Raw genomic sequence first — 122,505 nt, forward strand, 5'->3', positions numbered from 1 at the left:
GGTGTGATTATTGGTCACTATAAGTCTAGTGACCAGGTAGGGACCTTGTATATTTTGTCCATCTCTTATATTATTCCCATCACCTGGTATTTATCAGCTGTACAATAAATGATTGATACATAAGTAAATATATTGGACTTATTAAATTGGAATATGGTTTGCTGACCGTGATGGAACTGAAAGTAATGTAATGCAATATCACCATCCTTCCCAATAAAATCAAGAAGAAAGATAAACTGCAATAGATACCACATATGGAATTGTTCCTAAGTCTGTGATCATGTTTTCCTAACTTTAATATTCGCTCATTCCTGATGCTTCATTCAGTTATCCATCAAACATTAATTCAACATACTTTAAGTCAGGCAGTAGAGAGAGAGGCAAAACAAACTAGATGACAAGAATCATAAGGAAATACTATGAAAATAACAAAAGGAATAACTAATAGTGACTGTCTAAAAGGATCTTATTGCATTTTTTTCACCAGCCAATGAATGGAAAGTCTTTTAGCCATTTGCTGGAATTTACCAAGTGAAACGCAAATAGTAAAAATACTTCAATGACCTTTTTCATTTCAGTTCTCAAATTTATTTATTTCTCCACTAGAGGGCAGTAAACCCTTAAATAATGACAATTTAACCTTTCTTCCTTTAAAAATAACAGCAGTTAGTGCTTGCACAATTAATTTAGAAATTAATTCGCAAATATTTCTGCTTATATATGTTTTTCATTTATAGGTGACATGATAGACCAGGTCTCCATCTTCATGAAACTTTAAGATTAATGGGGGTAGAACCAACAAAAACAAGTAAGCATGTATCATCTGATATATAATTTTCACGATTGCATATATCACAAGCACGATTAGTACCATGAAGGAGTAAACTGTGTGATATCATAGAAACTAAGAGGAAGGAAGTATTTACCTGAGATGAAATGGGGCTCTCTAAGGGGTAACATTAAAGATTGAAGGATGAGAATGAGCCAGCTATTTGAAGTACTGAGGGAAGAGCATTTTAGACAAAGAGAAAGGTAAGCACAGAAGCCTAAGAAAGATTATTTGGTGTGTTTGAGGAGCAGAAAGAAAGCTAGCATGGCTTGAAGTGCAGTGATTAAGGGGGTGAGTGGTACAAGGTGAGGTCAAGGAGGTGGGGCTAGATGAGCTAGGGCCTGACAGGCATTGTGAGGAATTGAGGCTTCATTCTAAACTGCAAGATTTTAATCAGATAAAAGACGACATTTTCAGGAGGGAGTTTTGCCCTGTTTTATCTCTCCTAGCTCATAGGCAGGTGTACCACCTTGTTACACCCTACCCCAAACTGGATTTTAGAGGAAGTGTAGAGGGAGGATGCCTTTGCTGACATACATTCCATCATTTGTTGCATTGGTAAAAGGAACTTGAGGTAAGTAGCACTAAAAATAGCAGTGTTCTCTGGCCTTTTCTTTCTGCCTTTTCCTTGTATCCTGTATCACCTCCTCTACCTTGTCCTTAGAGATTGCCATGTAGCCTAAAGTGACAGCCAAATCTAGGAAGACATATCTGCTTTTGGTAGAACCTTATTAGTCATGTATACCTAAGGGTTCAAAAACAAGGATAACAACAAGAATTAAGCAGAGTTAGATTTTTTTTTCTATGCCCGCTTTAATAACATAGATCGGTGATTTATGTAAATCCATTTATCTATAATCTTTGTACGTTTCCATCTTACTGCCTTAGGTGGCAAGATTTTATTTTCACAGGAATATTTTGATTGGTAGACAGGATTAGAAACATTTTAAGATACCCATTCCATAATCACATTTCTAAATTCGTGATCATCCTCAGGAGGAGCTATACCTAAAAGATTCTTTTATGATTTTGAAACTGATGACTTACACTTTGTCAAAATTTGCTGATGCCAGTCTCAGAAACAGTTTCACCCATTTGCAGAAATTGAAAGCTTTTGCCATGTGTTTACAAATGAAAATTTATTGGTATAGCTTTATCTTGAACATGTACAGAGATTTTTATTTCAGAGCATTTATATTATGCTATAAATAAGCTAATCAATTTTAAAAATTTTGATAAACCAACATTTGAGTTTTTAAAAGGAAAGTATAAAAGAGGCGAACTGCTATTTTATTGTTTTACTTCTCTGACGTGTTTTATACAAGGCTCATAAAGCACTTTGAACTCTCATTTGACCATGCAACATTTTTATTTTTCTATCTGTACACTCTAAATTGTCTTTTTTTCCCTCTTCAAGCTGTGTAGAAATGTACATACTGAAATCTAATGAAGTGATTTTTTTTTCCAGCTGAAAAGAACTATTTCCCACCAATTTCGTTTCTTTTAAACATTCCTGTAAGTTCATTTAAGTTCCTTTCTATTAATAGTGGAAGCAAGTTCTATATAGCTCTTCTTATAAAGATGTTGAAAGAAATTAAATGATACCTTTCTTGAATTACTGGGGTGGAGCATTTATTCAAAAACAGAATATTTGCTTGAACTACTCTGTTTTAAATCTTATTTTCTTAATTAAACAGAAAAAGAAAATTAGTTTTCCAATACACTAAGATTTACTACAAAAAAAAACATCTATTGACTTTGCAGTGAAGTTTAAGTGATTTTCCTAAGAAATGAATTACACACATGCAATTAAAGATTTGCCATTCATCCCATGGTTATTTTGTTTTGCAGACCACTGTGAGGACACATGAATAGAAGAAGAAAATTTCTTCTTGCCTCAGTTCTTGCTCTCCAGAATTCTAGTTTTATATATCCTTCATGTCAAAAGTGCTTCTCTCGAATACTCCTGGTCTCCAAAAGGTAAAAATAAAGCCTGAAAGTGTGAGAAAGAAAATGCAAGTGTACACTGTAGATTTCCTATGGCTCAAAGGCAAGTAAGGATTAAATTTGTATCAGGACGTAAGATTCTCTTAGATTGGTTCTTCTGTAAATCCTGGAATAGAATTGGCTGGTAATCCTCTATTACTAGAGGGATGTTTCACATTATCTCCAAGTCTTTACTAAGTACCTGCTTCAGAGAAGAAAACTAATTTCTCAGAGAGGAAGTCACGAGCCTGATGCAAAAACTTAATACACTTCTGGGATATCCCTGGAAATAGTGTAGGGGTTTTTTGTTTGTTCATTGTTTGCTTATTTTTGCATAATCTCCAGATTATTTTTTAATAAATGAATAAACTCCCTGAGAACAGGGACTTTGTTATTGTAACCTCTGTATCCTTCAGCACCTAGAACTGTGCTTGGCACATAATACTTTATTATGGTGCCCAGATTCAGGCCAACTAGACCTGAGAGCCTAGGATTCTTCTCTGATCTTTATAGAGTACAGGTGAGAGGTTAGGGTTGGAGTTCCTTAAGAATACATTCTCTCTTCCTAGGGGTGAGAATAAGAATATCTAGTAAGTACCTAGTAGTATGTAAGTAGAGTAGTAGGCCAGCAATATGCTTAACTAGTCTTTTTTGTCTAGTTAGCATTGTATGGGGAGGAATTGACAGTTCCAACCCACACCTGGACTCTTAAGTCATCCTTCCAGTAGTTTTCACTATTTCTTTATTAAGCTATTCTTTCAAGTACTCATTTGTAAATTGAGAGAAAGAACCTATTTGTGTTATTCATCATTAAATCCTCAGCATTCAGCCTATGGTTTAGTTCATAGAAAATACACAATAAATGTTAAATGAATGAATAAATGACAATGTGATAGTGTCTAGGTTGTCTTCGATCTAGACTTAGCTTCACTCATTTTCAGGTTCCTACCTATTTTCTGAAAAAACTAAAACACAGGGACTGTTTTCCTTTGATCAGGACCTATTCTTAGAAGCAGTGTGGTAAAATGGAACGATTTCAAGCTTCGGAAAACACAACAGGGTTGTAGATAGGCTCTGGCACTTGATAGTTGTATGATCTTGGGCAAGTATACTTTACCTATTGCATTATATCCTGGTGATTAAAAAGCACAGTTCTCTGGAGCCAGACTGCCTGGGTTCAACTCTCAACCCTGCCACTTAAAGCTTTGTAGCCTTGGGCAAGTCACTTAAATTATCTGGATCTCAAAATGGGGAAACTAATAATATCTGCTTCATAGGATTGTTGTGAATTAATAAATGCTTCAAACATTGTGTGATACATAATTAGTAATATATAAATGTGAAACATTTTTAAAACTGAGTTTTTTTCCCCCAAGTCATTTCTTTTAAAGATAATCTATAACAACCATTTAGGTTGAACAATACTGCCATTTTTACCTCTTTAGACTGGTAATAACAATAGATAACATTAATGAATGTTTACTATATGCTACACATGGTACTAGGAACTTTGTAAGCATTATATCTTTTAATACAACAGCCCTGTGAGGTGATGCTACTGTTAATGCCAACTTTCAAAGGAGAAAATTAAAGCTTAGAAAAGTAAAATAAATTGCCCCAAATCACAAAGCCAGATAGTTAGTGGTAGAAACATATTCAAGCCTAAACAGTCTGACTGCTATCTGGATCCATAATTACTATATTACCTCTAAATTAGCAGTGAAATTTGTATCCAGAATGATACCTCCCGCTCTCTTTCCCAGAGTTTAAGATGCCCTCAGAAAACTGAGCTCTAATTGGACCATTTAGTCACATAAAATCCACAGCACTTTGTCCTTGCCTGTGGAAATGTAGTCCACAAAAATATAGCCTCTCCTCTACAGATATTACATTAACAGTGCTACACAAAGTCTATTCCCATAATTTCCAGTGCTTATCTTTTCTACTGTTATCTCTGCTTTCCTTTTTTCTTACCTGGAGTCAGTTGTAAGCCAGCACAGGAAACAGAAATTCCTCACTGCTGCAGCACAGCAAGTTTATGACAGAGGAATTCCACACTGTAGCCTTTGCAGAAGATTTTAGAGACAGTGAAGAACAAAAAGACTGCTCCCTAAAAGTTTTTCATTGAACCCCAAATCCTTAGTGACAACCACCATAATACGTTTTGTGTTTTATGGGATTAACTTTTTTCTCTTAACCTCCAAGATTAGAGCAGTGGTGGTTTTCAAATTACTGTTCTGCAGAGCCTTAGGGTTCTATGCTTCTAGAAGGAGATAGGATTAGAGAAGTAATAGTGGATTGTGCTGACTAGTAGGTAGGGCTTTAGGGCCCCCACTTTAGTTTCAACAACAGCTCCATTCTCAGCCTTGAATTAGGGTTCCAAATTAGATTTCTTTTCAAAAAAGATTCCATGACATAAAGATACAGATAAAGAAATAAAAATGTAAAAACTATATGTACAGTTGACCCTTGAACAACACGGGGCGCCAACCCTCTACACAGTATAACTTATAGTTGGCCCTCCATATGTGCAGTTCCTCCATTTATGCAGGTCCTCCATACCTGTGGTTCCTCCATATGCACAGTTCCACATCCAAGAATTCAACCAACCACAGAATATATAGTACTATATAGTATTTACTCTTGAAAAGATCCATGTATAAGTGAACCTGTTACAGTTCAGACCTGTGTTGTTCAAGGGTCAGCTGTATAAAAGTTAGTTTGGTCCTTCATTATCATATTCATATATATGTGAATATGTATATATATATATGTACACATTTGTATATGTGAATATGGTAATCTCATATGAAGGAACAAACATATATATATGGTTTTATATATGTATGGGGGAGGTGTATGTACTCCCAAAAATTATGAGCAAGAAAGGGGACTCATTTGTCCATATAAGCAATCTGGCCAGGCCAAACATGTAAATTGCCCTTCTGATTCACTTAAAGGAACCCATTATCCCTTTGGTCTAGAAATCTGTCTCTGCACTAAGAACTTTCTTTTCCTGTTATTTTTTAATATTTTTCATTACCTTTACCTGTGAAATATGTAAAATATTGTGTGTTATGGTTATGTGTGCAGTTTTCTGGGAGAGAAGAGAGTCCATTGCTTTCATCAGATTTTCAAAGAGTTACTAATCTCATCAATTTTTCTACTTTGGGGCTAAATATAAGTACACTAACCTAGAAAAATAAATGAATGAAAGAATGTTTTAACTGGTATCAAACAAAAAAGGTAGCAAATATAAGTATTATTTTAGATAGATCCTTTCAGAGGCTTCTTGGGGTCAAAACTTTTCATAATAATTCTAAGGCATAATTTGCCTTTTCACTCTCATTCTCGTAAAAGTGCATAGTGGAATTTTCCAGAGCCTCCATGACATGTGATATCACAGCAGAGTGAGCAGAGAAGGAGGTATGAGAATCCAGCTGTCTATTAAGACAGACATTAAATAGGTTTGCAAAATATAAAGCAATGCCACTCTCTTCTCACTGATTTATTTTGGAACACATAGTTATTTTTTGTAAAAATATGTTCTTTTTGTTAACTATGCAATGGATCTATTTTTTAAGGTATTAATAAGTATTTTTTAGAATTCTCACTTTCATTTAACTTCTCATTTTCAATTGGAAATATAGATAGATATTACCCACATAAGCAAAAGCTCTTTGGTATTCTCAATAATTTTTAGGAGTATAAAGGGTCCCTGAGACCAAATATGTTTGAAAACTGCTATTCCATAACAAATGACATTTTGGAAATAGGGGTGCCTCTAGAAGTTAAATCAGAGGACTGTGATTTCAATGTGTTGTCTCTACCCTTGCTTCTCAAAATGTGGTCTGAGGAGCAGCTGCATCGGCATCACCTGGGAGCTTGTTAGAAATGCAGAATCTTGGGCCTTGTCCCAGACTTAGTGAATCAGTATCTTCATTTTAAGAAGATCCCTAGGTGATTGGTATACATACTGAAGTTTGAAAAGCTGTGATCTGTATTACTCCATACTAACATTTATTTCAATTCAGACTTATTCCCAAAAGGATTAAAGGAAACTACATAAATATCTTCATTTTATATATAACATAAAAGTATAAATAATTTAGTGTATATATGCATTAATGCTAATAATGCATTAATACTAGTCTTTCTTAGGCTATCATTGATACTCTGTATTTGTAAGGTAGTTCATTATTAACCATACTGTTCTTACAGTTATACAAGAAAGAACTCCAGGCAAGGAATCCAAAGCCTTGGATTTGGTCATAAAAATCACTAACTTTGTCACATTGGGCAAAAATTCACCCCAATTTCCCAGTTTGTGAATGGGAGTAAATGCCTTGTTTATGTATCAGAAGGAAATAATGTATGTTGAAAACATTTGTAAACTGTAAAACACTGATGCACATTAATTGTAAGATTTGCTAAGAATTTTACATTAGATCTGAATGCGTTATTAGTACATAATTTTTAAAGAAGTTCTAATATATATTTAAAACACTTAATTCATTTCACTAGAGCTTGGTACTAATGAGGTTTTATGCCCCAGTAAGTCGATTACCTTCACTTCCTTCTATGGCCAGACTACAACACAAACTCCAGCCAATTTGGTTAAGATTCTATGAATGGACTGGCACAGATCCATCATCAGTGTGGAAAAAAAAATTAATAATTAGCACAGATGTAATGATGATGAATCAGTAACTTCTTTTTTTAATTTATTTATTGTTTTTATTTATTTATTTTTTTGGCTGCGTTGGGTCTTCATTGCTGCGCGCGGGCTTTCTCTAGTTGCAGCGAGCGGGGGCTACACGGGCTTCTCACTGCGGTGGCTTCTCGTTGCGGAGCACAGACTCTAGATGCATGGGCTTCAGTAGTTGTGGCATGCGGGCTCAGTGGTTGTGGTTTGCAGGCTCTAGAGTGCAGGCTCAGCAGTCGTGGCACATGGGCTTAGTTTCTCCACGGCATGTGGGATCTTGCCGGACCAGGGCTCGAACCCGTGTCCCCTGCATTGGCAGGCGGATTCTTAACCACTGTACCACCAGGGAAGCCCCAGTAACTTCTGATATGAAGGATTAACCTTTGTTCAAGAGTCACCTTGTGAGCCATGGAATTCAGGCTCCCCCTAGTGGCTGTCTGGGAGCAATCAAATTTATACAACTGTCTCTAACATTTTCTATGCACATTTTTAAGCCAGATCATTAGCGACATGAAGAAAAAACAGTTCTAGGATTAACCATTACCATAAGATGTTTTAAGGGGTCAATTTGTTAAATTAAGAATGTGAAAAATGGATAGCAGAGTTCTAAGATATTGCAAACAACTAGAAAAGAGGGGAAGCATAAGTAGAAGTGACGGTAACCATCACAATACTTAATATAATTATGAGGGAGAAGCAGACTAAACACATTAATTTGACAAGATCTGTACTAGATTCTTTCTTTACTTTCTTTTCTTATACTTTGTCTCATTTTATCCTTCTTCAATCCTGGATTTCACAGATGAGGAAATCTAAATTTAAGGGATTTAGTATCTATCCTAAGACCAGACTGCTAGTACATAACAGTAGTGTTATACTTGACACACAGTAGTTTTGTTTTTTTATAAATTTATTTATTTATTTTTATTTTTGGCTGTGTTGGGTCTTCATTGCTGTGCGTGGGCTTTTCTCTAGTTGTGGCGAGCGGGGGCTACTCTTCATTGCAGTGCACGGGCTTCTCATTGCCGTGGCTTCTCTTGTTGCAGAGCACAGCCTCTAGGCCTGCGGGCTTCAGTAGCTGTGGCTCGCGGGCTCTAGAGCACAGGCTCAGTAGTTGTGGCACACAGGCTTATTTGCTCCGCGGTAGAGGGATCTTCCCAGACCAGGTCTCGAACCTGTGTCCCCTGCATTTGCAGGCAGATTCTCAACCACCGTGCCACCAGGGAAGCCCATACACAGTAATTTTTGATAAGAAAGAATTTGGCCCAAAAAAAAAAAAAAAGTGTTTGATAGAATTCAAACTTGAAAAAAAGAAAACCAACTAATGTCTAAACATGACCTAGGCCATCTTCACTATTAAACATGAACCACCACCACCACCCCCCAAAAAAAAGAATGCCTTTGGCCATAATTGCCTTACAAACAAGTTAAACAAGATGTTTTGTACCTATTTTTTGTAATCTAATAAATTCTCAGCATATTTCAATGAACTAAATTAAAGAAAGTAAAGTTATTCTTATAATAGTGAGAAAAATATGACTAGGTACTTTGTGTATAAATATTTATTAAATGTTTTGAGATTATTCATTGTCCTTTTAACAGAAGATAGACTCAGGTCTTCTGTTGGTGTGGTGCTTGCTTCTTTATATCTAGTTTGCCCCCACCCCCAACCACAGACTATAATATGCCTCATTTGTTAATGATGACTTAGCTACCCAGTAACAACCAACCAGCCACCCTCCCTCCCCACACCCCTCTCTCTCCCCACATACACACACACAGTTTTCCTTCAATTTCTATCAATTTGGTGCTACTTAATTTAAATCAGTAAAGTAACTGTTATGAATAGAGAAAATTCAAAAGAGCTTGATCTGAAATCGTTTAAGAAGGATGTAACTTGTACATTTTGTACATAAAATATTATTTTTAATCTTTACTTTTCCAGATTTGTTTTACATCATATTAAAAAAAAGTAAGTGAACGTCTCTATGCTTTTTTTCCTCCACTTTTCCAGGTCTAATTGTCCAAAATGTGGCTCTACTGGTGAAGCTGAAAATGCCAGTTACAGATATAAGCTTGCCTTAAAAGTTGCAGAATCAAACAAATTATTTGGTATTACTGTATTTGGAAGCTGCTTAGATGCATTTTTTGGTCTTACAGCCACTGGTTTGCACAGGTAAGAATATTTAAACATTCTTTTTCCTAGCTACTACTTTAGTACATCAATAGAATTTGAAGACGTGGGGTTTTTTTGTTTTTTTTTGTTTTATTTATTTTTGGCTGTGTGGGGTCTTTGTTGCTGCTTGTGGACTTTCTCTAGTTGTGGTGAGTGGGGGCTACTCTTCGTGGCAGCATGCGGGCTTCTCACTGTGGTGGCTTCTCTCTTGTTACGGAGCACAGGCTCTAGGCACACGGGATTCAGTAGTTGTGGCGCGCAGGCTTCAGTAGTTGTGGCGCGCAGGCTTCAGTAGTTGTGGCGCGCAGGCTTCAGTAGTTGTGGCTCACGGGCTCTAGAGCGCAGGCTCAATAGTTGTGGCGCACGGGCTTAGTTGCTCCGCGGTAGAGGGATCTTCCCGGACCAGGTCTCGAACCCGTGTCCCCTGCATTGGCAGGCGGATTCTTAACCACTGCGCTACCAGGGAAGCCCCCAAAGATATGTGTTTTTAAGGTAATATGCATTTAGTAAAAACAGATGATCACTCGACCTCAGATCATCAGTTCATTTAAAAGATAATCAAGTGAGAAATAGAAAGATGTTTATTTACTGAATACCTATTGTGATGATGTTAAACCATGCTCCAACCAAACTGTAATTAGACTATTAAATTACAAAACTCTAATCCAAGTTAGAGAAATATATAATAAGAAAGTAGGGCTTCCCTGGTGGCGCAGTGGTTGGGAGTCCGCCTGCCGATGCGGGGGGCGCGGGTTCGTGCCCCGGTCCGGAAGGATCCCACGTGCCGCGGAGCGGCTGGGCCTGTGCGTCCGGAGCCTGTGCTCCGCGACGGGAGAGACCACAGTGGTGAGAGGCCCTCATACCGCAAAAAAGAAAAAAGAAAGTAAAATTGTTTCAAACTGAAGGATTTTTCAAATCAAGTGGCTAAGGTCTTTTGAGGTGGAAGAAGCTATTTGAAGGAATATTTGCATATCAGAAATTGAATTTTGTCATTTATTTCATTTGCATTGCAAGTTCATCTGCATAGTTTGACCTGTTAAGATGTTCTGAGAATGTAAGGAGATATGTAAGCAACTGAAGCTTTTTCTCCCCTTCAATCTTCTGCCCTCCTCCCCTAATACTTAATAGAGGAAATCTCTGTTCATCTCCTTATAGTTGAGAGCAAAGCGATTTGAAGAAAGGGAGGGCCAAGGGACCACAGCGAGGATTGCCAGCGACAAGGAAAGACTTCCCCCTCTGCTTTGAGGAGAAGGGTTAAAGATCCCAGCACTACTCCCACTGACACTTTTAGAATAATTGCTGGGCCTGATTACTAGGCAGGCATCTACTTTATTCACATTTGATCAGTTGTTTTTGTCTTTCTAGGCTATAAGAACCTAGAGGGAACAAAATGCTTAGCTCTTAAAGTCACTTTTTTTTTCCCCCTATATGTAACTCAAAAGTTTCATGCTGTATTTTCAAACTAATTGTGTCGTCTTTGTGGAAAGTTAAAATTTCAAAGCTTATCTCTTCCCATTTTTTATTTTCTTTCCAATCAAGGTACATTCAAGATCGTAATGAAATTCCAGAAACACTGGACAGTGATGCAGCTCAGACCCTATTAACTAAAGCAGTTGAAACTTGCTTTGTTGGACAAAGCTTTATTTTTGGAGTGACGGTAATTGAGACTAGCTTTCTTTTTATTATTATGCTAACATTTCCATTGTAATGAAATGATTTTAATTTTCTAAATAGTTTTTAGGAGTCATAAGTGTGAGAGCCTGTGGAAGCACTTTAAGCTTTGTAAAAATAGGCTATAGGTGATCTGTTAAAATACCATGTATGACAACTTCCTCTTTCAAAAGTTAGAAGAGCCCCATTCAAATGCATTCAGAACTTTAAAAATCTAAATTTATTATAAATTCACAAGTGTTAGATATTTTGTTTTGATATTTGGTATTTACTGTACCCTCTAAATTCAGTTCAGGTTCTGTAGTAAAACTTTCGTCAACTCTAGCTTTTTAATCTTATCTATAAAAAGAGAAAGAGGGAACTAACCTTGAAGGCAAAGTAACTGAGTGTTGATAACTGTAAGAATAGGTTAGGAAGGATCATCTTAAATAATTATAAAAGTGACTATAGAAAAAGTCCAGAGAATGTGCTGACTGAAGGAGTAATCGTTTTCTGTCTCTTGTATGCTAAAGGGAACAAAATCAGTATTTTGCCTACACTGCAGTCAGTGTTTTAAAAAGCGGAATACAGCACTTCACAGCTGAACAGTGAGAAAACCCAAAGGGAAGATGAAATCAGAAGCTACAGAGGTTTTCTTTCTTAAAATCTCAGATGGCTCTTTTTCTTCTTTTTTTTTTTTAAAGTGAGAACATTCCTTTAAACACTGAAAGCTTATGGAAGCTAATGAGAAATATAATAGTAGTTACCATTTATTGAGCAACTACTATTTGCTAAGCAGTATAGTTTTTTGTGTGTTATTGCTAATACAGTAATCCTGCATTTTTATCCTTATTTTATAAATGAGAAAACTAAGGCTCCTAATAACTTGTCCAAAGTCCCAACACTCGGAAATTTTAGAACCAAAATTTAAAGACAAGTCTCTTTACTCCAAGGTTTACTTCCCCATAATTTCAATTCCTCTAGCGTTAAACCCTATAACTCTAGAGGAATTGAAATTACAGGGGTGGGGGTTATAGTTGCATCTGTTTTTAACCTTTTAAAACCCTGTTTCACATTTGAGTCAAAGGAAGAAAATATTATTCTGATTTAAATTCATTTACTTCTTTCACAGAATTTTGAAAGCCAACATCGACAAGGTTCAGGTTCCAGTAACCTCTTAGAGCAGTGCTCAGACCACAAGAGAGAAGTTAAAGCGCTAGTAGCTTGCCAGATTGTTCTACCAGACCCAGGTGTCATAGGCTTCACTGTCATTGACTATTTCCATCGGCTTTTGCAGCTTTCTGATATCAGGAAACTTCGCTGTGGCTCCCAGGCACCTAATAGCCACCTACTTGCTTTAGAAAATTCAAATAGCGATGTCAGCGGCATATGTGGCCCTGACAGCAGTTCTTGTTGTTTTGAGTCCCATGGCAGCGATGATTTTTCAGGATTCTGGCAGCTATCACTTGAACTGACTTCCGTTGTTTCACAACTAACAGATGATGATGATTTTTCAGCTTCAGAACAAAGCGAGGCCATTGATACTCTTCACCAGAACAGAATGTGCATCTCCTCTGCAGAGGCCACTGGTTCCAATAGCTGCCATGATACCATTCAGGGTTTATGGAGCCCTGTTTCTTATATGGATCAAAATAGTGCAGCACAAAAGCTGGGTGAAGAACTTGGCTTACAAGCTGATCAGCCAAGTGCGGTTCATAGCAATCATCATGAAATTGGAGTTCCTGGTTCTAATTTATTCCCTTTGAAAGTGCAAGAGCCCCTTGAGCCAAGTAATACAAAATCCTTCCACAGTGCAGTGGAAGTTAAAAATATATATTCCCAGCGTGAGCTAACATGTCACCAGTATCATGATGTAGATACCCCCGCTAGCTTTCAGGAGAGATCTGTGTGTTGTCCACCTTCATCACTCAGACTTGAAGAGATAGCTGGGGGTTCTCAGGACTGTGACCCTGAGATCTGGGCTGACCTTCCACTCTCTGAAAGCCTAAACAAATTTCTGGCAGCTATCGAAAGTGAGATTGCTATAACCCAGACAGATGGCAGTAGCAGGAAATGTCATCTAGATAATGACATCAGTAAATTACATGCAGACCACAGCAGGATATCCGTGACTCCGCAGAGAACTACTAGATCCTTGCATGCACCACCTGTAGGCTTAAGATCACCACAAGCAACAGTCAAAGCAAACTCCAGCAAAAATAACTTCCTTTCCAACTGTGAAGCAAATCCAAGTCCTAGCGTTCATAAGGAGTCACAACCAGAGAACACAGCAGAGACTATCTCTATAAGTAGTAGTGAAAGAGGCATTTCTGAAAATCTTCTACCAAATGTTTATCTGTCAGTTCTGTTTCCATCTTCAAAAGGCTCAGGCACAACAGTTACTCTTAAGTCTACCAGAATTCCACCACATGAGGCTGAAATTTCAATTAAGCACGATACTTCAGAGACTGACCATTCTTGTCTCAATAGCAAATATTTTAATGGATGTGGAGAAAAATCACTATCCGAAATGAGTGAAAAGTTGACAACTTTGAGTTCTAGGAGATATAATGATGTTTCCAACCTTCACAACTTAGAAAATAAACAATACTGTAGGCGGCCAAAGAACCAGGGTGACAGTTTGACAATTTGCAGGAAACTCACATATCCTTTAGAAGCTCTTTGCAGTATGCCAAATAGAAGTACGAACGCATTGAAAGAAATGTCTTATGAGCACACTGGTAATAACCTAACAGCAAACTGTTCTGCTGGTCATGAAGGTGGCTACAATGCTTCTGCTGATCTCTTTGATGATAGTCCTAAAGAAATGGACATGGCAACGGAAATGACCCAAAAGTCACAGGATATTTTGTTACAGTGGGGAAAGTCTTTGGCAGAAAGTCATCATACAGAATCTGATTTTTCATTGAGATCATTCTCTGAAAACTCCAGCCAGTCTTCACAAAAATTATCCTTGCAAAACACATCTGCCTCTCTGTATCTAAAAACATGTCCCTCTCCACCTCATTTTCAGTCAGATTCAGAATATGATTTTGAAGATAGCCAAGACTTTGTTCCATGTTCACAGTCAACTCCAGTTATAGGATTCCACCAAACTAGAATTCATGGAATGACAGGAGCTTTCAAAAAATTACCTGCCTTTTATTTGGACCTTGATGCTAACTATAAAAAGACAAGGATTTCCACTGTAAATGATGCACAGCAAACCACCCCAAGCTGTCCAAAAAATATAAAGACAACCAGCCAGAAATCCAGAAGCCCTACTATATCTCGTATTACACAACCAGAGATCTCCAACAACTGTCCTGTTGCTAAGTACCTTGAAACTGATTTTGATGAATGGGTCCCTCCTACCACACAAAAAGTATTTCCTTCAGAAATGCTTGGATTCCAGGCCATGGGTCTAAGGAAATGCCCAGCTTCTTATAATTCTCCTGATCAAAAAGAGTTACCAAGAAAAAAACTGAAATATGTCAAACAAAGAACTGATAAATGCTTAATTAAGAAAAAGTTAAATTTGAAGAATATGCTTACAGCAGCAGAACAGAAATCTCCTGACTATAACAGTACAGGGTTAGGCTGGATTTTCAAGGAGTCGGTTTTGGGACTTGCTTCGCATTCAGAAGTCAAATGTTGCCTTCCATTTTCAGAAGGTTGGTCACCTTCAGTGCCTGAAACTAAGAGTGCTTGGTCTCCTGAATTGTTCTCATAAAATGTCACCTGAACCCAATTTCTGAGCTTTTAAAGGTAAGTCTGTTTGGAAACTCTTGCCTCCAGTGTCATGGAAAGCATTCTTACCATTTTGAACACTTGAAGAGAAGCAAATAGAAAAGAGGTGCTGTTGTGCCTTTTTATATGGGGGGAAGCCATTGTTCTTCCCAGTGTTTTATCCAGAATACTTTGATTTCAGATAATTTGGCACTTTATCTTATATTATTGATTGTACTTATGTAATATTGTCAGTTTTGCTTATTGAAAGTATTTGTTAAAATCACACATACATTCAGAAATAAAACCTTTGCAAACCAAAACTTAAAGTCTTTCTTAATTGTTCAGCTTAGATCAGAAAATGTCTACCATGTATTAAGCCAACTACTGTTCTGAGTTTGTGATACAAAGCTACAACGCCACTGATCTTAAAAGATTTTAGTCTACTGGGTAAGACAGAAATACAATGGACAATTTCAATACAATGCAGTAAATGCGATGATAGAAGTTTTTAACGGATATTAAATTTATGTTGCTCTGGGAGCATGGCAGAGAATCAGTTAACCCAGCAGCATCTATGGGCTGGGGATAAGAAGAAAGGTCAATAAAAACTTACAATTTAGAGGTAAATGTGAAACTGTCACTATTTTATCCAGTAATTATTTGTTGAATGCTTACTACATGCCAGGCACTATGCTAGATGCTGGGAATTCAAAAATGAAAGTCAAGCTCTTACCTCAGAAACTCATGGTCTAGAAGAGTAAACAGGTCTCTGATAGGGAGATAAGCTCAAAGGGCTAATAAGGAGCAAAAATGAAGAATAGTTTCTAGACATTCACGTCCTTAGCAGCACCTCAGCTGCACCCTGTAAAATATTTGTGCGTCTCTGGTCAGCTCCCTTTGCCATTCCCCACAGCAACTATTCCAGATACTCACCATTCTTCGTGCCACTGACCTACCTACTCTTGCCTCGTACTTCACGGAGATCACCTGTATTCCCTTACCTTCCCACACCCATACTTACCCACTTGTCTGTATCGACTCACCCACAACTCTTCTTCCTCTAACCTCAAAAATAATGCACACCTCCTATTTAGTGCTAATCTTTCTTTTTGGGCTGTTGATCCATTATACCCATCTTTATCGTCTTGCTCTACTGGCTCTCTCCCCTTCCCCCACTTTTAATTTTGAAAACTTGCAAAAAAGTTGAAAGAATGATACAATGTTACAGCATCTATACATACGACCTAGATTCAATCATTTAACATTTTGCCTTTTGTGTATGGGTGTATTTTTTCCATTGTGTCTATAGATATATATAGTTGTTTCTGCTGAACCTTTTTTAATTAGCTTATTTATTTTTGGCTGCATTCGGTCTTCGTTGCTGCGCACGAGCTTTCTCTAGTTGCGGTGAGTGGGGGCTTCTCTCCATTGTGGTGCACGGGCTTCTCATTGTGGTGGCTTCTCTTGTTGCAGAGCATGGGCTTTAGGCACGTGGGCTTCAGTAGTTGTGGCACGCGGGCTCAGTAGTTGTGGCTCACGGGCTCTAGAGCTCAGGCTCAGTAGTTGTGGCATGTGGCTTAGTTGCTCCGTGGCATGTGGGATCTTCCTGGACCAGGGCTCAAACCCGTGACCCCTGCATTGGCAGGAAGATTCTTAACCACTGCGCCACCAGGGAAGTCCCTTTGCTGAACCTTTTTAAGGTAAGCTGCAGATATGACATTTTACATTGAAATACTTCAACATGAGTTTTCTTAAAATAAGGACTTTCTTCTACATAATTATTGGTACAATATCATTATCACACTAAAAACTATAACAGTAGTTCTACAACATTGTCTAATGTTTAGCCCATATTTAAGTTTTTCTACTTGTCCCTAAGTTGTAATTGTTGTCGATGTTGTTTAACCAGGATTTCATTAAGGTGACTCCATGGGGTTTGGTTACGTCTCCTATGTCTTTTTCTAGAAGTTCACCTCTTTTTTTCCACAACATTGGGTTTATGAAAATATCAGACCATTGTTTTGTAGAATGTCCCACATACAGATTTTTGTATTTGCTTCTTTGTAGTATCACTACCTTGTCTCTCTGTCTCCAGTATTTCCTGTAAATAAGGTCTAAAGACTTGATTAGATTTAGGGTTTGGGCAGAGATATTTCATGGATTTATGTTGTGCACTTCATATTGTATCAGTGGAGACACAGTATCAAGTTATCCCACTATTAATGATGCTAAGTGAGATTGCTTGCTTAAGATGTTGCCCACCAGATCTCTCTAGTCTACAGGTACTTTTTTTCTTTTTTTTCCTTTTTTTAAGAGTAAAGAGTCAGTATTATAGTTGCCTACCAGTGGTGTTAATGAGTTTCCATTTCCTGCTCTCTATCACTATGTGCTCAAGAATTTTTACTTACTCAGTGATGTACAGTCGGTTTCACTCATTCTTTTTGATACTCCATGTAATACTTGCTCCCTCACTTCCAGCTACTGTTGTTTATAGCCAGTCTCCATCAAAAAATAGTCACTGTCAGCTTTCACATCACTCACTATTCAACCTGCTGCAATCTATTCTCTCTCCCCCACCTCCAGTGGCTACGGTGTTGGTAGTTTTCTAACCCTCAAATCCAATGGATTTGTCATTCCTTATTTTATTTGATCTCTTTGCACTCTATATACAGGTAACATTTTCATGGTTTCTGGTTTCTCCTAGTCTCTGATCAAGTATGCCTGCAGGGCAATTTTTTTTTTTTTTTTGCTGGGCCCTATATAAACAATTTGATTTTAAGATGTATTACAAAATTCATGGTCCCATGTAAGGTAGAGTTCATCAATGAAGATTTAGAATAATGGATAAGAAAAAGATGTGCATTGATTGACCAGTCAGTGCATGTGAAGATTCTTTATAGTATACAGGCAGCACCCCTTTCTCAGGCCAAGGATATAGTCTCTTCATGTTCTTTATTGTCAAATGTGCCATTCCTGGCTAATTTCATATCTCTCACTGTGATTAAAGAGTAGTAATGTAGTTACTATTGTATTGAACTATGTAGATCTTACCTCTACAGTTCCCTAATGTCATTTATTTAATGCTGGTTACATCTTTACTCATGATGCTGCATCCATTGTGCCACCGTGAGCACTGGCTTCCAGTAACTCTCTCAAATGTTGTTACTCTGCTTCACTGGTGATTACCAAAAATGCAGATCTTACACAGAGTATGCAGGAAAATGTGAATAATAATTCATTTTCTGGTTATATTTAGCATTTGGACTTTTCTAGCATAAACGTAGAGCACATATTCTAACCGTGTCTTCTCTTGAACTTTTTAGGCTGTAATTACTGCATTCCCAAACTGTGATCTCTTAGCCACACCCAGGAAGAATAGTCAAGAGGCCCACGGATGGAGCAAGAATAGTTTCATTTGTGCAAGGAATGCCCATTCCTCCATCAGCATGGCTTAAGCCCATACCTAGAGGGCACAAGGTCGCTGTCAATTGGAAATGAGAGGACGTTGATTGGAAGAGCCAGTTGGCATAGCAGAGCAGCAGTCTTAAAAGGCCTCAGATTAGATGGGCCTGTCCTGACACACAGTGCAGAACCTGCAGAGAGGGTAAGGGGACCTCCCTGGTGCCAGTGGTGGGAGGTGGACAGAATTTAAGAACAATGTCACCATCCTCACAAACTTGGTGGTCTACAGACCAAAGACAGTCCCATAGTTGGAACACAGACCAGTGGGAGCCAATGCACAGACCCACACATACAACTCAATCTCAAGGGTCAGTAGTTTGGTAACCCAAAACCCTGAATTCATTCTGTGTCTAATATGAGAGTCACCTAAAAGCACCATTCTGGCAGCTCAGTTTCCTACTATTGTGTGAAGGAAATATTGCTTCGGCCAGTAGAAATGGTCCACTCTTCAGATCCAGGGAAATTCCATAGGCACAAGACCCAGAGCTCCTTAGAGCATTTGTTCCACATGAAGAGTAGGTGAGTGGGTTAGAAGGTCAGAGAGTACCTCAGATGGGAGAAATGGCACGTGTCCCAGCACCAAAGTGGGACTTGAAAATCTCAAGAGAGGCATTCTGGCGACCAAGTCTACATGGGGACCAGATCCAGGCTCAGGGTGCCTTCCTTAGTCCCAGGAACTGGAGGTGAATTCAGAAAATCTTGAGGAAGACACTCCAAAGCATCAGTCTCCCTGAAGCATGGGGCTGGGCAGGGTCCTTTCTTACTCAGCTCTTAGAGGTACTGTCTGATCATCCCCTCTTATTATCCTTGACTGCTTCATTTGCCTGCCTTTTAAAAGATGGTGCCTCTTAGTGTTCTGTTATTGGCCCTTCTGTTGTAAACCCGAATGAACTTTTTGGCCAACCCAATACATGTACTCTTTGGTTGAATTTATCCACTCATCTGTAGTTACCACCCATAAGCTGTTTAATTCAAAGTCTGTCTTTTATCTAGACTCTCCTGAGACCAAACTTGTATGTTAGTGTTTTATTATTCAGCTCAAAATGTTTTATAATTTCCATGTGGGTTCTTTGACCCCTGAATTTTTTTACAAATGTATTTCTTCATTTCCAAACAGAAAGGATTCTTTCCCTAGCTATCTCTTTATGAATGATTTCTACCTGAATTACACTGTGGTCAGAAAAATTATTCTATATTATTTCAGTCTTTTGAAATTTGTTGAGACATTTTCTGGCCCAACCTATAGCCAGATTGTAAATGTTCTAGGTGTGCTTGAAAAGAACATATATTCTGCAGTTACTGGGCACAGAATTTTATATGTGTATATTAAATATATTAATCATGTTCAAATTATCTATATCTGTACCAACTTTTCCCTTGTTTTATTAATTATTGAAAGAGGGATTTTTAAATCTCCCTCTATGATTATGAATATGTATATTTCTCCTTTTAGTTCTGTCAATTTTTATTTCATTTTGAGGCTATGTTATTAGACACAAATTCAATCTTGTGTCTTCCTGATGGACATGGGGAAAGTCCCGTTTCATTGCTATTAATGCTTTTTGTCCTAAAATCTAATTGTTATTACTGTACTACATTAGTTTTGTCTTGGTTAGTGGGTTTTGTTTTTCATTTCTCTTTTATTTGTTTGTTTATTTATTGGCTGCATTAGGTCTTAGTTGTTGTGCACAGGCTTTTCTCTAGTTGTGGCAAGCAGGGCTACTCTTCATTGTGGTGCGCAGGCTTCTCATTGCAGTGGCTTCTCTTGTTGCGGAGCGTGGCCTCTAGGGCGTGCAGGTTTCAGTAGTTGTGGCTCGTGGGCTCTAGAGAGCAGGCTCAGTAGTTGTGGCCCACAGGCTTAGTTGCTCCGTGGCATATGGGATCCTCCTGGACAAGGGATCGAACCCATGTCCCCTGCATTGGCAGGCGGATTCTTAACCACTGTGCTACCAGGGAAGTCCCTCATTTCTCTTTTAAATCTTTCTGTAGCTTTACATCATAGAAATGTTTCCTGTAAACCTCATATAGTTTGGTTTTGTTTTATTGTCCAGTTTGACAATCTTTGTCCTCTAGCTGGAATATTTCATCCATTAACAATTAATGTAATAATTTAAATATATTTGAGTTTATCATATTTCATGCTTCCTGTTTATCCTGTCTATTCAATGTTTTGTGACTTCTTCTTTTTCTTATAATCCTTTCCCAAAGACCTTAAATCTTTTTAATCCATTTACTATTTCTTTTAATTGTTTGTCATGTTTTAATTCTATATTTTTAACTCCACAAGATATAGTTTCTATAGTCAGTTTTTTATATTTTTTTTTGTTTTTGTTTTAGATTTACCCACATATTTACCATTCTCTTTGCTCTTCAATTTATGTTTTATCCTAGATCTTATATCACTTTCCTTTGGTCTGAAATAAAACCTTCAGAATTTTTTTTTTTAACTTTTATCTATGTAGTTTTTTCTTTTAATCCAGAGTTGTTTTTTGAGTTTCGAGTGTCCTAGCTTTGGCAGTTTACTGTTTATTTATTTATTTGGTTGCACCAGGTCTTTAGTTGGGGCAGGAGGGCTCCTTAGTTGTGTGCGGTATGCATGTGGGATCACCAGCAATCAAACCCAGGCCCCCTGCGTCAGGAGCATAGAGTGTTAATGACTGTGCCACCAGGGAAGTCCCCAAAATTATTTCTTCTGTTGAGATTTTCTTGATGGAAAACTCAGGTTTTTTGATTTTGCATATTTATTTATTTGTTTGAAGATGTCTTTATTTTCACTCTCAATCTTTTTCTTTTTTTGGCCACTCCACACAGCTTGCAGGATCTTAGTTTCCCAACCAGGGACTGAACCTAGGCCACAGCAGTGAAAGCACCAAGTCCTCACCACTGGATCACCAGGGAATTCCCAATTTTTCACTCTCAATCTTGAAAGATATTTTCTCTGAGTGTAGAATTCTAGGGTAGGAGTTATTCTCTTTCCACTCACAATGCCATTCAACTGTCCCTGGCTCTCATTGCTGTTGAGAAATCAGCTAACTGCCTTTTTTTTTTTTTAAGTAATCTGATATTTTTCTTTCTGGATATTTTTATTCTGCCTTTAGTGTTCCTCAGTTCTATTAATGATGTGTTGAGATATGGATTTCTTCTTTTTTTTTTTTTTTTTTTTTTGCGGTACGCGGGCCTCTCACTGTTGTGGCCTCTCCCGTTGCGGAGCACAGGCTCCGGACGCGCAGGCTCAGCAGCCGTGGCTCACGGGCCCAGCCGCTCCGCAGCACGTGGGATCTTCCCGGACCGGGGCACGAACCCGCGTCCCCTGCATCGGCAGGCGGACTCTCAACCACTGTGCCACCAGGGAAGCCTCGGATTTCTTCTTTTAATTCTTCCTGAGATTCATTAAGTTTACTGAATCTGTGCATTAGTGCCTTTCAACGGTTCTAAAGATTTCTCAGCCATAATCTTAAAATATTGCCTCTACTCCATTCACTCTCATTTGAGAATTCCAATTAAACATGTTATGCATTCTCACTCTATCTTTCATTTCTCTTAACCTTTCCTTGATTGTTTTCCTCTTTATATCTGTTTGTGCTGCATTCTATACAATTTCTTCTGACCTCTTCATCTGTGTCTAATCTACTTTTCTACCTACCCATTGAGTTTTTCTTTCAAAAATTATATATTTTCTGAAAGCTGGATTTTTTTTTTTCGAATTTGCTAGATCACATTTTAAAGTCTTCTTTTTCCTCTAGACATTTTCAGGTTTGTCTGTTACCACTTTAGACACAGTAAGCATAGTTGTTTTATATTCTGTGTTTGACAGTTTCAGTAACCAAAGTCTTGATAGGTCCCTATTGTCATATTTTTTTTCTGCTGGTTCTCACTCATAGTGCCATGTTTCCTTGAGGCCTAGTTTAGCTGGAGCTACTTGTTTTCTTTGGAAAATTATTTATAAGAATTCTGAGGCCTAAGAAAATGTTTTCTGGGGAAGGATTTCCATTTGCTTCTGCCAAGTGCCTGGAATCACTACCAGTGTAAAACAACTTAAACTAAATTCATATTTGAGGGCTTTTTATTTTTTTAATTTATTTTATGAAGTATAATTGATTTATAATGTTGTGTTAATTTCTACTGTGAGAGTTTTTTAGATCCACCAAATGAGTTGAATTTGGGTTGCTAAATCATACAGGGGTCAGATTATGACTATAACTTCTTAGGGACTGTTTCTTTCCTCCACTGCTGAGGGTTTATATCTGATTCCCCCTACACTGAAGACCTTCTGAGGTCCTGCCTTAATGGGCAATTCCTAATCCTATTAGATTCCTTACCATGAGCAAGTTATCTTCTGTTCCCCATACCTCACACAACAATGAAAACTGAGTTAAGATTGTCCCCAAAGCATTTTGTCCATCTTTTATGGCTGAATTATTTGTGACTGTATTACAGTATTTGACCTGCCATGAATTATCATTTAATAATAAACGTCCCAGGATTTTTACTCCTTTTAGATGATTAAAAAAAAACTACCCTCAAAGTTGCAGCTACCTTATTAGACTGTTAAACAGTTATTAAATTTCTAAATATTGGATCTCATCAGTTCTTAGCATTTTAGACCTGGAGGGGATCTTGGAAAACATCTGAATCAGTGGTTCTCATCCATAGGCTGCTCATTTAAATCACTTGGCGCCTTTTAAAACCATATTGATGCCTAGATCTCATCCCAGACCAGATTTATCAGAATTTGTGAGGGTAAATCTCACATATCAGTAGTTTTTTTTAAACTCTCCAGGTGATTCTAATGTGAATCCAGGGTTACAAAGCACTGGTCTAAACCTCATAGATGTGGAAACTGAGACCCAAAGATGCTAAAAGTCTTCCCAAAATTCACATTTACATAAGGTGGAGGTTAGAACGTGAAGTACCCTAACTCTTACTCCAGGACTCTATTGCCCCATTCTGCCTCCTTTATTATTGAATACTAAATAAAGATTGGCAACAACATTTCTTTTAATTCAAGAATTCAAACATCATGTGTTTTCTGGGTACTTGGCACTAATGATAGGATTATTAAATAGAAAAACACTCTGGAAACTTAAGGTTAGAGAAAAGCTGATGGAAAACTAGAAGGATTATCTAGTTAGCATTTGTTCTTTAAAGTCACTGCCTAGTCTGGATCTTCTACCTAAAGTGCAACGAAATGTTTTGGTTATAATTTAATACCAGGGGCAAAAGAACCTGTCTTCCCATTAAAACTGATACGTTTAATTATTTTCTAATAATGAGAACTGCATCCTTGACTGTTTTTCCTTTTTCTTGTAAAGAATTCCAAACCAAACATGATGCTCAGTTATAGCCACTGTACTGGGTCTTATGGTTTGCTCCCTCCTTTTAAGTGATCTGAATTTTATTTCCATTTTTATTAACATTATGGCATAAGTGCCCTTTATTATAAAAATGCCTTTATTAGTTTTGAAAGGAAGTGGTGAAGTAAATTTTTAAATTTAAAAACCAACCTCAATTCATTAATAGATTGTTACCATTTAATGAGTAAAATATATGTAAACTGCTGTTTTTTATTTCCCTAGAGTGTTTACCAAGGAAAACATAAAATATAGACTCCTAAATTTATCTAAGAGAGAAATTTTAGATACATGGTTTTCTCAATCAGCATTATTCATTTTATAGATTTCTTTGATAATTATCAGTTGTGAAAGTCATATCTATACCTATTAGATGACTGATTATGTATGCATACGTACCAGAATCTAATGTGATACCACGGCCAGCCAGACTTTTCTTTTAGCTGCTGGTCTTTAAAGAGTCGATAACCATTTCTTGATAACCATAACTTATGTGGCAGACCTTTGTTAGGTTCTATCATTCATTAAAAGTATTCAGCAAATTGTTTGTTGTGTTCCAGAATGTACCTGGCACTGTGCTAGGCTTAAGATAACTGCTATCAAGAAGCTCACACTCTAATACATGATGTCACATACATTATATCATTTAGCTTTCATTCAATCCTATAAAATATTGTTATCCCCATAGCCTCTACTATCTTATCTGTAAAACAGAAATAATACCTCTTAAAGCTACTGTGAGAGTTAAATAAGACAATAAGTGTGGAACATGGTTCCTGCCATCAAGTTCAGTGTTCTTTCTACACCACCACACCTTCCAATACCAGAATTTTCTGTTTGCTTTCACCTACCCCTTTATTCTTCAGATACCATTTTGAATTAGCATCTGCTCTATGGTTGTAATACCTTTAACCAATTCCAATTCCTCACCTCCACCATGGCTTCTTCCCATCTTTCTCCCTTTATTAAAATCCAATCCTTTTCTGACCCCTTGCTTCCCCCTTGCAACTCAAAGTATTTTTGGAAATGATCCCTTATCACTGATTCATTGTTGATGGCAATGTAATTGGTATGAATTCTGTGTAAGATAATTTGGCATTATCTATGAAAATTATAAAAGCATTTCCACTTGTAAAAAGTTATCCCACAATTATATTCATATATAAAGAAGTATTAAAGAAAGATATTCCATATCGCATTGTTTTTAATAGCAAAATAGTGAAACAAATAATCATCAACATTTATAAATGGTTTTATATGTGTAGAATATTACTGGAAGGATACAAAAAAACCAGTGAAAATTTTTTTAAAAAGTGAAAATCAGAGTGTATGGCATTATATGTATACACGTACACATATATACACATATAGACATATATATGTATATATATATCTTTCATGAGTATAATGATACTTTAAACACTAGGTGCCTTCAAATGATGATAGAGAACCAGTTCATTGTCTTGAAAACTTATAAAAACAAAGGGAAAGAATTAAACATTTATCTTAATTTTCTTATATAAACTGTACCATTGGATAACCAAATAGCTGTAGGGAATTCTGCTTATAAAGACTCCAACTAATACATTTCATAAATGATAGAAATGGAATATGACCATTTTGCAATCCCCAGTGAATAATGGATGTGCTCATTGAGCATCAATGGCTGCTAATATTCCAAAAAGAGACAAGGAGCATCTGTCTATTTACTAGATGACTTGCTGCCTGATTCATGAATCATTCAATAAAGTCAATTAGATCTTCAAAAAAACCAAAAAGACAAGATATTATATGCTTCCAGATGAAAGAATATATCACTTCCTTTAATCTTGCCAAAAGTATTGAACCTGAGTCTAATCTCACCTCTGTATCTAGCTGTCAATTTGCAAAATACACAACTGACAAAAGAACATGCAGACCTACACCAATAAAAATGAAATCAGCAAAATCCAGACTAGGAAACTGCATATCAGACAATGCATGTTCTTCAACAGATGATTTTAAGGAAACGAAAAAGATGGTGGAGGAGCCTGTAAATCATTTAAAAGGCGCATGAAATTTTTTTTAATGGGCAAGACTAAACTCCAGTGCCTTGAGATGCACACTTGTGTATGTCAATTCCTTGATCACTATGAAGTCAAGATAGTTTCTTTGAGAAGGAGAGGAGATTCAGGAATGGTTGGCAAAGTTCTATTTCTTGACTCAAATACAAGTGTGTTTACCTTATAATAGTTTACTAAATGATACACTTGTTTTCCTGCATTTATGTTTTAGTTTATATTTTTTAATGTTTTAAAAATAATTGAAAAGAATGTAAGTAGGTGCATTGTAACGAGGGAAACAAAAGGCACAGACAGGTGGAGCATCTCTCTTTGGGCCAGTCCTCCTAGTTATTTTACATACTTTGTCATTTACAGAAGTCAGATAACTCACTCAAGGCCAAGGCCACATCACTAAGTGGCAGAGCCAAAGCTCTGATTTTTCCAGTGCACTGCACCGCCTCTCAGGCCTTAAGGGGAATGCTGCAAGATCCCTCACCTCTTAGGCCAGGCATTTCTCTGTGAGACAACTTCTGCCTTCTTGTTGACCAGTGGCTGCAGCCACTTGAATAATTTAAGGTTGAAGGCAGGTGAAGTATTCTGCACTGTTTTTATCTGATCCATCACTTGCACTTTCAGCCTAAATTAATTTGTTATGTGATAAGAGAAAATTATCTCCATGGGAGAGAAATGAACTCACCTATAAAAATATTGCCTTTTCCCTAATAGGATTCAATCTGTTTCCTGCAGTTCCCTTTAGGTGCCAAGCTGAAGTGTATGACCACTTGGCCTATCTCCCTTCATCACAATTCCTTCACCGGCTGAAGAATTTTCTGCTAACTCGAGCTACCAGCTCTGCCAAGAGCCAAGTGTTTGTCCATCCCTTGCCTGCCTTGGGTGGGAAATGATAACTCATGACATTGCAAAACCCAGGGCTGACCAGCAGCTTTCTCATTTTGTATACAGCAAATACAGGGGCTCAGGGCCTGGGTTGATGGACACAATAGCACCTATAATTAGATCCAGGTGCTGTATACACTGGCCATTGACTATGACTCCAATAATTACAAAGTCAACCAACCAAAATAGATGTTATCAAAGATGGCTAAAACAGAGACCTAAAAATCAGCAGGAGCTGGAGAAGCATTTTCCCACTCTTTGAAGATCTAAGCTTAAGATACATGTGTTTGGTAAAACAGGCATTTTTTCAGCAGGCCTTAACCAGATTACTTGTCTCAGGGCTTGCAGCTTGGCTGGTATCAGATAAAGGGATTCATTGAAAGCATAAGCTTAAGGGACATGATTAAGTTAACTGGAGTCAATAAATGCCATTGACAGTATGTTACAACTCTCCTAGATCTTGGGGTATTTCTTATGTAACAAAGGGGAAGTGGATATGGTAACTCTCATATTGAACCTGTGACTAAGCAGCCAGTCAGCCCAATTAACTAATACAATCTGCTGTAGATTGAATGTTTGTGTCCCCCCCATCCCCGAAATTCCTATGTTGAAACCTAATCCCCAAAGTGATGATGTTTGGAGGTAGAGTCTTTGGGAGGTGATTAGGTCATGAGGGAAAAGCCCTTATTAAAGAGGTCACAGAGAGCTCCCTCACCCCTTGTACCATGTGAGAACACAGTGAAAAGATGGCCATCTATGAACCAGGAAACATACCCTCACCAGATACCAAATCTGCAGGCACCTCGATCTTGGACTTCCCAGCTTCCAGAACTGTGAGAAGTAAATTTCTGATGTTTATAAGCCATCCAATCTATGGAATTTTGGTATAGCAGCCTGAAGAGACTAAGACACCATCTCTCAATGGCCTGCTAGATGACTAATTTTTATTTCATATATGTAGTGTTATTTATTATGTGCCTATTATATGCCAGACACAATGGCACTTTACTTGTATTATTTCATTTAATCCTCAGAGTAGCACTAGTATTCTGAGCACTAGTATTAGCTCAATTTTAAAGAAGAGAAAATTGAGGCACAGAGATAAAATAACTTGTTCAAGGCCATAACCAGTATATGGTAGAGCTAGGGTTCAAACATAGGTCTTTTGTCCATGCTCTTCCCACAAATACTAAGGCAAAGATTGCTAACAGCCTACCCTAATATCCATTCTCTGCTTCTTCCTTTGTAATAAAACCCCTATTTTATTCAGGAGAGAAATATGCCCTATTGAAAGACTGTATTTCCCTGCCTCCCTGGCAAGTCAAGTTCTGGTCAGAAAGATATAAATGGAAATGTGTGGAACTTCCAAGAAGTTTCCTTAGAATGAAGGGATCAAGCCCTTCTTCCTCCTTCCTTTCTCTTTCTTCCTTCCTGCTGTGGAGACTGGGACGTGATGGCTAGGCCTCTAGCAGCTATCCTGGACAGGAAGGTGGTCTTGAAAATAGAGGCCAGAATGAGAGAGAGCCCAAGTCACTGATAACACCATGAAACCACAGTATTACCCATTCCAGGCTTCCAACCTCTACACTTCTTTCACATGAGAAAAAGAAACCCTGCCTTGTTTTCTCGGGTTTATTATTATATGTAACCAAATATGCTACATATATCTGTATTTCACCCACATTTTGCCTTGCACAATTATCTAAAGCTAAATAATTCTGCTCTCGATGCCCACTAATTAGTAAAATAGCTGTCTGTGGCTCCAGCTTGTTTAACTCTTTATTAAAAAGGCCCGAAGAGAAAAGAACTAACATTTGTATGCCTTCTATGTGTTAGGTACCCATATATATTATTTAACATTCTCACTGTCTCATTCCATGATCATTCCCATCAGTGCTAATATATCCTGCTTTAAAAACAAAACTTTTTTTTTTTTTTTTTTTTGGCGGTACGCGGGCCTCTCACTGCTGTGGCCTCTCCTGTTGCGGAGCACAGGCTCCGGACGCGCAGGCTCAGCGGCCGTGGCTCACGGGCCCAGCCGCTCCGCGGCATGTGGAATCTTCCTGGACCGGGGCACGAACCCGTGTCCCCTGCATCAGCAGATGGACTCTCAACCACTGTGCCACCAGGGAAGCCCCCAAAACTCTTTTTTGACTTCATATTCCTCTCAACACCCCTTATCAGCAAAAACTCCTTAAAAGATTTATATTATAGCCACTGTTCATCTCTCTTCTGATTCTCCTGAACCCAAGCAAGGCATTCTCTCATCCCCGTCACTCTGATAAAATAACTCTTTCAGCATCATCCATGACCTTCACCCTTGCTAACTCCACGGTCATCTCTTAGTCCTTGCCTCTCTTAATATATTAGCAGCATTTGACACAGGTGATTGCATCCTCCTTGAAATACTTTCTTCACTAGGCTTTCAGAATACCACTCTGTTTTCTTCCTGTTTCACTGGTCATGTGTTCTATCCCTTGCTGGTTCTTTCTTGTCCCTGACTAAGTGTTGGGAGTGCTCCAGGGTTCAATCCTCAGTCCTCTTTTCCACTTACATTCACTTCTTTGGTGACATCAAACAGTTTTATGACTTTCAGTACCATCATTGTGGTATCAGCTCCCAAATTTCTACCTCCAGCCTGATCTTCCCAAATTTCAGAAACATATATATAGCTGCCAACTCAATATCTCTATTTGGATATCGAATAGACATCTCAAACTGGACAGGTCCTAAACCAAACTCCTGGTTCACCCTGCCCGCCATAACTACTCCTCCAACAGTGTTTTCCTTATAAATGTCAGTAAAACACTACCAGTTGCTCAAGCCAAAAACTTCAGTGTCATCCTTGGCTCCTCTTTCTCTACATCTAAACCATGAGCAATGGGAATTCCCTGGTGGTCCAGCAGTTAGGACTCAGTGTTTTCACTGCCGAGGGCCCGGGTTCAATCCCTGGTCAGGGAACTAAGATCCCACAAACTGCTGTGCAGGGCAGCCAAAAAAATAAATAAACCATGAGCAAGACCTGTAGGCTCTATCTTTAAAATATATACAGAATCCATGTTTGAGGGCATTAAAAATTATTTAAAACTTTTTAGATATGATTATAATATTGTTGTCTTTTAAATTCTTTTAGTGATACATTCTGAAGTATTTTTAGATGAAATTACATGATACGTGGGCCTTGCTGCAAAACTACAGAATGGAGAAAATGGGAATATAGAGGAAACAAGATTGATCATGAGTTGGTAATTGTTGAAGGTGAGTGATGTGTACATGGAGGTTAATTATATCAATACTAGTCTACTATGTTTTACCTATGTTTGACATTTTCTATAATAAAAAGTTAAATAGTTCTCAACACACAAAAAATTGTTTCTGTGTGCGGTGATGGATGTTAACTAGCATTATTGTGGCAATCATTTTGCAATATATACATATGTCAAATCATGTTGCACACCTGAAACTAATACAATGTTATATGTCAATTATAGCTCAATTTTTTAAAAATATGAGTAGCTCTATTTTTTAGTATTTTATTTTTAATTTTTTAAAAAAATTTATTTTTTTTAATTTATTTTACTTTTGGCTGTGTTGGGTCTTCAGTGCTGCGCACGGGCGTTGCAGTGAGCAGGGGATGCTCTTCGTTGAGTGCACGGGGCTTCTCATTGCAGTGGCTTCTCTTGTTGCGGAGCACGGGCTCTAGGCATACAGGCTTTAGCAGTTGTGGCATGTGGGCTCGGTAGTTGTGGTTTGCAGGCTCTAGAGCACAGGCTCAGTAGTTGTGGTGCACTGGCTTAGTTGCTCCGCGGCGTGTGGGATCTTCCCGGACCAGGGCTCGAACCCATTTCCCCTGCATTGGCAGGTGGATTCTTAACCACTGCGCCACCAGGGAAGCCCCAGCTCAATTTAAAAAAATTAAAAAAATTTAAAAAGGTAAATAAAATAGAGCCAGAATAGGAGCACTTCCCACAATCTCCACACCTACTCCCATGTCCCAAGTCACTTTCTTTCACCTGGATTATAGCAGTGATCTCCTTAAATAGTCTCCCTGGTACTGCCTTTGCCTGTTTATAATCTACCCTCAACAGGGCATCAGGGTGATCTTGTTAAAATGTAAGTAAAGTCACTCCTCTACTCAAAACCCTCCAAAGGCTCCAGCTCACTCTAAGTCTAAAAACCAAAGTCTTTGCAGTGGACTCCAAGGTGCAATGATCCATGCCACCACTCCCCTCAAACCTTTGCCCCTCACTTTTTCATTTTGTTTTAGCCTTGTTGGCATCCCTTTGCCTTGAGGCCTTTGTACATTCTGTTCCCTCTGCCTAGAACACTTTTCACCAAAATGCATACACCATTCACTCTGTCACTTCTTTCAGGTCTACTATTAAATGACATATTATCAATGAGGGCCTCCCTTAACCACCTTATATGACATATCAATACTCTACCATCACTGCTTCTCTCCTTGCCCAGGTTCATATTTTCTACCCCTCCCATGCTAAATCAATTCCATGAAATTAAGTTGTGTTTGTTTTGTTTTTTTAAACTTTGTTCACTGCTATAGTTTCTGTGACTAGAACACTACTTGGGACATACTAGGTGCTTGATAAATAAATGAATACCAATGTTGAGACCCTCATTTTATAATGAGGAAACTGAGGTAAGAAGAGGTTAAATAACTTGCCTAGAATGCTTTCCATGTTCAAAGCAGGGTCTTAATCTTTGTCTTCTATACCAGTGTTTTTTGGGCACACAGCATTCAGGGTCTTAGTTCCCTGACCAGGGATCGAACCCGTGCCCCCTGCAGTGGAAGCACAGAGTCTTAACCACTGGACCACCAGGGAAGTCCCTACCTGTGCACTTTCTACTCCAAAAGTGCTGAAAGTATTTCACAAGTTTACAATCAGGATTAAATGTAAATATGAGCATCAGTAAACTTTATAGAATTTTAGGCCACATGCAAGTTGTTAGTTCTTGTGGTTTCATCTTTAAGATCAAAGTCAGAAAGACTAGCCTGTTTCCTCAAGCTTATTTTTATCTAGATGTGAAAATACAACTATTCTCTGGGAAGCCTGAATAAATTCCAAGTATTAAAATTTAGATAGTCTGTCTTATGTTACTAATATGTGGTTTCCTGCAAGTAATGGAAATAAGATATTTTGATTCTTGAAATCTTCAGAGGTGAGCACCTGGCCAAAAGCACAGCCACATGATTGTGGTTTAAAAATAGCTCCAGGTTTCATCTCTCAGCTGCAGATGTGTTTGGGAGTATATAGATAGCATATAGCAGGTATATTCTGCCAGTCAGAAGATGTGAAATAATTGAGTAAATTAATGACAGTGATCCTCAAGTTTTTTCAAAACACTGATTTCCAATTTGCCAAAGAATTATGTATCTGAATCATTACATTGCCCAAATGAGAAACACAGTGACCTAAACATTTAGATATTTGGGGAATAAACCACATTTATAATTTTCTTCCAGTGATCTGTACTGATTTGTATATGAATAAACATTTAAAAATTCTATTCGAGTTTGCAATTTGTTCCATTTAACTAATGGAAAAAACCAATGCACAAGTTGAAATAAACTTGTCAAAATTCCCTTAATGGCAAAAAACCCCCCACAACAACAGAATGAAAACACTTAAGAGTCAAAGTTTCTCCTCCAACTGGTGGTATTTGCCTCCCAGTCTTTGCTGCTTACGACTAACTAGGTCATATTAGAATCATATGAAATTGCCAATATCTGACTGATTTTGACCTAAAAAACACAATTTCACATGGTTCAAATTAATATTAATAATAGAACACTTAAAAGCACAGGATATGTAAATTCAGAAGAGAAATTCCTGCAAATACATCTTTTTAATAAATGTGTTAAAAGAGCAAAATTGAGTCTCATACCAACTGCTGAGAAGCTATCATTGGACAAAAACAAAATTATAGTAAGTGATTTTGCAAAGCCCAATATTTATGAATGTTAAAATGTTAATGTCAAATAAGGTTACAGATTGCCTATGCTCAGTTAACTGAAGAACACCATGCCAGGGAGCCCAAAGTCATAGTGCGATTCCTTTTTATCCTGTTAACTCTACCATGCTCCATGACCCACTGTACTCAGTCTTAATCCAGGACATTTGTCTCTCAAATGCATATCGCAAGGCAGAGTGAGAGGCAAGAGGTGAAGTGGGGATGAGTTTCAAGAAAAGGTGCAAATCCGTGACTCCTGCAGTGGAGGTGAGAGACATCTAAAAGCAGATTCCTGCACCTACCCTATAGTATATGGTCAATAAATGGCGAATGAATGAATGGGTGAATGAGTGCCTTATTAGTAATGCATAAGTAGTCTTATTCCTAATTATGAAGGATAATATTTTAAATGATATCTCTAAAAAAATAGAACCATATAATGTGTTTTAGCTGGAAGGTATCTTAAAGATATCCAATCTAGTGCCCATATTTTACAGTTGGGAAAATAAAGGCTTGAAATTAAATGATTACCCTGAAGTCACACAGCTTCTCAGTATCAGCTGGGACTAGAATTTGACTCATGCTTCTCAGTGTAATACTCCTTCCAATATATGATAGGATAAAACATTTTTCTCACCATTAGAAATAACTAGCATATAATTTTCACATCCTGAATATAGCAGCGGAATCTTATTTACTGTCATAATTGGAGGAGGCCTTACTCAATGTAGCCCCGTATTTTATAAGAAAGAAATCCATGGTGCAAAATGTTAAACAATTTGTCTAAGGTTAGCCATTTAGAGAATCGACATTCAAACTCAAGCCTCCAGATCCCCAAATCCAGAGCACATTTCATGCTGAAGGACATTAGTGTACTTAAAGCTTGTATGCTTTTTACATAGTTTGATGGCATATGATTGTCCAAATGTGGGCAACAGGAAATGTTTATTTATTTACAAGTACATGGGAAAGCAATTTCTATTCACCTTTTTAAAAAATTCTGTTACAAATAAAAAGTTGTTAATACATTCATCCTTTGCACACAAAATACATTCTTTTTACTTTTACTCTCAGTATGAATTATTTCTTAATAACAACCGAAGCTACAATGGACAGTCAAGTGGTTTGGCAATTTGACAATGTTTTTTCAAGAAGGAAAACCCAAACTTTAAAAGACAGTCGATATATGTAAAGGAAATTGTATATTAAAAGTGCTCCTAGGGCTTCCCTGGTGGCGCAGTGGTTGAGAGTCCACCTGCCGATGCAGGGGACACGGGTTCGTGCCCCGGTCCGGGAAGATCCCACATGCCACGGAGCGGCTGGGCCCGTGAGCCATGGCCGCTGAGCCTGCGCGTCCGGAGCCTGTGCTCCGCAATGGGAGAGGCCACGGCAGTGAGAGGCCCGCGTACCGCCAAAAAAAAAAAAAAAAAAAAAGTGCTCCTTCATTGAATCCTAGAAGATTGAGTGCTGCTCTCCAGCATGATTTGTAGCCGCCCTTTCAAAAAATGTGGAGGACTTGGAAATTCTCTAGTGATAACAATTCAATTTCTACAAGACTGAAGCAGTCTTCATGAAATTGACTATCTAAATGATAGGCTCATAGAAAAATTCTTATAGCCATATTAGGGTGTTAGCCATTATTCAAGAATCTCCTAATTGACCAGTTGATCTAAGATTATAAGTTGCATTCTCTAAGTAGGATTTTAAGAGGCCCTGCTTAAATGAACCCAAGTGACTTTGATTTGCTAGACTAATTAAAAGATGTGAAAACATATGCCCACACAGAAAACTTGTACACAGATATTTATAGCAGCATTATTTATAATAGCCAAAAAGTGAAAATAACCCAAATGTCCATCAACTGATGAATGGACAGGTAACATCTGGTACATATATACATACAATGGAATATTATTTAGCCATAAAAAGAATGTATTGATTCATGCTATAACATGAAACATGGTATAACATGAAACTTGAAAACATTATGCAAAGTGAAAGAAGCCAGACACAAAAGAGCACATATTATATGATTCTTTTTATATGAAATGTCCAGGATAGGCAAATCTATAATGAGAAAATAGATTAGTGGTTGCTAGATGATGGTGGGGAAGCAGGGAGAGTGATTGCCAATGGGTACAGAATTTCATTGGGAGATGATGAAAATGTTCTGGAGTTAGATAATGGTGATGGTTGCACAACTTTGTAAAAATACTAAAAAAACCACTGAATTATACACTTTAAAGGGGTGAATTGAATGGTGTATGAATTATATCTTAATTTTAAAAAGAGAAATGCAACTTCATTTTAAAATATTTTGCTCAGATTCCTGCTCCCTCATCCCCCTTTTTAATGTTGAGTGACGTTTTCACACAATCACCTTTCTATACAATGTTTTCAGCTAATTGCACTCAGGTCATCATCAGCTTATATTTCTAACAGGCATTTTATTAAAAAAATACATGAACACATAAGACATGATACAGCATCCTGTTAATATCTGCATATTAACATTTAAAATCAAGTATTTTGCTTGTGTTGAAATAGATTTTATATTCAGATATATTCAGATATTACTGAGAGCCTATGCTTGAAACCAACAACCAATTAAGAGTTGAGTTCATATGATTCCATGATGAACATGTTTGTGAAAACTATGTTTACATTTTGATCGAAAGAGATAGGAAAAGGGAAATCAGGGATTCTCTAAGTCTTCATAAAACAGCTTCTCTAAATATTTTAACTAGCTGCTGAGAAGACCTCCAGAATTATATATTTTGTATTTTATTTCATCCCTATACTAAAAGTCATGCATTAAAATGTATGCAACAATATATATGGGCACACTTTTTCCCTTTAGATGATCTAAAAAAAACTCAACCCTTTATTATCTGAAATTTTTTTTATCTGAAATTTTAAGCAAAGGTTTTTGTTTTTTTTTTTTTTTGCTGAAAATAGCAATTTTACTCACACACTTACATTTATGTAAGTGTATTTAAGTAGCTCCCTTACATATCAACAAAGAAGCCCCAACCTTCTGGTATGTCTAGAGGACACTTCAGTGAGCAGAAATTAGGAGTCAGCATTCCAGTCATTTGAAATTTTCTACAACAGGAACATGAAAGCCCCAACATACCTTAAAGGGATAAAAGGGTTCACACACAAAAAATTTTTTTAATAAATCAATTGACATTCATTGTCAGGGAGCCTACAAGAAAGTTCTACTAACATTCTGCAACTGTATAGGACAAGAGAATATATATTCTTAATGATTACTTTCCAGAAAGCAGTATGTTTAGCAGCTGTTTTTCAGAGGGCTTATCAAGTTTTGCTGTTGTTATTTAATCCAGGCATGACTGTGTAACCTTAAATAAAAGCTCTGTACCATTCAACCAACTAGTGACAAATTATCCTAGCAGACCGGATTCGTATCTTTTGATATTCTGTGCAGGAATTTTTGCTTTATTAGGCATTTGGTATTCCAATTTTTATTTCAGAACTTAGTGCACATGTAGAAAGGGAAAGAAACCCTGCTAAATTTAGGTGTTGGTAATTACGTCCATCAAATAATGTCATGTATGAAATTACATCCTAAAAGCAGTTGACAAAACTGGGATTCATGACTCCATTTTTACCAAGAGGAGAAAACAAGAGCCACATAACCAGAATAATTCTTCAGAAGCATACTTGGTTATCAATTATATGTTAACTAAAGAAGAAAATACATGGATAACTGAAGAGTTAATCAACAGTAAGATTGTGATCTAAATCTGATATCAATAAGAAGCTAAGAATTTATAAATACCTATCCTGACATTCCCCAAGGGAATAATAATTATCACCTTAATGAGATTTTTCTGTCAATTAAAAAAAAATTGAGGCAGAAAGGCTATAATAAATGGCAAACATGGCCCTTTAAAAAGAAAACAGGATGAACGCATTTATCTTCTAATGGAGAATGGGATCAAGAAGAGAGAGGTTCAAATTGCACTGTGAGGTATCTCGGTAATAAGGTTAAGTTTCCTGATAATGAGTTTACGACCCTGGAATTGCCCACTGGGTAGAGAGAGAGAATACCTTTCTTGAAGTAGGTAAAGAAGTGGAGTCTCTTGGGTAACAGTTATGCCCTAAGGCAGAAGAATGGACCAAATGAGTGATTTTCTTTTAAGGCCCTTTCAGAAATGGAGTTTTTTTTTTTAAGTCAGGAGGATTCCTTGTTTTGTTCTAAGGATCTATAGTTGTATCAGACCATCCAAAGTCTGCTCTTAATCAAGGAGAAAACTAATATTTGAGTGTTTACTGTTTACCAAGCATTTTCAATTTATCTAATTTTTACAATAATTCTGACAGGTATTATTACTATTAGTCTATCTTGTGGAGGAGGAAACTGCAAGAGATTGTGCTTTGCATAATGTTATAGCTAATTCATGGGAATATTAGGACCCCTAACACCTAGCCTAGTGTTCCCCCCTTCTAAATACCTCCCTACATCACTCCCGGAAGTGTCAAAGTCACAACCCGCCAAGGGAACTAGAACACAATACCTCTGAAAATTCTGCTTTAACTCAGTGGGAAAGTAAAATTTTGACTCTTGCATGTCACAAAGTCAGTTAAAGAAGAGGGTAGCTTTTGTGCTCTGACTTCTTATCCAAAGGAGTCAAAGAAATTCTCACCCAAACTGAAGTGTTTCTCACCATACTGATGCAAGACCAATGACTTTTTTAGAAAGACCAATGAAGAGCCATCTACCAGCCTTCCAAGGTTGCAAGTTACCTTGCAGGTGGAGGAATCACTTGGGTAATGGGCTTTATTAGCAAGTGTTGCTTATAGTTATCTCTGATTTTCAAATCAAAGACCTATATTTTGTTACTTTCTACATAGAGCAATTTGGCCTCCGTTCTTTTAAAATTATTTTCAGATCATGCTTTTTCAAGAGAATCAAATCGACTAACCAAATGTCATTTGAGACTTTTCCAAAATAGATTTTGGGGCCTGCTTTTTGCCAGTGACCATCAGCCCATCTGTGACAGGAGCTGCAAAACTTTACATTGGTAATTTACGGGATTTTAACTGATGATTCCACTCTGCTAAAGAGGCCTATCCTGAAATCCTGAAGAAATACCAACTACTCACTAACACTGAGCTTGGCCTATGTTTGGCAAGTGACAAATACATAATTTCCATGATTTCATGTAGATTTCAACTTCTACTAAAACAATACCTTTTTAATCTTTAACTCAAGAATCAGTTTGTGATTTCAACAGGATATCAATGAATGGACTTGGAAAGCAATCCCAGCCTAGGGCATAACAGCAAGCCAGTCTCAACCTAATGACATGTAACCACCCTCCTTCCTGGAGAGTAGGATGCACTTTGGGCAGAAGCACAAAGCCTTAAAAAAAAAAAAAAAAAAAAAGCTGTGGGTCAGCAGATATTTAACTGAACGTGTTACGAGAAGCAAAGTACTACAACATAGAATTTTAATAGGTCATCTGGGCCACCTCAACAAATGCTGGGATCTTCTCCACATCATCTTTGCCAAGTTCTTATCTAGCCTTTGCTTGACAGAGGCAGCCCCTTCCATGGTGAACCAACTTTTTGAGAAAGTTCTCCCTTACGTGAAGTTCAAATCTGTGGCCCTATGACCTCTATTCAGTGGGCCTCGTTCCACCCCTTTGAACAACAGAGTCTTGCTCTAATGTACTGTGTTCCTCTCTCTTTCCCAAGCTATATTTCCCTAAATCCTTCAAATATTCTTCAGATGTCTTAAATTTTAAACTCCTTCACCATCTTTGTTATGCCTCAGTTTGTTTTTAAACTATGGCTCCCCAGAATGATTGCAATGTTCCCATGGGTTTAGGAAAGGAGATGAAGTATCATCTCCCTTGCTCTAACATTATTAATGAGCTGTTGGAAGGGATGATAATTTCTTAATTCAGTATGCTTTCTCCCCAGTGTGAGACTGTCAGGGAAGCCAGTTTTCCCTCCAAACACAAGTAGGCTCATGTCACAGATATGAAATCCAAAAAGAAGAAAAACAAAAAACAAAAAAACACATCCCTCTCTTATCCCCAAATTAGTGTTCAGCCACACACTGCTTACATGGAGTACATTTTGTCAGAAGGATGAGATAACACATGTTTTTTCACTGCTTTTCATTTTCAAGTTAAGTCTCAAGAGGATTATAGTTGCACTGAAACACATCTGTCGGGGCCATGGTTGAGGAGAATAAGTAACCAGTTGAAGTTAAAAAAAAAACTCTAGAAAAAAAGGGTAAACCCTAGAAGAGCTCTTCTACAGGCTAATAGGGCAGTAGTCCCTAAAGTACTTATGGTTATGAAATACAGAGTTCTGCAGGATTAAGAAATAGAAAATGTCTATCTTTAAAGCTATTGGTTTGATACATGGGGCAAAAAATTAAATAGTTTTTTCCTTATTATAATATGATCTCATTCACGTAGCTTAGTTTATTATTAAAAAAAAGAAGTTTCCATTTTAGTCAGAGGACCAATTCAAAATCACTTGCAACTGGTGTTTTTTCAGAAAGATGCATTAACTGAAACTTGATGCTGGATCTGGAAGAATTATGGGATAGCTTAAAGGGCAAACGAGGCAAATCATGATCTAACACTGGATGTCACCAGTGTCCTCCAAAGACATAAATTCATAAACAGAAGAAGAAAGAAGAATCCAGCCTTTGGTTAAATTCTGCCTCCCCTCTCCAGCAAGTCTAAATTGTTTACAGGAAACAGCCCTAATCCAAGTGTCTTATTTTGGCCAGTGGTTTTTACCTTTCTTACCAAACTCTAACTCAGAAATTGACACATTGTCAAATCAATCCATTTCACTTTCATTTTTAGTTATTTTCTTTCCTCTTTACTCAGGTAGAGGTGCTAACATGAAATGACTAAAAAAAAAACAGAAGGAAAAAATGGCCAGGAAAAACTAATGGCCTATCTAAGTAATCCACAGAAAGGATAACTGGCCCCATATAATCAAATTTAAATGTTAATATAATTCAATAGATCTAACACAAGCACATAAAGGACTAAAAAGCCTTGCATAGGTAAAGGACAAAGCATAAAATCCTTTGAGGATACAGTCTGGACAAAGCCATAATATCATTAATATAAGCAAACTACATGATTTCACAGATTCCCCAAATCTGACTATATGACATGAATACGACGTGTTGTAAATTGAAGAAAAGTTCGCCATATATTTAGTAACATTATTAAAAAAAAGAAAAAGATCACACCAAAATGGAGGCAGACATGGACTCTGGTAGTCTTATGAGTCAGATCAAGCCATACTGAATTATGAGAAAGCAACTCTCTTTTTCATCCACCATTAAATGAGAATTCATTTTTATTTAAGAAGGTTCATCTTAGCAAATATTGCCAAGACAATAAGGACTAGTAGGCAAACCAGTAAGTTTAGGTCCTGGCCTGTGTTAAGATGGCCACATTTAATTAGTGTCCTTTCTCAAGTTCTATTTGATAAATTTCTGTTTAACTGAAAAAGCTCCTCTTGGCACTAAGTCGTTTATTCAACTAATATTTATTGAGCACCTACAATATTGTCAGGGCTTGTTCTCAAACTTGAGATACATCAGTGAACAAGTGTCCATAAGGCCTAATCTAGAATTCATACAACTAAGAGAAAAAAAGAAACAAAGCCCTGCATTCTCATGTGTCCTTGCTGATGTGCCATAGATGGGTGACTGTAAGTACAGAAAGGCTGGGAAGGGTAACAGGGAAGAAAGGGGCCAAGAGCAGAGCTTTCTAATACCCTTCTGAGTTTGGCCAAGAGTAGATAAAGGAGACTGAGCCCTAGGAAATAATCTCAGAATGCAAGAGTGGCCCTACAACCTGTTATTTTACAACTAAATTTGTCCAATCTAACAATGTTCTATTCTCTGAGTTCATAAAGCAACTTTATTTTCAACACACTTATGCTGTGAGACAAAGTTGAGTCATGATATGCTGGGGACTTTGGATTTTTGCCCTAAATGACAGATAGTAAACCTAAACTTAGGGACATTTCCTCAACATTTAAAAAGAGTTCTTCTGCCCACTTTGATGAACTTTTCTGAACACCTTTACTTGCTGGCTTGGTGGGGAAAATGGGGAGGGAAAGGCAACCATGATAAATTATTTTGTTTGGTGTTTATTAAAATGATTTTTCTTTCCTATAGAGATAGGTTCTAAAATAAAAGCATTTCAAACTTCTGGGATCTCTTTCTCTTACCCATAGGATCAGGACAAGCGTGGTGAGGCCAACCATAAGTATCAGTCCCTTAAACAATATGTACAGGCCCCATGTGCAGATAGGTCGCTCTGAAACCTACTAAGGAAATGCTAGAAAGGCTTCACCAATATTGTGTCTCCACATGACTCATTGCTTTAAAACTCAGTAGCTTTCACACATCAATATATCAGGACCAGGACTGCCACCATCTACAGCAACAGTGGAATTATGTATCATATCCTTATCCCATTACTCATCCCTCAATTATACTAAGCAGCAAGCTACAGAAACATCTGACAGCATCAACAGCAAATAGGTTTAATTATTTTCCCAATTTGCATTTATATCAGTGAACAAATTGGAAGGTATCAAAGTATGGCACTGAAGAAACAGTAACACATATTCAGCAGCATGGCTTCCATTTTGAGTTCTGTTTTTAAATTGGCTAAGTAAAGGCATATATACCTCCATTTGAATTGGAGATTTGCAGTAACACATGTATATAAGGAAGGGAGGGAAGGAGGGGGATAAGGAGGAGAGGAGGTAAAAAGGGAAGACCAGGAAAGAGAGAGAGGAAAAGAAAAAGAAACAGGAAAGAATGAATGGTCATGAGTCAGAGAGTAATATTACTACAAGGAGATGACAAATGACTACTCAATCTGCTTCTAGAAGCAGAATTTTTCTAAGGTTATCATTGCAGATACAAAAATTGTGAGACTTTTCATCTGTTGCTATTCTCACTTACCGTACTAAAAACTTCTACAAAATCCTAAGCCTTGGTCTGTCCAAGATGGATAGTACCAGGAAGTAAAAGATGTGACCTGCTATCAAGGACTGTGCTCTGCTTGGAACTCTGCACGGCAGTCCATTAATCCACAGTATTTTGGTCAGATCGGGTCTGTTTTCTCACACTACTCATAATGTTTTAGAGCTAATCTTTTATATTAGGGTATCTACCATTCTCTCTTTTTTTTTTTCCATTTTTCAAACTTTTTCATTTACTTAAAGGGCAGGAAAGATGGGAGAATTGAAGAAGAAAGTGGTAGAGATTTAGAGGGGAACAGGAAAGGAAAGTATTCTCTTTCCCAACAAATCTACCCTAGAAAAGGTGATAATGAGACTTTGAGAAAGACAGCTGATTAATGGACTTCCCTTTTTTCTTTTTTTTGTTTTGTTTTGTTTCGTTTTTATTTCTATGAAATGTATTTAAGGACATCAATGTACTAAAATGTTTGGTCTGTGAAAGAGTGGAATCATTAGCACCAAAAGGAGTCATGGAGCTTGTATACATTAATAAAACAATGATTGCTACTGTTGTCACGGGTAAAGGTTTCGTTTCATTTTTACATCCCAAAGTTCTTGAAAGTGCCCATGGAAAAGAGAAATAACACTTTTCAAAATCTCCATGGAGCTATCAACACGCACCAGAGACAGGACTTGGCGTTCCCAGTTTTGGTTTACCTGGTAGACAAGAAAACCAGGGCCCCCAGAAGCCCTAAAGAGCAGCCCCCACATGCACCCACTGACGTGCAGGAGGGATCCCTACAGTACGTCTCCCCCTGGACTGTGTTCAGGAATGCGTTTTACTTGCTTTTTTAAAAAAAACAAAAGCAACATGCTCTGCAGATCATGGAGCGCCTAGTGCAATTTTCTCCTTGATCCGACTCCAGACTGCAAAAGGGTGAAACCATTATATGTTCTGCTAATGCTGGCCTGTGGACGAGGCCCTTGGCCTGCCATGCTTTGTAAGCTCAGGAGCCCACAGGAGTCAGAAGGTCCTAGAGCGGGACCCATAGTCATCGCCAGATCTCCCCAGCAATTGGTGGCCCATCAGGGCAACTGCTGATTCCTCTTGCTTCTCCTTGCCTCAGCCTTTAGTTGAAATTACAACAAGTCAAATAGCTGATACTTTTCCCTTCTCCAGGTAAGGGTGAGGATACATTGTTCACAAGTGTGTTCTGCCTGGCTTCACTGATGAGGCGGCACGCCAAGTCAAGAAAGAGTTTCTCCACGTTATCGGATTCCTTGGCTGAGGTCTCCAGGTAATACATGTCCTGAGCTTCTGAGAATTCTTCAGCTCTCTGCTGGGAGACCTCTCTCCTTTCAGCCAGATCAATCTTGTTGCCTAAAATAGTGGTAAAATCAAAGAGGAAATCGTCATTTGACTTTTTTGCAAGTTTGGAAACATCAAAATTCAACTTCGTATCTGAAGTCAAACCAGAGAGATGGGCAAGTAAAGCAAAACAAATGTGACTGTGATTCCTGGATTGTTTATTTTAAAATACCAGTGCCATTTGTAATGGCAAAGAACTGGAAACAACCCAAAAGCCCATCAGTTGGGCACTGGCTGAATAAACTATGTCACATCCATAGTTATTTGGAGCTACTTAGCACCATAAAAAGCAATGAGGAATATCTCTGTAGGCTGCCATGGAATGAGACATTAGGATATATTGTTAAGCAAATAAAGCAAAGTTGAAAAAAGTGTATATAATATACAATTCTCTAAGAAAAATGGATGAAAAAATACACTTTATTCTTATTTTTTTAATGGGAGACTAAAACAAAATTTTAATTTTAAAGATAATGGTTACCTATGAAAGGAACAAGCTTGAGGGATGAAAACCAGCCCTTTCTAAATATACTTCATTTTATAGATTTGACTTCAGAATCTTATCAATGTTTTACACGATTACACAATTAATATGAAATTAAATTTAAAAAGCAATTCCTAAAGTTGAAAGCAAAATTAAACAAATGAACCTGTTTATCATGAAGTGGCATAACCACACAAAGAGGAACTATTTCAGGTGAGTTGAAGATAATTTAACCAGTAATTTAACCATGTATCCCCAGTGGCACATACCCTAAGGACAAAAAGAATTGAAGGAAAAAATCTTGAACTGTCCAGTAATTATCTTGTCGGTGGTAGTGTTGGCATCATTTATCTGGGGCTACTATACCTGTTTTAAGGGATAAAGCAAATGAGTAATTATGCCAGTGGCATTAGGACAGGGATTTTTAGCATGGGAGAAAGGAAATACGGATATAAGATTAATGAGGTTAAGTAAAATTTCTGTAGTCCTGAATTACAAATGGAAGTATCAGTGTGAATAATTCATGGTGTTATTTTATCTTTAAAAAATTTTCAACTTCTGTTTTGGAAATCTGACAAAGGTGATATGCCAACTGTGTTACTTCCCAACATTGCTCATGGTAAAAGTGACCCTTGATTGATAAATTCCATCTGGCCTGGGAATTCTATGTATGAATTATAAATACCTAATGGAAAGCCTTAACTTTAGGCTTCCCTGAGTGTGATGATTCTTCATCTGAAGAGACCCTGAAAGTTAGGCCTGTCGGGTTGTTACAAGAGAGATGGGCTCCTATGGGGCATTGAGGCTTCTAGCCAGGGCAGATCCTGCACTTGCCTGAAGTGAGCCTTTTCCCTTCACATCTGAACTGTCCCGGGAGGTCCTGGACAGCTCTGTGGACTGCTATGAGGGCTGCTTCCACTGAAGAGGAATGCTTGATGCTGGCTTACTACTAAGCTGTGTTTCCTGTCCTGTATCCTTCTAAGTGACTGTGATACCATGTGGTCTATGGTAGTCTCGTCAATCAAAACGTTTCACAGAGCCTAATGAGACAACCCCCTGTGGATGCCACAGAATTCACCATATACGCACACACACACCAGCTCTGTCCACTGAAAAGCCTAAAAGCCATCACCTAGTAAAGACGATTCCTATCACCTTGGTTGTAGCCTCTAAATACAACTTCCCATTGAAAAGAAACAGCGCTTCCTGAAGAAATGCCTAATTCCAGGTCTGGGGTAGGAAATGCACTGGATGTGCCTCGAACACTTGTCATCCCAGAAATAAAGAAAATTATCAAAGATTCCTGAGTCATGTCAAAAGGACTCAGGAGCCCAGTTGAAGAAGCTCCCACTGTCAAAATTGGAACAACTGAAGCATCAATAATAATAATTGCAAGGGGCTAGAATACATCAAATATATTTAAATCTATAGCAATATTCAAAATATAAACAAACTTCAACAGTTGCTTTTGGAAGACTAGGGAACCAACTCATTACTTTGGAAAGTAATAAATGGAAAAGAAAGAATCAAGCATTTTTCTTGACTGTCCTATGAGAACAGTACCTTGGAATACCAACTATAAAGTATATCTGCTAAAACGAAAAACAAAACCTAAATCTGACCAGGCTCTAGATTTACCTACATATCTGCCACAAATTTAGGTGATAGAGGAACATATCAAATGATACCACCAGGGTGAAATAACAAAATTCAGACTTGAAAACTCCACAGGACAAACAAATGCTTTAACAAATAAATTCCCAGGGAGCAAAAATGGAGGGATAAGCTATAGCTAAAAGGAGAATCAAAAGACATAAAAATTAATTACAACATACAGACCTTATTTGGATCTTGATTTGAATAAATTTCTGATGGATGAGTCAATCAAGGACTCATTAATATTTTTTAGGTGTGAAAATGGCATTGTGGTTAGGTTCTCTTTTTTAAAAAATTTTATATCTTTTATAGAGATACACACTGAATAATATAAATTGAATTAATATGACATCTGGGATTTGCTTCAAAATAATCTGAAGGGGAAGGCAGATAGAAGAGATGGGGAAAAGATAAAATAAGATGGGCTATGAGTTGTTAATTGTCAAATCTGAGAAATGGGTATATGGGTGTTCATTATACTGTTTTCTCTATTTTGCTTATATTTAAAATTTTCCATAATAAAAAAAATTTTTAAAGCCAGTGCTGGAGCCGCATAGCACAGGGAGATCACCCCTCTTTGTGACCACCTAGAGGGGTGGGATAGGGAGGGTGGGAGGGAGACACAAGAGCGAGGAGATATGGGGATATATGTATATGTATAGCTGATTCACTTTGTTATAAAGCAGAAACTAACACACCATTGTAAACCAATTGTACTCCAATAAAGATGTTAAAAAAAAAAAAAAGGCCAGTGCTGGGACTTTCCTGGTGGTCCAGTGGTTAAGAATCTGCCTTCCAATGCAGGGGAAGCAGGTTCAATCCCTGGTTGGGGAACTAAGATCCCACATGCCACGGGGCAACTAAGCCCTTGTGTTGCAACTACTGAGCCCATGTACCATAACTACAGAGCCCACGTGCTCTGGAGTCCACACACAGCTAGAGAGAAGCCCACACACCGAAACGAAAGATCCTGCATGCTAAGATCCGATGCAGCCATAAATAAATAAATAAACTTTTTTTAAAATAAAAAATAAATAAAAAGGTAGTGCCGGGCGTCCCTGGTGGCGCAGTGCTTGAGAGTCCGCCTGCCGATGCGGGGGACACGGGTTCGTGTCCTGGTCCGGGAAGATCCCACATGCCGCGGAGCGTCTGGGCCCGTGAGCCATGGCCGCTGAGCCTGCGCGTCTGGAGCCTGTGCTCCACAACAGAACAGGCCACAGCAGTGAGAAGCCCGTGTACCGCGGAAAAAAAAATAAAAAAAAAAAAGGTAGTGCCTCTTTCATACTGAGCTGACTGATCATGTCCCCTCATACATTCATTTAACTTCCTTTATATAGAATCCCAAGTAGTAATGCTTTGACTCATGTTCTCAAGGACTTTATGTCCAAAGTGGAGGTCTTTCAAGCTCTTCACAGCAAAGGTTCTCCATTGTGCAGGAGGGTTTTCAGGACCGAGCATGGAGCATTAGCTCATAGAGAGGCAGATACTTAACCCAGCAGCCTGAAGGAAAAGTCCAGCAATCTGTTACAAGGCAGCACGTTACAGCTGGATAAACACAGGCTTTGAAGTCAGTCTTACATGCTGAGTGACCTTGGGGAAAGAACTTCACCTGTCTGAGCCTTGCTTTCCTCATCTGTAAATTTGGGATCATGACACATAATATTCCTAATATGATTCCTGGCACATATACACTAGCTATAACGCTTTCTATAAAGTGTTTAACTTACTGTTAACCATGATTTTTAACTTAATGTTTCTGAGGTTCTCTACTGGATTTCCAAAATTCAGGTCTTTCTAGAATATACAACAATGTTCCTTCTTAGGAAGAAAACTTTTTCTTTTTTTTTTTTTTGGCCACACAGCACAGCATGCAGGATCTTAGTTCCCTGACCAGGGATCAAAACTGTGCCCCCTGCAGTGGAAGCTCGGAGTCCCAACCACTGGACTGACAGGGAATTCTCAGGAAGAAAACATTTTAACAACCAAATATTATTAACATTTTTCCATCACCAGTAGAGGATTTTTAACAATCTAATCTGTTTCGCCGCAATTTCATTTTTAATGGGTGCATTTGTCACCACAAAAAAAAACCATGGGTTATTTTCTGCTTTCCCCCCATACTAAATAGAGGTTCTACCCTCCTACAAGAGGAAACAAACTGCAGAATTTCCCTTATTATTTCTGAAAATTAGAATTTTTCAAATCAGTATAAATGTAAGAAGGGAAAAAATTAACCAAAGTCCATTTTTTTAGGCAAAAAATAATTGCTTCAATAATGAATTCCTTATCAACGTAGATATATTTTACTTCTAGACTAGCAGTTTCCATGGCCTAGATTTTTTTGTAATGTTTAGCAGCCCACATAACTTTCATGGCAATCCACCTTCTTCCCTAGAGCCTGCACTGATAGGAAAATCAATCAGCAACATTTTCTACTTTACTTTTCTAAACCATCACCATGGGATAGGATCTATTTCATTTTCTCTTCAATTTCATTTAGAAGAACTGAATGTTGACCACATGAATTATACAGCTGTAGACTATACTCTCGGAAGGTACCAAGGCATGTGGCCTTATGTGATTCTAAATTCTCTGATGCTCACAAATCAATGTCCCTCCTCATTAGTCCTTACTTACCCACTAGCACAGTGATGACCTTGTTGCTAGCATATTGTTCTATCTCCCGCAGCCACTCAGGAAGGCAACGGAAGGATTCCTCACAGGTTATGTCATAGGTGAGGATCAAGGCATTGGCGCTTCGGTAATAACTCTGGGTGATGGACCGAAATCTCTCTTGGCCTGCTGTGTCCCAGATCTGGAGCTGTAAAGGCATAAGAGAAGGATCAGGTTGGTGAAGCAAAAAAGAAAGACAGCACTGCCTTGCTTTAGTTTAGAAACAGAAGCACCTTCACCCAGATAATTTCATGGTTATTTTTTGCCCCAAGAAAAAGGCACCTACAATTTTTTTAAAGATTTGTTGGGTGAGCCTGGTTAAAGATAGGGATTCACTTTGATTTTTGTTTTTTAGTTTGTTAAATTATTTTGAGTTTCCCCTTTATTCTTTTTTTTTAAGGCATTTAGATTATTTTTGTATAACTTCATTTAAAAGGTAAAATTAGGGTATTTATAATCTACTTAATTTTTATTATAAGCCTATTTCCCATAAGAATTGCTTTTTTTATCTGTAGACTCTTCATTGCTCATATCTTTAATTTTCCATTTTGTTTATTTCCTAAATCAGAAAGTATATTCCTATGTCTTATTAAAGCTTTGCATTCATATAACATATTTCAAACGTTCTCCTTTTGGTCATAAGCAATCCCTTCTATTCTTTATAAAAAATCTTAAAAAAGACAACCAAACTATTGAGCACTTACTTGCCAAGCTCTATTCTAAACACTTTACATAGAATAACTCACTTAACCCTCACAACAACTCTATGAGGTAAGTACTATTCCTATATCCATTTCTTACATGAGGAAACTGAGGCACAGAGAGATTAATTAACTTGCTCAGTGTCTCACAGCCAATATGTCCTAGAGCTGATTCAACCAGGCAGTGTGGTCCCAGAGTCCCTGCTCTTAATCATAATGCATGCCCAATTACAAAAGTCGGGATCCAGGGCAAGCTGTCACTGTGACTGTTGGCATTTCAGTCAGCAACTGGAGAGGGAAAAAAAAAATCCATTCAAATGAATATATTAAGGTATTATCTTTGTTAATGAAAACAGGAACAATGCCATGGCAGGCAAAGAAAATAATTTCTCTCCACCACTTGTAAGCTCTGTGACCTTGGGCAAGTCATTTAATCTCTTTGGGCTTCGGTGGCTTCTTTATAAAAAGAGGTTAATAATATGCAAACTTGCTGAAGTCATTTACCTGATGGTTCTAATAACAAAGAAGGCAAAACACTTCTCACTTCAACCTGAATTTCCCTGCACAGAGCAGACCTCTGAAAGAGAACTCTTCCCCAGAGCGACTGCTGAGTGCAGAACAAATCCGAGACCTTGAAAAATCACACCAACAACAATCTTCCCTTCTAACTGCATCAATTTCACATGTCACAAAATGCCTTCACCCCCATTAACAGAACATCATTTCCTCAAGGGAGACCTTCTGGAACCTTCAGATTAGGCCAGATTCCCCATCCCCACCCCCAAATAATCTCTCCTGCAACCTACCCTGCAATTCTCCCTCACAGCACCTGACACACTTGAATCACTTAGTTACTTGTAATAACTTGTTTCAGAACCGTCTTCCTCACTAGACTGAAAGCTTCATGAGGGGGAAGCTGGGGTCCATTTTACTCTCCCTTATCCCCTATACCAAACCCAGTGTCTGGCAAAGAGTAAATGTTCAAATATTTATTCACGGTCTCATTTCATCCTTACAACAACCCAGTGAGGTAGGCAAGTTTATGCCTCTCTTTCATTAACAGGTTACTTGCAAGGCTGGGACACAGACTCCAGGCCTTCTGACTCCCAGGAGAGGACTCAGTCCATACACCGTGCTGCTTTGCTGCCAGAGACTGATTTAAATGTACATCTGCATCCAAAGAGGATGAGGCAGTTGGTATCACCCTCTGCTCAGACCAGTTTAGCTGAGGAGACTGATGAGTGACCGGTGGTCCCTGCCACCAGTCAGTGGCACACAGGCTCTCCTTTGATTTGGAGTCACAGCTGCCCTTTGATGATGTACATGAAAGCCTGTGTATGCTGAAGGCGACCATACAGATGTTACAGCTTTTGCCAGGACAAAAGCTACTTCTGTTCTCTGCCTCAAACCTAGGGACATGGTTCCCCTCTGCCAGGCTGTGTCTTAGAACAAGAGACTATTATTTTAATGCCGCACGGAGCCTCGAGAAACACTTGTGATTGGATTTAGTACTGCCAATCATTAGAAATCAGTATGTTCTCATGACTGGCACATCTTGAGAACAGCTCTGAGAATGAAAACCACTGAGATATTTTCTAGAATACTGACTGTATGTCTTGGCTGAGATGTAGGCTGTTTTCCCAAAGAGGCTGCCCGTTTCTAGCCCTATGGTTAATTCCTGAGGAGATCCATACTCCACTGCCTTTATTATTCAACTTGGTTTCACTATTCTCTCTGCAATTCATTTGCTCTTTTTCAGCATTTATAGGTCATTAACAGATGCAGAACACTGTGCTAAGCACAGATAGGATGCAAAGATAAATAAAACACAATCCCTGATCTCAAAAAGCTCCTAGTACAGGGAGGATGAATACATAGTTGACTAACCATGGTAACATATGAGATGTTTTATTAAAGAGGGGCCAGCAGGAGAGTGTCTCCTGGTGTTAGTCTTATGTCCATGAATATGTTCTCAATACCACTGCCCTGGGCTTTCTAACCACTCTCACCTCCAGTATGGGGCTGCACCGTTGTCTACTCTTTTCTTTGTACCACCACTTACACCTCTATTGCCTCTGCTACAAGAACGTACTGCAATCGTTGGTTTACTACTATGTCCCCTTGTTAGACTAGGTTCTCTAAGGGTAAGGGCTGCCTTTTATTTAACCTTATACCCCTACTGCCTTCCTAAAACAGGCCATGGTATGTGGTGGACACATTGGAATGATGGCTAACTGAATGAACAAAGGATGGTGGAATCACAAAGGAAGGATGGATTCATTCTGCTTAAATGATTAGCAGAGTATTAAAGAAGATTTCACAGATGAAACGTTTCAGCAAGATGACAGTAAGTTACTAGGGAACAAAGATGCTTTACCTAACACAGTGCCTGGCACAAAGCATCCACCCTAACACAGGATGGCTGGATAAATGAAAGGATGGACAGATGGCTGAGAGAGGAAATACAGATGCATACTTTCAAGACTTTCCTATCTATGCAGTATATACCTGATGAGAGAAAAATCCAGCAAATCTTCTATTATAATTAATCTCCTAAGGTTAAAATGTCATAGACTGAGCTTAGAGTTTTGCTTATTACTCATTAATTTATGATAGGCTAAAAAAATCAGTGGTTAGGAGAAAATTCTATATAAGCTTTAATTATATTTTCTACCCAAGGTCACCTTCATAATACAGACCACTTTAAGAGAAGGGCCTCTTCCTCAACTTTGCCTCTACTGATTGGGCACTAAGACTTAATAGCTATGAGAATCTTTCTATCACCTTTGCTTAGCTGCCTGTGATGTTGGGAGTCATTCTAGAAAGAATGGGACTTGTAGGAGAGGCTGAGGGTGGATGATGAGCAGTCAGGAGAGAAACCGGGGTTCTGGTCCTGCCCTGCCACTCGCCAGGTGGGTGATCCTGCACAAACCACGGGTGGATTCTCTTTCCATTGGTTCTATGGGGCCCTGAGAAAGCCTGCAAACTACTAGTAAAAAGACACTTAACTCTCACCAAGAAGAGGTATTCAGTAAATGTTAAAGAACACCAACAATAATAAGACAACAACTGCTTCCTTAGTGAAGCCTGGGCTGCTCTCCTCACGTGTCCAAGTGTTAATGAGACCCTTGGACTAATGTGGTTGAAGAGGGTCATTTTCTATCTTGATTCTACATATACGGCTAGAAAAAATCCCAGGCAAATTAATTAGGACTGGATTTCGGAGATGAACCAACTCTCACTTCTCAGAGACGAAGGTCCAGAGGCCTAAAGTGATGATGGGAACGGGCACTGTGCTGTGATACAAAGATGAGTAAGATACAAACCTTGTTCTTGGGGAGCCTGTGGTCTCGTGGTAGAGTTAGATGCTATAAAAAGATGGATTTTAGCTGAGTATAATAAGTACTTCAAAATGAGGTTATGGTTCATGGAAAGTGGCATAAATGTAATACCTAAATCTGGGGATTCAGGAAGGAAAAATAAGCCTGTTCTTTAACAATGGGGACCATTTCTTATTCACTGCTATCTATTCCCAGGGCCTGGCATATGGCAGGCATGAACCTTTCTGGTCAAAGGAATGAACTCATACATATATATGTATATAAATGGGAAACCCAAACATCTGGGAATACAATGCCTAAAACAGAAGTTACCTTAACCCAGCTCCTTGGGATGGTACCACCTGCCTCTGCTGGAACAGGAGGGAACTACAAGTGGCTCTTCCTGCCTCCGCCTCTCGAGTGCACACGCCTGGCTCCCTTCTCTCCCCACCCAGCTCCTTCTCACCACCCCAATGCACAGTTTTTCTGACCTTTCCAGTTGGCATTTATGTGGATTCCACACCCTGCTTTTATTTTCCAGAGCCCCCAGCTCTCCATCACTATTGTATTTGGTGTAGATGTCTTTGCAGTAAAAAAAACCAAAAAACCCTTTGAAGAGTCAGGGCTGGAAGAGGCACTAGGAAAGATACTGTCCCCCACTCAGGAGCCTCATCCTAAACACATCTCTGTATGTCTGTGACATGCTGTAAGAGCACCCCGGAGCTTCTCTGCCCTTCCTGAGGCATCTGAAGGTGGGCGTGCAGGTACCTATGGGAGAAGGATGCAAGTGACATGGACTCAAACTTGGGATGCTGAGGTTGGGATCTGGCTGTAACTCTGATGCCAGGGTCCTCACTGTGCTGCTGATGCCAGGGTCACCCCTTCTTTCCATGGGACTCAGCCCTGAAAGATCTGACCATGGAATTTCACTAACTCTGAGGGGCACAGTGCCAAAGATCAGTATCTCTACCCTCCTTCCAAGTAATTTAGTCTTTTTTCTTCTTCTTCTTTTTTGGCCACACCATGCGGCGTGTGAGATCTTAGTTCCCTGACCAGGGATCGAACCCATGCCCCCTGCAGTGGAAGCACAGAGACTTAACCACTGGACCGCCAGGGCAGTCCCCCAAGTAATTACTGCACACTTCTTTCCATCACCTCCCGCTTTCCTTGCTCCGAGATAATGGGCTTACTATGCTTTCATTCTCCCCTGCTCTCAGAGCAGTAGAGACCCCTGTCAGGGAGGCAGTGAGGTACACTGGCCCACACAAAACCGGTTCAGATCCTGCCTACCTCCCTTGCTAAACTGTGTAGCCCTGGATAAATAAGTCACTCAACCTCTCTGAAAACTATAAAATGAAGACAATTTACCACTTACCTCACAGAGTTTACAAAAAGGATTAAGTTAAATGTAAAAACAGGTAGCAGGGGGATTGATGCATATTAGGCACTCGAAAAATACTACCTCCCTTCTCCTGTTACTGAACTCAGACGCCATAGCTCATACAGGTACCAAACCATCCAGAGGCCACAAAGGGGACGGGGCAGATCATGGACCCTTCCTGGACCCCTCATTTAGTATTTCTTAACCACTGGACCACCAGGGAAGTCTGACATGACAAGAGACAGGACAAACTTGCCTCAGCTCTTCTCTCTCTGTCTTCCCATTTGTAAACACATCACCCATAACCCCTTCCTGCCCCTATAAATGGAAGAGAGGAACTCTGTTTGGAAATAAGCTGCCATGGCTGAGTATGTTATTTTCAGTGTGGGTTTCCATTAGGTGATTTAATAAATGTTATGAAAACACTACTTCCTCTCACACAACACAATGAAACCCTTATTGAACACTTAGTATCTTACCTTTACTTTTTCACCATTAATCTCCACTGTCTTAATCATAAAATCAACTCCAATTGTGGCTCCTTGTCCTGGGGGGAAAAGACCCTAAAGCAGAAATAATAGAAAATAACAATAAGCAAATCTTTCAATTAAATGAGATTCTCCCCCCACCCCACCCCATTACTACCCATCGCCAGCTCCTTCCTTTGGCTGAGTTAACTGGTAGAAGAGAGAACTCTGGTTAGTGTCATGGGAACCCTGTTTAATTTAACTTTGTGTGTATGTTTTGAGGGGAGGAGAAAGGAGGGTGGGTGGGGGAGAGAGAAATGCTGAAAGAAGAAGGAAGGGGAAAGGGGTACAAAGAAAGGAGGAAGCAGACAGAGAGGGTAAAAGAAGAGAACTGGGAAAGGACGGGGGACCTGACTTCAAAGAATGAAACAGAAAAATCAGACACAAGGATAAGACATGGAGCTGCAGGGATGAGATCAGGATGGTCTGGGTGGGGGCAAAACGGACAGGTGCTCTAAAAGGTAAGATCAAGGAAGATTCAAACTGGCTATTAGTCTAGGGCATGGACAGCCATGGGGGTGAACAACCAAGATGAAAAAACAAACAAGAACTCAACACAAGAAACATGAATGAGACAGTGATCCTCTGAATTTCCATCTGCCCTGAGAGTGATAACTATTTCTGTACCATACAGATATAACTACATGAGATCAGGGCCAATGACCCTGGGAAGATAACTGAAGAAAAGCAGTCATCCAGGGAGACAGTATAGTAGAAATAGCACCAAACCAGGAGGCAGCAGCCTAAGGATCTCTGAGTGACCTTAGGCAAACCAGTCCTTCTCTCTGGTCTGATGTAAGTATTTCAAAACAAAGCTTTACATCAAATTGGAAGCTGAACTAGAAAGGTATGATTTTAGTAAAATTACATGTATAATGTAATTTACTGTCACATAATATTTCCTGTAAGCTTAGGGAGGGAGTTGAAGTGGGAAGGAATTCTATCAAGAAAGAACCCTTCACCTAGTTTCTCTTCCCTCTTCACATTCATACTCCAGAATTTCCAGAAATTAAAGTAAAATGGACTGTATTAGCTCTGGGAGCTAAGACTGGGGCATCTTTAATTAAGTCCATTCCCTAACAAGAGGGTTCTTTAATTAAAGTATGAACTTAAAAGACTGAGCATCAGACCAACAGAAACTGTTCCACTGCACGTCTGCAAAAGATGTAAATATAAACATTCACAACTTTGCTTACAAATATTGAATCAATTTTCTTCTATTTTGGTTTGGCTCAAACACAAGGCTGCCAAGCTTCAAGTTTACAGCTCCAGCTGTTTTGCAGTATAACAAATGCCAAAAAATAAAACAAATCCTTCCCAGTGTCTCCCTCATCATTTTGTTCCCCAATTCCTCATGCCTCAAAAACAGCTGAATCCAATTCATTTTAACTGTCTACTAAATAACAAAACTAAACATAATCCTGTCTATGAAATATGAACTTTGGGGGGAGTTAAGGGACTGGGAGGGGTAAAAAGTAAACAGAAAAGAAAAATAAGGGGTGGTGTGCTTATTGGTAAAAATTACTGTTTAAAAATCAAAGTATTTTTACCCCTAATGACAAGAATTATGCTTTTAAAAAGAAAAGCCAGACTCCTATGGTCTCAGAAGTTAGAACATGCAAAAGATAAAAAATATCACGCTGTGAACCGGAATCTGGATTCTAATCCTAGCCTTGCCACTAACATGATATGAGATGCTAATAAGTCATTTCATCCCTCTAAGACCTGAGTTTTTTACCTATAAAATGAGAAGAGTGGGCTGAAAAGTCTCTAAGGGAACTTTCAGTCATTAGACAAGGTCAAGGGAACTTCTGACAAAGGGACTGAAAACTTTAGGTCTCTGCAGTCTTGTCCTCCTGCCAAAAGCAGAAAGGTTACTAATGGTAGAGGGAAGTAAAACCAGTTGGAGTTTCCAATACTACGCCATGGCGGTTGACTGAGCCCAGATGCCTGTCAGCTTGTTACTTTTGATTTCACCAGGCCATGGCTTAGTAAAAAGTCCTATTCTGCGTTCATTATCATGGGAAAAACCTTGACATTTCCAAAGATGACTCTCTGCCCTCAAGCTATTTGTGTTAACCAATCTCTCTCTCCAGTTTTCCAGAGAACCACAGACTGTCAGAGCTAGAAGGGGCCTTGGAGATCACAGGGAGGCAGGAAGGCCCGGCAAGGGGGCGGAATTTCCCCAGGCTTACGGGGCAAGAGCTGCGATGAGGGCCCGTGTCTCCACTCTCGAGCCAGTGTTTTCTCCTGGGCACCAGGTTGCCCTGTGCCTTAGACAGAAGAGCTATTCTCAACCTTCCCCGTTAGCACTTTATGAAAATGCAAGATGCATGCATGATAAATCCTGAAAAGGATGCCATTCATAATTTTCCAGGAAAACACAGAAGAAGGTCAACCTCAGAATGATTTCCCACCCATTTCTGTGTGAAATCAGGTATATAATCTCTGGCAGTAATTCTCAAAAGGGCAGCCCCAAAGGGAACTTGTACTTAGAACAAATGATAAGGACTCAACCCAGAGGGAACATTTAATTTAGTTCAAATAGTCCTTCACTGTTCTCATTTCATTCCCGTGGAATAGATTAGAAAAATCAGCATATTTGGTTCTAAACCAAAACGATTTGATCAGCTTTCTGGGAGGAACTGAGAGGGCATCAGCAGGGAGCTTGAGGGGTTTAATTTGAATTTGAGTTTTTAAAAAGTTAACATTTAGGTTTAACTTGACATCCAGATTCATTTGTTTCCACCTTTGGATTATTATTAACAAGTAATCTTTTTTTTTTTAATCTGATAAGCTATTTTTGATACTGCGGACTGAAAGCAAAACCACTCACCCCTTTTACTAAAAGAAGCCATGAGAGGCGTGGGAGGGCTGGTGGAGACCCACTGAGCCGTGCTCCCTGGAAATGGTTCAGAAACTCTAGTCTATACGAACTCTTACGTATAAAATAAATAAGCTGTGAGGATATATTATACAACACTGGGAATCCAGCCAACATCTTATAATAACTATAAATGGAGTCTAACCTTTAAAAATGGTGAATCACTATGTTGTACACCTATAATATAATACTGTACATCAACTATACTTCAATTTTTTTAAAAAGTCAAAAGAAAAGAAAGAGCAAAGGATATTTCACAGAGAAAATAGTGGTCATGTTCACCGTTGCTGAGACTTCAAATAAGATGAAAATTTTTAAATGTCGAAAAAAAACCCTCCAGACTAGGCTATGGAGCTGGTACACTTGCAAAGGGCTCGTTAAGCATTGGCAGCCAAGAGGCTGGCGTAGGTACCACTCACCCATCCTGTCAGGATCCCCTAACCCCGAAGGCCAGATGGAAAAACCCGACCCCAGACTTCAGACTTCTTACCTGAGTGAACCGTCGGACTAGGCACGTCTTCCCCACACCAGCATTGCCGATTAAAACAATTTTAAACAGGAAATCATAATCTTCCATACTCATTTACACAGCTGCAAGGCAAACACAGGCACGAGTGAGATGGGCCTGGTCAGACTTGCCCACAGAGCTCAAGCTGCACCACCCCGTCTCCTCGGGAACAGCAGGGCTGACTCATTTGAGGAGCAATTTAACACTCCCCTCTGGTGACCCTGCCAGTGAGAGAGGAACACAGGTGTTTGGTCACAGACGGACTTTATTCCTTCCCTGTCACCTCACACCACAAAGAGCAAATGACACAGAGGTCATTTCACCTGGTAAACTTTATTCTTCCAAGCAGTCAGGTCGCAGGTCTCTCATGTGATAAGATGTTTTCTTTTAGCATCAAAAGGAGATTGCAAATCTCTGTGCAGACAAGCTGGGGGTGCAAGGAAGCAGAGCGAAGGGGAGCCCATCCAAAGCTGAAAGGTGGTTTATGTACATGCTGTGAGTGCCTCTGGGAGGAAGGGCTAGAAACTGGGAGACTGAACAAAGGGAGGAAGCTTCCAGTCTCCTGCAAGCCCTGGGGGTCTTGGGGTCTTACCAGTGGGAGTTACTGCCATCTTCCCTTCTATCACCACCCCGTTGCTATACACCTCCTGCCAGCCTTGCTGATGCTGCAGTATCTCCCAAGGTGCTGGTCTTTTCATTCCCATAGGCTGTGTACATGGTATTTCCTCTATCTGGGATGCCCTCCCACCCACCCTTTCTGTGTTGTGAAGTCAACCCTTTAAGGACCAATGCAAGCGTCTCTTTCTCTCTCAATTTTTCGCTGATCTTCCCCCAATAAACACGTTCATTGTTCCTCTGTCCTGAAACTTCATACAATTATTTGTTCAAACATCTGCCTCATCCTCGAGGGAAGGGATGATGTCTTTCAGCTCTATTTTCCTAGCCCATGGGACAGAGTTACACTCAGTAAATATCTTCTCTGTAGAATTAAATAATCAATGGACCTATGGCTGAAGTGTAGGCCTTAGTTTCTTAATTGTGCTAAAAAGAATACTACCTGCTCTGTCTACTTCAGAGGACTGTGGTGCAGATTTGAAAGAAAAAAAAAAAACTATACAAAAGAGGCTTGGTTAACCACAAAGCCCTACCCGCGTAAAAACAATTATTGTCTACTGAGTACCTACTACAGCACTGTGCTAGTCACCATAGGAAATACAGAGATGAGACAGTCTCTGCCCTTGAAACCAACATGAGAAAAGTTAGAAAACAATAACAGGGCTTCCCTGGTTGCGCAGTGGTTAAGAATCTACCTGTCAATGCAGGGGACATGGGTTCCAGCCCTGGTTCGGGAAGATCCCACATGCCGCGAAGCAACTAAGCCGGTGCACCACAACTACTGAGCCTGCGCTCTAAAGCCTGCAAGCCACTACTACTGAGCCCATGTGCCACAACTACTGAAGCCCGCGCGCCTGGAGCCCGTGCTCTGCAACAAGAGAAGCCACCACAATAAGAAGCCCGCACACTACAACGAAGAGTAGCCCCCACTCGCCGCAACTAGAGAGAAAGCCTGCAGGCAGCAACGAAGACTCAACATAGCCAAAAATAAATAAATTAAATAAATAAATTTTAAAAAAACAATAACAAAGTTAAATAAAATTGAGAAAACCAGAAAAAACCTCATTTCATAAGGTGAAGGCAGAACAAGCCCAAGGGACTCTGGAGGAAGAGGAAAAGGATGATCAGCGAGCCCAAGATGGTAAGGGTGCCTGGGAGGCTAGAGCAGCCCGGAGTCACTCCTACCAGCCAGCTGAAGCTCAAAGGGCTGAGGGTTGCAGGGTGGAAGGACAGAAGGGGAGTCCACTGCACTGAGACTTGTGAAGGAGCCAGAGGAGTAGATTCCCTGTGTGCAAAGGTGGTTTCTATGTGGATTCCAATGATCCTTGGAAAGATGACTGACGGCCAAGCCAACGTGCAGGTGGCAGCCCAGGGGGTTCTGTCTCTGTTCACCGGGACTGTGAAGGAAAAATATCTCTCTGTCAAGAATCTGGATCCAGGGCTTCCCTGGTGGCGCAGTGGTTGAGAATCTGCCTGCCAATGCAGGGGACACGGGTTCAAGCCCTGGTCTGGGAGGATCCCACATGCCGCGGAGCGACTAGGCCCGTGAGCCACAACTACTGAGCCTGCGCGTCTGGAGCCTGTGCTCCGCAACAAGAGAGGCCAAGAGAGTGAGAGGCCCGCGCACCGCAATGAAGAGTGGCCCCCACTTGCCACAACTAGAGATAGCCCTCGCACAGAAACGAAGACCCAACACAGCAAAAATAAATAAATTAATAAACTCCTACCCCTAACATCTTCTTTAAAAAAAAAAAAAAAAGAATCTGGGTCCATAAACAGTCACTGAACTCACTATATGCCAGGCACTATACTTGGCACTTTATGTCTATTTCCATTTGTTTTTACAAGTTTATGAGGCTGGTATTTTATGTTACCTGTTTTGCAGGTGAGTAAATTGAGGGTCACCCAAAGTCATAAAGCTAACAGCCAGACTTCAAGTTCAGAAGGTATACATGCCATCAAAAGAAGCCTCACTGCCATATGCTCCCACAGTCCCCTCCCCTGCCCTATAGTAACTCACCAAGTTTTACTGTACTTAATTATTTATATCTGTCTCACACTCCAAGTTCATCCCTCAGCATGCACGTGCACGCGCACACACAGCTGTGAGCAGCATGAGAGCAGTGAAGTCTCTGTCTGATTGAGCCCTGACCCCAGCCCCTCCCTATCATCACCACTGTCACCGTCATCATCATCATCACCTCATTCTTTATTATTAACTCATTGATCCTCACAACACTCCTATCAGGTAGACACTATTAGCATTCTAACTTGACAGATGGGGAGACTGAGGCACAGGAGAAGTTAAATAAGAAGTCATTAAGGTCCTACTTAACGGTGGGTCCCCCTTCACTGATGGAAGTGAAATTCAAACCCAGATAGCCTGGGTCCAGCTCCCACATCCCTGAAGCACTGCCCTACGGCGCCTTTCAGAATGCCTGGCTTATAATAGCATCTTAAGAAAGATCTGAAGAAATGAAATGATGAAGGGTAAGACTCAATAAATGTGATTTCCTTTTTCTCTTCCCCTCTGGCTTCAAATCCAGAACTCTTTCTACCACACTGTAGCAGTTTAAATAAGAACCAAGGTCAGACTCTGGCTAAAATGGCAGGGATTAAAACTCAATAAAGCTGTTAAAAGTGAAAAGGAAATATATCTCAGGGCTAGGTGCAAGGAGAGCAGGAAGATATGAGGCTCTGTGGCTCATATGCGGACCATAACTCACTGCTTCCTAAGTCAACAAAAAGAGAACACAGTACTGGGCCACGTTCTTTTTCTGTGCTTAGATTGTTTGCAACACATTTATTTCTCCATCTTTGGCAGAGGTCAAAGAAACAAAGCAGAGAATCGAGAGAAGAAAGTCCAAAAACAAAGACCTGAGAAACAGGGCTCTTAAGAGAAGGTCAGCAGTGCCCAAATTATGCACCTTCAGAGCAGGAAGGCAAAGAGTTACGTGGCCAGAGTCACGTTCATAGTCAAGTCTCGGGTAGAGACCACCTGGAGCAAGCCACAGACTAAAAGTGAAGGCCCGGGCTTCCCTGGTGGCGCAGTGGTTGAGAGTCCACCTGCCAATGCAGGGGACACGGGTTCATGCCCCAGTCCGGGAAGATCCCACATGCCGCGGAGCAGCTGGGCCTGTGAGCCATGGCCGCTGAGCCTGCACGTCCGGAGCCTGTGCTCTGCAACGGGAGAGGCCACAACAGTGAGAGGCCCGTGTACCGCAAAAAAAAAAAAAAAAAAAAAGTGAAGGCCCTTCTCCTCTCTGTAAGAAATTATTTTAATGCTCTGTTAAATGTTTTTTTAAATAAACTTCTGGGAGAAAAAGTGTCTGGTCTCTTTAGAAATGCAGGCTGCCTGTGGCTAAGGCTGGACTGTAAACTCCAGGTTACTGGCTGTGGTTACTGTTCTGTTTCTAATGGAAAACACATTGCTGGATGAAAAGCTCACAAGAATCTCTGGAAACTATGCTCTGAGGAAGCCTTTCTGTTTGGGAAGTAATGTAACAGCTCAGGCATCACCAATCACCAAGTGATGAGACAGCATCGAAGGAGGGGGATCCCACTCAGTAGCAGTTAGTTACACGCAGCCCTAAAACTGAAAACAACAGTTGCACCTTTTCTGGGGAGCAGACATGTCACAAGATATGCTACTGGCCAAGCACAATTCTAAGAACTGTATATTCTATTATTGTTAATAATAGCTGACACTTAATTCAATGTTTATTATGTGCCAGCTATTCTACATGTATTCACTCATTTAATCCTCACAACAACCGTATGAGGTAGGGTACTATGATTGCCATCCCTAATCATAGCAGAGGAAACAGGCACAAAGAGTTTATCCTAAAGTCATGCAGCTAGTTAGTCTTAGGACCAGGACCCAAAGACAGATCCATCTGACTCCAGAGCCCTGCTCCTACTGAAATAGGATGCTGCGGCCCCCTGCCTCGTGGCTGACAGCGTTGCTGTAACTGTCATGAGGGCTGCAGGGTCAGTTGAATGTGCCCTGAGGTCCCTTGGAGCTGCAGTGTTCTGGAACCTCCCTGGTCTAGGAGCAACGCACCCACATTGAAAGGACCACACACTGATTCTAGGTCATACAAGCACAGCTCCTCATGATGCCCTCCAAGCCCAGGTCTCTTTTAGGAGCTGGACCCAGACTTTTCCTTGAAAACCACATCCACAATTCAGTCACCATTTGTCCCTGTAACCAAGTATCGGCACAGGGAATATAAACAGGAACACTACTCAGATAAACAAGCGAAACCTCAAATATCATCACCACAATAGCTCTAAATAAATGGATATGTACAGAAGATTCAAAAAAGGAAAAAGAGATGAAGAAAAGAAAAAAATGAGTTTAAAAAGGATAAGGAAGCAACATGTACTATGAAAAGCTTAAAAGAAAAAAAATTCTAAGCAATGTGATTTTGGCAACATAAACCATTTATCAAAGTGACCTTTTAAAAAAACAAAACAAACTGTATTCACTGCTGTACATCAGAACATTTTTTCCCCTTGCCCTTTTGGGCTCAGGGTAACAGATAAAGTCAAGGCTTCTGGTGAACACAGGGCCAGATCCCTGCCCTGGCTTCTGACCCCCAGCCCCTGCCCAAGAAAATGATACTCGGGGGACTTGTCCTCGTTCAAAAACCGTGTGTCTCACGCAGGTCCTTTTCTCTTTCAAGGTCTCAACCTTGGTCTATAAATGGAAGGGGTGGGTGAACAGGCGCCAGGGCCCCTCCTAGGACAGCCCCTTCCCAGGACAGCCCCTCCCCCAGGACAGCGTGTGCTGCCCCTTCTCTAACCCAAAGAGGCAGTATGAGAACTGGGTCTGCCAGAGAGCCGTGTAAAGTTTCCTCATCCCTAAAATCGGGATAGTATCAGAACCTACACCACTGAGTTGCTTGAGAGGCAAATCAGGTAATATATGGAAAAGTGATTCATAATCAAATGTATAATAATCAAATGTTTTAAAAAATATAATAATCAAAAAAAATTTTTTCCCTCAACCCTCTGACAAGAGTCACATATACTGATTGCAGAGCACACAGCCAAACAAAAAGGAAAGAAAATCACCTGGGGGAAATCTTTTTCCCTACCCACACCCCACCTGGGGGTAAGTACAGTTAATATTTTGGCATACATCCTTCTAACTTTTTTAATATATATATTCTCACATCTATGCGTTTTTTCATTTATGGATTTTTTAAACAAAAACAATCATAATATTACAAGAAGTTTTTTGTTTTCTACAGAGTGCTATTTTCCCAAAACCCAGAATCAGAACTCACGGTCTACAAAAAGAATGGACACCCAGAATGCCCATCAGCCTTCACTCAACACTTGCTCCTATGACCCTAAAAACTCAGGAAGGGGGAGGGGGAAGATAGTGACATAACTGAGAAATACTAAATACTATAACGCAATGTTGGAGATTTAAAAGGTTTTGAAAATTTCCACAATGAAGAAAACTGGCTAACTGTTTAATCCAGGATTTACCAAACATGACTTTAGCTGAAAAATCTTTTCTTATATTAATACCTTTTAACATCCCTTGCTACTAAGCCTCCACGAAACATTAGTGTCAAATGCTATTTTATAGCATTTGAAATCAGGGCTACCCAGGTAGGGTTGCTAGAGGGAGGGAGGGAAGAAGGAAGGAAGAGGAGACCTAGCTAAATTTCAATTTCAGATAGCAAACAAATAAATTTTAATATGTTTGCTCCAAATATTACATGGGACCTATGAATAATTTTTTAATATATAAGTATGACCCAAATACTTCCTATGACATACTTTTTTAGGCTGAGCTGGGTCTTCATTGCAGCACACGGGCTTCTCTAGTTGCGGCGCGCGGGCTCCTCTAGTTGTGGCATGCGGGCTCAGTAGTTGTCGCTTGTGGGATTAGTTGCAGTATGTGGGATCTTTGTTCCCCAACCAGGGATAGACCCTGGGTCCCCTGCATTGGGAGCGTGGAGTCTTAACCACTGGACTGCCAGGGAAGTCTCTGGGCATTCTATATTTTATCTAGCAACTCCTACCCAGGGAAAATTTGACTCATCAGGTCTAGTAGAAACAGAGGCCCTAAGCACAACCCCAGCTGTGGAGGAAGATGGGCAGGACATTAGAAACATCAAAAACAACCAAACAAGGAATAAAAAAGGGCAGCAAGTAATATCTGAAGAAAGCATTACTGAGCTGGGGTTCTTCAGAATCTGGGCCAGACTCCAGGGACTGGGTTCACACTGGCACACAGGGCTGAGCAAGTGAGTCTCTCCCTCCTGGACAATCCCAGGGCACTGGGGACCTTCCTCCAAGTACATATCCACAGGTGCTCTGTCTGGTGGAGGGGGCCGTGCCCTACACATCTATTGCTCCTACTGTCTGTCCTTAAAGACAAGGACCATGCTTCAACAAGATACTCGTGTCTGCATACTCCACTGGCTGTGTTCAAGAAGTATAGGATGAATTGGAACTGTTTGATCTGTCTTTTGCTCTAACAAGGTTCTGTCTCAGGAAGCTCATTATTGCTTAATTACTAGAAGGCAATTACTAAACATTACTTTAATCAGCTGCTGCAGCTCACTTGCTTTACATCAGCTGCTAATTTCAAGTTACTGTGAGTTAATTATTCTTCTTGGCCAGGGATGGCAAACACCCACCTGTGCCGTGGCTGCTCCTCATTCATCAGGCCATAATCCCCAGCATTTTCATAGGGCCCTTTACAGTTTACCAAATGCTTTCACAGACATGATCTAATCTGGACCGGCCAACAAGAACTGGTTCTTATCATTCATTAGGCAGGTGAGGAAACCAAGGGTTTAGGTGATGACGTGATTCATCCTAAGTCACACACTGGTGAGTTGCAAGGTGACCTCTGTATCCTATGCACCTAGAACTTCTCCCCGTTGCATGAACACACTGTTTTCCCAGGTTCCTGGGTATTTGGAGCATGATTTGAACACTTACTATGTGCCAGGAACTGTGCTGTTTCCATATATAATCTTATTTAACTTTTTCAACAACCTCATTAGGTAGGCTAATTTTTAACATCTTTATTGGAGTATAATTGCTTTACAATGGTGTGTTAGTTTCTGCTTTATAACAAAGTGAATCAGCTATACATATACATATATCCCCATATCTCCTCCTTCTAGGTAGGCTTATTATTCTTATATATAGATAAGGAAACTGAGGTTCAGAGAAGTTAACCTATTTGTTCAAAATTACACAGCTAATGAGTAAAAGTATCAGGATTCAAAATCCAAGTTTTTCTGTGACAAAATTAAGTTGGAACTCTGTGAGAGTTATACTAAAATAAATTCCATATGGATTAAAGATTTGGATTTTTAAAAATGAAAACATGAAAGTGCTAGAAGAAAGCAGGATATACATAAATATATAAATCTTAAAGTGGGGCAGGCTTTCTAAGAATTGCTCAAAATCAAAGCCATAAAATAAAGATAGTGACCCATTTGACTAATTTTTTTAAAATTCTGCATTGCAAAAGAGTAAAAGATAAACTGACTAAAATACCTGAAATGCATATAACTAAGGGCTAATTTCCTTAAATGCATAAAGAGTTCCTACAAATCAATAAGAAAAAATGAATAACCCAATAGAAAAATAGGGCAAAGGACATGAGCAGATAGTTTACAAGAAGGAAATTAAAATGGTACTTACATTTAAAAAAAAGAAAAGATCAGCCTCACTCATATAGTTTGAGTAAATTCAAACTAAATGATTTATAATTATAAATAATAATTTATAATGAAAACTATAATCAATTTGTAATCAGAGGCCATTTTTCATATCAGATTGGCAACATTCACTCTGTATTGGACAGAGTGTAGAGAAATGGGGCATTGAATACTGCTGGTGGGAGGCAAATCAATGCAACTTCTATGGAGGGCAATACTGAGTTAAAACTAAAAGGGCTATTATAACCCCTCCGACCCAGCAATTTCACTCCTAGGAATCTGTCCTACACTTATACTGATACACATGTGCGAAAACACATGGAGTAGGATATTCATTACAACAATGTTTGTAATAGCAAATAAGAAATCAGCCTAAATCCATCAGCAGGAAAATAGTTGTACAGATGGTGAAAACCACGCAGCCCACTATGGATATCTGTAAGATACATTAAGTGAAAGAAGCAAGGTGGAGAATGGTGTGTATAGTATGAAAAGAGGGGCATATAATTATTTATCTGCAATATGCATAAAATATCTCCGAAAAATACAAAAGAAAACTAGCAACAGTGTTTGCTTCTGGAGAGGCTGTAGTATGTAGCTCTTTCTGGGAAAGAAGACAACCTCTAACTCTTCATAGACTCTGCCCTTTCATTCAGTCTACAATAGTGCTTAAAAGGCAAGGTAGGGCTTCCCTGGTGGCGCAGTGGTTGAGAGTCCACCTGCCAATGCAGGGGACACGGGTTCGTGCCCCGGTCCGGGAAGATCCCACATGCCGCGGAGCGGCTGGGCCCGTGAGCCAAGGCCGCTGAGCCTGCGCGTCCGGAGCCTGTGCTCCGCAACGGGAGAGGCCATAACAGTGAGAGGCCCGCGTACCGAAAAAATAATAATAATAATAATAATAAATAAATAAATAAAAAGGCAAGGTAGTTGTCCTAATACAGAGAAAGGGGCCCTTTTAAAAATATCTGTTTGGGGTGCTCCGTCTCTATTTGTTTTTCTCTTTGTCTGCCCTGCTGCACCCCTTCCCGTGACAGAGATTCAGGAAGGAATGTTCCACCCAAGTTCTGCAGTTGCTTTTTCTAGTTCATGGTATATATTAAAACATGTCTCAGAGCAGCAAGACTCGACATGGTAGGCTCATTCTTTCACATCAACTTCCCTTAAAACCAAATACCCATCGTATGACAGCCAAATCCAATGGACAGAAAAATAGTCTATTTGTGTCACTAATAAAAACAAAACTCTCGCCCATGTAAATCATGTATTACCACTCAGAAATCACTCTCACTGTACCCTGACACAGAATCTTCCCGAGGAAGCAGGAGAAGAAGCCTGTCTTTTTCTCCCCATTTCACAGAAATGGCATTTGAAAGTAGGAGAGTGACTCGCCTCAGGCCACTCAGCATGCAAGCAACAGAGTCAGAAGAGACACGTGGGTCCCCTGACTCTAAATCAGAGCTGCCGCCAGGACAAATAAATTCTGCAAATATAAATCCCTACTGGGCGAGGCCACGGGCCTAACCACCAATGGAAGCTGGCGTGGACCCGTGGATGGGAGGCAGGTCAAAAGCAGCCTTTGGCTTGCTTGCATTGGGAGGGATATTACATCCAATAAAAGGAATCTCGATGAGAGGAAAAAGAAAAAAAAAAGCAGCCCTTGGGAATAGTTTTTAAGACATGCAAAAAAAATAAATAAATAAAGTAGGCCTGAGATCTCCACAATATTATTTTCAAAACCAAGACAATAAAATATTTTACCTTCTTCTTTGTACAATATTGTCTTTTATATTTTCCTATTTCCTCGAAATACAAAATGGATTTGGGATACCGGACAAAGAAGAAAAATGAAAAGTAATCCAAGAAACAGCATTTCATCAGAACTTTAACCAAAGCACACTTCCAAATGATCTTGTTTAAGTAAACAATGCTCTTTCACCTTCCACAGTGAGAAGGTGTCACTGCCCTGAGCCCAAATGGGTTTTCCCACATATAAGTGAGAGGAGGAGGGAGGGCCACTGCTGAGGACCCACTTGGGCCCCCATTCAGTTCATTCCCCAGGCAGAGCTAATTTGTTTTGTACCACAGCACCTGGGGGCAGGTGCTTGACCAAGAGCCTTGGATGCACTTGGTAGTATTGGCACCTTGATTTCCAGGGGAAAAGGAAGGTACCCTTCCCACTCATTAATCCCTTCCCAAGATTGGGAGCCTCAGTCTGCAAAACATGTTTGTTGCACTGATCTAAAAAAGGCCTTCCCCAGACCCAACTTGCTGTTTCCAGCTTCTGCACAAGCCCAGGCCAGGCTCCCTCTATTGTTCTCCTCCAACAATAAACAATACCACCCACAAAGAGCTCCGGGGAGGGGGGGGAGGTTTGTCCCCCACCCCCCACCCCCGCCATCGTGTTCTCTAAATCGGGGATTGTGTCTAATCTTTCCTCTGCAGAAGCTTTCCTGCGCCTGTTTGGCTGCACCGGAAGGGCCTCATTATTAGCATCTTTAGGCTCCTCCCCCAGGGTGAGCGCACAATGTGGCCCAGCCAGGAGACCAGAGGTCACGGCTGCAGCCCCAAGCACTTCCCTCTGCCTTAGGGACCCAAGGCAGACCAAGCATGGAGGTATCTCCTTCCCTGTCACTCCAGGCTGGACCCTACCCTCAGCTGTTTAAGCTGAGTCCCTCCTCACTGGAAGCAGGAGACAAAGGAAAAGGAAAGCAAGTGTCCACGTGCTCTATGACTCAAACGGATGAGGATAAAATGTAGCAATTCTCCCAAGTTTATCTCCCAAGATTGTGCCAGGTCACAGGAGAATGACTTTGCCTAGAGCTTAGAGGCTTCATACACACTAGCCCATTTCATCCTTGAAACAGCCTTTTGGGTGGGATTTCATAGTTACTATCAATAAGCTTTTACATCTATAGAGCACCTCAAGTTTGCTAGGTGCTGTCCTGTAAATTATCTGCATCCTGGCAAATCCTATCTGGAAGATGGGGTAGAAATTCTCCCCCAGCCTGGTCCCCCAACACACACATACACGCGCAAGCACACAGCCTGCCATAAGCCATTTGTTGCCAAGGCCTGCAGATGTGCTGTCAGAAATGTATCTTGAATACCCCTCTCTGCACTACCTTTGTCTACCGCACCAACCTGGCTCAGGCCCTTGCCACCTCTCACCCAGCCAGTGACGTCTAAGCAGGTGAAGTATAAAGTGGCACAACTTTCCTCACTAGCAAGTTTTCAATATTTATCAAAGCCTTAACAACATCCACACTCTTTGATCTAGCAATTTTGCTTCTGGGAATTTTCCTAAGGAATGATTCCAAGATGTGCACAAAGGTTCATTCACAGTAGCACACATAGAAAGTTCATTCCAGTATTACTTAGAATAGACCCCCAAAATGGATCGAGTAAAGCCTGTATCCAAAAATGGAGAAATGGTTACACTTTTACTGAGCAATATGATATAACACTGAAATATATACTTGGAAGAAAATACAGTTTTTAATAGATCTTTATTGGAGTATAATTGCTTCACAATACTGTGTTAGGTTCTGTTGTACAACAAAGTGAACCAGCCATATGCATACATATACCCCCATATCCCCTCCCTCTTGAGCCTCCCTCCCACCCTCCCTATCCCACCCCTCTAGGTGGTCACAAAGCACCGAGATGATTTCCCTGTGCTATGTGGCTGCTTCCCACTAGCTATCGGTTTTACATTTGGTAGTGTATATATGTACATACCACTCTCTCACTTCTTCCCAGCTTACCCTTCCCCCTCCCTGTGTCCTCAAGTCCATTCTCTAGTAGGTCTGCATCTTTATTCCCCTCCTGCCCCTAGGTTCTTCATGATCTTTTTTTTTTTTTTAGATTCCATATATATGTGTTAGCATACAGTATTTGTTTTTCTCTTTCTTCTTTTTTTTTAACTTAAAACATTATATTTATTTACTGTTTTTGATATAAGGATAAAGTCTTTTCTTTGACAATGGTACTAGTCATTGAACCTCTGATTTACCTCTTTACATAAACCACATCCATCAAGTAGCATCTAATTTCCAGTTTCATTTCTTTAAAATAGAGATATTTGTTTTTCTCTTTCTGACTTACTTCACTCTGTATGACAGACTCTAGGTCCATCCACCTCACTACGAATAACTCAATTTTGTTTCTTTTTATGGCTGAGTAATATTCCATTGTATATATGTGCCACATCTTCTTTATCCATTCATCTGTCGATGGACACTTAGGTTGCTTCCATGTCCTGGCTATTGTAAATAGAGCTGCAATGAACATTGTGGTACATGACTCTTTTTGAATTATGGTTTTCTCAGGGTATATGCCCAGTAGTGGGATTACTGGGTCATATGGTAGTTCTATTTTTAGTTTTTTAAGGAACCTCCATACTGTTCTCCATAGTGGCTCTATCAATTTACATTCCCACCAACAGTGCAAGAGGATTCCCTTTTCTCCACACCCTCTCCAGCATTTATTGCTTGTAGATTTTTTGATGATGGCCATTCTGACTGGTGTGAGGTGATACCTCATTGTAGTTTTGATTTGCATTTCTCTAATGATTCGTGATGTTGAGCATTCTGTCATGTGTTTGTGGGCAATCTGTATATCTTCTTTGGAGAAATGTCTGTTTAGGTCTTCTGCCCATTTTTGGATTGGGTTGTTTTTTTTTTGATATTGAGCTGCATGAGCTGCTTGTAAATTTTGGAAATTAATTCTTTGTCAGTTGCTTCATTTGCAAATATTTTCTTCCATTCTGAGGGTTATCTTTTCATCTTATTTATGGTTTCCTTTGCTGTGCAAAAGCTTTTAAGTTTCACTAGGTCCCATTTGTTTACTTTTGTTTTTATTTCCATTTCTCTAGGAGGTGGGTCAAAAAAGGATCTTGCTGTGATTTATGCCATAGAGTGTTCTGCCTATGATTTCCTCTAAGAGTTTTATAGTGTCTGGCCTTACACTTAGGTCTTTAATCCATTTTGAGTTTATTTTTGTGTTTGGTGTTAGGGAGTGTTCTAATTTCATTCTTTTACACATAGCTGTCCAGTTGTCCCAGCACCACTTATTGAAGAGGCTGTCTTTTCTCCATTGTATATTCTTGCCTCCTTTATCAAAAATAAGGTGACCATATGTGCGTGGGCTTATCTCTGTGCTTTCTATCCTGTTCCATTGATCTCCAGCATTTATTGTTTCTAGATTTTTTTTTGACAATGGCCATTCTGACCCATATGAGGTAATACCTCATTGTAGTTTTGATTTGCATTTCTCTAATAGTTAGAGATGTTGAGCCTCTTTTCATGTGCCTCTTGGCCATCTGTATGTCTTCTTTGGTGAAATGTCTATTTAGGCCTTCTGCCCATTTTTTAATTGGGTTGTTTGGTTTTTTGATATTGCACCCCATGAGGTGTTTGTATATTTTGGAGATTAATCCTTGTCCATTGTTTCATTTGCAAATATTTTCTCCCATTCTGAGGGTTGCCTTTTCATCTTGTTTATGGTTTCCTTTGCTGTGCAAAAACTTTTAAGTTTAATTAGGTCTCAGTTGTTTATTTTTGTTTTTATTTTCATTACTCTAGGAGGTGGGTCAAAAAAGATCTTGCTGTGGTTTATGTCAAAGAGTGTTTTTCCTATGTTTTCCTCTAAGAGTTTTATAGTGTCTGGCCTTACACTTAGGTCTTTAATCCATTTTGAGTTTATTTTTGTGTATGGTGTTAGGGAGTGTTCTAATTTCATTCTTTTACATGTAGCTGTCCAGTTTTCCCAGCACCACTTATTGAAGAGGCTGTCTTTTCTCCATTGTATGTTCTTACCTCCTTTGTCATAAATTAGGTGACTATATATGCATGGTTTATCTCTGGGTTTTCTATCCTGTACCATTAATGTATATTTCTGTTTTTGTGCCAGTACCATACTGTCTTGATTACTGTAGCTTTGTAGTATAGTTTGAAGTTGGGGAGACTGATTCCTCCAACTCCGTTTTACTTTCTCAAGATTTCTTTGGCTATTTGGGGTCTTTTGTGTTTCCATACAAATTGTAAAATTTTTTGTTTTAATTCTGTGAAGCATGCCATTGGTAGTTTGATAGGGATTGCATTGAATCTGTAGATTGCTTTGGGTAGTACAGTCATTTTCAATATTAATTCTTCCAATCCAAGAACATGGTATATTTCTCCAACTGTTTATGTCATCTTTAATTTCTTTAATCAGTGTTTTATAGTCTTCTGAGTACAAGTCTTTCACCTCCTTAGGCAGGTTTATTCCTAGGTATTTTATTCTTTTTGTTGCGATGGTAATGGGATTGTTTCCTTAATTTCTCTTTTTGTTGTTAGTGTATAGGAATGCCAGAGATTTCTGTGCATTTTGTATCCTGCAACCTTACCAAATTCATTGATTAGTTCTAGTAGTTTTCTGATGGCGTCTTTGGGATTTTCTATGTACAGTATCATATCATCTGCAAACAGTGACAGTTTTATTTCTTCTTTTCCAATTTGTATTCTTTTTATTTCTTTTTCTTCTCTGATTGCCATGGCTAGAACTTCCAAAACAATGTTGAATAACAGTGGCGAGAGTGGACATCCTTGTCTTGCTCCTGATCTTAGTGGAAATGCTTTCAGTTAGAAAATACATTTTAAAAATGCTTAGTCTAGGTGGTGGGATTATAGATTTTCTTCTTTATATATTTATATCTTTTCTAAATTTTCATCAATAAACATGACTCCTTTAGAAACAATACACTTTATTAAAATACATGGACTCAATACTGGTGAGTGAAAGAGGAGACAGGTACACACAAACCCAGCTAGTGACCATCCACATTTTCAACTGGCTCTTCTAGAAAGCAGCATCTTCCTTGGTACAGACCAAAATCCATAACAGAGTTCAAACCTTCCATGCCCAGAGCTCACTACTGGGAATTCACTTTAAGAAAAGAACTGAACAAACTCAAAAAGCAACATGATCAAAAATTCTCATTACATCTTATCTAAAAGAACTGGAAACAATCCAAATGTCCAACTTGGGATAGTTCTGTACGGAACATCAACACCATGGAATGCAGGGCAGCCATAATCATGCCAGTTATGAAAACTATGTAGAAATATGAAATAATGTTGAAAATAGGCTGTAAAATTAAAAGAAGACACAAAGCTGCATTTGTCAGAACTGCAGCTATAAAAAATAAGCATGTATGTGAACAAGGGCATTTCAAAAGCAAGAACATATACTGTGTTTGGATTATGAGATCACAGGGAGCTTTTTGTTTTTTAACTTTCATTCCCCCCCACACCAGCTTTTTAAACAAGCTTTTAACATTTTACATGTACCACAGACACATTTTTTTAAAACATAGAGAACGTAGAAAAAGGCAAAATGAATTACCAAAAGGAACACAATCACTGCCAGCATTTTGATGTGTTCTTCCCTGTCTCTTTTTCCTGTGCACTAGATGGTTTGGTTTGGTTTTGATCACTGGAATCATGACAACATTTTCTTTAAAGTAGTCACAAAATCATTTCAATTTTTAAAAACTGGAGAACATAACATAAGACCTGTAGGAACATACAGTGACGGGTTTTCTGAAATACTATCAAGAGAAATGACCTCATACAATGTCTGACTGTAAGCAAAAAACAGCAATATCGCACCATTGTGACAGAACAGATGGAATGATCAAAGTTCCTAACACCTGCGGAAGACTCGCAGGCCAGTATCAGTCACCATAAGTGGGGAGCGTGGAGAGTGCTGTGCTACTAAAGCTGACATCATTGGAAATTAGAAGGAATTTTCTCAGACTTGGAAAAGATAATAGATATGACAAAGGACTAAGTTTTCAGATCAGAAAAAGCTTGAAGGAATCAAATCCAATTGGTCAGCTGACCCAGAATAGTTAACCTCCTTGATACCTACTGATATCCAAGCCAGCATGGACCCCTCCAGCGAGAGAAACAGCAACAGGGAAAATCACTATGTAAGCAATGCCTGGGCTCTGCTGCCCATTGAATGTGGTCCCTGGAGAGAGTGAGGGGAGGCTGAGTATGCTGTCGTCACGGAGGGGCTCGGTTTCTGCAGGAGTGTGACACTTTGGGGCTTTTCAAACAACTGACAAAGGATTAATCTCCAAAATATACAAGCCGCTCATGCAGCTCCATATCAATAAAACAAACAACCCAATCCCAAAATGGGTGGAAGACCTAAATAGACATTTCTCCAAAGAAGATATACAGATTGCCAACAAACACATGAAAGGATGCTCAGCATCACTAATCATTAACAGAAATGCAAATCAAAACCACAATGAGATATCACCTCACACCAGTCAGAATGGCCATCATCAAAAAAACTACAAACAATAAATGCTGGAGAGGGTGTGGAGAAAAGGGAACCTCTCGCACTGTTGCTGGGAATATAAATTGATATAGCCACTATGGAGAACAGTATGGAGGTTCCTTAAAAAACTAAAAATAGAACTACCATATGACCCAGCAATCCCACTACTGGCATATACCCTGAGAAAGCCATAAGTCAAAAAGATACATGCACCCCAATGTTCATTGTAGCACTATTTACAATAGCCAGGTCATAGAAGCAACCTAAATGCCCATCAACAGACAAATGTATAAAGAAGATGTGGTACGTATACACAATGGAATATTACTCAGCCATAAAAAGGAACAAAATTGGGTCATTTGTAGAGATGTGGATGGACCTAGAGACTGTTATACAGAGTGAAGTAAGTCAGAAAGAGAAAAACAAATATCGTATATTAACACATATATATGAAATCTACAAAAATGGTATAGATGAACTGGTTTGCAAGGCAGAAAAAAGAGACACAGATGTAGAGACCAAATGTATGGACACCAAGGGGGGAAAGTGGGGTTGCGGTGGGGGGGGGTGGTATGAATTGGGAGATTGGTATTGATGTATATACACTACTATGTATAAAATAGATAAGTAATAAGAACCTGCTGTATAAAATAAATAAGTAAAATTCAAAAAAAAATTCTAGAAATGGCTCAGTCTATACATACTCAGTAAAATTTGATCCATAGTTCAACCAAATTCATGGTAAAATAGTTTTTAATTGTAAGATTTTAAAAAAAGACATGTACCACAATGTTCATTGCAGCAGTATTTACAATAGCCAGGACATGGAAGCAACCTAAGTGTCCACCGACAGATGAATGGATAAAGAAGATGTGGCACATATATGCAATGGAATATTACTCAGCCATAAAAAGAAACAAAATTGAGTTATTCCTAGTGAGGTGGATGGACCTAGAGTCTGTCATACAGAGTGAAGTAAGTCAGAAAGAGAAAAACAAATACCGTATGCTAACACATATATATGGAATCTAAAAAAAAAAAAAATGGTTCTGATGAACCTAGGGGCAGGACAGGAATAAAGACGCAGACATAGAGAATGGACTTGAGGATATGGGGAGGGGGAAGGGTAAGCTGGCACGAAGTGAGAGAGTGGCATGGACATATATACACTACCAAATGTAAAACCGATAACTAGTGGGAAGCAGCTGCATAGCACAGGGAGTTCAGCTCGGTGCTTTGTGACCACCTAGAGGGGTGGGATAGGGAGGGTGGGAGGGAGGCTCAAGAGGGAGGGGATATGGGGATATATGTATATGTATGGCTGATTCACTTTGTTATAAAGCATAAACTAACACACCATTGTAAAGCAATTATACTCTAATAAAGATGTTAAAAAAAAACAAAACAAAACAGGGTCCCTCAATACAAACTGACTCTTCATCTCTTACATGCATATCTAGCAAAGCCTCTGCCTTCTGTTGCAAGGTTGGGGGAAAGCTGCTGGGCTGATTGAGACAATGAGATGCCACCGCTAACATAACAAACCTCACTCAGATACTCCCCACTTCGAGGAAAAACGTCACGCTGCATTCTTTGCTTTAGAGGCTTTTAGACACTAACCCCCGGACAAGGTGCAGTGTGACTCCACTACATTTCCAAAGAACTAATCTGACCATGTCACTCCCACACTTCAGTCTCCTCAGGGCTCCCGGCTGCCTACACAAGCCCTCTGTGAGAGGAAGGACAGGACCCTGGTGAAGAGGGCGAACGTAGGAGCCAAACTGCCTGAGTCTGAGTCCTACCTCTGCCCTTCATGAGTTGGGTGACCTTGGGCAAGTTCCCTATCCTCTTGGTGCCTACATTTCTTTATTTGTAAATAGGGATAATAACTGTACCTACCTCATAGGGTTACTGTATGGCTGAAAAGAATTAATACAACAAAGCACAAAGAAGAGAGCCTGGCGTACAGGAAGGACCCAATAAATCTTAGGTGTTGCTCTTATTATTGTCACTGTTGGAGAAAGTTCAAATTCCCTAGTAGGGCATACAGAGCCACCCATGACCCAGCCCCTGCTCATATCTCTGGCTTCATTTCTCGTGACCTTTGAATTACCATCACCACGATGATCACATAGCCATGCCCAGCTCCCAGAGTGTGGCCCCCAAGGCAGGTTCATCCACAACTTGACTCACATGGGGCCATTCTCTCCTTGTTGCTGGCAAGGAACCACATAGCTCTGGAACCTTCCTCCCCTCCCCCCATGTGAATTAGCCGCTCTCTCCTTTACGCCTCCACTGTGTTCTGTGGAGACTGTCTTCATAGATACTTCATCATCCTCATTGGTTTAGGTATCCTGCTTCCCCCACTAGACCTAAAGGACAGAGGCCCTTATGAATTCCTATCTGTATCCCCATTGCCTGGCACTCAGTAGATCCTGAATAAATATAAATGCAAAAGAAATATTGATCAGAACATGCAAAAGCTAGGAATACTTTTCAGAGAACCTAAACACAAGGATGAGGAAAGCAAACCCCAAAACACTTTGATCCTAAGGAGAGTTAATTGGCAAAGATCATATAACCAAAGAAAAGAAAATGATAATTTCCCAGGGGAAAGCCAAACCTTGTTATAATGAAGTGTCTCTGTGTGTACTGGAAGAGGGGGAGGGAGAAGTGACATTAATAATGGTTCTAAACTTACTGATGTTGACTAGTTATTGAACAGCACTTTTTAAACCTTTTCTTTAGGGAAAAAAAAAAAAGCTGATTGGGAAGTATTTTTTAACCTTGTTCAGAGTGCAGGTTATTTCAATATAAAATATTGCAGCGGACCCAGACTGCAAGAAAAAGAGAGAATTAATCTTTGCTCAATGTCTATAATGAGCTAGATACTTTAAAAATAATATAGTTTCTATTTATTAAGCAGAAGGTGCCAGACACAGAACCGTTCACTTTAGACGCATTATCAAATTTGATAACGCAAGTCCTCAACATCTCTGAGACATAAGTATTAGCCTCTGAATTCTACAGATGAGATAAACATATTCACTCATTCCATACACTTGTAGTGAGCACGTACTATGTGCAAGTCACCGACCCACGAGCAGAGGATACAGTGATGAACAGGCAGACAAGTTCCCCCGCCACACATCTTCATAGAGTATACATTCTAGCTAGGCAGAAGAGAGAGCAATGAATGAATGTGGAAATGAGCACATACATAAATAAACAAGGAAAATTCCTGATAGTAGCAAGCGCTAATGGGAACATATGTGTATATATAACTGATTCATTTTGTTGTAAAGCAGAAACTAACACATTGTAAAGCAATTATACTCCAATAAAGATGTTAAAAAAAAAAAAAAAAGTAAAGGAAGGGACAGAGTGTACCCAGACAGCAATTTTAGAATGAGTTGTCACAGAAAGCCTCTCTGAGGCAACTCTATTTAAGATGAGATTTGAATAAGAAAAGGACAAGCACATGAAGACTGGAAGAGCATTTTAGGCTGAAGGAATAACTATGCAAAGTGCGCTAAAACAAGAATGGACTTGGCATGTGCAAGGAGCCAAAAATAGAACAATGAGGCTGGGTGCATGGTCAAGGAGAAGAGGGCTGAGACTGACATGGGGCAGGTCACATAGAGCTTGGTCAGCCAGGACAAGGAGTTTAGACTTCATTCTGAGTGCAACAGGAGGCCACCTGGAGGGAGAGGGGTGGTTAGGAATGTGACATAAACCAATTAACATTTTTCAAAGATTTCTCTGGTCCCTGCAATGGAGGGTATTGCGGTATAGATACCGGTTGAAGCAGGGCAACTAGTTAGGAGGTTACTGCAAGTAGTCTAGGTGAGAGATGATGTAGCTTGGACTAGGGTGCTGGTAATGAAGATGGAGGGAAGGAGATAAATTTGGGAATGTTTCTGAAGATAGAGAAGACAGAACTTGCTGAAGGATTGGATGATGATGGTGAAGAAAGAAAGAAATCAAAAGTAATGCCTAGACATTTTGGCTTGAGCACTTGAGGGGAATACTAGCACCACTTACTGAGGTGGGGAAGATTGAAAGAAGAACAAGTTTAGGGTAGAGACTAAATCAAGAGTTCTCTTCCGCCCACGTTAAATTTGCAATGTCTCTTAGAAATCTACCTGGACATGAATCTGGAGTTCCAGAAGAAGTTTGAGGATGAAGCTACAGATTTGAGGGTCATTAGCAAATGGATGTTAGGGAAAGCCATTGGATTAGAAGAGGACATCTGTGGAGGGTGAATAAATAGAGAAGAGAAGGGGGCCATTTCAGAACATGGGGCACATCTCCATTTAGAGGCTGAGGAGAGAAGGAGACTTAAGAAGAGACCAGAGTGGTAGGAAGAGACCCAGGAAAGTAGAGTGTCAAAGAAAACAGAGATCTACTTTGTCACATGCTGCTGAGAGAATAAGTAAGACTAATACAAAGCAGTGGCCTTCGACTTGGCAACATCAAGGTCACTGGCAGACACAGACAGGAATAGTCCCTGTGGAACGATGAGAAGAGATTAGAGTCAGGGGAAGCAGTCAACGCCAAAACAATGGACAACTTTTAGGTTTTACTGAGAAAGGGAACAAAGAAACTAGAAGATAGCTAGAGGGTGGGTATAAGGTCAACAGAGTTTTAAATTAAATAACGAATTTATTTTATAACATTTGAGAGACAAAATTAGAAAACATTTTGGATTGTTTTGGGGGGGGATTGTTTTCAGGTAAGAAATACTAGAGAATGCTTATTTGCTATTGAGAATTATCCTGTGATGAGGGTAAATTTCATGATGGCAGAGAGAGAGGGGGCATAATTAGAAGATCAAGGATCTACAAGACTTGGTCTTAACCCAGTTAATCATGTGCCCAAGGCAAAAGAAATGGTAGGCAAAAGAAATGGTAGGCAGGGAGATGGGATACTAACCCAGGTCTGTTTTGACTCATACATGCATCCTTTTTCCACCACACCAATGACTGTAATCTAATAGAGTAGCATTTGCAAAAGATCACAACCCCAGGCTCCGAAGGTAATCAGAACAGAGTTAGAAGGGATCTTAAGAGAACCTGGGAGAGCTAACACAAACACACCGCTTCTTGTATGTAACCAAGCTCTGTTCATCATACAGAATTCTATTATTGCATCTTCACTCAAATGTCATTCATGAGTGCACATCTAGCTGTAGTCCTACTAGAGGCAGAACCCTCCCACACTGCCCTTTAATGTAAAGAGTGGGTTTGAGGACGGGAAGGGGACACTGAGATAAATCACAGAGCAGAGTAAGGGGGAACACTGCAGGGAATAAACTCTCTAGTGACTGTAATAAGGTAGTTAAAAATACTTTTAGAAGGTTAGTTGTGTATTTATATGCAGCAAAGTGAAGACGGAAATCATTATATGATCGTTTTGTTTCTTTCCTATTTACATAGCGACCTCAGGAAGCAAGTGACTATGGCTGTGCCAGGAAGTGGCCTCTTGTCATCTGTTTCCCATGCCCACTCCTGCTCTACCACATGGGCACGGCACCACCCCTTCAACCCCATCTTTCTCTCACCTGGTTTCTCACTATCTGTTCTAGTTTACTTCTTCCTCCAGGGCAACATACATGCCATCTCCCCCATGACGTCCTCCCTGATTTCTCCCTCTCTGAAACTTTATAGCACTAAGTACTAGTACCATGTAAATTTAGCTCTTGCTCACATTAAGTCTTTTGTTTTTGTTTTTGTTTTTTCGTGGGGAGGGGAACAGAGAAAGGTTTACTGCAAGGTCCAAGCAAGGAGAACGGATGGCTCATGCTCAAAAGACTCGAACTCCTTGATCACGTTAAGTCTTAAAACTATTCTCTGAGTCAAATATCAGAATGAGAGTACTTTTCAGTAGGAAATTCCATGCAATTGTTGGCCACTGTTACTTTGAGAGGAAAGATCCAGATTGAGTTGAAATTGTGGCTCTGTTCCACGTCTGATACACTGAGTGATCTTGGGCAAGTCACTTTCTGAGCCTCAGTTCCCCCACCTAGAAAACAGGAATACTATTACCTACCACCCACCACCTGGGTAGGTATCCAAAATGTGCTGGACAGCCCACTCGTCTGCTAAAAACCCTATGATGGCTTCCCATGGTTTTCAAAATCAAGTCCCAAACTCTTCAACCTGTTTATTACATCCTATCAACTTCTCCAGCCTTATTTCTCACCTACCTCACATCCTGTACTCTAGTAACAATGAATTCCTCATGATATTTCTCACCCCCATGCTTTCGTTTTTTTGGTCCCTGCTGTCCCTGCACTCTTAATCCACCTTGCTCAGGCATCGCTCTCCTCCTGGGAGCCTTCCTGGATTTGTCAGCTTCCACCCTTTCCCCACATACACAGGTTAGGTTCTCCATTTGGTTCTCCCATATGACCCTGACCACAGCTTAATCTCTGTAGTTACCCCACTGTTTATAATTATTTATTTACAGGCCCACCTACTCCATAAAACAAGGGTTCCTTGGGGAAAAGGACTGGGCTTTATTCATCTTTGTATCCCCAGCACAGGCACTGACTTCTGCTTCACCTTTTTGATGCTCCATTTCTGCATCTAGGAAACAGAAAGAATTTCACCTACTTGAAAGGTCAGGATTAAGTTTAAATATTCAAAGTTTACTGCAGGGTGTCAGGCACACAACTGGCCTTCAGTACATTTGATTTATATTCTCAGCATCTCCAGATTTTTCTCTTTTTCTGTCCTTCATGCCCAGGCTCTTACACTGGCCCTGTGCCTTCGCTGTGAGCCCTCTCCTTGGTCCATAGCCCTGGTTCCTACCCCTGACAGTGCCCTTTGAACTCTGAGGATTACTCAGTTAAGGCACTAAAGCAGTACTGCAACCACCTCGAGTACCTCCGTGCAAGACAATGTCCCAGATGCAGTGAAATTGTTACAACATGTACAAGGAATTTATGACCTACTAGGGGGTAGAGAAGAGGTAGGGAGACAATTAGACAAATGAAGCCCGGGCAATTCAAAGAAGGAAAAGTTTAGATATCTCTAGGGGAAGATGGGAAGGCTTTAGAGGAAGTGGCATTTCAAGTGGACCTCAAAGGATAAACTTAAGTTGAGGAGCTGTTTCTAGAGTTATATGTGTTCCACAAAACACATTACTAAAATGCTCTTGGCCCCTCAGATGAAAAGTAAACTAAACTTAGGAAATGCTGCCTACTGCATACCCCTCTAGGAGATTCACAATACACAGCAGCAAGGCTCTGGGAGGTCTGGAAGGGACCCTATTTAACTTTGCTTAACGTAGCATCCCATATTTGTTCGGCCACTAGTTCTCCATTTCTTTCCCCCCTGGAAGATATCTATAGCATCTTGAGGATCATACGTTAAGAAACAGGTTAAATGGTACCCTTTCAAAGTTATACATTTGCATTTTAACAGGACCTCTCCAAAATAATATCTTAGCACCATATTTCTTTAACAACATCATCAGCAATTTAAAAAATTCTCCTGGCATCATGTCCAAAAGGAAGAAGACCCTGCAGGGCTGAGTGAGTAGCTGAGACAGAATGAATTCCCTCCCTTCTCTAGTGAGAGGCAGAGTGTAGACTACAAGCCTTTCAATCAAGGGAGGGAAAACGAGCCCTCTTCTGAGTGAGTCCATTCCTTCTTTGGTAGGATGTTTACACCCTTACAGCCACCCTCCCACCCTTTCCAACCTGCTGACTGGGTAAAAAAACACCAGACTTGAAAGCTAAGGGCACAATGTTGCATAACAACAAGCCGACAAGGTATGTTTTGCTCCTTAATATTTATCACAGTCATGACCTGTGAGAGGCAAGAAGAAAAGGGGCATTGTCTGCTTGCCTGTCCCCACCCTGGAAGCATGGTGCTCAATTACGCTTGGGGGTTAACAAATGTTTACTGGGAGCAAGGTACAGTACAAGCTTTACTGTGCTCATGGTACAGAGAAAAACAAGATATAGTCCTAGGCACAAGTCCTGCTTCCCCGACCAACAGGGAAGATAGGTAAAAACCAACTGCAATGCAGCACACGGAGCTCAGGCAAACAGTGCTGGAATCAGAGGTGAGGACAAAATGCCAGCAAGGCATAAATGCAGGGACTCCTTAACTTTGCCTGGGCATAAGGTCAGAAGAGAGGCGTGTTAAAACAAGGACATTCCTCTTACTCCTCAGAAGATCGGAAAGGAGTTTTCCAGGCAAATAAATCAATCATCTGTAAATAAATAAAAGAGGGTTCTAGGTTTGATTAGAATAGGGATGGACATAGCAAAACTGAAAAACAAAAAAGCAGCCAGTCTTCCTGAGAAGGGGGCACGCTGAACAGATGCATCTAATTTCACCGACCCCTGCTTTTTTTCTTAATAACAAAACCGTTCAGGCCAGGGAGACAGGAGAGATGATGGTGTCAAATTTGGGAAGCCTGGGAAACAGATGAATAAGTAGTTAACAGACTTAGCAGACTCAAGAAATCTGAATCCTAAACCAGATGCAAGGAAAGCTGAGAATTTGGCTGATTTAAACCACAGAATCTTTACCGGGCCCAGGACTGGCGGTACCAGGTATCCCTAGAGCAGGCGTACAGGATGCTTATATAGAGACCACAGTGAAAGCTGCCTGAAAAGAAGTTAGAGCCCCAGACACCACCTCCACCTCCCACCCCCGCCGACTGACGAAATTCTGGAGGCTCAGTCTCTAGAAAGCATAAAACAGAAATGTCTAGTATGTGCTTTAAAATAATCTGAGGAAGGGGATGGGGGATACAGATGAACGGAAAATGTTCATGAAGCGATCATTTGTGAACCTGGGTAATAGGAACGTAGGGGATTATTGCACTATCCTCTCAACTTTTTGTAAATCTTTGAAATTTCCCATAATAAAAAGTAAGAGTGTCTCTGGCCCAGGAATGCCCAGCACAGTTGAAGGTGAACAGAAAAAGACAGGGCGCTGTGTCTACTGAAGGTGAAATGTAACAGGTTTTCATATGCCCTTTCCTCTTGACTGCCAGAACGTTGTCAAGTGGACCACATTCTGCTAGGAGGATGGAAGAGTCCTCCTGGGTGAACAGAACCAAGGGAAAACCTGAAGATGCTGTCCCAGGGGCTCCCAGCAAACAGCCCACCCAGATCAAGCTACAGGGAGGCCCAGAGATCATGATCTCCATCCTATATTTGGTTTCTTGAAAGCTTTTTTTTTAATACAGCAGATTCTTATTAGTTATCCGTTTTATACATATTAGTGTATAAATGTCAATCCCAATCTCCCAATTCATCACACCACCGAAAGCTTTTTTTGTTTTTGAGAGTTTTATTAAGATATAACTCACAACTCATTTCACCCTTTTAAAAGGTGTACAATTTAATGGTGTTTAGTATATTCACAGTTGTATAACCATCACCACTGGGGTGGTTTATTAAGCTATAATATTAAGCTTTATTAACATGTAACTTACATACTCGATTCAGTTTTTTAAAGTGTACAATTCAGTGGTGTTTAGTATATTCAGAGTTGTACAACCATCACCACAATCGATTTTAGAACATTTTCATCACCGCAAAGAAAACCCTATAACGTTAGCAGTCACCCTACTCTCCAGCCTCAGGCAACTACTAATCTATTTTCTGTCTCTATGGATTTGCCTATTCTGGTCATTTCGTATAAACGAAATCATACACTACGTGGTATTTTGTGAGTGGCTTCTTTCACTTACCAAAATGTCAAGGTCTCAACAGCTTTTTTTTTTAGTATATGTGCTGCCAAAGCGAGCACTCAACAGCTTTTTTTATCCAACCGCCCTGCCCTTAATTAGAAGCAACACAACCAAGGATCACATTCAGAGTGACATATTGGGGAAGTCTCTAATGAAGATACAGACCACAGCAAACACATAAAAGCAACTGGAAGGAAACAGCTACTATGTGGAGAGGAGTGGGGTTTGGGGCAGGGAATACCATTAATATTCTCACAAAAATGAAATAAAACTGTACACATGAAACAAAAATAGGACACTATAAAAAAAGACACACTAAGAGAACAACAACAACAAAAAAAAACTTTTAGAAATTGACAACTTAACAGCAGAAATTTTAAAAATTCAACAAAAAGATTGAAAGACAAAACTGAGGAAATCTCCTTGAGAGTAAAATCAAAAGATAAAGACATGGAAAAGAGGAAAGAAAAGTTAGGAATATTCTAGAGGACCAGTACAGGGGGCCCAATATCTGAATAGGAGAACTTTCCAAGAAAGAGAAAACAGAAAAAAGAAAAATTATAACAAGATAGTAATTCTCAACAGCATCAATAAAAACAAGAAGACGATGAGCAATGCCTTTAAAATTCTGAAGAAAAATGATTTCCAACTTAGAATGAAATCTAAGAACCCAGTCAAACTATCGATCAAGTATGAGAATAGAACAAAGACATTTTCAGGTATATAAGATCTCAGAAATTCACATTCCATGAACCTTTTCTTAAGAAGCTTGTGTAGGAGGTCCTTCACCAAACTGTATAAAAGAAACAGTGGATCTAGTAGAGACAGGCAGCAGAGGACCCCAAGAGGACCACATAAAGAAGTCAACCAGACTGGAGAAGTACAACTCAAAGGGCAGACATGTTGAAGACGGTCATCACCAACAACCCCACTGCCATTAAACCCTCTTTGCTATTGTTGACCTAAATATTTAAAATATATGAGTATAAAATTTTCAAACATACTCAAAAGTAAGCCCCTGATACCCATCACTCAGATTCAACAATTATGAACGTTTTGGCCTATTAATTAATCTATCCTCTTTTTTCTATTTTTTTCTTTGTTTAAATATTTTAAAACAAATTTCACATCATAGCATTTCACCTCTGCATACTTCAGAATGCATCTCTACATTACCATTTTCTAACACCACATTACTATTATTGTGCCTAGAAAAATTAATGATAATTCCTTTTTATCAGTCCATAACAAAATTTCCCCACCATCTCAAAAATGCCTTTTTATACTTAGGCTGTTGTGGGCTGAACTGTATCCGCCCTCCCCCCCAAAAAATTTATATGTTGAATCCCTATGTGCTGGTATACTTCAGAATGTGACTATAATTGGAAATAGGGGTTTGAGAAAGGTAACTAAGCTAAAATAAGGCCTTTAGGGTGGGCCCTAATCTAACCTGACCGATGTCCTTATAAGAAGAAAGGAGATCAATGGAAAAGAATATGAAAAAGTACATATATACGTATAACTGACTCACTTAGCTATATAGCAGAAATTAACAACATTGTAAAACAACTATACCTCAATAAAATAAGTTTTTAAAAAAGAAGAAGAAGAAAAGAGATTAGAAAATACAGAGAGACACCAGGGTCACCTGTGTGCAGAGGGATGACCATGTGAAGAGGTAGGAAGAGGGTGGCCATCTGCCAGCCAAGGAGAGAGGGCTCAGAGGAAACTAACCCTGCCAGCACCTTGATCTTGGGCATCTAGTTGCCAAAACACTGAGAAAATAAATTTCTGTTATTTAAGCTACCCAGTCTGTGATATTTTGTTATGACAGTTGTAGCAAACTAATACACAGACTATCTGAATCAAGATAAGGTTCATGCGTTACATATAGCTACGATTCTTAAGTCACATTATTATTTTTTTCAGATTCTTAAGTCACATTACTATTTTTTTCATGCTGTTGACTTGTTGCAGAAGCCAAGTCAGTTGTCCAACACTCTGAATTCATCTGTTTGCTTCCTTAGAGTGTAATTTAATTTGTCACCCTTTCCCCTCTCTAATAAATCAAAGTTGGCACCATAAAAGAGTAAACCCTAAGAGCTCTCATCACAAGAAAAAGAAATTCTTTTTTTTTTTGGCCATGCCATGCAGCATGCAGGATCTCAGTTCCCTGACCAGGGATCAAACCCGCATCCCCTGCAGGGAAAGCACAGAGTCTTAACCACTGGACTGCCAAGGAAGTCCAAAAAATTCTTTTTCTATTTCTTTAGTGTTGTATCTATACGAGATGATGGATGTTCACAAAACTTATTATGATAATCACTTCATGGGATGTGTAAATCAAATCAGTATGCTGTATACATGAAACTTATAGAGTGCTGTATGTCAGTTACATCTCAATAAAACTGGAAGAAAAAAAGAAATTTGCAGAAATGTAAACAAGGCATTCTTGCTAATTTCTTTTTGTTCTGGCAAACAGAGTTTTTATTTATGTTACCATACGATTCAATTTGTTATTGTTATTTTAAAATAAAGTAGTAAATTTGAAAAAAGTTAGCTCTAGAGGTTTGATTGATTTAGGGGTCAACTTTTAGGTAAGAATATTCCATAGGTGGTACTGCATACTCTCTTTTTAATCTGACAAGAATGACGGGTAAACTTGGTCCAGACTCTTTCTGGCACTATTGACCTTGACCATATGCTAATGAAGCATCTGCTCATCCCCTCCATGCTGTCCATCTGGATTAACTGAGGGCATTCACTTCACCCCACAGAAGAGATGGCCTGCTTTGGCCTACTTGCTGAGAGCTGGAGGTGGGCCACAAAGAAAGCAGAAGTAGAAAAGACATAGCAGTCCATTCTCCGTGCCCATATCCTACCGGATGTCCAGTGTCTGGCCCACACTGAGCCCCACCAGATGCCCCAGGAGTGGTGAGCCTTGTATTTCCAAGGATTCACTCACAGACTTGCCCTCTGACTTCCCCATCAGGATCCTCTGCAACCCCCAGGGAAGCTACTGCCAGACTATGAACCTGAGTCTGTTCGGTTTATATTTAGATCTAATAGTGGCAATGTTGCCCTTTTTCAACAGGTTTGTTAGATTTGCACTTGATCCTTTGTTTTAAAAAAACTAAACAATGTACAGTTTAGTAATACAAACATGGGTGGTTAAACCATAAAGAAAAGTAAGGGGATGCTCAACGCAAGAGTCAGGATAACCATGGCCTTGATGAGAAGAAGAAAAAATAAAAATTAAAAAAAAAAGCGGGGGGAGATGTGATTTTGGGATAGAGGGTACACAAGCAGTTTCTAAGGAATCAGTAATGTTCAATTTGATAAATTAGATGGTGGATATACAATTTTCACCATATTGTTCTTTACTTGTAAATATATATTTAAAGCATTCTTTGGTATGTATGATAGTTTCCATTTGAATTACCTTTTTGTGAGCAGTCCACTGTGGCTAGAACATAGGATTTGAAGAGTGAAAGGAGAAAAGACTGGAAATGGAGTTAACTCTGAAGGCAAATGGGAACCTCCGTGATGCTCTCTTGGGAGGACCATCAAGGACATGTATACCCGAGATCAATTAAAATGGCTTTCTCACAACCTATCCATCGAGAAGGATAGGAAAAATTCTTTTTTTTTTTCTACTAAGTTACCTGAAGATGAAATATCCAACATTGTAAGCCTCTCATGGGGAAACATCTTATGGTTTTGATGTATTTTTCCAGTGAAAGGAGATTCAGCTTGCCCTAGGGAACACATTTGCCTCAAATTCTTAAAAGACACAAAGCTGAGACGGACATGGAACAAATGTTTTAGATGACAGAATTGGCATATATCTTGGTGAGCTGGAGTGACAGGTCAAATCTAGCCCAATTTATCTCAACATCTACCATCTACTGTGAACATACGATATGCCAAGAGTTTAACAGAGTTTATCTCATTTAATCCTTACAACCCCACTGGGAAGCTGAGACCCAGGGAAGTCACTTGCCCAGGGTCACAGAGCAAGTCAACAGCAAAGTCATGATTTTGAACCTAGATTTTCAGATTCAAGTTCCAATCTCAAGGGAGATTTCTTCAGCTACCACAAATTAACATTTAAAAACAGAATCTTCTTTACTCTAATACCGTCTGTCACCCTCAGAGAAGTGACATCCAACCCCAATCCCTTGGGCATATGAGAGTATCAGCACCTTAGAAAAATGATTCGACCAGACTGATTTCATTCATTAAACATTTGGGGATCCTCTGACAGCTGCCAAGAAACCTTTATCTGCTCTCAAGAGCAAGTCTGTCATTAGGAGTAAGCTCTAAGGGGATTCTCTCTGCTACCAATTCCCAGCTCAGCTTTGTCTATCTCCACATCGGTACTTAAGAATCTGCGAAACTCAAGATCTGCAGTTGTAGATGGGGGTCCCTTATCACAAAGACTGCTGAGCAAGACCCCTTAGCCAGCCTGTTCCCCACCTTCAATTTTCTCTCATCCTCAGGGCCACTGTGATTTGATGGGCCTGTGTAGCTGAGAGAACAGCACAACTGGCTCTGTTGCAGAGTCATAGCCAATGACTATGGAGCAATCCCAAAAGACAGCCAGAGAATTTTAATGAAAACCAGAAAACTCCTGGCCACTAAGTCCAACTGCATTCCAGGCCACCAGCCCCTCCCCCTGCTGCTAGGAATCCCTGAGCCAGCTTCGCCCCAAAGAGCAGGGAGGAAGATCCATTTTGTATTCAGCAATGCTTTCCATAGAAGCCACCTTCCAGGGTCATTTAGGTGAGAGGCAAGGCACACGCTAATTGCAACAGGACCAAGGGACCCTGAGAAGCACAGGGTGTGGCAGCAGCAGGTCTGAGCCAACAGATTATGAAACAGTCATTAAAAAAAAAAAAAAAAAGGGCCTCTTTCTTTCTGCCAAAGCTGTCTGAACACAGCTGCATACGAGGCTAGTGAGGAATCTTAACAAGCTTAAAGGGACAGTATTTCAGATACTCAAGAACCAAAAGGGAGGAAATGAATATTTTGATCACTTACTACGTGTCAGGCGCTCTGGTCTCATTCCACCTTGACTATGAGGTGGGAATTATAAACTGCATTGAACAGATAAAGACCCTAACTCAGAGAAGTTAGATAGCTTGTCCAAGGCACACAGGGGGCAAGTGGGGAACCAAGACTCAAAGTTCAATATGGGTGAGGCTCATCATAAATAAACTCAAAATCCTGACCTGTCCTGTTTAATAAAAAAAATTACGTGCCTGGAAGTCAGCTAAGATTTCTGTACACACTATATCATCTACTCCTCACAGCAACCAGACAAGATAGGGGTCATTATTATCCCCATTTTCGATGAGGAAACGAAGGCTAGATGCTAAGTAACTTGGCCAAGGTCATGACGCCACCAGGATTTGAACCCAGGTCTATCTAATTCTAGAGCCCACCCCCATGTGAAACCATTCACCCTACAGCCTACAGATGGGAATCACAGAGGCCAGTCATGCCAAGCGAGCAAGTTGCATAGAGACTTCTGCCAGCTTCTCAGCAGGTAATTCACATTCTGGGGTTACCTTTCAATTCCTCCAAGCAATCCACAGAATCGTGGCTCTGGGAAGGCTGACAGGGTTGTTTCCCATGGGCTCTGTTGACACTGCAAGTATGAAGGAGAAGGCCACCACCGTGACGGTGTAGCCTGTGATACCTGTGCATGTAGAAGCCGACAGCTCCTTTCTGCAGGCTCTTCTCCATAAGCCCACACACCTCACAGCAACCCCCCTCCCTCTCCCATCAATAGCTCACAGGACTATTTCGTATTCCTAACAGGAGAACGTGTGCCTTCTCTTAGAGCAACTGTGATTTCCCAAGGGAGACTACTGTCTAGACAGAGCATCCCGATCCATCCTGGCAAGAGATGGGCCACACAATGTCATGTCTGCTCATTGAGTTATTTGGGAGTCTGTGTTCAGCAGCCCAGTGAAGGCCCTGGGCTCGGCACCTCTGAGTGATCTGACTGAGCAACACTCTGTACCACAGCCGATATGCAGGGTTGGAACTGTCTTCCCAGGCAGGCAAGTGTTACCTGAGGGGAGTCACAGGCATCTTACACCCAGGTTACGGGGTCACGCACACACAGGCACACCATACAAACAGTTCCATTAATCAGGCTGAAACTTGATAGAACTCTTCTCCACATGTTTAGAATTAAGCACCAGGCTTGGAGGAGGACTGAACCCTTCATACTGCCAGGTGCTGCGGCAGGTACCTTCACAGCCGCTATCTTAATTGATCTTCATAACATGCTGTGAGGTAGATAAGACGGCTATTGTACAGATGAGGCACCTGAAGCCCAGAGAGGTAACATAAGTTGCCAAAAGTCACACAGAAAGTGGCAAAGCTCAGATTCAAATGCGTTTTTTGGGGTTTTTTTTTTGCGGTACGCGGGCCTCTCACTGTTGTGGCCTTTCCCGTTGCGGAGCACAGGCTCCGGACGCGCAGGCTCAGCGGCCATGGCTCACGGGCCCAGCCGCTCCGCGGCATGTGGGATCCTCCCGGACCGGGGCACGAACCCCCGTCCCCTGCGTCGGCAGGCGGACTCTCAACCACTGCGCCACCAGGGAAGCCCTCAAATGCATTTTTAATAGGACTCCAACATTCAGTCATGAGGCCATGCATTTATTCCTCAGATATCTATTGAGCACCTTCTCTGGGAAGCTATTGTGCCGCTTGTAGAAGATCCGACTGCTAACGTGTAATGTAGGTCCAGTTACCCAAGAACTTAACTTTCTCATTAGGAGATAAGACAAGGCGATCTGAAAGAGAGGTGCAGATGATGAGATTAGGACCTCAACTGGGTGATCAGGGCAGGCCGCTCTGAAGAAGTGGCATTTTAGCTGAGATCTGAAAGAAGAGAAGGAACCGGGCATTTGCAAAACTAGAAGAAGAGTGCGGGCAGAAGGAATATGTTAGAAGGGCAAGTACCGCCTGCAGAAGAAGGCTTGGGACGTCTGAAGAACATAAAGGACACCAGGGACCAAGGCTGAGTGAGCAACAGGGAAGAAAGAACATTTGAGATAAGGCAGGGCCTTGCTGACCACAGAAGAGAGTTTGGATTTTGTCGGGAGGTCCATGGGAAATCAAAGAAGAGTTTTAATTAAAGCAGTGACACGATCTGATCTGTGCTTTAAAGGGATGATTCTGGCTGCTGTGTGGAGGACAGACAGCAGGGAGGGGGCAAGAGTTAGGAATCAGGGGAGAGATGATGGTGGCTTGGCCCAGGATGATGGCAGTAGAGGTGGGTTTTACATTTGGAGATAGGTCTGAACAGACTCGATGATGAACTGTATGTGAATGGGGAAGGAAACAAACTCCTGGGTTTCTAGGTTGAACAACTGGGTAGATGGAAGTACCATGTATTATGAGAAAGACTAGAGAAAAAGCAAAATGCTCATGAGATAGCATGCTTCTTATTCTTATCACATCAAGAAGAAAAAAAAAAAGTAGACCCAGTTGTTTGTTCAGGGAAAGCTGTGAATTAAAGGCTTGAAGCTACTTAATGGGGAAGAAAAGGTGTTGGGGGTGAAAATGGAGAATAAATGCCTTAGGAAACAGGGATTCCACTTACTTCATGGGCCATCCATCACTGCCACACCGGGACAAATGGATGGAAGGGAGATTTAGGAACAGAATTCAGTTATATATAAGGAAGGGCTGTCTCGTGGTCAGAGCTGTGGGAAATGGAATGAGGTGCCCTGGGGTGATGATGACTTCCCTGACACTGCAAGAGTTAAAGAATAAACCAGATGACCCCTTGGCTAGATGGTTAGAGAATTCAATAATTGGGTGGGCAAATCCTTCAAAACCTAAAATCCTTCTAAACCCTAGAATTCTATGGTTTTACGATAAAATGTTATTAATGTGACCTTTAGGACTAGAGTTTGCCCAACAGGGCAGAGCTCTCCTACCCTCTAGAAGGTAAATGAGAACAATATTAGCTTATTTCATTCACTGTAAAGTGACTCCTAGTTTACTTCTAAGTGTCATATAAGATGATGAAAGGCTTTTTGTATAAGCAAAAGGTACAAGCTATGGAATCAGATATCCTAGATCTGCAATTTATTAATTCTGTGACATCTGGCAACATATTTAAATCCTCTAAGTTTCAGTTTCTCTCTTTGAACAATGAGAAAAACAATACCTAATTTAGGATGTTTGTTGTGTGGACCCAAGTCCAGCATCTGACACATTATAGTGAGAATAATAATGATAACCAATATTCATTAAGCTATTACTACATGCTAGGCACATGCTGTGTGTTCTCAGTGCATTTTTTCCATTTAATCCTTACAACAACCCAGAAGGTAGGCACTTATTATCCCTGTATTAAAAATTAGAAAACAGACTCTAGAGCTTAAATAACTTATCCAAGAGTCATATAGCTAGTAATTATTCAAATTAGGAAAACAACCAAGCAAATAAACAAACTTCAATAAAGGTTGAAAGAAAAAGACAAAGAAGCCATATTTCAATAATTTGAAAGAAAGTAACTTACTGTTAAATTTCACAAACAATTCAATCCATTTAGTAAATATTTTTGAACATATAAATGAATAATTGAATGAATAAATGATTCCAACAAACATTTATTGATTTCCTACCAGGCACAGCATCAAGAAACTAAGGTTATAGAGAATTTACATCGATTTAATTGAGAATTTGCTTTTAGAACCACAATCTTCAAACTGCAGATAACTATGACCCATAGTCCATGAAAAAAGGTCCTAAGAAATGTCATTCTCATACAGACCAAAAGAAGCTGGAATTACTATTGTTCTTAAGTCAAAACTGTTAGAGGGACACTCAGAGCGGTAGGCAGATGACCAAGAGCACACGATAAATGGAAGCTGAGGGAAGAGAGAGTCTCAAAGAAAAGATGAGTAAGACTTCCAAAGGAAGCAGAAATCTAAGAGAACAAAGGCTAACTTAGTAACTCGGAGTTTGCTGATGAACTTCACTAGAATGGTGAGGAAAGAAACCAAGTCGCATAAGGCGTTTGGATGAATGGGTTAAAGAGGAAGAGGAGGCAGTCTGTTAAGAAGTTTGGGGGGCTTCCCTGGTGGCACAGTGGTTGAGAGTCCGCCTGCCGATGCAGGGGACACGGGTTCGTGCCCCGGTCCAGGAAGATCCCACATGCCGCGGAGCGGCTGGGCCCGTGAGCCATGGCTGCTGAGCCTACACGTCCGGAGCCTGTGCTCCGCAACGGGAAAGGCCACAACAGTGAGAGGCCCGCATGCCGCAAAAAAAAAAAAAAAAGTTTGGGGATAAAAAGGAGAGGGAAAGAACAGCAGCCTGATGAGGAGAAGCAGAAGGACCACTGACAAGTATAGAAGGTTAAGGAGCAGGAGACAAAAGACAGATGGAGGAGATAGAAGAAATAGAAGGAGGACCAGACCCAAGAAAGTCACGAGGGGAGGGACAGAAGGCATAGGGAAAGGCTACCCTTGGGAAAGGAGAGGTCACCTTCTGCTCTGGGACAGGAATCAAGGAGGAGAAACTGGTGTATGGACATTCTGAAAGAGACTCCAAATCAAGCTGGATGAATACAGAGTGATCAAGTTAGATAACACCATTTTGAAATCAGTATCAAAATGACACTGATTTTTTAATACTCAAAAATTAGTATTAAAAAAGATAAACCGGGCTTCCCTGGTGGCGCAGTGGTTGAGAATCTGCCTGCTAATGCAGGGGACACGGGTTCGAGCCCTGGTCTGGGAGGATCCCACATGCCGCGGAGCAACTAGGCGCGTGAGCCACAACTACTGAGCCTGCGCGTCTGGAGCCTGTGCTCCGCAACGAGAGGCCACGACAGTGAGAGGCCCGTGCGCCGCAATGAAGAGTGGCTCCCGCTCGCCGCAACTAGAGAAAGCCCTCGCACAGAAACGAAGACCCAACACAGCAAAAATAAATTAATTAATTAATAAACTCCTACCCCCAACATCTTCTTTAAAAAAAAAAAAAAGATAACCATCATTTTGATACAAGTTCTCTATGGTTAAAAATCAGACTTCCTGAGATATGCTTATATTCTGTTTCTTAACCTGGATACTGTAACTCTGGTATGTTCAGTTTGAAAACTCCATCAAGCTATATGCTTATACATGCACTTTTCTGTATGTACATTATACTTCAATAAAGTTTTTATAAACCAATCATTAACTTAGAATCACCACTCCTGTACTCTGCTCAGTTTTTAAAAGAGTAACTCAAACTCAAACTATATATTCCTTCCGACAGTCAACATTCCTTACCATTCTTTTAGATTTTCTATAGCACTAAATTCAAGATTAGATACACAGTAGGTATCTAATAAATACATGTTGATGTGACTGAAAAAACTTTAGCACCCAATGTTCAGATTTAATACAAATCTATCTATAGGAAATGGCACCTTTAGGATTGCAAAATCTTGCAGACCCTAACTTAGCCAAGTGATTACACAGAATATCACCAATAATGGGGTAAACTAACATTATGTGCCTCCCCTTGTGAAGCAGTGGGAAGTAAACAACATCAGCTATTTAGAATTCTTGCCAAAAATGGCTAACCTGAATATAATCATGGAGAAATAATTAGACAAATTCGGATTGTGAGATATTCTTAAGAAAACAGGCCTGGGATCTTAAAAATATCAGTGTCATAAAACACAAAAAAGAGGCAGGGAGAATCATAGATTAAAAGAGACTTAAAGGGGACTTCCCTGGTGGCGCAATGGTTAAGAATCTGCCTGCCAATGCAGGGCACACGGGTTCGAGCCCTGGTCCGGGAAGATCCCACATGCCGCCGAGCAACTAAGCCTGAGCGCCACAACTACTGAGCCCATGTGCCACAACTACTGAAGCCCACGCACCTAGAGCCCGCGCACCACAACGAAGAGTAGCCCCCTCTCACCGCAACTAGAGAAAGCCCGTGCGCAGCAACAAAGACCCAACGCAGCCAAAAAATAAATAAATAAATTTTAAAAATAAAAAAAATAAGAGAGACTTACAGAGAGAGACAGAGAGAGAGAAAAACTAAAGATACATACCTAAATTTAATGCATAGTCCTTGATTAGCTCTTGGATTAAAAACAATTAACTGTTATCAGCATTATAAAATTAACAATATTATTCCTATTATTTGGACAATAGGGGTGTGACAGATTGCTTGCAAAAATGCCTGCACTTGTTCGTTCCCCTGTAGCCATGCCCTTGAGCAATATGACTTTGCAGCACCTCCCTTCAAAAGGAGCTTGTGCCTTGCTTTGGCAAAAAGACTGCAACAGAAGTTATGCTGTGCCAGCTCCAAGCCTAAGCCTCAAAAGGCTTTGCACACTTCCACTCTCTCTCAGAATCTGCCTGTGTGCCGTGGATAAGTCTGGGCTGTACTGCTGGAGGCTGAGAGACCCTCTAGAGTAAAGACCAGCCATCCAAACTGAGGCAACATAGACCAGCCAGCCCCTAGCAGATCCAGCACAGATTCCAGATTCTGAGGGGGCCCAGCCAAGGTCAGCTGAGCCTGATCCACATTAGAAGAACCACCCAGTTGACCCACAGAATTATGAGCATTAATTAATAGTAGTTGTTTTAAGCCACAAAGTTTTGGCAGGATTTATTATGCAGTGAAAGGTAACTGATCAAAAGTGAGATTTAAATATAGACTGTATATTAGACAATATTAGGGAATCAATGTAAGTTTCTAGGGCATGATAATGGTATTGTGGTTACGCAGAAGGATATCCTTATACTTAGGTGATAAATACTGACAATATTTAGAGACCAAGTATGACTATGTCTGCCCCCCTAAAACATAAATCTGCAAATAGAGAGAAAGCAAAGGCGGCAAAATGTTAACAATTAGTAAATCTAAGAGTTTTTGAATGTTCTTTGCACTAATCTGTTCATTTGAAATTTTTCAAAACAAAAAGTTAGAAAGAAAAATTACCACCTCTCTCCAGAACATGGTGACATTAAATATTTATCTGGTAACCCAGCACACCACTATGTAGTGAATAGATCCTTCTCATCCCTTTTTTGCCATCCTCTGCCTCCCATCCCTTTAAACAGATAGAGACTACTGTTGTTGAAGGGGGAGACAGAACAGATAGAAACTGCAGTAAATCAGGGGTACTGTAGTTTAAAAGTAGCAAGCAATCCCTAAGTGAGGTTTTCTCCCTGATATAATCAGAAAAAAATTGTGGCAAGGGCTTCCCTGGTGGTGCAGTGGTTGAGAGTCACCTGCCGATGCAGGGGACATGGGTTTGTGCCCCGGTCCAGGAAGATCCCACACGCCGCGGAGCGGCTGGGCCCGTGAGCCATGGCCGCTGAGCCTGCGCGTCTGGAGCCTGTGCTCCGCAACGGGAGAGGCCACAACAGTGAGAGGCCCGCGTACCGCAAAAAAAAAAAAATGGTGGCAAGTTGGCTAAAGCATGAAAAGAAAAAAAGCTTTGGCAAAAACCATGGGCAGGTCTTTGAATTATTTTGTGTTAGAAACAAATATCAAATGTTTCTCTATTTTAAGGGATTTCTCAAATGCCTACAAATGAGAAAAGTATCTTGTATTACATCTCTTCCCCCTGAAAATCCCTCAAGATTCTTATCAATATAATGGAAATGTTTTTCACAACCAGATGAAAGCCTCCTTTATTTAATTTGAATTTTCCCCCAAGTGATATGCAGCAATTATTAATGCTGTGTATTGACTTATATGAACCAACCCAGGGGCCTAGGTTCAAAGGATATGGTTTTCTGAGATGAAGTCCAAGGACCTCGGCTTTCCTGTGCCATATAGAGGACGTCTGCCTACAATGAACAGCAAACAAAGCCCACACTGTTCTTTACATAAAAATAGTAATCTAGATAGAGTGATTAATTTTTCAGAACAATCTCTACAAATCTATTAAAATGTCTTCGACTTCAGAAAACTCCATTCAAGCATTCCCATGTGTTACCATTGTCAGGTAAGAAAAACATTCAATTTATATAAGAAAGGAAAGAAAATGTCTCAAGGTACTGTAACTTTAATGAGCTGTTGTTCTCATCCATCAAAACTGAAAGTTTAATGCAGCAAAAATATTTGTTTTAGGCATAGCCAAATCCATGCCCACTTTTTCTTACAGAATCCCTCAGTTCTTTAACCCACAAACCCCAGGATGTCTCAGACTATAGTTTGAAACTAGAACTTTAAATTAAAATGGTTGTGCAAAAGGAAGAAGGTACCACATACAGACAGCATCTTCCAGTGGCTCCACAAACTTCATCCGAATTAGAGAAAACAACCAGGCTGTCATGTCTTCAAGGGACCTTTGATGTTCAAAGAGAATTCTGTGCACATTAATTCTCAAAATTGTTCACTGACACTGTAAAGACAGCTGCAGAATGATGGGCTTTCCTGGCCCACATCTGCATATTAGCATATGTGTCTGGTAGAAGGACTAGACATCAGCAGACCTGGGCATGGGTCTGGCTCAGCCAGAGTCCCCATTTACTTGTTACTGCTTAAAGCATGTTAACTGCTTAAAGTCCCCATTTACTTGTTACTGCTTAAAGCAGTGTTAACTGCTTAAAGCATGGGTTGATTGACAGACGCATTGATTCATTCATTGAGAAAACATCTGTTGAGGAAATTTTACATGCCAAACCCAGACTGGGGAAACAGAGATGAAGGGGACATGGCCCCTGCCCACAAGGAGCTCATAAGCTAATGGAGAAGCACAGTCCAAACACTTAGACAAGCTGGAGTAAAGGGCTCTGAGCAGGTTAAGCACTTGAGCTTGGACTTGAATCCTGGCTCTACCACTTGGCTGGGTGAATGTGGGCAAATTTATTTAATCTCTTCAAGTTTAGTTCCCTGAGCTGTAAAGTGGGGACAGTAATCATATCTCTTACATTGAGTTACTGTCAGAATTAAGTGAGATAATATATAGTCCTATACATGTCAGTAAACTTTCAGTAAATGTTGGCTATGATTATTATTATTTATTATTATCTGGGTGGTTATACTAGATATCTTTTTAGGTCCTTTATAACCCTAAGATTCTATTAATTAGCTGTGACCCAGAGTAAGAAATTTAACATCTCTGGGCCTCACACTCTTTGTCTGTTAAATGAAAGGGTATAGCTAAGGGACCTCTAAAATTGCTTCCAGCACTAGAATATTAAAAGGCTCTATGACTGTTCTTATATGATTTCATATATGTCTCAGTAACACTGCTTAGATAAACTGGTACAACAAATAAACCATCTTTCTCTGAGTCGTTTTTCACTTTTGTTCCTTTAACCTCATAACCTACCTCTGCATACATAGGATGCGCACAAGGTATCAGTCCCCAGAGAGAAAAATAGGCAAGTGCAGGGGAAGCCAGGTCCCTGTCCCCTTCCTTTAGGCTGGGTAGTGGTTTCCAAAATACAAGTGTGGGAGAAGCATTGTATGGATTCATTCATTCATCCACACAAGCATCCCACATACTGAGGGAAGAGAGCCTTCCTGTGCTCCCGTGGCACCCACAACTTGTCCCCATATGCTACTCGCCACACTGCCATCTTATCTGCCTGCACCAGCAACTAAATTGATTGAGGGCTGGGACTTTGTCATGCTAACTTCGCATCCTCAGTCCCAAACACAGTGCCTAGAATGTGGCAGACACCTAATGACTTAATTAACTAAGATTCAAACTTCCCTCAAAACCAAAACTATACATTTGCAAAGTTACTAGGCATTTTGAGATGTGGGCCTGAACCTCTGGGGATTCTTTACAAAGGGTCACCAATCTAGTAGTGTCAAGAAATAGCTGTGTGACCCTGGGTGGGAGGGGGAGGGGGGAGGCACGCAGTGGGAGGATCATTTCAGTTTCCTCTTTGATAAAATGAGGGAAATGGATTAGATCAGAGGTTGGCAAACTATGACTCCTGGGCCAAATCCAGCCTATGGTCCCCCCCAGTTTAGAGTGATTTTTACATTTTTAAAGGGTTATGAAGCAAATAAAGAATAATATGCATCAGAGACCCCCCTAAGCCAATGCGGTTCTCTAAACAAAACATATTTACTTTCTGGCCCTTTAAAGCTTGCTGACCCTGGATTAGATGAGCTCTAAAGTCCCTTTAAACCCAGAAATGTTAGCATTCTAATTCTGCTCAATCAATCCCATTCTGGCTCTGCACACAGAGCATTCCCAAGTCTGAATCAGTACGCACAGCAGGAGCTCAATTGTTATTTGTCTAATTGAATAAATGGATTCTGCAGCAGTAACCCTAAGAACTAAATCCCCCACCAAGAGGGTACACTGGGTCAATGTGTATCAAATGATACAACACGGGGACCATGCAGCAGTTCTACTGGCCCTTTGGATGACAGCGGCACCAAAAATGGCCCAGAGCTCAGATAAACAGGATTAAGATTCACCTTGCTCCACCAAATCAAAAATACACTTAGCCGTCCCCTGAACAGACGCCTTGGGCAAATTGTAAAGCTGTCTAGAAGTTACTATCAGAAACCCAGATCATCTAAACAGATAATCTTTTTTTTTTTTTTTTTTTTGCAGTACACAGGCCTCTCACTGTTGTGGCCTCTCCCGTTGTGGAGCACAGGCTCCGGACGGATGCGCAGGCTCAGCGGCCATGGCTCACGGACCTAGCCGCTCTGCGGCACGTGGGATCTTCTTGGACCGGGGCACGAACCGGTGTCCCCTGCATCGGCAGGCGGACTCTCAACCACTGCGCCACCAGGGAAGCCCCTAAACAGATAATCTTAATAGCCATGGGCCCAAGAGAATAAATCCCATCCAAAATAAGGCATATAGGATAATTTAGCTCCCAACATTCTGTTTCTCTTTTCCTCTCTTGTTAAGAATACACAATACCGGGACTTCCTTGGTGGTCCAGTGGGTAAGACTCCATGCTCCCACTGCAGGGGGCCGGGGTTCGATCTCTGGTCGGGGAACTAGATCCCGCATGCCGCAACTAAGAGTTTGCATGCCACAACTAAGAAGTCTGCATGCCGCAACAAAGATTCTGCATGCTGCAACTAAGACCCGGCGCAGCCAAAAATAAATAAATAATAAATTAATAAATTAAAAAAAAAAAAGAATACACAATACCAAAACAAGGAATTCAAACATTTATGTCAGGGCAGCCAGCCAAGGAGAGTCTAGAATATATGATCCTATTATCACTAATGGAAGTTGGAGCAAGGTAATGAGACAATAAGGCCTACCTCCACTCTCACTACACATACTTTTCCAAAATAAACAGCTAGCAGTTATTCTTTTATTGTTCCTTCTCTCTACACCCATAAATCACTCCTGGGCATATACCTTTTGCTGGTTTCAAAGAGGGGGTTTCTGGTTTTTCTTTTTTTTTTTTTTTCTTCCTTACCTTCACTCTTCCTCTTTCTGGATGCTACCAAGGAGTCCTGAATGGACCTGGCTGTGCTTGTCTACAATCCCTCAGTTGAGCATCTCCAGTCCACGTGCAACACACACAAACCCAACTTCCCTTGTCAGACTGTCCCTTAGGAAAACAAAGTTGATCTGGGGATTCTGCCCTCTACATTCTCTGCTAAAGAAGCTACTTGGAGCTCTCTCTTCTCCCAGATGACCAGAGAAGTCTGAAGGCGCCCACACCCAATGACGAGGTGGATTCATACATCTCACTCCCATTCCCACCCCCAGGCACCATGCTCCAAATATACTGGCCCGGAAGGTTAAAACAACAACAACCTGTATATCTCAATCCTTAATTCCAGGCTTTTCAGAAACCTGAGGAGAGAAGAATAGTTTCTTTGGATTCTCTTCCTGACACATTAGGTAAGCTTTTTCCAATAGCCAGAACAGACAGACAGACACTGACCCTCTGCTGAGCTCTGCATAAGCTTCAAAAAAAAAAAAAAAATTAAAAAAAAATCCCATTCCTTCTCAGTCTTGTTGTTTTCATGGGTTTTTCAACCAATAAAAAGGGTTTAATCTCAGTTGACATCTTTGCTTTAAAGATAAGAAGCCAACACTTGGGGACTTCCCTGGTAGCACAGTGGTTAAGCATCCACCTGCCAATGCAGGGAACATGGTTCGATCCCTGGTCCGGGAAGATCCCACATGCCGCGGAGCAACTAAGCCCATGCACCACAACTACTGAGCCTGCGCTCTAGAGCCCGTGAGCCACAACTACTGAGCCCGCGCACCACAACTACTGAAGCCCACTCACCTAGAGCCCGTGCTCCGCAACAGGAGAAGACACCAAAATGAGAAGCCCGTGCACTGCAACAAAGAGTAGCCCCCACTCACTACAACTAGAGAAAGCCTGTGCACAGCAATGAAGACCCAATGCAGACAAAATAAATAAATAAAATAAATTTCTTTTTAAAAAAAAAAGAATCCAACACTTGGATTATACTATCAGAGCTCTAAGACCCTCCGCCCCCCGCAATGATCCCAGGGCCAAATAGCCTCACCCACATTTCCTCCAAATTCCATCACTGTAACCCCTGCTGCGGGACCCAGCACAGCCCTGAGCACCTGTTCCTGGCTCTTCTCCCTGCTGGAGCATGTGATTCAGAACCGCTAGGGCCAAAAAAAAAAAAATCATCACGTGGTTTTCAAAAAACCACTGGAAGGAGTCTAGGTAATTAACGTACAGAAATGCAGACTGACTGCCTCCACCATAAGATAAATCTGATATCTACTCACTCTGTCTCTATAAAAGGTTTCGCAGACTATTCATTATCATTTCAACAAAGAAAAGAGACCCGCACGTGCCTTTTGAATGTAAAGTTTCATAGGAAGCTTGAGGTGATTCAAATAGGTGTTGGAAGATACGTTGGACTACTCAGATATTATCATCAAGTATATATGAGAAAACTACATATTAATACTCAAAATACACTACTGCTTATTCTTTTAACAGTGCACAATCATCTTAGTAAACATGGTACAACCATTCTCACTCCTCAAAGCAAAAATGACCATTTCCTCTACTTTGTGGGCCCACTGGACCCTGTAAGGATGTTAATAACAGGAACTGTGACCCTTTATTTACTCGTTTGTTTGTATGATCATCTCCCCACACTCCACTGCTTCCACTACCCCAGGCTGTAAGTCCCTTGAGGACAAGGACCCCATCATATTCTTTTTGTTTTAATATTTATTTATTTATTTGGCTGCATCAGGTTTTAGTTGCGGCACGGGGTACCTTTCATTGCGGTGCACGGGCTTCTCTCTAATTGTGGCGCATGGGCTCTAGAGTGTGCGGGCTTAGAGCATGTGGGCTCTTAGTTCCCCAACCAGGGATCGAACCCGTGTCCCCTGCACTGGAAGGCGGATTCTTAACCACTGGACCACCAGAGAAGTCCCCCATATTCTTTCTTGAGTCCTCAGTGCCCAATAGACTGCCTAGCACCCAGCAGGTACTTCATAACACCAGGATGAAAAGCAGGAGATGCAGTAGGTACTAAGAGAGCAGAAACTGAATCTGTCTTATTCGTTGTTACCTGGCCTATACATATTTTTTGAATGAATGGATGTACCGAAGAAATAAAAGACCAGTGGTACTAGGGCATGAAAGTATAGAGCTTGGTTGTGGAGTAATAAATATCATCTTTCATCAATTCTAAAAACATGTTTTCTTACATTTTGACAGCTTAGAAATTAGGATACATTTTACAATGGATGGCATCTTGGCATTGTGTCATAGTTTATTTGGAATCTTCTCTTTCTTTCTCAGTGGTACATAGAACAGTCTTACATGTTCAAAAATAATAGTGTCATAGATTCAGTGAAATACAATTATTTGATGTGGCTGCAGTAAGAAGGGTTGGAAAGATGAGTGTAAAGTTGCACTGAATTTTCCACAAGAGTAGAAACAAAAAGAGAGCTTGGGACTTTTTAGTGGCTGGCAAGTGGAGTGGCTATTTCTTTCAGAATGACTGCTCCTTCTCTAAAAGCAGCCCAATGGCCAGTCTATGCTAAATAACCCTGTCCTTCTGCCTACCACTGATTGGTCCAGGGGTGGTCACATGATCCAAAGTGAGCCAATCATTATTACTCTGAGATTTTTTTACTTGAAGCCAATGAGAGTGTAGGTCAGTTTGTCTCTGATGTTAGCAACAGTGAGATTTAGTGTTCAGGAGCAATCCCTGGCCATGCTCCCTGCCATGTAGGAGAGAAGCAAAGGCAAGAGACAGAGTCTTGATATAATTTGAGTGTGGCTCAAACTAGCTACAGGCTCACAAAACCCATTTCTTTTTCTTCTTAGGCCATATTTCTCAGCCTCCTTTACCATTAGGTGGGGTCATGTACTGAGTAATAACTGACGGAATGAGGACAGAACTAATATAAGCCACTTCCAGACCTGGCCCGTGAAAACCTCACACGTGAGATCCTTCCATCTTCTTCTCCATCTTCAGGTTAAAAGGAGAGAACTCTGAATACCTAAAAGAGATGGGAGCCACAAGATGGCAGGAGCCTGGGTCCCTGAAACATAGAAGGTAGCCTAACCAGAAAAAAACTATGTTGAACTGTGGTATGAATGAGAAATAAACTTCATTTGTGTTAAGCACTGAAATTTTGGGGGATTGTTAAGGTAATTACCTGCTCTAATATTTCCTGGTTCCAGCTGCACCCAACGTTCATATGGTTACATGAAACATGCCAGGATTCTTCCCATAAATTCGCTCTTTGCCCAAGCTAGTTTGAGTTGGGTGTCTTTCATTTACAACTCGAAGAATTCTGAAGAACACAGCCAAGAAAAATGAACTGCAGTCATTTGAAATGGCAAGAAGATAAAAGTAAGCAACAATCCCTAAGTGTCAAGGGAGCACCTAGAAAATTTCTCAGAACAGAGTAATAATTCCAACAAACTGATGACAAATCACAAAAGATTCTTTTCAGTTTCTAAGGGCTTCTAGCTCTGAACTCATAAGCCACTTACAGTAAGATACTCTCTCCATTCTCATTTTATTAACAGAAACATGTATGAAGTTGTAATAACCCTACCTTAAGGTATACCCTCATGAGTTCTCACCCATCTAGAATCCTAGCAAGATAAACGTCACTTACCATACATAGTCAGTCCTGCTGTCCCAGGATTTATTGGGAAATGGATCCACATGTAACTCCAGAAAGTCAGATAATTACTCTGGGGCACAGAGCTCTGGGTATGAGTATACAAGCCTGACCAAAATTTTCAAAAATAAATATTCAGGAACCACCAAAGCTTAAGGGAGCATTTATAAGACTATAAATGAAAAGATTACAAAAATAAACAGAAGAGTGACGCCATGAATGCCTACGTGAGCAATGAAAAGTTTTGCCTGAACTGGGAGCCAGAGATGACAGAGCATGTATCCTGCTCAGTTTCCAGAAATGTCTCTCAATGAGCCCAAGTTTGTTTTAAAGCAAGCACTGACATCTATAATACTTTCTAGGGGCTCGTTACAGAGCACTTCTACACTATACATTGAGTAATCTGACTCTCACAATGACAGTAGGAAGCTGGGATTGTCGTCAGTTCTCCATTTACAGCTAAAAACACAGGCTCAGACAGGTCAAGTGCTCACAGCCTCAGGATTTGTGGTTTGAGCCAAGACTTGAGCTCCAATTTCCTGACCCCATATCCTCTGTCCATTTCGTTGTCACCCAAACTATGGAATGCCAGGGTTGAGAAAGCTGGAGAAGACTTTTCCCCACTGCCATAATTCATCAACCCATTTGGAGAGTAGTTTTCTATGTTTCATGCAGTCATATGTGGGAACTTTCCCAGGAGGGTGCGGGGGAGCGTTAAAGGGCCTGGGATAAATGCCTGGTCTGCTTGCAAACCCAGCTGGGAAAACACTCCCTGACAAGACACCACAGCTTGTGCCCACAGGGAGGCCTTGACAGAGGAGAAAGGAGCCTGAAGCAGGGGGTTAGGAGTGCTGAGACCCTCATGTAATCCTGGCAGAAACTCATGGTTGGAAGCCTCTGAGAATCAGGCAGCAAGGTCTCTCAGGACCCCAAAAATAGAATCTGGAGCAAATGAACTGAAGTTACTCTTTGCTGGGGAGGGAGAGGGGATCAAATGCGTAAACTTAGCTGGCCTCAAAAAGCATTCTCCGGGCTTCCCTGGTGGCGCAGTGGTTGAGAGTCCGCCTGCCGATGCAGGGGACACGGGTTCATGTCCCGGTCCGGGAAGATCCCACATGCCGTGGAGCGGCTAGGCCCATGAGCCATGGCCGCTGAGCTTGTGCTCTGCAACGGGACAGGCCACAACAGTGAGAGGCCCGCGTACCGCCAAAAACAAACAAACAAAAAAGCATTCTCCCAGATGATTTTCATGAGCCGCTTCTGAGAGACAAATTGCCGATATCAAACACACACATATTACCTGGGAAAGACGAAAAAGGAAAAAAAAAAAAGTGCTTTAGTAAAAGCCATTTATCCCTGGCAGCTGGTGATCCACCACCTCGGAAAGAAGACATAGGAAATTGGGGGAGCTGCCCTTTGGGGTGTTGGGAAAACTGAGGAGTGGGCCTCTCCTGAATATCACTATTTCCCAGGCTCCAAGGATGAGAGGGAGGTCCTGTACCCTGGTACAGTTCCCCCAGAAACAGAAAAATGCAGGATCCTGAAGAAACATGGGATAGTGGAAGGAGCAAAGGCCTTGATTTGAACAACTTGGGCTTGAGCCACTGCTCAGTCTCTTGGTAGCTGGGGCTTTAAGCAAGTCACAACCTCTTTGAGCCCCAGCTTCAATATCTGTAAAGGATACAACACTGACCTTACAGGATTGTGGGGAGGATAAAACAAAATTATTAATGTAAAGGGCATAGCACAGTGTCTGATATATAAGAGCTGCTCAATAAATATTAGTTCTTTTCCCCCTCAATCCTCACTTCAATTCCTTAGTATTAGAATTCTAATACTTGGTCATTCTAATTCTTAGTAATTCACCAGTCCTTAGTAGTCTTGAGAGGATCATGTATATTATCCAATATCTTGGCCATTTCACTTGCCTCTTTGAAATATAAGCATCTGCGACTTTAGCTGTGAACATCTCAAATAACTCCAGGCCCTTGGGCCTCTTATTAGTCTACTTCATGCTTACTAAATTCCCTTAGACAAACAAACAAACAACTGCAACCTTATAATCTTTCTCCAGTCTGAAAGAGAATCCAAACCTTATGGATATTTGGCACATAGCTGCACTTAACAACTGGCAAATTCGACTAAACTTTCCACAAGGCTTAAAATAAAAGAGTTTTGAGTTCACCAAAGCTTTACTGAATTTAATCAATATGTAGTGTGCCTATGAACATAGGGACAACAGGAATGATGAGGATCTTGTGGTCTTCTTCATTACCTTCCTGGTCTTTGGGACCATTTCCTCTTGACATCCACCTATCCAAGACAGGGCCATGCCCCTCCTCTAGGTCTTCTGTATATACCACTACCAGTGCTTTGACTGTACTACACAATAGTCATCTATTTTATGCCTCCTTCACTAGTCTACAATCTCCTTTCAGGCAAGAACAGTGTTCTGCCAAATCTCAATTACCAGAACCTACCAACACAGTACCTGGTGCGTAACAGATACTGAATTAACATTGGCTCGATGGATGGATAGATGGATGAATAAACAAACAGGGTTTTTAGATCTGGGAGAAACCTTAGAAATAATCTAGTCTAATACAAGGGCTTCATTTCACAGATAAGGAAGCTGAGGCTCAGAGCTGTAAGATGACTCAGCCAAGGTAGCCTCAAAGGCAGCAAGAAGATGACAAGTGGTGGCAGTCACATGCCATTTTGGCTGTGAGTTCAAAGGCAGACATCACTTCACACTCACCTCCAAGGGGAGGCCGTGTAGCTTGGTGGACACAGCATGGGCTCCCCGGTGACGTCTTCTGCTACCTATCAGTCATGTGATTTTTGATAAATTGCTACATCTCTCTGAGTCACAGTGGCTGCATCTGTTAATTGGGGCTATTAATAACTCCAGGGTTGTTGGGGGTATTAAATCTGCCAACATACATAAAGTGCCTCGCATAGCATCAGCACTATGTGCTAAACAAATGTTTACTGAATGAATCATGAAGGAGTCCCTGTCTAGCATACCACGACTTCATGATCCTGGCTTAGACTATATACTTAAATCTCTGCCCACGTGGAAGGTGGCTGGGACACCCATAATTATAGAGCCATGTACTTGGAGTTTGTTTCTTGCTGGAATTGGATTTTAAAGCCAAGTAGCCTCTGTAATGTTGTTCACTGTTCCTTTCACCTGGGTTGCCCTTCCTACCTTCCTCATTGCCACACAATTGTTACCCATCTTCCATTACCCAGCTATATATGCCCTGTCCAGAAAGCCCTCTCTCGTTCCTATGATGTCTTCAGTCCTTCCTGTCTCACTAATTACTTTCCACCCTAGAGTAGAGAGGTGTATCTGTTTTGTTTTTTAAATTGTGGCAAAATACATATAATGTAAAATTTACCATCTTAACCATTTTTAAGTGTACAGTTCAGTACTGTTAAGTATATTCACATTGTTGTGCAGCCAATCTCCAGAACTTTTTCATTTTGCAAAACCAAAACTCTATACCCATTAAACAATGACTCCCCTGTTGCTTCCTCCTCCCATACCCTGGCAACCACCATTCTACTTTCTGTCTCTAGGAGTTTAATGACTCTAGGTACTTCCTATAAGTAGAATCATACAATATTTGTCCACTTGTGTCTGGTTTATATCACATAGCGTAATGTCCTCAAGGTTCATCCATGTTGTAGCATGTGTCATAATTTCCTTCCTTTTCGAGGCTATTCAGCTTTGAACTACATTCAAGGCTGAATACATTGAATGATTATCCAATATTCCACTACATGTACATTCTACATTTTGCTTATCCACATATCTGTCAATGGACACTTGGGTTTGCTTCCACTTTTTGGTTATTGTGAATAATGCTATGAACATGGGTGTATAAAGGTATATCTGTTTTATCTCCTCTACTTAAGTGTGAATTTTTCAATGACAAAGAGTGGGTCTCAGTCACCTCTATAGTTCTCAAGGTATCTGACACATGATGAGCACTCAATAAATACCTATCAAATAAATAAGACAGTAATCTGCTCCAAAGATGAAGTAAAAAAGTAATGATCTTCCACACACAAATTTTCAAAATGGCAGAATTACACAGCAGAAAAGCACAGTCTTTGCAGTAAGACAGTCTTGATTTCTGGTCTTGGATCTGCTTCTTCTTAGTCATGTGATCTTAGACATGTTGCTTAAGCTCTTCAGTTTCTTTATGTGGTTTTTGCCACAATTAAATACTATAACTTATGTAAAGCAGTTAGCACAGCACTTGGCACACCATAAACTCAAAAAATGTTTGCCAATATTACTATTATAAAATTATATAATAAAAGTAACTTATTGCACATACAAACATGCCATTTAGCTTCCTGGCCAAGATGACTTTAAAAGCAAAGAACGTACAGAATTCTGAAACCAAACAATTATGACAGGTCATAGTCAAAACAGAAAGAAACTATACAGCAGTTACAATGAATCCAGATTGGTATCACTAAACATGGAATCTTGAGCTATACAGTTGCAGTTCTGGGAGCTGGAAACTTTGTCACATCAAAGGGACAGACTTAAATGTTGTACTAAGAATCATCTCACTCAGCAAAGCAGCCTAAGATCTCATAAACGTTTTTTGTGTTTGTTTTTAATTTTCTTTTTTTTAAAATAAATTTATTTATTTTTGACTGTGTTGGGTCTTCGTTGATGCACGTGGGTTTTCTCTAGTTGCGGACAGTGGGGGTTACTCTTCGTTGCAGTGCGTGGGCTTCTCATTGCAGTGGCTTCTCTTGTTGCGGAGCACGAGCTCTAGGTACGTGGGCTTCAGTAGCTGTGGCACGCGGGCTCAGTAGTTGTGGCTTGCAGGCTCTAGAGCGCAGGCTCAGTAGTTGTGGCGCACGGGCTTTGTTGCTCTGTAGCATGTGGGGTCTTCCCAAACCAGGGCTCGAACCCGTGTCCCCTGCATTGGCAGGCGGATTCTTAACCACTGTGCCACCAGGGAAGTCCCTCATAAACGTTTTTTTAATCAGGATGACTTGAGGGTTTTTTTGGTGCCTGGGCTAAATCTATTTTGGATTTGATCATTCATGTTTTGAACATTTTAACAAAACGATGAAAGAAATAAATAGATCTTTATTACTATTTCAGACAGAAGTATTTATTTCGATCTGTCTCAAAGGAAATTGAGTGTCCCCACCCCACTCCCAGATCTTCTTGGACATTAATTCCTTTTGAGGTTGCTATCCAAATTTTCCAGACCAGAAACATTCCTTCCAAAGCTAGCTCTTAGAAAGTAGCGTTCTTAAATGTTAGAAGGAAAAGCTTATTCGAGTTTCTTTTTGTCTGCCAAAACAATTAACATTTGCCATGGCTAATTTAAATGGCTCTCTGAGACAAAATCAGAAACTCAGTTGTGTGGTGGAGGAGAGGGAAGGGAAGAAAAAGAGAAGGTAAGACAGAGTTGCCTGAATGCTAATATTGGCCCAAATGTGACCCCAAGGGACCATAACTCCTAACTTTCCTAGGACAATCATGACCTCATGTAAATTTAACTCTATACTGAGATGATCTGTTAAATGGATGACTAAATGTGATGATATACATATATTTTATAAGACCTTGCAATTAATTTATAAATAAGGGTAAAAATTCTTTGTCAGACCATACGTTCCAATTTTGAATTCAGAACAATACTTTCCCCATATGCTATGTGTCAATTTTAATTTGGCTCCCAAACAACCGCTAAGGGCTACTGCTGCCTTACCCACCCAGGATACCCAAATGACGTCGAGGCCTATTAGGTGAAGGGCACCAGGGTGAGACTTGAAAGGCAGGGCCCTGTTTAATCTTCACAACAACACTATGCTCTAAGTATTGATTTTGGTGATGACTGCACAACTCTGAATATACCAAAAAACTACTGAGTTGTATGTACACTTTAAATGGGTGAATTGTGTGATGTGTGAATTATATCTCAATAAAGCTATTTTAAAAGTCAGCATGATAGGGCTTCCCTGGTGGCGCAGTGGTTAAGAATCCACCTGTCAATGCAGGGGACAGGGGTTCCAGCCCCGGGTCTGGGAAGATCCCACATGCGGCGGAGCAACTAAGCCCGTGCACCACAACTACTGAGCCTGCGCTCTAAAACCTGCGAGCCACAACCACTGAAGCCCGTGCGCTTAGAGCCCGTGCTCCGCAACAAGAGAAGCCTCTGCAATGAGAAGCTCAATGAAGAGTAGCCTCAGCTCACCACAACTAAAGAAAGCCCGCGTGCAGCAACAAAGACCCAACGCAGCCAAAAATAAAATAAATAATTTTTTAAAAACATTTAAAAGGCAGCGTTATATAAAATAGTAAATCTTAAGGAAGCTCACTATGTACACACACACCCCACTCACTCCTACTGCCCTGTGCCTGTAATCATTCTGTTATCTTATATCCTTCCAATTTCAAATGTATTTTCTTTTTTTTTTTTTTTTTGGTACTCGGGCCTCTCACTGCTGTGGCCCCTCCTGTTGCAGAACACAGGCTCCGGACACGCAGGCTCAGCGGCCATGGCTCACGGGCCCAGCCGCTCCGCAGCATGTGGGATCTTCGCGGACCGGGGCACAAACCCGTGTCCCCTGCATCGGCAGGCGGACTCTCAACCAGTGCGCCACCAGGGAAGCCCTAAAATGTATTTTCTTATCCCCACTTCTTTCACAAAGTATGCACTCTTCTACACCAGCGTTCTTCTTTTCTTCTTCTTTTTGGATCATCCTTCTTTCACTTAAAATATGCTTGGAGATCTTCGCATATCAGTACTTAGAGAAACCCTCATTTTTGTTTGTAGTTTAATAGCTTTCCCTTTTGTGAACATACCCATTTAATTAACCAGTTTCCCACTGAGGCACTGAGGCACACTTAAGGTTGTTTCCAATCATTTGCTATTAGCAACAATGATACAATGCTTGTGCTTTTTTTTTATTTTTTTTTTAATTTTTGCTGTGTTGGGTCTTCGTTTCTGTGTGAGGGCTTTCTCTAGTTGTGGCAAGCGGGGGCCACTCTTCATCGCAGTGCGCGGGCCTCTCACTATCAAGGCCTACTCTTGTTGCAGAGCACAGGCTCCAGACGCGCAGGTTCAGTAGTTGTGGCTCACGGGCCTATTGCTCTGCAGCATGTGGGATCCTCCCAGACCAGGGCTCGAACCCGTGTCCCCTGCATTAGCAGGCAGATTCTCAACCACTGTGCCACCAGGGTGTGCCTTCTTTTCAACTTGGTTTTATCAGGTAACATTCTGCTCCTGGACTGTCAGGAGACAGCACCAATAGCAGGAACCACTTCAGAGTTAGTTGGAACCGGGTCTGTATCTAACCTCCTCTGCTAACCAGCTACTAGCTACATGCCTCTAGGAAAGTTACTTGTATTTTCCGAGCCTTAATTTCCTCACTTCACAAAGTGTGCAAAATTCCACCTACTTTATCAGTTTGCTTTTAGGGCTCAATGAGATAAGACTGGCTCCCACTGTCCAAACTTGGGACAATTTTTGTATCAAAAAGCATAAATATTGGGGGAGGGGAGGCAGAAGATTGGTAATGGACTATAACACACTGGGGGGAAAAGAATCCAGGAATCCAAGTGATACTAAAAAATAAAATAAAAATACAAAAATAAAAGAGGAGGGGAGCTGAAAGCTAATCTATCAGAAAAATGCCAGGAAACAAATACAGAAAAAATTCACTGCCTAAATTTTTTTTAATAAAATAAGTAAAATTTATTTATTTTATTTAAAAGAAAAATGTCAGACTCTGACAAGTACAGGCTTCTGGTAACTGACTATACTGCTGAACTAAATGAATAAGCATTTTCAGAACACTAATGGAAAACTGATGAATTCATAAAAGTTCTAACAAAAGATCAAGATGAAAAAAAAATTAATTACATGGGACTGAGTGAACTGATGAGGATGATTATAATTTTTGTGACTTTCTGTTTGAATTAAAAAAAAAATCCCACAAGGACTCAGAGGCAAAAAAAAACAAATCAATTTTCACTGCAAAGTAAAGGAGCTGTTACGGTGGAGGATTACTGGACTGAATGTCAATCTTATGACATAGTATGAGTGTGTTTCATGTTTGGTAATTGCAATCATTGTTGCTTTTGTTGCGGTCATGCATTTACAATGTTTGGTGTCAGTTTATTTATCTCTTGTAAAAATAAAATACAGTGTGTGTGTGTGAAAAAAAAAAGAAAAATGTCAGGAAACAAATACAGAACGGAAGAGCAAATTAGAAAATCATCCTTTAATAGATGTTAATTAACCTAGGCCAGGATTATCAATAGATGTTTAAACCACTGAATGAAAGTTTTTGAGAAACAGGATATCCAAACAATCTCAAAGTATAACCCCACAATTTTATTAATTACAAAGAGAAAAGGGTTCCTTTACAATGCAGATATCAGGCAATGTCACCTCATCCAAAATACAAACCTCACATCACCAGTGACATGACAAACTGACAGAATGTGTCACCTAATGTGATGCAAGGGGAGGGATGCAGCATCGCCTCCAGGGAATTCTTACCACGAATGTTTAATCTGAGTCTAAGAATGAGAAAACAATTAGACAAATCCAATCTACAGTCTACAAAGCAGCTGAGATCAAAATGTCAATATTATGAAAGACAAAAAAGGCAGAGAAACTTTGCTACATTAAGAGAAACTAAAGAGACACGACTACATTGTGTAAGTAATCCTTATTAGATCCTGGGTCCCCCTCCCCCCAAAACGTTATAAATGACATTGGAACAACTGGGGAAATCTGAAGAATATTATTGTTTCAATATAATGATATTGTGGTTACAAGGGAGAATGTCCTTGTTCTTTAGACATACATGCTCCCGTGCTTAGAGGTAAAGTGTTGTGGTGTCTGCAACTCACTTTCAAATGGTTTAGAAAAAAAAAGTGTGTGTGTGAGTATGTGTGCGTGTGTGTGTGCATAGAATGGTAAAGCAAACAAATCTAGATGAAGGATGTAAGAGTGTTCACTGTAATACTTTTGCAATTTTTCTATATGTTTGAAAATTTTCAAAATAAGTTGGGGAAAAAAAATCAAACCAAACATGTAAACCACTTGACACCCAGTAGGTGCTATGATTGTTCCCATCATGGCTTCAACTAACTCAATACATCTACAAAAAGCTCCTCCCCTGTGCCCATGGGTAAAATAAACCAAATCAAAGTAAACACCACCAGCCAGCCAGTCCTGCCTTCAGAATGCTTACACTTTTGATCAGATGGCAAGGCAAAAACAGGAAGCAGCTGGAGATGAAGTAAGGTTTCAGTTCCAGAAAATCTACCTGGGGCCTACAACTGCAAATTTTTTTTAAATTAGGTAACTTTAAAAAACAGAACAGAACCAGTTACTTACCGTCACTAAGAATTGTTTCCTCATTTACATGGAAAAGTGGAGCTAAAATCTACCACCCAGGTTGACAGAATAAGACAGCATATATAATACACCTTTGTAAAGCATGTATTATTGAAGACTCTCATTAAAAGATATTAGTCTCCTAGAATAAAAGCAGAGAAGGAAAGCTCCTGGATGGCTCCACCTTTGTTTTCCTATCAGAACACCCAGCAGAAGAATTTGCATTTAGCTTATGCTCACAAATATTGGATGAAGACATAATAATAAGACATTATGAGACAGAATGCCTAAAGAAAGTCTTTTGGGTAACAGATGCCACTGGAATTAGAGGAAAGATTAATATGAGCTGGCCCAGCCAGAGACAGCAACACCTTAACAAAAGCACATATTTATGTGCACATAAATTTGCCAAAGCCCTATTACACACATTATCTCATCTGAGCCTCACAATAATCCCCATTTTGGAGATGAATAAACTGAGGCTTGAAAAGACAAATTACCCACCTAGCACACAACTCAAATTTGTGTTTGCTCAACCCAGCCACAGAAGAACAAAAATAACTGGCTAAAAGAATGGAAATAATTCACAGCTCAGCGATCCCAGGGTCTCTGCTGGGACAGTGAGTCACTGATGGCCACTCCTAAACTCAGACCTTTTACCAAAAAAATGCCAAAAATCTGCCTTGGGATTGCTTCTATGGATATTCAGAAAGATGAAAAATCAGGCCTTTTTACCATGTGCTTCAGATATTAAAACAGCGGAGCTTAAATTCCCCTTTCTTGTGTGGTTATGTGAAGGAGATGGAGAGGAAGTGAGCAGAAGAGGTTATTTTCACTTCAAGGTTGATGGTGTCCGCATTTTAGTGAAATTAACCTTAACTCAAAGATAAAATTTTTCTGCAGAATTTTCTGGGGGAAAACTCTTGGCTGCTTTACTATTTCAGATCACTTTTTAAACATCCTGCTGTGTTGCAGACTGGGAAATATATTTTATTTCTCTCTTCCAGAGGTTTCCATGTTATTTACATATCAACCTTTACTACAGCCATCACAAAAACCAGCAGGAACTCTTAATTCCATTTTTCCCCACTTTCTGTCCACCCATCACAAATTCCTTCCCTTAGTAAGAGAGGGTAGCCCAAGTGGCTAATGGACTTGACAAATGGCAGTGTCAAAGACTGCGATACGAATTTTTTTTAATATTTATTTTATTTATTTTGGCTGCACCAGTCTTCCTTACGGCATGCGGGATCTAGTTCCCTGACCAGGGATCGAACCTGGGCCCCCTGCATTGGGATCTCGGAGTCCTACCCACTGGACCACCAAGGAAGTCCCTGCGATAAGAATTTAAATCAGGGGGCAATTAAAGGGAAACTGTCCATGCCCTTTGACCCAGCATTTCTACCCCAGAAATGAATCCTACAGAAATATTCCCACAAGTTCATTACAAAAGGATGCATGCTCAAATGCTCACTGCAGTAGTGTCCAACAGCCACTGAAAAGGGCAAGTTAGAGGAACATGCAAATACATGGGGCAAATGCCTGAAAATATATTAAGTAAAAGAGCAAGCAGAATACGTATTATAATAATATCATGAGCATATGTGTGGGACAAAATGACAGCCATACACATCAAAATCGCAACAGTTGACTATGGTGGGGTGGAATCAAGGGAATTTTCCCTTTGTACAGTAGTTTGTTGTATATTTCTATAATGAATTTTGCTTAATCTTACGTTATGTCTAGAATCAAAAAACTAATTTAAGATATATATTTATGTGCTCTTTCATGGCCTTTCCTCTTTGCAGTCAAATGCTCTACTCCTGAGTTATAGCCCCGCTTATCTTCCCTCTTCACTTTGGAAACAGCTAGCGTTCTACCTGCATTACTACCTCTAGAAATAAAGAGTGCTGGCTGTAGAAGTTTGCACTCTTAGGGAGTGACAGAATCATGGTTAGAAAGGACAGAAAAGGTCACCTACAATATCTGCCAACAAATGGTATTCCAGCCCATAGGCTAATTAAATATGTGCTGTTATCAAGAAAATCACTATCTTCTGAAGCAGGCCTTGATGTCTTCTAGCTTTGCTGTGACATTCCTAAACATGACATTCAGGAACGGGCAACTGACCTGGACACCAATGTCCACGATGTGGCAGGCTAAGCAGACAGAATCGTTATCACATCCAAGAAAACTAACATTGTTACACTGTCATCTCCTATGCAGCTCCCATTCAAATTTCCCCAACTGTCCCCACAATGTCCTTTATAGCTTTTTTTTTTAAGTCCAGGATCCAATCAAGGGTTGCATGTGGCATTTGGTTGTCACAGCACTTTAGTCTCTTTTAATCTAGATTAGTCCCCCATTCATTTTGTTTTGTTTTGTTTCTCTTTCATGACATTGACATTTTCGAAGATCGCAGGCCAGCTGTTTTGCAGTATGTCCCACAATCTGGACTTGCCTGATTATTTCCTCATGATTAGATTTAGGTTAAACATTTCTGTCAAGAATTCTACCTTGGCGATATTGTGTACTTCCCATTGCATCAAGTTGTCTAGTTACACTGAGTTATCTTTTTCTTCATTGTGTCACTGTGGGTACCAAGAAAGCATCAGCCAATAAATAAAATATGTAAAATAATAAATAATGTCAAAAACAGCTTCAATGAGCACCAGCTATTCCAGGCACAGTGCCAGACATTTCAAAATGTATTATCTCATTTAAACCTCATGACAATCATGCAAAGAAAGAGGTTCAAAGAGGTTAAGTCACTTGCCCAAGGACACACATGTAGTGATAGAAAAATGCACAATGCACATGTGAACTCACACACACACACACACACACACACAAATGATCTCTGGGGTTCATGGTCTCCCTGAGGATCTTCCAGGGACAAGTTAAGAAGCCCTACCTTAGGGCTTCCCTGGTGGCGCAGTGGTTGAGAGTCCGCCTGCCAATGCAGGGGACATGCATCCATGCCCCAGTCCGGGAAGATCCCACATGCCGCGGAGCGGCTGGGCCCGTGAGCCATGGCTGCTGAGCCTGCGCGTCCGGAGCCTCTGCTCGGCAACAGGAGAGGCCACAACAGTGAGAGGCCCGTGTACTGCAAAAAAAGCCCTACCTTAAACTAATCTTGAGGAGTCCTACCTAGCTTTCGAGGGTTGAATTCCTGTGAAGAATAAACTGAAAATAAATGATCTGTGGTCCATACAAAATTCTTCCACACTTGGAAATGTTTGGAGATGGGCCACCTTTCCACCATAGCCAAGAAAATAGGGCAATGGTTCCATAAATTATTTTAACATTCTGGTATTTGTTTGTCTTGTTTTTTACTATTCTGCAATAAAATGAAAAAAATAGAGAATTTTTCACAAAGCTAAATATATTTTTAATTTTAAAATTATGCTCTTTCTACAACTTTTGATATAAAATGTCCTTTATTTCATGAGATAAAGCGAAGGAGGACATATTTTTTAAATATCTTTACTACAGAAAAATAACCATTGGCAACAACTCACCCAATTTTATCTTATTTTTTGTATTTTTACTTATCTATAAAATTCAAAAGTCTGAAACCCATTGATCTAGGGAATTCTATACAATCAAAATTATTTTTGAGAAACTAACTGGAATAAATGAAGTTCAGCCCAAAAGGAAACCAGATCTGAAATATTTCTGAAATTTCCCTTTAAGTCAACCAAAAAACATTTCAGAAGCTTGGGTGTCCTCATTTTAATGCATTTGTTAAAACCATTTTACATTTTGTATTTGCATTACTCATTGCCATCTTCCGATATGTTGATATTTCCTGCTTTTGAATGGGCCCTTATGACTTAGATTAGTTTATTCAGTCTACAAACATTCACAGAGTCCCCAGTTTGTGCAAGGCACTCTATTAGGTGCCTGGGAACCCAGACTGGTGAGTTTTTTCTTGCCTCCATGTCTCAGGTCAAAGGTCACCAACAACTTTGTGAACACTGCTCCTCCCCCACCAAGGAAGCATGAAAGTCCCCCTTGGGGCTGTGCTCTCCTAGCACTGCCTACAAACCTCTCTGTGTGTGATTATATGTTTATGTTCCACTCCCTCACCTGAGCAATTTTTCCAAAGCAAATACTATCTTATTCAATGCTGTATTCCTAGCACAGTGCACGTATACCTGGTGATCAGTATAAATTAGTGGAACAAATATATCTTATGATGAGGAAACTAAAGCTCACCAAAAAAATATGACGTGTCCAAAATCATACAGCTAATAAATAAGTAGTACTCAGTCTTAGAAAGCCTCACCAGAGCTCTCTTCCATTCCACCATGCTGCATCCTACACACAGACAGAGTGAGTGAAAGATCTTAGATGTCTTCCTGGAACCTGAAACTCAATATGACCAAAAGTCCCTCCTCCTTGAAAAAACAAACAAAAATCAGGTCCCCAGCTAATGTTACCTTTCTCTTGTAAGCGGCATCTCCAGTGGCTCAAGGAAAAACTCAAGTCATCTCGACTCTCTCTTTTCCCTATACCCACATCCAATCAGTCTACAGTCTTATCACTTATAATCTTCAAACTTAGTGTCTCTCCAATCTCTTCCCTTCTGTCCTAGCCCCTGCCACCACCCTAGATCCAAGCCACCACCATTCCATATGTAGACTACAAAAATGACATGCTACCTCATCTCACGTTCACTTTGGTTAATTCTTTCCAGTCTCTTTCCCACTTAACAGGCACCGTGATGGTTTTAACATCATTCTACCTGCATATGTAATTCATCTAGCTAAGTAAAGCCATTCACTTAAGATAAAGACCAAATTCACCTGTGGCTCAGAAAACTGCCCACTCTTTAGAGTCTGTCCACCTCTCCAGCCTCATTCGTCTTCATTCTGGTCTCTCTCCCTTGCTCGGCCCCCATATACTAACCTTTTAAATCCTCATATTTATCTCTTTCCTTTGTACTTTGAACATGCAGTTGCCCTTTGTCCCCATTCTCAGCACCACCCATTGCCGTCCTAAATTACTTACACTCACTCTCCAAGTCTTCTTGAAATGTCACTTCCTACAGAAAGCCTTCCCTGATTCTCCCAGACAAGGGAAGCACACCACATTAGGCACTTCTATCCCACCTAGTAGTACATCCCCCTTTGGCAGGAGCATTCATCACACCTGCAATTACTTCTCCAATGATTATCTCCCCTATTAGAACATAAGCTCCATGATGGCAGTGGAAGCGTCTCTTTTCACTGAGGTATCCAGTCCTTAGAATATAGTAGCTGCTCACCATATCTGCTGACAGAAGGACAGGCTGAGGCCATAACATCAGGCGAGGTAAACCAAGGGGAAAGGATTCTTATCCCTTTGCAAAGGATTTAAACTAATGGAGAGGACTTCCCTGGTGGAGCAGTGGTTGAGAATCCACCTGCCAATGCAGGGGACACAGGTTCAAGCCCTAGTCCGGGAAGATCCCACATACCGCAGAGCAACTAAGCCCATGCGCCACAACTACTGAGCCTGCACTCTAGAGCCTGCATGCCACAACTACTGAAGCCTGCATGCCTAGAGCCCGTGCTCCACAACAAGAGAAGCCACTGCAATGAGAATATGTGCACCGCCACAAAGAGTAACCCCCGCTCACCACAACTAGAGAAAGCCCGCGTGCAGCAATGAAGACCCAATGCAGCCATAAATAAATAAATGTTTAAATAAAATAAAATAAGCAAGAAAGGAATGCACAGTTTTTCAAGGTCACAGGGATAGCAGTGATAGGGCCAAAACTAACCTTCCATTCTGCTCATTTCTCCTCCCTAAAACACTAAAAAGCCTGGGTAGGAGAGGGCACAGCTTAGAAGAAGGGATGAAAAGATGGTGAGTGAGAGGTCCAAGATGACAGCTTCTGAATCTGCCTGTCACACTAATTGCCTCCAGATGGGCAGCAGTTAGACTTTTCATGCCTAGAGCAGCACTGTCTTACACAAACATAACCACTACCACATCCTTCTCCTTAATAGGAAGTTTATAAAATAACAAACTTCTTTCATCCACAAAGGAGAAGAAATAACAGGAGGAAAAGCTGTTGCTGCTCCAAGCACCTTAAGAAAAAAAAAAAAAAAAAACCAAATGGCTAGTTTGGCCACCTGGACCTGCTCCTCAGCAATCAACAGGGAAGGGAGGGGAAAAGACAGCCTTCCTACCACATACTAAAGCAGGGAAAGGAAAAAAAAAGTATTAAATGAGGCAGAAGCCATTCGAAGTCTACTTATTCTTTGGGAATTATGAGAACATTTTGTGTAGAGCATTTAAAAACCTTGCTAATGCATTGGCAGCTCTTAATACAGGTACCAAGGAAAGGAAAAGTGGCATGAGCTCAACTGCAACAGTTAACTGTCCACGTGCTGCTGAGGCCAAACTATGTCTGTCACAGAAGCCACAAACCAGGCCAAGGGGTCAGGTTCGTTGCTGTTCATCCTGCCAAGCACCAACTGCAAGAAAAAGAAAAGGCAAAGCCTCTTCAATGAAGACTCTGTAGAATAACTATTAGCACAGTCTCATTCACCCTGGAGTTTCTGGGTGAAGAAGAGAAGGGATGAGAGGGTATTCAGAGACTGGAAAGTGACTCAGAGAAAGAGATGTCATCTACTGGTGATAAGAGGGAGATTTTGAAACACAGAGGAAAAATGAGAATTGCAAATGGAGAGGCAGGGAAAGAAACTGGAAGAACTTCAAGAGACACAGAGGGGTGGGGAAAGGAAGGTACAGCGGGAGGGATGCTCAGCAAAGCAGACAGTAAGCAACAGAAAAACACAGAGAGAAGCAAAGCCAAGCAGTCCATCTTTTCCCAAATCCCAAAGCTGCTCATTGCATCCCAATAAATCACTCTACCACAAAGCCCATACAATGAATTGTCCTTTGCATCCAGTAACAAGCAGCATTTAACGAAGCATCGCCCAGCTGCAACTTTAGAGACCTAAGGGTCTGAATTAAAAATGTACAAAATTGGTTCAGCAACAGAAGACAAACAGTAATGACTTTCCCCCAATGCCTGCCTTGGCTATGAAAGGTTTAGCATTTTGAAGTTAAGCATAAAACACTCTGGCATTTCTCCTTTTGACATTCCAAGAGGGGGTGTGGTTGACCCCAGGTCCATTCATTTCCAAGGTTGTAGATCTCTCAGCTAAGACTGGCCCCATCTGTTCTGGAGTCAGCCAGCTGTTTATTTCAAAATAACATATTTATTGTACTAATCATCCTACTAACTCTTACAAGAAGAGAGCCAATATCATACGGGTCGAAATGCTCTCTGTCTTGTTAAACGTGTCAGTTTGTTTAAAAACCAAAACCAAAAAGCAAAAAAAACTCCACTATCCTCCTCGGTTTCCACCTCCAGGATCACTCTTCCATGCGTACCTTTCAGTAACGGCAAATGAAGGTTAATGGCGCTTCTAACTTTTCCTTTCCCTAACGCTTTAAAATGAACCAGAGTGTACCTAATGATCCCTTCTCCAAACCGTTATTTGTGACTGGTGACTGTGCCTCAGGAAACGGCAGCTCATTATGGTACCATTGTCAGTGGCAAGGAGCCTATTGCAATGTAATTTAAAACACTCACACAAGCACAAATCTGTCGGCTCCACTTCCAAACAATCCTGAAATCCTGCAGTTGGGAGAAGAAAAACACTTAACAAAAATGCTGCATCTAGAAGCCCAAGAGAACCTTCACCAGACACGTGAAATGTTTCTGACAGGCACGGAGTGCACCATTAAAGGACACTGTCACCTCAAATCAGCAGAAAAGGCGAGACAAACGACGTAGACACACATACACATAAAATAAAGCCCCACAAAACTTAACCTACTCAGAAGCACGCTCATCTTAAAAATGAATAGTGTGTGCTCGCCCAAGTGACATGAAATGTTCCAAAGTAGTGCGACCACATTAAATCACTGTCTCCATTTCTCCCCACGCATCACCCCTTCCCACTCAAATCTCAGCACTCGGGCCGTGTGTGACAGGACTGCAGTCCCCCAACCTCTGCCTTCCTCTGATTTTCCAAGAGCACTTCCCAACGTCCTCCGCAGCCCAGCCCCCTCTCCCAGACTCCAAAAAGATTGAGGGGAGTTGCGACTAGGGAACTGGCAGGCATAGGTCCTCCGGCGGGGGAAGGTTGCTGGAGTTGTTCTTTGCAGTGACCCAAATTGCACAGAGCTTTTCGCTTAGCAGCGTTTGCGAGCACCTCCCCAGTCCTCCCGCCCCCATCTTCCCAAAAGAAAGCCTTGAGAACTAAGCGGGAGGAATAACTTGGTAAGAATCATTTGAATAAATCACTTCAACTCACCTGGTTTGGGATTTTTCTCCCCACCCCAGGCATAAACAGAAAGGATGTGCGAATGAGTCACGCACGCAAGGGAAGGTGTTGCGATGTCCTAAGTCCAAGGGCTGGAGTCAGTCCCTGCCCTGGTGCTGCTGCTACTCTTAGCTCAGCTGGAGCGAGCGGCAATCGCAAGCCTAGCAGCAGCAGGGGGGTGGATAGACCTTAGCACAATGAATGCAGTGGGGTTTTTGCAATGACATCATCCCTCTGTCCAAAAGGCCCCAATAGCCATGCTCAGGTGCGGTGCATTCTGGGAATTGTAGTCTCCTCAAGGGCTGGCGGGGGACACCGAGGCTGTTGCCGGAACTACAATGCCCAAAATGCGCCAAGGTCGGACGCGCCCAGAGCGGGCAAAGGGAGCGAAGGGGACTCGGCCGCCATGTTAGGAGTGCTAGGACGTTTCTGCGGAGCTGGCTGAGGTTTTAGGGAACGCGGGAGCCGAGTGGTGGTGCAGAGGGGACGGTGAGGAGGAGGACAACCCGGTCGGAGAGCCTGGGTTCCAAACCTGGGCACCGGGGGATGGAGGCGGCATCTGGGGACTGAGTAGGACGCGTCTGGCTGGTGGCGGCATGAGAGACCGAGTGGGCCTTGACCTCACGGTCTTGCAGGGGTTGCGGAGGCCCTCTACTCCTCTTGCTCCATTTTATAACTAAGGGATTGAGGGAGTCAGTTTACTCCTGGTCTCAGAGCATCATTGAGACCCGCTAACAGGATAGTCGGGGGGGGGTTGTGAATTTTGGGGAGTGCGGAGACCCCGGGTGGCGATTCTGTCGCCTTTGGTCGGAGAAGCTTTCACCTAACGGAGTTGGGCTCTCCCTCCCAAATTATTTTTATCTTCTTGTCATTCATTTTTCAACCATCCTTACCCTTTCCCAGGGTGTCGTACCCTCATTGGTTTTTCATACAGCAATGATTTGCAAAAGGTTCCAAAGAAATCGATGTTGGAAGGGAGCTAAGGTGGAAGGGAACGGTGCTTTGGCCCCGAAATAAAG

General features: G+C 40.5%; 2 protein-coding genes across 6 annotated transcripts; one reads left to right on the forward strand and one right to left on the reverse strand.

The window, feature by feature from the left end:
* The first annotated feature begins 2,696 nt into the window (after nucleotides 1-2,696).
* Nucleotides 2,697-18,502, forward strand: DDIAS (DNA damage induced apoptosis suppressor). Of its 2 annotated transcripts, XM_060304460.1 has the most exons (5): nucleotides 2,697-2,809; nucleotides 9,535-9,696; nucleotides 11,236-11,353; nucleotides 12,479-15,114; nucleotides 18,402-18,502. In XM_060304460.1, exons 1-4 carry the CDS (start codon nucleotides 2,697-2,699, stop codon nucleotides 15,077-15,079), a joined length of 2,994 nt encoding a protein of 997 aa, XP_060160443.1. In that variant the 3' UTR covers nucleotides 15,080-15,114; nucleotides 18,402-18,502. The 2 variants fall into 2 exon arrangements, with proteins under 2 accessions (XP_060160443.1, XP_030691808.1); XM_030835948.2 differs by lacking the exon at nucleotides 18,402-18,502 and having other exon boundaries at nucleotides 12,479-15,221.
* A 17,209-nt stretch (nucleotides 18,503-35,711) lies between these two features.
* On the reverse strand, nucleotides 35,712-121,683 carry RAB30 (RAB30, member RAS oncogene family). Of its 4 annotated transcripts, none has more exons than XM_030835941.2 (5): nucleotides 121,478-121,683; nucleotides 57,280-57,380; nucleotides 53,858-53,941; nucleotides 47,941-48,124; nucleotides 35,712-43,175 (listed from the first exon to the last, which is right to left on the reverse strand). In XM_030835941.2, the coding sequence occupies exons 2-5, from the start codon at nucleotides 57,370-57,372 to the stop codon at nucleotides 42,925-42,927; spliced, it is 612 nt and encodes a 203-aa protein (XP_030691801.1). In that variant the 5' UTR covers nucleotides 57,373-57,380; nucleotides 121,478-121,683; the 3' UTR covers nucleotides 35,712-42,924. The 4 variants fall into 4 exon arrangements, with proteins under 4 accessions (XP_030691801.1, XP_060159775.1, XP_060159776.1 ...); XM_060303792.1 differs by lacking the exon at nucleotides 121,478-121,683 and adding an exon at nucleotides 103,279-103,322; XM_060303793.1 differs by lacking the exon at nucleotides 121,478-121,683 and adding an exon at nucleotides 94,750-94,886.
* Nucleotides 121,684-122,505: the final 822 nt, after the last annotated feature.

Source organism: Globicephala melas, chromosome 8 (assembly GCF_963455315.2).
Source record: "Globicephala melas chromosome 8, mGloMel1.2, whole genome shotgun sequence".
In the NCBI taxonomy this organism is placed as follows: domain Eukaryota; kingdom Metazoa; phylum Chordata; class Mammalia; order Artiodactyla; family Delphinidae; genus Globicephala; species Globicephala melas.

Bases quoted from the DNA above. Each gene is read 5' to 3' on its own strand.
- DDIAS (XM_060304460.1), top strand. From the start codon at position 2,697: ATGAATAGAAGAAGAAAATTTCTTCTTGCCTCAGTTCTTGCTCTCCAG. The intron at 9,697-11,235 runs GTAAGAATATTT...TTTCCAATCAAG, and splicing joins ACAGCCACTGGTTTGCACAG to GTACATTCAAGATCGTAATG. The intron at 11,354-12,478 runs GTAATTGAGACT...CTTCTTTCACAG, and splicing joins GCTTTATTTTTGGAGTGACG to AATTTTGAAAGCCAACATCG.
- RAB30 (XM_030835941.2), bottom strand. From the start codon at position 57,372: ATGAGTATGGAAGATTATGATTTCCTGTTTAAAATTGTTTTAATCGGC. The intron at 53,942-57,279 runs GTAAGAAGTCTG...TTTCTGCTTTAG, and splicing joins TAGTCCGACGGTTCACTCAG to GGTCTTTTCCCCCCAGGACA. The intron at 43,176-47,940 runs GTAAGTAAGGAC...CCACTATTTTAG, and splicing joins GGTCATCACTGTGCTAGTGG to GCAACAAGATTGATCTGGCT.